The following is a 121,298-nucleotide window of genomic DNA, read 5'->3' as shown; positions in this document are numbered from 1 at the left end:
GGCACACACCTCCAGGATGAAACAGTCTAGCAGAGGAGACAATGAAATGTAGCAAAGCAATGTGCTCTCATAAAAATAGAAACATTACCGCAGAAAGCAGAGGAGAAACCCTTCACTCTTCCTAAGGAGGCTGCACAGAGAGAAACAGCATGTAGTCAAGGGTGCCCTCACCCACCTTGTGCCCACCCTACTCGTTATAAAATCCTTAGCTACAGTGCTGTCTTCGGGAAGCTCGAGTCCCCACAGTGTCACGTTCGCTCCTATCTCATGGCCATGTTTAAAGTTTGCTTGCAGGTCCTTTCCTGCCCCCTACCCCCACCCCCATCCCTGGGAAGCTCTCAGAGCCTTGGCACTGTGTTCTGACCATCACACATGCCACAACTGGTACAGAGTTGTTTTCTAGTTTAGGACTCGGGTGAATGCACTGGAGATCTACCTACGGAGAAAACTAGCAGTCATGTTGAGGATCACATAAGTCCTAGAGGTGGTGTTAACCCAAATCCACCTCAAGCTGCCACTGCTGTGGCTTCGCTCTACTTCTAAAGCAGCTCAGAAACATGTTCCTTTCCCTTGTTTACTTGAGTTTCTTGGCAAATTAGCTCCTGAAGCCTTCTCGTTACTAGTGCATTTGTCTGAGTTTGAAGGCAGATAAATGCTGCCACACCTGAATCAGTAGAGAAGGAATTGGGGGCCCCTGGGTGGCTGAGTTGGTTAAGTGTCAACCTTTGGCTCAGGTCATGATCCTGGGGTCCTGGGATCAAGTCACATGTCGGGCTTCCTGCTCAACAGAGAGACTGCTTCTCCCTCTCCTGCCTGCTCATGTCTCTCTCTCTCTCTCTGTCAAATAAATAAAATCTTAAAAAAAAAAAAAATAGAGAAGGAATTGTGTGACTTTTGTTGGTGGATGTGGCACTGGTAGTCACTGTGGCCGCTGGGGATACCAGAGAGAACTACAGAATGGGGACAGAGGGACGCAGGAAATGTGAGAACAGTTGGGGCAGGCCATCTTCCTTTCCATCTCCTTGTGATCTCTCCCTTGATACCTGGCCGCATGCCACCAGCCACTCTCGAAGTTCCCAGGAACCTCCTAGACTCTGCGCTACCTTGGCTCTCCTGCCATGCGGCCACTCTCCCTTCTCCTTTGCTGGTCTTCCACCTTCTAGAGAGGATTTCACAAGTGCCATCTTTGGTCCTGTCTTCACGCCCTTTCCATTTCTCTTCACCCCCTAAGAACTCATCCATGCTCATGGGCTCAAGTGCCGGTTCTATGCAGGTAATCCCCCTGTGCCCTGGATGCCACCTCTCCCTGACCTCGCTGCTGGTCTCGCCCTCTAGGCTGCCACTGCTTCCTGGATGTTTCCTTTTGGGAGTCCTGTCATCATCTCAAACTGCACACGTGTGAGATCGAGCTTGCCTTTCCTCCCAGTTTCCATTTTTCTGCCCATGGCATCAGCCTTCTCTCACCCACCCAAGCTCACATCTTGAGTCATCTTTGACACCTCCTCCCCAGTCCTCCCGTCCCAAATGCAAGCCTTGCCACTTGTCTTTGCAACATCTCTTGTAGCTCAATATCCTTTGCATTCTGTCTGCTAATCCAGGCCTCAGTGCCCATGTCCTGAATATTTTTTTAAGATTTTATTTATTCATTTATGAGAGAGAGCAAGTAGGAGTGGAGGGAGAGGCAGAGGGACAAACAGACTCCCACCGATGTGGGGCTCCATCCCAGGAGCTGGAGATCACAACCTGAGCCAAAGTCAGATGCTTAACTGACTGAGCCATCCAGATGCCACATGTCCTGAATATTTAATAGCTTCCCCTGTGGTCTCCCTGCCTGCAGTTCATTCTCCTGTAGCCTTCTTTCTATATGGCCAGCCAGATTCTCGAGAATGATTCTTTTTATCCTATTTGCCTCCAGCTCAACAGCCTTCTGGCACTGTCATCACCATGGATGAGTCCAGACTCCTTGGCCTCAAACTCCGGGCCCTATGTTTAGTCCCAGCCCCTCTTGCTGGCTTTATCTCACATGACATGCCCACAGGCATCAGATTCTATTCTGGCACTTACGTGCTGTGTGACCCTGGGCAGGTATTCAACCTCACTATGCCTGAATCTCCTCTTTAAAATCTCTTTATACAAAGTGTATCATCATTTCTAGGATTGCTGTGAGGAGAGAAGGCAATTAGAACACTGCTGGATATGTAGTGAGCACTGCAACGCTAGCTTTTCATTGCCCTGATTTTCATAAAGCAAGTGCTGCAGCTGCACACCTCTCCCCTGGGCACACACATCTGCCTCTCCTCATTACCTTTGCTCAGCCCAGTCCCTCAATCTAGAACACTCTTCTCTGCCCACCTGATCGTACTCGCCCTTCATGGGCCACTGACCTCCCATTTTGCTTCCGATAAACACTTGTTTGCCACTTCCTGCAGTGCTACTCCAGCTGGCTGGGTGGTGGTGGGTGCATGGGAGTAGATCAACTCTGGAGGGGTCATTTTACTTGGTAAGTAAGTTCATCCATTTTTAATGTTGTGGCAACTACTCAGACATATCACAGAGCAGAATACAAAACTGGCCAGAGGGATCCCTGGGTGGCGCAGCGGTTTGGCGCCTGCCTTTGGCCCAGGGCGTGATTCTGGAGACCCGGGATCGAATCCCACGTGGGGCTCCTGGTGCATGGAGCCTGCTTCTCCCTCCGCTTGTGACTCTGCCTCTCTCTCTCTCTCTGTGACTATCATAAATAAATAAATAAATTTAAAAAACAAAACAAAACAAAACAAAACAAAACTGGCCAGAGATGCTGAAGATAAAAGATACAAGTAGTAAGAATATTTAGGGTAGAGGTGTCTTGGGTCAGCCTCCAGCTGCCCTGGCGGGGGGGGTCTGCACTCATTCTGCAGTGGGAGGGTCTGAGGAGGAAGGGCGTGGTGAGTGGAAGGGGTGAGGTCCTGAAATCAGGGAGAACCATGGCAGTGGGAGGCAGTTGTCCTGTGCTCAGGGTCCCCACAGTCAGGGTCTCTCTAACACGTGCTGCCCTCTCCTTCCTGAGGACTCAGTATCCATACCACACCTAGTTGCCCCAACATAGCCTGTGTATTATTACATTGGTTTGTTTTTTAACTTTCCCTGCAGTTAGATCTCTGTTTAGCAGCACCCTGAGCCACCTGGGGCTGGGGATGGTGGTGCAGGTGCAGGTGCAGGGCGATGCAGTAGGGAAGGCAGCCCTGGCTGAGAGTCCTGCCCTAGGGTTTCCTGACTGAGCAAGTCTCAGCCTCAGTTTCCTTATCTGTGAACCATGGCTGAATACTTACCTAATGACAGTGCTCTGAGTCACTCTGGTCAAACAGCAGCCCAGCAGATGGCATGGAGGGCCCTTAGTAAACATCAGACCCCTCCCAGCTGCACGAGGCTCTCAGCAAACATCAGATTCTCAAATGTTCCCACTGATACCATACCTTCCCACCCGCGTCTACTCCCACATCCTTGGCCTCCCTTCCTGTCACGCTGGATGCTCCTACCTGAGGCCACCCTCTCCCTGGGCCCTGGGCCCAGCCCTTGTCTCTCTCACAAAGGCCTCACTCATACCACCCACCTTTGTCTCCTGTGGCAACAGTACCCTCCCTGTTGGCTCACTCTCTCATTGTGTGATCATGCTATAGTGTCACTCTATCCAAAACAAAAGACAAAATGACACATCAAAACCCCTCCCTTGAGGGGCGCCTGGGTGACCCAGTCAGTTAAGGGACAAACTCTTTTTTTTTTAAAGATTTTATTTATTTATTCATGAGACACACACACACACACACACACAGAGGCAGAGATACAGACACAGGTCGAGGGAGAAGCAGGCTGCATGCAGGGAGCCTGACATGGGACTCGATCCGGGGTCCCCAGGATCACACCCTGGGCTGCAGACGGCACCAAACCACTGCGCCACTGGGGCTACCCCCTCTGGCACACTCTTATACTGGCACTCATGGAAACTTCTTGTCCCCAGTGACCTCTGCATTGCCAAGTCCAGCATTCTGCCCTCAGGCTTCATTTTACAAGCCTCTCCAAAGCATCTGAGACCCTGGAGTACCTCCTGCCCAGGCCTCCCAGGCCCATGCCTCCAGATTTTCCTCCAGCCCCACCACCTTCCTTCTCCGTTGCCCTCTCCCTCCCCTCTAAGCATAGAAAGTGTAGGCTCATCCTTGGACCCCTCAGGTAACCTCAGTCACATTCTGGGCTTTAAACATCATCAAAAAATGCCGATGTTTACATTCTCAAATTCCGAGCTTGCGAGAATTCTAGGCTTGAGTATCCACCACCTACTCCCCAGCTCTGCTTGGGTGTCAAGTGTGAACTTCTGATTCCCCAGCATCCCCTGCCCCTCACATGGTCTTTCCCATCTTAGTCATGGGAGCTTTGGCTTTCCAGCTGCTCAGGCCAAAACCTTTGGAGTTCTCTCTTTGGCACCTCTCAGACCCAGAGCCGACTGATCTCCCAACCCTGGTCCAAATCACCATTGCCTCTCTCGAGGCCAACCCCAAAAGCCTCCTGAGTGGTTTTGCTGCCCCTTCTTTCCCTCACCCCAGGAACTGTTCTCCACCAACAGCCAGAGTGATGTTTTCAACACAGAAGCTTGATTATGTCATTTATTGGCTTACAACTTACCAATGTCTTCTGTCTCACTCAGATTAAAATCCAGATTCCTTATCTCAGCCTGAAAGGCCTGTGGGATCGACCTGTTACCTCTCTGGCCTCATTTCCCAGCATACTCCTCTTGCTCCCTCTGCCTTGGATGCACTGGCCTCCACGCTGTTCCTGGACCAGGGTGTAAACACTCCTATCTTGGGAAGTATGCTTGGTATTCCTCTGTCCAGAACTCTCCCATAGGTGCCAGTCCCATTCCTATACTTCATTCAGATCTCTGCTGAGATCCCACCCTGTCAGAGAGTTTCCCTGATCAACCTCTCCAAGCACCCCTGGCATTCTTTGATGTCTATCCCTAATTTTGCCTACCACTGACCACCACATGGCTGATTACCACATACAGGTAATATTTACCTGTATGTCTTCTTTTGTCTCCTCACCACTAACAACACCCAAGAGGACCTCTAGAGCCCGGCATACAGCAAGTACCCAGCAGATGGGCAGGGGCATGGCTGTAGACATGAAGAGCCTGGTGCACATGGCCTCTCATCTCTGTACCACCACCAGCCTGCCAGTGCTGCCGAGCAACCCCACACAGCTTTTCTGAGCTTCAGGCTCCTTCTCTATAAAATCTACCTTAACAGCCCTTTAGGAACTTTAGAGATGATTCATTTAAGATCCTTGAGGCACGGGCAGTGGCGAGTACAGTAGGGGCTAGAGAGGCCACTTGGCTGCTCTATAGGCCTGTCCCCAAGGAGTTAATAGCAGTGCTGTCTCTGCCCAGGATGCAGAGCTGGACAGCCAGTAAAGATAAACACAGCGTGAGGAACACGGACTCCATTCTCCATATGATACCATCCCAGGGGCCCCTAAACATTGTTTCTGCTCTACCCAGTTCCCCCACCAAAGCCCACCAGATGATGGCCATCTCTGAGCAGGACCTGCAGGTTGAGAGCCTCGTCAACCCTGCTGATCCAGGTGGCTCCAGTGTGGGAAGCAGAGGTGCTTGGCGGGAATGTGTAGGTTTGGACCTTATGAGGTGTGAACCCTATGGATTCTCCCCTGACAAAGGACCCATTTTTGTGAGGTGGGCCACACTGGGCAGGCTAGGTAGCGAGTCAGGTCCATTTTCTCTGGCTGGTCTTCTAAGGTGACTAAAGAGTTGTTTCCCTGTCCACCACCAGGAGGCGCCAGAGGCTGATCAGCTCTAATGTGGACTTGTCCCGCGGTCTTTTAAGGTGTCTTTCTTCTGGCCAAGGTCTAGGGCTGGGCAGCAAGGGGAAAGCATAGTGCTGGTTCTCTCCCACCTGTCAGCTTGCTGGTTGCTGGCAGCCCACTCAGGGCCACATTAAGGGACTGGAGGTTAGGCTTCCAGACTCAGTGTTCTTTATTGATAAGCATTAGGAACCCCTTGCCAGTTCTGCCCTTAGATTCCCAGCTTTGAGTAGGGAGTGCATCTTTGCCTCTTAGACATCTGCCTGAGTCTAGCTGTGTCCAAGGCTGTGCCTATTTGCTACACTGTTCCCAGGACCACAGTATTTATGGTTGAAGAGGTGTGTAGCAGGCATCGAAGGGTCATGGCCAAGTCTTTATCCTCAGAGACAACTTTCCATGTAGGAAGTACAAGCTTCAGCTGTGTTGGCTCTCAGAGGGAGCTCCAGGAGCCTGCTGGTTAGATGGAGGGCTGAGCCTCAGAGACCTCCAGATTCAGCCTCTTTTCTCTATAAGATTCTTTTCCTGCTAAAGGTTCTTCACGGCAGAACTGAGCCAAGGGGGCAGCAACTGGCTCTCACTTGTGTCTTGAGGTCCTGGGATAGTGGGCAGGAAGTCTTAGGTGGTACCTCACAGGGGATAGAGATGCCAGAGGCTGTGCAAGGGAAGGGGTGGGGGCAGAGAAACCAGAGAGAGACAATTGAGTCCCTGATCTGATTTCACCAGCCCCAATTCTTGGCCATGGCTTATTGTCCCTGGCCAACCCCTCTGTACTAAATAGATAGTCCCTTGGGTCCTGGGTGCACTCTTACCCCACCATTAGCTCAGAGATAAGGATTATTAAAGCAATCTTCTGCTTTCCTGAGCCAAGCACCTTGGAGATCACCTTCTTGCCTGTTCAGCAAAGCCCACATTCATTTCTTCCTCAGGTCAGGGCAGTCCCCACCCTGTGCGCCAGCAGGCTGGTGGTGCCTGATGAAACCCCTGGCTCCCCTGAAAGCCTTCCTGGCCTGTCTCTGACCTGCACTGGAAGCGGGGATCTCCAGGGTGGGTCTGTAGCACCTGACGCACTTCTGGGGGAGGCTCCAAGCCCATCTGCTCCGCCCGATGCCAGCGCTGCAACCGTGTGATCCCTGCCGGGGTGAGAAGAAGACACTGGCACCTCATGGGGGGTGGGGAGGAGTTCAGGCTAGAGAATGTGTATGGAGGGGTGTGTCAGGGCCTCCACATCCCCTAGTCTCAGGAGACAGTGCCCGAGAGGGTCAGGCAGGGGCTTGGGTTGCTTCAGGGACCTGCAGGTGACAGGACTGTCTCCAGGATGTGTTCCTGGGCCTGAGAGGGTTCTCACCTGTGCAGGGCCCATACTGCCAGGCGAGATCAAACTGCCTCAGCAGCTCCAGCTCTGCTTCATCCACGCTCAGGGGCTGGGGCTCTTCCCCTGCAATGACATGCGGCTCCTCAGGCCTGCCCCCGGCCTCACAGCTGCCCCACTGCTCCCCGGCCCTCACCACCCCTTTGCCTCTGCCGGCCACTGCCAGGCCTGCAGTAGGAAGTAGAGGACATGTTTCGCTTCCCCTTCCAGCACCCCCGTCCGCCCGCGTCCTCGCAAGCCCCTCGCTGGTGTCCACTGCTCCCGCCCCCCGCACACGGAAGAGACCTAGCTCTGGTGCCAGCTCCCCCTTGCTGTGCCCAGCGGGGCCCTCCCTCCTCTTCACTACGGGGTAGGAGTCAGTGATGAGCCGCTTCCGGCCCATGGCGGCCACCCAAGCAGGCAGAGAAGGAGGCGGCTGCGGGAAAGGAGAGAGGCCAGCGGGCACGAGAGAGACAGCTGCTGAGAGAGAGAGGGAGAGAGAGGAGAGGAGAGGGCTGGGGCCAGAGAGCGAGCCTGGGGCCAGCGACAGGCAGACGGGGCGACCCAGACAAGCGGAGAGGAAGTTCGCCGGTTCCAGGGAATGACGCGTGTCCCCCACCCCCACAGGCGCACAAACAGCAAAGACCTAAGCCAATGGTTGGCCGCCTCTGCGGGGCGGGGCCCGACTCCAGCCAATGGCAGGCGGCGGAGGCCGAGGGGGCGGGGCGCCTGCCACAGCTGTGCTCTGGGGAGAAGGGGCGGGGCTGGGTGGGGGACCTGTCAAGATGCCCCAGACTGCGCCTCCTCCTGCTGCCCCCCCCCGTCGGGCCGCAGCGGGTCTCGGGGGACTAATAGAGCGTTATCCTCGGCCTCTCACTTCCCCTTTTCCCTTCCTAGGCAAATGTTCTTTTCAGCCTCAGTAATCCCCGTGGCCGCTCGCTAACTCCCTAGAGTCCAGCTGGAGCCTCCACGCCCACCCCCTGTCCCGCAGAGCCTTGTGGGGGCAGGTCTGGAGGTCCGAGGAGCGATGGGCTAACCCAGCCCCTTCCTTCCCAGCTCCCACCCCACCCCCACTGGCCCCAGGAGACCTGGCTGGAGAAGCCCATGGGTTCCAAAGCTCCTTTCTCACAGTCTGTGCCCAAAGACCCTGCCCACTCTCAGTCCAGGCAAGCGTTGGCCTCGTCGACTCTCCTGGGGTCACGTAGCGCGCCCATGCCCACCCTACTAGTCAGGAAGATTCCACACTGAGCAGGAGGCCAGCGTGTTTGTGTCCCCACTTTTTTTTTTATCAGTAAAATCTGCCCTGTCTCACCAATGTGACAGTAAGAGCAGAAAATACCAACCATAAACTAAACACTTACATGGCACTTACGGTGTGCCAAGTACTGTTCTCAGCACTTTCCCACATACTCAACTAAAATAGATGTAAAATGAATGGTTCCTTTAAAAAAAAAAAAGTTCTTTTTTTTTTTTTAAAGTAATCTTTACCCCTCAACGTGGGGCTTGAGCTCATGACCCGAGATCAAGAGTTGGGTGCTCCACAGCCAGGCGCCCCATAAAATGGTTTTTGAAAGTAGGAAGTGCTGATCGTCACAGGCATTGTGGGGCCCCAGTTAAGTCACAGGCCCTCTGTGCCCTCTCCACAGAGGAGCTCAGAGGCTAACAGGGTAGGCAGATGGGACACACAAGTTGTCAATGCAAGGACAAAATTACTAAGAAACAGGAAAGGGGAGAAGGGTGGGTCAGAGAGGAATTGGACCACAGCATTAGCTTAACACTGGAAGACCTCCTGGAGGAGGCGGGCTGCTGTAAACAGTGTCTCTCAATTCTCCACCCATGACCTTTGTCCCTTGGGCTCCTGTCATCGCTGAGTCACCCCTACACCCGCCTCCCCCTCACCAACTTCCTGGCAGCAGGCAAAAGTGCTGGTCAGTGGGAGTCTGGGAATCAGCACAGGGACCAGCCCAGCTCTAACTGCCCTTTAGAGATCCTATCTGGTTCTTCCAGGAGTACAAGGGTCCACTCAGAAGTTTCTGTCTACACCCTCGTCCAACTGCTCTGGGCTCTGGGTGCTCTAAGATACAAGTAAGGTGGGCATAAGAGAGGAAAAGCTCTGGAGAGGAGACCACCAAAGGGAAGGAGCAAGAGCAGCCATGTCTTCAACGGCCTCCTCCTGCCTGGCTCTCCCTATCCACTTCCTTGAGGAAGGCTGAGTGGGAGTCAGAGCTCATGAATGTACTGCACAGAGCTGGAGGGCCCTTCCCTGCTTTATTTTCTGGGCTGGGCCTGGCCTAATCCCCCATCTGCCTCATGGACTAAGTGGGGCCCATATGGAGGGAGACAGGGGCCTGGTGCACTGGGGAGGAACACAGGAGGCCCTCTCTACCAGGCCCAGGAAGGCCAGTGTCTAGTCAGGCACTGAACACTCTACAGAGGGACGGTGCCCAGGCTCCTCTCCCCAGAGGGTGTTCCCAGAGGTGTGTGGCACCTCACTCCCGAGTCCACAGAGCCCTGGGGGAGTAGGAAGCCATGGGTGGGGCAGACCCCTCCTCATTCCTGATCCTTCCCACCCCTGAAAGCTGATAGCCGTGGGGCCCTGCCACCGCCCAGGGAGCGTGAAATGGGGTGTGCCGCTGGGCGGCCACAGTGGCTCCTACTGCCGCCCGAGCTCATTCCCTCTCTCCTCTGGCACCCTGACCTGCTCTGTGGGCACTGCCTGGGCATCCTGCCAGCTGCCCCCAGCTCTGCCTGGCCCGGGCCAGGCTAGCCTCTCCCACCTGGCCTGGAAGATGTCCCCCCGGTCCCGGCGAAGAATCAGGGTTGTCCACTCAAGTGCAGGCGCCCGAAGGCTGGGTTTCTCCCCTGGAGTCCAGAGAACTCTCCACAGGCAGCATTGCCCTCCTGTCCTAGTCAGACAATAGTGAGACTGAGTGCCCCCTGGGAGCTTTGGAGCCACCCCTGTCAAACAGACATCCTTCCCCAACTCAGTATCTCACCAAATTGATCCCTGGGGTGTGCCGGCCACTAGAACCTGGGCCTGCCCATCCTCAGGTCTTTTCCTTCTCCACTTGTCCAACCCCGTCTGCCTCCTCTCACCTTTCTTCCTGGAACCCCTTTCCCTACTCAGGCAGCCTCCTGGCCTGTCCCCAAAACTGCTGTCACATGGGGACTATCACAAGTCAGGCTTCAGGCTGGAGGGCCAGGCCAGAGGTCTGAGTTGAGAGCCACCTTCTCCCTGGGTCAGGGCGTTTCCCCGCCCCCCCCAGACCCAGGAGCCTGTTTCTGTGTCAGCTCTGACCCCCAGAGGCTGGTGATGGGACTGGCAGGAGTGACCTTTGCACCTGGGCCTGGGAACACTCAAGGGGCTTGCCTGCCAACATCTCCGGAGAACCCAAGAGAAAAACAGAGCAAGAATTGGAACAGGAGCCCAGCACCTTCTTGAAGGCTGAGGCCCACTGCCTACTGCTCCAAGGGGAAGGGGGATTAGGCCTGGCTTAGCTCAATGTGGCAGGGTGGGGGGGGGGCCTCAGCATTGCGCAGGCGCCCTGGGAGCCCCTTCCCCCTCCCCCTGCTCACAATAGGGCTTGTGGAGAGAGCCAGCTCCAGCTAGGAAGGTGGGGGCAGGTAGAGGGAAGGAAGCAGCTGCCTGGGCCCAACAGGCTATGGGGCGTAGCCTGCTGTCCTCCTTCTTCCCAGCACCCCCCTTTCCTCAGGCCTTCAGGCCCTGCCACCCACCCTGAGCTGGAGATTCTGGGCAGCCAGACTCATATCCCCAGCCCCCACATATTCACACTCCCTGGGCCCCATTCCCCACCCTGTGGGCCAAAATTCCTTCAGGCAGCTCCTCCTAGTCCATCCTGACCCTCCCAGACACCTCACCTCTCCCTGTTCCAGGATCTCTAGCCTAGTGGGCTTAAGGGGCAGGAACCCGGTAGAAGACACAGGTTCCTGTGCACCTGGGGTTTTCTGCCACTGCCTGTCTTTTCAGCTAACCACCCCCTCCAAAGCTCCCCTTACCTCCCCTTTCACCTTGGCCAGCCTGGCTCCTTAGAAACTGGGGAGATTTGCAGTGATCCTTCTGGCCATTTCTCACCTTGGCCACCAGGTGTCAGACTTTGCCTAGCTGGGTGGGAGATCTAGTTAGTTTCCACCCTATCCACCAGGCCCTAGAGATTGGGCAAGCTGGGAAGGGGCCTAGAGGAGATCTCTGAACTCAGGAGGCTGAAAGACCTTGAAGGTTGAGGGAAAGAAAGGGCTGGAAGTCTGGTCCTACAGTTCTAAGCTACTCCCTCATTGTCCCCACCCCCACCTCACTGACAAGGGCTTTGTCCACTGCTGGGAATTGGGGAACCAGGCTGAGTCAGGGAGCTCAAGAATTGAAGGGACAAAGGCAGGGACAGTTGTGGCTCCAGAGAAGAAGGGGGAGCTGAGAGGCAGCCATCCATCAGAGCACTCGGCCAGGGGCCTGGATCACTGGCCCTTACCCCGTAGGTTAAGGGGAACAAGGGCTTCCCTTGGCCCTTCCCCATCTGGGGTTGGCTGTGGCCAGCGGGTGAATGCATGCACAGGGTCCATAAGTTGAGTGCTTGAATGAGTCTGTTCATGTCCTAAGAGGGCCCTAAGTCCTTGGGTGTTGGGCCAGTCTTTGCAAAAGCAAGAAGCTGGCAAGGCATTAACTACCCTTTTGCCACCCTCCACCTCTCTATACCCATTCCTACCCCTGCCTCCAAAGTTGCTTTCCCTAAGTGACAGTTCTCTATCTTCTGCACATCTTGTCATACCCAGTTTCCAGATACCCAAGGTGATGCTGGGATTTCTAATCCACTCTGTGCTATCTGGATGGAGGTGATGGGGAAGAGAGGCTTCCCTCCCTCCCTCGCTCTCTCACACCCTTCCCAGCTTTCTTGGAGCTGAAGGACTTCTAGAGGTGTCCTCCTCCCCGTGGCACTGCAGGGCCCCAGACATTCCAGGTTCTTAGGCTGACCTCTGCATGGGTGGGCCCCTGACTCTAAGGCTGTATGTAAAACGTGGCACCTGGCTTGTCGTTGACCAAGAGCTACCTGCCTCATAGTCCGGGGCTCCAAAACCCAAAGGAGTGACTCACACCCCCACACCACCATCAGTAGGGAGCTATTTGGGGGAGAGTTCATGAACTCAAGCTCTGTAATGCTTCGGTTTCTGACTTGGCCCTCCCATGTCCACCTCCCCCAGCTTGCTGCCTAGGGCACCTCCTTTGCATCTTCCTCAGGACTGAGTTTGAGTGCTGGCCCATCCTTTCCGGCCACTCTCCTCCCTTGTTTCCCTCTGCTGCCAGTCCTGCGTGCCCTGTGACTCTCAGACACTCAAAAGCACCATTTCCAGCCCTCTGGAGTCTCGAACCTCGATTCTCTGCCATTCCTGTTTTGTCAGTCCTCAGCCTTGGAAAGCACCCTGTCTTCTCTCTGTCCTTGCCTCTGGTCATCTCTGGCTTGCTAGGGAATGTCACAGTCCATGACAGAGGTGGGTGTGCTGATGTCACCTGGCTCCACATGGCAGCCCAGCAATGCTTTTGATTCCTCTTCTCTGCTCATCCCTGGTTCCATTCTCTAAGGTTCTACATGCTTCTCCAGCTGCCAGAGCTCCTGTAGCAATTTGATGTTTAGATCTCCTGTTTAAAAACAACAGCAAGCCAGCCAACCACACACAAAAAACCTTCCCCAGGGCAGCCTGGGTGGCTCAGCGGTTTAGCGTCGCTTTCAGCCCAGGGTGTGATCCTGGAGACCCGGGATCGAGTCCCAAGTCAGGCTCCCTGCATGGAGCCTGCTTCTCCCTCTGCCTGTGTCTCTGCCTCTCTCTCTCTCTCTCTCATGAATAAATAAAATTTAAAAACAACAACAACAGCAAAAACAACAAACCTTCCCTGACCCTGCTACCTGCCTCAGTATTCCCTTTGCCACCAAACCCCTTCCTCTTTCTTACCACCTCGTTTAAGCTCAGAATTTGGTGTCTGCCGCCCAACTGCTCTTGCAAAGGTCACCTGTGACTTCCCTGATCTCCCAGTGGGTTTCCCCAGAGTTCTTCCCTCAGCGCTTCTGAGGCACCTCTCTTCTCTTAACTTCTCATACACCATTGTCTTGACACTCTCTAAATCAGCTTACATTAAATGATCAAATACTTTAGTGGGGTGCAGGCATTGTGCTAAAATGCCATAGGGACACTAAAATGAGTAAATCGTGGAACCCGTCCTGGAGACACTGTCAGCTTAAAAGGGAGACAGACATACTGAACTGACCCTTGTCCTGCCCTTGTCCAAATCCTACCTGGAGAGGCCATGCAGAAGCACTGACTGACTGACCGTGTTAGGCGCTGGAAGGGCACTGGTGACCGAAGACACCACTGCCTCCCCTAGAGGACTTACAGACCAGCACCCTCCCCAGAGGGACACCATCACCCCTTCCCTGACTCCCAGGGCTTTCGCCTGGGTCTTTCTGTAGTTAATCAAATCCTGCCTTAGATTTTAGCATTTAGAACAAGGGATCCCTTTTCTAGGCTGTTTTGTTCAATGAACTAATTCAACACTTCTTTAAGCTTGCGCCTAAACTGGGATGGAGAGATGGGGAAAACTCAGAGTCTGCCCTGCAAGAAGCTTGCAGTACAGGAGCGCAGGATATGCCTTCCTCCTCCCTGTACTCTGTATAGCTTGCTTGGTGCCTTACACATTGCAGGCTGCTACTCATTTTGCCCCAGCGTGGAGACAGCCCAGATGCCCCCTCCTTCCTATCTCGTTAGGCAGGAAGCAGGCCGGCAGGATATCTAGACAGAGCCTGGGCAGATATCCCTGCTGGAATAGCCTGCACCCCTCTACCGGGCATATTCCCTCCCACTCTGGGACATCCAGCAGAACCCAGCTCGCCCACAAGCAAGTCCAGTAGTTCCTGCACCTGCACTCATGCACTCATCGGTGATTTCAGATGAGCAGGTCTTCTCTCCCCAGATGGATTGCAGGCTCCGCAAGGGCAGAAGCTAAATTAGGTCTCAGACTTCTCCTGGATTTCCTACTCATTAGCATAATGGTGGGCAGGTCTTTAAAGTATTTATCAATTGCTTGGCATCATTTGTTACTTGCTTCATTTGTTACTTGCTTTGCTTAGGGCACATCTCCTGGAGGCCCTGAGAAAATACCTGTTACCTGGGAGCAGTCAGCCCCTTAACTAACCCAGTGGCTCTTCACTAGAGGGTCATGGCAGGCTGATCTGTCCCAAGTAACCTATGATTACCAATCACTGCTGCTGCGGCCAGGCACCTCACCTTTATCGTTTCTCTCATCCTTCAAAAAGTCTTAGAAGTCTATCTAATTATGCCCATTTTATAGATGAGGAAGCTGGAGAATAGAGAGCTTTAAGTAATTTTTCCAAAGTCACTCCAGGAGGCTACAAGGCTGGGCCTGGAGCTAAGGTCATCCTTTGAATAGCATGTACCCCACTGGCTTGCAGACCAATCTGAGGTTTTCTCTTGTCTCCTAACCTGCTGTCTTACACTGGAAAGGAAGCAGTCATGGCTGAGACTTGTGACTTGGCCGCCGTCATCATGTTCCCCAGCAGACCAAGGGGATTGAGGTGAGGGTCACTGCTGGGGGCCCCAGTGGGCGGCCACAGGTGGGGGTTCTGGTAAAGCTGAGGGCTGACATGCGCATGGCCCACCCAAAGGGTAGGTGCACAGCTCTGCAGGGGGACAGACCTACGAGACCCTTAAAGTAATCTTGAGAGGTGAGGCGCACTGAGCAAAGGCTGCGAGGGGGAAGACAAGATGTTGGAAGGACTAAAAGAACAGGCCGTGGGTGGAGGAGCAGAGTGTGCTGTGCACACCCTCCCTGTGGACAGAGCAGAGCCTCTTCCCCTAGCTCTTTGCCTCTTGAGCTATCCCCCGGACTGTCAGGTTCCAAGCCAGTTGGGCGCGCAGGAGCCCAGGAGGGGAAGGGCCAGGAGGAGGGGCAAGGCCACAGTGGAATCCTGGGGCAAGCATTTTATTTGTTAATACAAGAATAGAAATTCTGCAATAAATATAATCTAATAAATAACATCTCCAAATAAATAAATATTAATACAACAAACTTAGAGTCATGAGTGGGTGAGGCTGGGGGGCAGGGCCTGGGGGAGCTGCCCCCCGCACCCCGCAATGCTACTGCAATGTAAACTTTCAGGGAACCCTGTGGCTGTGGCTCTGGTTGCCCTCCCCAGCCTGGGCAACCCTCAGACAGCCTGGAAAGGGGATGGGGAGGAGGCACCGTGATGCCAATGACAAGATGCAAGGCAAGGTCCTTTTGGCTGTCATCCTGTGCCACCGACGGCCCTGGGTCCCGTCTGTCCCTGCCCCTATGTTTTTGGTATGACCTACAATGCAGACCCTACCTCTTCTACTTTCAAAGCCCATCTCTTCCTGTTTGGACTTGCCATTGTATCTGTTTCCTGAATTGGGTGTACTGAGTTATTTGGGGGGTAGGGGAGCAACCCCCATCTAGGAAGAGTGGGGCAGCCAAAGGGTTTCACTCCAGAAAGGCATGTGCTTTAGTGGCCCCCCTCCCTGCCCCACAAGCATGCTTCCTGGAAGTGCTACAGGAGGGGCTGTGTGGCACTGGCGAGTGCTAGGCAGGAAGCAGGAAGCCAAGAGAGTCTTTGCACCAACCTGAACCACTTAGAGCTCCCTGAAACACTCCTTCCTGTGGAAATGGGACCAGGCCTATTGCACCTCTTCCCCAGACCTGCAGGACTCTGGGAAGCAGGGAAGGGACAGGCCTTATTGCATCACACCCTCTTCCAAGACTAGAGAGAGCCAGAGGCTCATGGCTTCTGTCTCCTGGCTCAACAGGTGTTGGCACACAGCTTTCTCCCCACCCTCCCCCCCACCAGAGTGGGAGCAGGGTTTGAAGGAGGAAGGGAGGGTGGAGGTGGTAAAGGTCAGAGATCAGAAGCCGTGGGCCTCCAGATGCAGGGTCACTGCAGCCGCAGGGGGCTGCATCTTCTTCTTGAGCCGGTTGAAGTCCTTGGCTGAGCGCCACAGCCAGGTCTGCAGCTCCTTCAGCAGCCAGAAGTCATCCATCTTCTGGAGGAAGTCGCTGTGGGCAGGGCCGGGGGCCCAGGTGGGCTCAGTTCCTGGCAGGGGCTGGGGCAGCGGGTAGCCCAGAGCCGCCATGACGCCCGCGATGCTGCCCAGCAGGCCCTGGAGGCTGGTGCAGAAGTGGGCCAGGCTGCGGCGCAGCTCAGCCGTGGCGGCCTGGCGGTTGAGGCCGCGCAAGTAGCACAGCAGGTGGCTGTAGGCCTCATAGTTCTGGGTCAGCCGCAGTTTGTCGTTGAGGCTTCGCCACACATCCAAGTTGACCGTGGCCCTGGGCAGAGTCTCTGCCCCCAGCCGAGGTGGGTTGAAGTCAGGCTCGTTGAAAGGGGGGCCCAGGTAGTTCAGCTGTGAAAAGGAGAGGGCGATGGGGAAGGGGGAGGGCCGAGAGCCAGCGGCCACCAGGAGATACCTGCCCCCAGAGCTTCTATGTCCCCTGTCCCCTGACACTGGGCCCCTCTCTGTTCCAGGGTCTCCCCTAAGTTTCTCCAGGGATGTCATTTGTATGGAGGTGACAGCAGGGGCAGTGGGGGTGATGAACTCTCCTATGGAGAGGTGTGGAAAGAGAAAAACACACAGGAGATGCTCAGGGAGGACGTGCTGATTGGCTGTGTGTGTAAGCCGAGGGACGTGCCCGCCGAGAGATGTGCCCACTGTGGGGCAGGGCAGAGAAGAAGAGGAGCCAGGAGGACCCAGGAGGCCAGGCTGCAGAGGTGGAAGGTGGGCCAGAAGAGTGCAGAGCCAAGAAGAGGAGTTCAGAAGGCAGCAGTGCTCAGCAGTATGGCTGCAAAACAGAGATCAAGGAGAATGAGCTTTAGAAAATTCTGTTAGGTTTGGCAGGGAGGAGGTGCCTGACAACCTTGGAAAGAGCTGTTTCAGTGGCCTAGAGGCCAGATTGCAGGGGGTTAAGGAGTGAGTGGGTGGAGAGGAAGCGGAGGCAGAGGGTGTAGACCACTCCTTCGAGAAATTTGGCAGGGAAAGCCAGGAGGGAGAAAGGGGTCGGGAGCTAGAGGGGGTAGCAGAGTCAAGCAAAGGTTTTTGGCCAGGGAAGGGAAAAGCGAGTGGGAAGGCAGAGGGGCCCGTGGGAATCAGAGCTCCATTGGCCTCCTGACATGCCTGGTCCCACCCGCAGAAGGGCAGGGAATAGACGGTACTCACTAAACACTAAGACCCCAAGTCAGGCCTCATGGGAGCAGGGGCTGCAGAAGGAAGAAACTGAGGCAGTCTCTAGCACTGGGCTGGAAGAAGGGTATAGGAGGCAGTCTGGGGAAGTGGACAGAGATTTGCCAACCCTCAAGGGAGAGGCCTGGGGCCCAGGGGGAGGGCTGAGGGGGACGTTTCAGCTGGAGAGAAAGGGAGCAGTGTGGGGCGAGGCCTGGGATAGGCAAGGGCCCAGGGGGAGGTTCACACGCTGACAAGCACAGAGACAAACTAATTTCCTCGGTGTATCCTGGGGCTGGAGCCAGCTCCCCCGCCACCCTCCTCCCCTTTCTTTCCCTGGCTCCAGAGTAGGGTCTGGGATGTGGAAGAGGAACACGGGAAGAGGGGGCCAGTTCCCCATGGTCCTCGGCAACTCTGACCCCCTTTTCTTCTCTCCTGGGCTCTCTGAACACCCCTGGATTGACCCCAGATCCTTATGGCACAACTTCCATCCATACCCTGAACCTCCTGCCACTGCTGGCCTGGCTTTCCTGCAGCCCCCTTCCCCCCAAGTCCCCCCTAGGAGGCCCAGCTAGGATGGGAGAGGCAGACAGAAGGGAGGCCCATGGGTCCAGAGCAGCAGGGCCCCAGGTCTGGGGCAGAGGCGAGCTGGAACACAGGCATGGGAGGTGGGGCCCCTCCATCCCCACCCAGCCCCGCCCGTGCAAGAGACACCACAACATGGTGTAAACAGAAGAGACTTCCCTAGCCCCCAGGGGGAGGCGGGCGGCTGGGCCGGCAGCCAGTGGGGCAATGGGCCAAGGCGGGTGCGAGGCCTGCCCACATGCCTAGTCCTGGGGCCAGGGATGGGGAGGAGGGGGGCACCTAAGAGGGAAGGGCAGGCAATAGGCCAGACATGGGGACCGTTTGGAACCAAAGGGCTCCCCTGGTCACTGTTGCCCACCGGGACCCCTCCACCATCCTGTCTCTCTCCCACCAACTTCTTCTCTCCCTTGCCCAGCTCCCAGACCTTGCCGCTGCCCCGGGTACTCACGTAGGTCCCAGCCAAACTGCGGAGTTGGTGCTCCAGGTAGCGGGTGAGGTCGTAGGTTTTCTGGATGGAGGGGCCAGGCCCTGGGTCCCCAGTGCGATTGAGGGCTGGCACTGCAGGGAGGTGCCAAAGCACAGCACACAGGCAAGCTAGCATCCCCCACGAGTCCCCTATGGACAGGACGGGCAAGAAGCCATGAGAGCAGGCCCAGGCCCAGTGGACAACAATGCAGCTGGCTGCCCCTTGGGTGTCTGTCCCCACCTTGGGCCGGGTAGGGGGGTGGGGGGCCGCCAGATGGGAGGCAGCGGGGATGGAGGAGGGGAGCGTGTCTGGCCTGGGTGTGTGAGTATAGAGGCACGTATGTGTGGATGAGGACTTGGCCTCTGTGTGTGCATCTACCAGTATATATTGGAGAGTATATTAATGTGTCAGCTAATAAAGAGTCACCATATGTATGCCAACATGTATGTGTGAGTACGTGGAGGGATGGGGCCAGGCCTAGGGTCTGTGAATCAGTATTCCCGGGATCAGCCTCCTCTCCCAGCCTCCCAGTCCCACTGGAGCCAAGGGGTGGGAAACAGCACATGTCCCCGCTGCCAGCTGAGAGCAGGCAGCCCTGGGAAGGGCACGGGAGAGGCTGCCCCAAGACAAGTCCAAGCCGAGCCACAGGAGGCAAGGGCTAGGGTTAGATCCCCAGGGTCTGGCTGAAGGACACAGGGCTGGCTCCCATAGTCAGTGGTGGGTACACTCTAGCATAGGATTCCTGGGCATGGACTGGTAGAGTGGAGATTTGCTCCATTCTTATCTAGGAGGTTGGATGGGGGAAAGTGACCTGAATGAGTGTTGTTCGGTTGGTTGGTTTGGTTTTTTGAAAAATTTATTTATTTATTTCAGAGAGAGAGAGAGAGAGAGAGAGAGATTGCATGAGTGGGGGAGGGGCGAGGGGGGGCAGAAACAGACTACCTGCTGAGCATGGAGCCCGACTGGGGGACCATGAGGGGGACCCTGAGATCATGACCTGAGCCAAAATCAAGAGTCGAATGAGAAACCAACTGAGCCACCCAAACACTCCCTGAATGAGGTCCTTTGATCAGCTTGCAGTGGAGACAGAGGGTGGAGATGGGGTAAGTGAGAGAGGGGAGGGAATATGATGTATTGGATGGGTTTGGCTTGTCAGCCAACGGTGCTGGAGAGTTTGGACATCTTGGGATACCAGAGCCCAGGGGTCAGTGCCGTGACTACAGACATAGGTTGTTGGGAAACATGATTTTCCCAGCTTTTAGGTGAGGTCCAAGGTGAAGAGAACAAGGCTAGGATTCAGTGGGCACCGGGGCTGGGTAAAGGCAATTAGGGTTAGGTTGCGGTGAGGCTATCATGGGCATTGGGTTAGGTTAGGTTTAAGGACTGGGTTACTTTTAAAGTTTCAGGTTAGTTTATTGGGATTTGGCTGATTGAGTGTGGTTGAGGTTTGAGTCCAGCTGGGGGATGTGGTTAGGTTTGGACAGGCATAGGGTTCACTGGGGCCAAGGTTTGTGAATGTGTTGATTTAGATGTCAGATGGGGTAACACACAGTACGTCACTAAGAGTAGGGCTCGTTTGGGTTTTAAGCTCCAGTAGGTGTGAGATCACGAGTAGTTTCTTCTGCTTTCTATTTTCTACTTTCAAAGTTTTATAATGACATTTGTTGCCGTGATAGTTAGAAATGACTTGGACACGGGGTTTGACAAATTGACTGCACTTAGAGTGAGGGGAAGATTGGAGCTAGTCGTAATGCTGGGTCAGGGTTTTAGAGAGGGTTGAAGACTCAAACTGTATAGAATGTCTATTACAGGGCAGAGGAGTCAGGTGGGGACTTCTGCAGTGGCCCAATCCATCAGTCTTGACCCTTTCAGAGGCTTGGCTACAACATTATTGATGGTGTCTGGGCACGGGCAGGGTGGGGGAGTGCACCAGGCTCAGAGACCCTGCCCCTGAGGGTGAGGGGCTCTTGGTTTGAGACCGTAGGTGGCTGCGTGTTAAGTCAGAAATCAGGATCAGGCACATGACTGACCCTCTTGTCCTCATCCCCATCTGCAGCCCGGGGCTTCACCCCTTTCCTCACTCTGCCTCTCCACACCTAGCTTCTGCTGACTGCTTTCCCTTCCATCCACTGTTCCTCACATCCCAAGAGGATTCCAGGCCTTGCTCCTCTACGCCAAGACTTGGGCTGCCCTCAGTCTGCATATCTGGTAGAGTCACTCCCAAGATCCTAAGGGTACAACATGGGGTTGGTTTTGGAGGTTGGGGACCTGCCGAGGTGGGCAGTGGCCCTTCCAGCCTTGAGTTAGCAGCAGTGCTGAGGGTCCCAGCTGAAACTCAGATTGGGAGCTGGGCTCACCTCTTTCCCCCACCCTGCTTTGGGCAGCCCTATTGGCCAGACTCCTGAGACTGGGTTTTGCCCTCGCCATGGGAGAGGGGGAGCACAGGGTCAGGAACCCAACTCTGGTCTTGTTTTGTCTCCCCTTCTGGGTCTGTGGGACATCCCTGGGGAGAACTGGCTCCCTACGCAGGGACAACAGGGGGAGAAGCCTTTGGATAAACAAGAGCTAAGTCATCTGGGCAGAAAAACGGCTCATGAAATTAACCAGACCAGACGAGGCCGGTGTTTCCAGGAATATTTCAGTTCTGAGGTAACTGTGTCACTGCAGGCAGGGGGTGGGGTGGGGGCAGGGGAAGGAGCAGAAGGATCCGACTGACCCTCCCATGGAAAGAGGAAGGAGTCTCAGGTGTCTAGAGGGAGAAGAGGCTAGAACAGGAGAAAGGGGACTGGGCTCTGCTCTCTACTACAACAGCTTCCACTCTGGGCAAGATGTCCCCATATCTCAGACAGCAAACTGATAGCCATCTGGGGCAAAGAACACCTGTGGCTTACTTGTAAGTAGTGCAACTCTGAGCCGCCTGCAGCTTGCCTGCATCACTAGGAGGGAGGATTGGGTGGGCATCCTGGAGCCCTCTTCCATCCTCGTGTGTGTGCAGGTGGACCTGGCCCCTGGGGGCTGCGTGCTGGGCCCCATCCCCCCAGTCCTGGCCCCTAGCCCAGCCCCCACCCCAGTTCTGCCTCTGGCTGCTGCCCACTGATTGTTTACATCCCGTCTTCCCTTGTGTTTATAAATCCGGCTGAGCACGTGAGGAGCTAATGAGCACAGCTCACGTTTCCTGCTGGAGCCCCCCACCCCCCACCCTGGCCCCCACCCGGGCGGCCCCTAATTCCATCCAGATCCCTGGGCTCTGGGAATCTAGGCTCCCCTCATGAACACACACACACACACACACACACTCAGCCCATGCAAGTGCATGGCCACCCTGACACGACTGCACAGGCTGCACAGGCGGGCAGACCCTCATCTGCATGTCTTCAGCCTGCTGCCCCTAGATCCCTGGTCTGCCCAGGCTGACCTCATTCAGTGAGGGTGGGGGGCTCAGTGGGGCAGCTGTGCCAGAGCAGTCAGGATGGGTAGGACGAATCAGCCAGGAGACTGCACCTGGGATTGGTGCATAGGAGCCATCAGTCAAAAAACATAGAAGCCAAGGAGGCATCACAAAGCTCCAGAGGTGCTGAAAAATGTGGGAGCCTGCCCACGACCAGCTTACGGACCAACCAGCATCCCGGTGACCTTGGAGGGGTCTACTGAGGGGAACTGGGGTAAGGAAGTGGATTCCGGGGCTGTGTGTCCACTGTATCGTGAGATCCAGGCACTGAGACTATAGGAAGTGGCCCTTGGGGGGTCCTCCTGACCTGCCTCCTCAGGGAAAAGCCCACAGAAACAGCCCATGTTTCCTTGTCCCAGACTGGGCTGGCTGCCCTCCCCTCGTCTCCTCTCCCATCCCGTTCCATCCTCTCCTGGGTTTCCTATGCCCCAGGTCTCCTAGAAGTGCTTAGTGAGTGAGTACACAGCGGCCCAGAAGTCAGGAGCCTGAGCTTGGCCACCAACCCATCAGGTGACTGGGCTTGTGTGAGGACTGCACTGCGCACCCGTGAAAGCAGAACCGTGTGGGGCCACATCTCTGCTGTCATCGGCAACAGCTCCCTCCCTCTCTTTCTCTTCCAGCCTAAATGATAGGAGAAACTGAGGCCCAGGGAAGGAAGCAGACAGGTGGGCAGGCTGCCCTGCCTTGTGGAGTCCATATGGATATAGTTGAGCTGTCAGGGTGAGAGGGTTCCGGATTGTGCTGCAAGAGGAACCCTGGGTGTTCCCAAGGGGTGCAGGATGGGGGGTGGGGGGTGCTGGGCAGCCAGCTGAGAGCCAGACAAGGGGACCAAGAAAAGGAAATAGTCTGGGCAAGTGTGTGGGTGAGTTTGAAAGGGTGTTGGTATTCAGAGGTGTGGGAGGGGCTGGGAGGGAGCCCGCAGGAGCCAGGGTGTGAATAGGCAGGTGGGATTGGATTGTGGGGAGGAATGTGAAGTGTCAGTAATAGAGTAGCTGGTGTGGCCGGGTGGTGTGCACAAGTGTGAACAGGGCAGGAGTGCAGGGCTCTGTGGAGGGCAGAGGGAGCCATTACACCAGTCTGCAAGAGAGACTGGGGAAGGGAGGGCTGCTAGGTGACACTTGTTGCCATCTGCCTGGTGCCTGTTTTCTCCCCTGGTTGAGTGGGTGTCTCCAGGGCAGTGAGGGTGGCAGAGCCAAACTGCGAAAGGGTGGGGGCAGGGTCTGGTCTGTCAGAGGAATGTGTCCCTGGGTCCCGAGGGAGGGGCAGTGTGTGCTCAGAGCCGGAAGCGGGGTCTGTGGGGGTTGTGAAAGCGGGAGGTGTCAGCCCCTCTGGGTCAGGGTCAGGGTCGGGGTCGGGGAGTGCCTGACACAGATGTGTGTCCGGTACCCTCACCCACAGCCTCTCTCCAAGGCCGGGGACCCCCGGCGCCCCTCCCCTCCTGCCCCTGCCCGGAGGGCCGGGCCGGGCGCTGGAGGAAACTGGGACGGGGTCCTCGGGACGGGGGTCTGTGCCGGTGAGGACTTCTGGGGCGCAGTGTGGAGTCACTGGGAGGAGGGTGGGGAGGGCAGAGACAAGGGGGCTCCGGCGAGGCCCGGGGCGCCGGGGGTTTCCCTCGAGGGGCTCGGCTCGGGAAGCCCCCGGCGGCCGCCGCTCGCTGGCCGCCCCCACGGCGGTGACCTCGCGCTCCCCGGCCCCCTCCCCGCGGCGGCGGCGCCTTCCCCCTGTGTGGCCTCGGCGCCCCCGGCCCCGCCCCCGGCCCGCTCCCGCCCGGTCGCTCCCTTCCCGGCGGCGGGGGCGGGGGCGGGGTCCGGGGCGCGGGGCTCCGGGCTCCGCGCTCGGCCCGGCCGCTGCCCTTTCCCGCGCGTCGATTCCCTCCCGCCCTCCCGCGGGCCGCCGGGGCCGAGCGGCCGCTGCCGCCGCTCCCGGGCCGGCGACGGGCGTTCTCCCGCCGGGTCCGGCCGGGCTGCGCCCGTCCCCCGCACCAGTCACTCCCAGGCCACGGTGGGCCGGACCCGGGCTCGCCGCCGCCGCCGCCGCCGCCGCCGCCCGCGCCGCCCGGCCCCTACCTGCCGCCAGCTCGCCGGCCGCGGGCAGCATAGCGAGGAAGCCGCGACTCCCGCAGCCCGGCCCGGCCCGGCTCTGCCCTCCGCCCTCCTCTCCTCCCGCCCGCGCCCGCGCCCGCGCCCGCGCCCGCGCCCGCCCTCCTTCCCGCCCGCCCCTCCCCGCCGGCCGCGGAGGGAGCGCGGCGGCCCGAGGTGTCGGCCTCCCCGCGCCTGCCGCCGGCGCGGCCTCGGCCCCCGCCTCCTGCCGTCCCCGCCGCCCGCGCCCCCGCCCGCGCCCCCGCCCGCGCCCCGCCGCGGACTCGCTCTTCCCAACTTTCGCGCGGGGCTGCTTCCGCCGGGATCCCCGGGACCCGCCTGGCGGGGGCTCCAGGTCGCCGGCTCCGCGGGTCAGCGGGTCGCGCCCCGGCCCCGGCCCCGGCCCCGGCCCCGGCCCCGGCCCCGGCCCCCGCGTCCCCGCCCGGCCCCTCTCGAGGGCGCCCGCCTGCCTCCCCGGCCCGAGCCCCGCTGGCGGGCAGCTGCCGGCTCCCCGCCCGGCCCCGGCCCGGGGCTCCGGGCTGGGGGGAGCGCGGGGACCGGATCTCGCGGCTCCCGGGCGGAGGCGGGGGCCGGGGCCTCGGACGCCGGGCTCCTACCTGCTCGGAGGTCCATGGGGCCGGGGCCGGGCCGGCCGGGCGCGGCTGCTCTCCCGGAGGCTGGCGGAGTGGGAGGGCGAGCGCGGCTCCGGCGAAGCTTTAATAATCCCATCCGCCAGGCCCACTCGCAGGTTTTTTTCGCTCGGTTTCGGATTTTTTTTTTTTTTCGGTGTGGGACATTCTGCGAACTTTTTTTTTTTTTTTTTCTGACGTGTAAAGCTGTAACCACAAATTGTAGCGGCCCTCCCCGGGGTGGGGGGAGGAGGGGGGAGGAGGGAGGGGAGGGCTTCTGGGGCTCCTCTCCCTCCCACAACACCGAGGGGGGGTGAGGTGAGGCGAGGCTGCGGCGGTACCACCCTGGGCCTCCTGGGGGAGGGGGCGGGGAGGGCATCGGTCCGTCGGCAGAGTCCTGGAGCGCGGGGAGTGAGCCGCCCGGCTCTTTACTCCCCGGACGGCGTCGACCCGGGGTGTGGGGTCCCGGCGCTCACCCTACCTCTGCCTCCTCATCTCTAACCTTCCCTCCCCTCCCCCTCCCCCTGAGTAAATGCAATGACACATTCTCCCAAATGCCAGCGAGCTGGCTCCGTAGCAAGTGATGGTGTTTTTCCTGCTGCCCTTTGTCTGGGCTGGCCGCCCCCCTTGCCTATTGTCCCGCCGCCTGTCCCATTTCCAAAAGCTGGGGCTGAGGGAGGCGCTGGGGCTGGGGCAGGTGACTAACCGGCTCGCTATGGCCCCTAGGGTGGGGGCGGCAGAGGGCACCGCAGTCCCACCGGCCAGCTCGATGGAGAGTCGAGGGCACTTGGCGGAGGGTTTTTGCCTCAGGTTCACAAGGTCCTTCATCCTTCCCAGTGGCCGGGAGAGTGCACATGGGTGGGGGAATTGTAGTTCATTAATCAGCACGAGGCACCGGACCAGTTTCAACACCAGAGGCTGCAGGGGTGACTCAGCGGGAATACTCCCATTCAAGGCAATGGACAGACCAAGAGTCCCCGTTTGTGAAATTCTTCCCCCAAAAGACTTTTGGTTTTCTCTCGCCTTTGGGGTTTGGGGTCGCTGGTGTTTCCAGTGGTGGGGTAGGGGTGGTTTGGTTGCAGAGTGCTCTCCCTCCTTCCTTCCATCTGGCCTGGGTTAGGACTTGCAGGGGGGATACCTGGGAGACCCATAAGACCCTCCCTAGAGGGTCTCCTTCCCACCCCCTTTCCCCCCCTACAGAGAGCTGCCAGGGAGAGTGAGTGCAGAGGAAATGGCTCTCTCCCATCTGGGGCTTGCAGACAGTCTCCTCTTGGTTACTTCTTGGGGGACAATCCTTTGGTCTCCAAGGCTTGAGTGCTCTAGATCCAGACCACCAATTAAATCATTTGGTAATAAGTTGCTTCTGTTGTTTATTTGTTTTTTCAAAGTGGGAGAGGCAGTGGTGGTGGGCCAGCCCTGGAAAGTGATTGCTCTCTCTGGAATAGCATCAGATTCTTCACTCCACACTCCTGCCCCAGTGCCCCAAGAGAAAGGAAGGCAGGCACCCTGCCAGCCCTGCCACAGCCCTTCCAGCCTGCAGGTCAGAGCCGGCGGATTGGTCAGGACCAGGGCCGGGTTCCCAGGGCAGCTCTTCCCTTTTCTGCACTGTGCAGACTGAGGTGGGGGGGTGGGGGGGTGGGGAAGAAGTTTGTTTTCAATTACCTCACTGGAGTGGGACAGACTTTGTTGTTGGTTTTCTTTCTTTCTTTCTTTCTTTCTTTCTTTCTTTCTTTCTTTCTTTCTTTTCCTTTCTCCTTTTTCTTTCTAAACAAGGAGAAAAAGAGCTGGGAAAGGGGAGCTGATCCGGGGTTGGGGGCAGGGGGCTTTCCAGGGCATCAGTAGCAGCTCTGATGAAACCTGCGGGTGGGGTGGGGTGGGGGGGTGTCCTGCTGAAAAATGCTGGGGGGGCCTCTTCCCCCTCACCCCTCCACCCCAGCCAGTACTCTGGAGTTTCAATGACATTCTTTGCGGGTGAGCCCCACGGTCTTTTGATGCCCATGCCAAGGTCAAGAAGGCAGATGCCCAGTGAGTGACTGGCACTGAGGCCAGCCATGAGGTCCTCCAGCGCCTCCCTTTCAGAGGGAGGGAGCCATAAAGGGAAGGGGGGGTACTATCCGTCCTTCTCCCTGGTTTGCAGCCTGCTCCTTGTGGAGAGTGTCTGCACAGACAATGTGGTTTGGATTTGGCTGAGCCCCCCTCAGCACCTTATAAAGCACCTTGCTGAGTCAGGGAGAAAGCAGCCCCCACACGGGAGAGGAGGAGGGGGGCAAGGGGAAAGAGCGAAAGGGGAGCCAAAGGAGGAGGGTGGGGGCTGAGAGCAGAGGAGGGAAAAGGAGAAGGAAAGGGCAGGAAAGAGGAGAGGCAAGGAGGCAAATAAATGGGTGAGAGTGGGAAGGAGGGGAGGAGGCAGGAGCCCAAGGAGGAAGAGGAACAGAGTGTGTGGTGGAAGGGGAGAGAAGCTCACCATGCTGCACACCCCCTCACCCTGCACAGCAAATGTTCACCTCAGGAGTCCAGAAACTTGGTCTGCAGGAATGGAGGGCCATGGCTCCAAAATGGGGACCCAGGCCAAGTAGGTGCAGGGACAATGAGCTTTACACACTGACCCCCAGCTCCCAGCTTGATACACTGACCCCACACACTGGGGAAGTCCCCTTCTCCCTCTCCCTCTTGTCTAGACTTGCATGCCAGCCCTCTCCCTTCACCCAGGGGTGGCCAAGCCCCCCCCCCCACATCTTTCCCACTGCCAAAGGGAAAATCAGCTCCATCTCCAAGCTGCCAGTGCCCCTCTGCCATGCCTGGGCAAAGGCAGCAGGCTAGGAGCTGCCAGTTGGGTTGGGGTGGGGGCTGGAGTAAAGACCGAGCCTTTCTGCTGCCAAATCCCAAATAGGGTGGGCTGTTGGAACTCGGGGGAGTGGGATAGAAGGAAGAAAGGAGAAGCAGAGCAGGAATAGCCCCTCCAGCGTTTCTGTGGGGATGGGGACACAGGTGGCTGCCCTCTGATTTCCAGCTAGGATCCTCACGCAGGTTCCTGCCCCCCCCCCCCCCCCCCGTGCCTTGCCCCCCCCCTCCCCAGGGATTCTTGTTCTGGCATTGCTGCTGAGGGCAGGGCAGAGGTTACAGCAGACTCCAGCCCCCTTAGCCCCAGAGCCATCTGTCTTGGTAGGAGGTACAGGCATTTCCTGAACCCCTGCTGGGTGCTAGGCACTGCAGAGGACAGAGGGGACAAGGAAAACCCACCCCTGCCTTGAAGAATTTCATGGTGCTGTGAGAAGAGGCACTCATTAAACTGAGATCAGAGGACGGAGAGGGCAGGAGAGCTCTAGGAGGAGGTGGAGCTTCAGGGTGGAAATACAGCTGTATGGCCGGAGGGGCAGTGGCAAGCACAGGAAGAGGCATGGAGGTAGTCCCTGGCCTGGCCTACCCAGTTCCCTGCATCTCTGCAGGTTGCCAGGCTGGGAGTCAGGGTGAGGGGCTTCCTTCCCGTTGGCCAGTGTGGCCTTGGGATAAGCCATCACCCCTTCATGGAATGGGTTATGACCACCTAGGCCCTCTTCCCCCTCAGGATGGCGGGTGATCGGCGAGCTCACGAGGAGGACACTGCTTTGGTGCTCACTCTGCCTTCCAGACTCCAGGCCTTATCATCCACAGGGAGTGGCAGACCAGGCCCCAAGGAGTGTGGCTGGGAGGGGGTCAGGGCTGGCACTGGGTGATGCCTGAGTTGTCCTCCACAGGAGTGGGGGTGAGTCAGTGTTGGCTCAGGGACAGGCTAGACCCCCTCCTTTCCCTCTCCCTTCCCTTGCTACACCGATAACTGGTATCCCCAGGAAAGGCGCTCCAGACACCCCCAAAACACCATGACCCACACAGCTGCAGGATTGGCACTGAGGGGATCCTAGCCCTGAGGATGTCATGATTTCTGACTAGGGAGACTTCTGGTCCAGTCCCCTCCTGATGGGTAAGCAAGAGTATGTTGTTGAAGAAGCCCACAGAGGTAAGTAAGGGCACTTGTGAACTCATTCCTGTGCTCACCAAACATCTCCTGGGTAGACAGTGAGGAGCCCCAGAGGGCCATCAAATGAGGGTTAGAGGCTGACCCATGTGCAGGCAGGAGAGGCAGGGGCCTGCCAGTGCCTGATGCAATGCCTGACATTTCATGGTGACACTTTTATACCTTTTAGGACTCTAAGACTTAAATACTGGCAATAGTTTAAACATACTGAGCTCTCACTCTGTGTTGGGTCCTGTGCTAAGGTTTTTTGAGACGATACCATCTTGTTCTTACGGTAACCCTATAAAATAGGAACTATGATTTACCCATTTTATATGTGAGGACATTGAGGCTTGGTAAGATGAAGTCACTTGTCTTAAGGTCACACAAGGGGCAGAACCAGGACTGGAACCCAGCACTGTCCGCCCTCTGAACTACACCACTCAGGATGTAAGGGTGATCTGGTTGTGACATCTGTCACCCCATTGATCACCAGGGTTGATTCGGCTGATCTGGCTGGCTAGGTGAGTGTCTTCTTCCTCCCTCACCCATTCCATGTGCATCCTCCAGAAGCTGAGGGCTTGGTTGAAGAAGATGACCATCACTGATAGAGGAGGACCATTCTTCAGTCAAGGGTATATGTGTAGCTGCACTCACCTGCTAAAACCTCCAAACAAGCTCTCAAGGTCCATTTGAACTACACCACTCAGGCGCTAAATGGGGAGGGAGGTCCTCAAAGGGGAAGAGGCTGGGTGCCAAAGACTGGCTCCAGAGGCAGCAGGACTTGTCAGAGCCCCCTGGCTATGAGGTATCTCACCTGGGGCCAGCCTGTTTTTAAAGGATGCTAAGAAGAACCTTGGGAAGAAGGAGAGCCCCTACAATCCCCCCCGCCCCAGTCCCCCTCTGCACCTGGAGCTGGAGACCTGGGCTCTCATGCCCTCCACCCATCACCCATGGCTGACACAAACTGCCTGTGTGATGCTGGGTCAGGTGCCTGACCTGAGCCCTTCTGGGAAGGGGAAAGTGCTCCATTCCCCTCAGCTAGAATTATAGATTCCATGAGCAGGTAAGCATGTTTGAATCACTGAATGAGGCTGAACTTGGTGTTAGATACCCACCTGCCCCAGCCAGGGTGAGGGCTTCCCGAGGCTTGGAGGGCCTGACTATCCTGCCTGCTGTGTGAGGACTAGGGAGGCTCAGAGGCCCTGCCTGGGCTGCCGGGCCAGACGAAGCTCCCTGGGATCCACTTCCCTGAGGCAGCCTCCTCTCCATCACCACCCAGCATACTCCACCAAGTGTGTGTGTGTGGGGGGGGCACGAAGAGCAGAAGGGGGAGGACAGGCAGCAGGGCCATTGTCCACTTTCCCTTTCACTCTAGTGGGCAGGAGCCCAGAGGGCCCTGCCTCACCCTGAGCTGGCAGTGATGTCAGCGGAAACCCCGGGGGGCCGGCCCCAGGACCTCCTCCTACCTCAGCCAAGGCCCTACCCTGCTCTGCTTCCCCACCCACACCTGGCCTGGCTCAACCCTCGGGGACACCGCACCTACCTGCCCTCAGCTTTCCCCGCCAGGCTGAGAGGAACCCGGTCCGGTGGCCTGCCTCTCCCCTGCCCTACCCAGGCTTTGTCTCCCCATCTGCAAGGATGTCTGGGTGATGAGTGCATGAGGAAGGCAGGGGTACCCTTGCTCACCTCCTCCCTTGCCTGCTAGGAGTTTTCCCTGCCATCCTCCCAGGATGTTCCATTGCCCTGGCCAACCCATGCCCTGGGCTCAGTGACTCCGTCTCCCCTGGCAGAGAAGCGGGGTTACCTCTCCCTGGGCTGGGAGATCCTTATCCTGCCCTGCTGAGTCACTGCCGGCTCCTCCCGCCCTGTCCCCTCCCTCCTCACCAGCCACCCTCCTTCAGACTTCTCAGGCTTTCTCCAGAGCTTCTGGGTTTCTCAGGGGCCCCACAGGTCAGAGGACAGACAGCACCTCCCTGGAACGACTCAGAGTCCCACCCCAAGTGGCTGCCATCCCAGCGCTGTCAGGACAGTAAAGTGAGCGAGGTGCCCCTCCACCTTTACCAGCCGTGTGACCTTGGGCAAGTCACTTGGCCCTTCTACACCTCACTTTTCTCTTGCATAGAACAGGATGATGATAATGATACCTTCCTCCGAAGAAGTGCAATTGAATTGATACAAGTCAAATCTCTGGCATTCAGCACTTGATTATGTTGAATATTATTGTTACCTGCTCCCCATACCCTATCCTCCTGTCTCGGCTAATGATGCCCTTCCCCTTCCAAGTCCCCATGCCCACATGTCTTTAGATTTTACTTTCCTCTCAAAGCCTGTCCCCACAAGCCACTCACCCCCCCTATAGAGCACCTACACAAGACTGGAGAGTTCTAGAGTTGGGCCATTCCTTGTTCAACTCTCCTCCCACCAACTCCTAAGCATTTGCCTTTGTACCCTGACAGCCTCCTCCCAGGGGTTCCATGAATCGAAGGAGGGCTGGAGGGGCAGGGTGGACACTCAGGGCACAGGAAGCTCTGAGGGGATGATCAGAGCATAAACCTGTCCTGGTTGAGCTGGGCGCATCTGGGCTTCTTGGCCGTGGGTGCCTCTGCGAGACATGAGAGAGTTGGGTCTTCGAGGAGCTACCCCCTCTGTGGTCCCCAGGGGCACCTCTCAGAGGTCCCATTGTGTGCTTCTCACCAGAGCACCCTGAGTGCCAGCCAGTCTCAGCTGCTGCCCCCCTGCAAGAGGTGTGACATGATACGCAGCTCAGGAGTTAAAGAAGCTGTACCAAGGGCAGCTGTGTGGAGCGAGGAGAGGGCAGGGAGGGATCGCAAGGGGCTGAGGAGGGCCTGGGTGGCAAAGAGGGGAAGGCCATGTCTGGCCTGGAATCCATGTCTGGCGGGGGGGAGAGCTGGTGCTCAGGCCTATGGGGCACAGCAGCCCATCAGTTCTCAGAAGCCCCTTGTCTAGGCATCTCGAGGAGGAATGCTGTGGACCAACAGAAATCCACACCCTGTCCCCCAGGGGCCCCAGATCTGCTGGCATGGTGGGCAAGCGGCTCCAGAACCACCCTGCTCTTCAGAAGTGGCCTCCTCCCTGCCCTACCCCAGGTGCCTGAGGTCTCTCTGCCCTCTCCCTCTACCACAGCCAGGGAGGATGGCTTCTCATCCCCTTCCTCCCTGGGCCGTAGCATAGCATTGCACACTGAGCTGGCACCCTTATGCACTCGCTTGCCCAACTCAGGGCTGAGCTGCCTAGTCTCTGCTCTGGAAGCTGGGACTGTACACGGTGTCTGTCTCCCTCTGCTGGTCCCTTAAGGGACAGCCTGGCCAGGACGCTTTCCATAGAACTGGTGGCATCCACGTCTCCCCAGACGGAGGATGCTGAGTACTAGAGGGTGGAGGGAAGGGCCCGGGGACTCAGGCACAGCTGGAGCCTCCGCAGGAACACCAACCCTGCCTCCTGAGTCTGGAAGCCTGAAGCCAGCCTCTGACAGCAGCCCCGAGGGGTCGCCTCCCAGGTGCCTTCCCCACAGACCAGCAGGCCCCAAACAGCCTCCTTCCCCTTCCAACCCCTGAATGGAACTGTCATCCATGGATTTATCTGAACCTTTTGTGAAGCTATTTATATTTCCAGCCGAGACCACATCTTGGAGTAATGAGTTCCATCGGTGGTGTCCTCCCCTGCTGGGTGAAGCACGCTGCCTTTGATTTGTCCTAAACTTACCTCACTTGTGCTCCAAGGGGGCCCTGTAACTCCAGCATGCCAGTTTTTAGTGAACAAGCTGGAGCTTCCCCCTTCGCATCCCTGCTGTGGGCTTAAGAACTTCCATCCCACCTCCCTTCTGCCTCTACCCTGCAGCCTGAAGAGATTCGGTCTCTCCTCGGGCCCCATGAGCACAGTCATTACCCGGAGCCAGCCTCTGGCAGCCTGCAAGGACAGCAGGACTTGCAGTCCCCCCACGAGGCGGAGGGTCCCGAGGGCCCCGAGGGCTCCGCACTGAGGTCGGGCACGTGGCAGCACTGCAGCCTCCCTCCACCACACCTCTTCTCTCTTCTTGGGGCTGACTTCTGCCCCTACCAGAGCCCTTCTTTGATCCTCCAGTCCCTGGTGGCCTCTGGGCCTCTCTCTGGAATGTTTCTCTGTGGGGACTTTCCTGACAGGTTCCTAGTGGGATTCACTGGGGCTCTGTCCATGTGGATTCTTTTTTCTTTAAGATTTTGAGAGAGAGAGAGAGAGAGAGAGAGAGAGAGCGGGGGGAGGAGCAGAGGGGGAAGGACAAACAGACTCCTCCGCTGAGCAGGGAGCCTGATGGGGGACTTGATCTCAGACCCTGGGATCATGGCCTGAGCCGAAGGCAGATGCTCAACTGACTGAGCCACTCAGGTGCACTTGTCCATGCAGATTTACATTGTTTCCAGTCCTGACCCTAAAGTGTGATGAAGGTGCACTCCAGAGATGGAGGCGGCAGGACACAACCCTACTAACAGTGACACTGGTGGTGTGTACTAGGAGCTGTGGACCCTGGCAGGGCTACCCCTCACCACAGTCCCTGAGGGAAGGACTGGTACCACCCTGGCCAAGCTGTAGGTGAGAATCTGAGAAGGTAAGCAACCTGTCAATGTGCACACACCCTGCAAGTGGTGGAGCCCCGTCTTGGCAGGCTGGTGCCTGGAGTGCCCTTAGTCCACCATAGCAGATAGTCTGGGTTCAAGTCTTGCAAAGTCACCAAACGCTAGACACTGGTCGTTCAATATATGCTTCCTAAGCTGCTGCTCTGTACCAAGCTTGTTCTGGTTGCTGGGAGAGATGGAGGAGACCAAGGAAGGCCTGGGCAGCGCTTGCATGCAGGGTGTTGGCAGTGCCTGGTGTCACAGGCGGGCAAGGGGTGCTCTGCCAGTGCTGGGCCCCCGGCAGCTCGCAGCTCCCTTACCCCAGAGTGACCACACGTATACCGTGTTGTGTGAAGCCCAGCGGACTTCCTGCAGAGCCTTGGCACAGGCCGTTCCCTCTACTCAGTATTTCTCCACAGGAGTGGAAGCCCCTGAGGGCGAGGACTTTTGTCCTGCACTCTCTCTTCCCATAGAGAAGTGTGCCTAATACAGGTTAAATAAATGAATGACTGAGCTCCGGGAATTCCTGCGTTTTTAAAAGGATTTCATCTTATTTATTTTTAAATTTTTATTTATTTTAAAAAATATTTTATTTATTTATGAGAGAGAGAGAGAGAAGAAGAAGAATAAGAGGGAGGAAGAGGAGGAGGAGGAGGAAGAGGAGGAGGAGGAGGAGGAGGAAGAAGAAGAAGAAGAAGAAGAAGAAGAAGAAGAAGGAGGAGGAGGAGGAGGAGGAGGAGGAGGAGGAGGAGGAGGAGGAAGAAGACTCGATCCCTGGTCTCCAGGACCACACCCTGGGCTGAGCCACCCCGGCTGCCCGAGGATTTTATTTTTAAGTAATCTCTATGCCCAACATGGGGCTCGAGCTTACAACCTCGAGATCAGGAGTCGCATGTTCCTCTGACAGAGCCAGCTAGGCAACCCTGAATTCCTGCATTCTTAAACTTAACCATTTGGGTAAGAAGTGGTTAAAGAGAAGAAGTTTCCCAGCAGATAATTATTTTAAAAGTTTGAAATGGTAATGACCTTCCTCCATTCCGTATCCACCTCACCACACACATATGCCCCAATACCCATATGCTTATGTACTTGTAGGAGACCATCTTGAATATGGTGCGAGGTAAGAATTCGGGGTTTGAAAGGATCCTGAGAGAGCATCTCATGCAACCCTCTCATTTTATCAAGGAAGAAACAGGCTCAAGGGATGGCCTTGGCTCGCTTGTGATTCTCTGTGAATGGGGCTGGAGCTATGCCAGGTCTCTCCACCTCTTGCACAGACCCCAAATTTTCGTTGGGTTCCCATACCTATCCTTCTCCCAACACAAAGTGTTCTTACCATTGTGAGACCCTCATCCTCCACTGTGCCTCCTTTGTCTGGACCAGAAAGACATCATTGCCTGTGCCAACTGAAAGCTGGGAGAGGCTGCCCAGCTTCAGACAGGAGATCTACCTTCCAGTCTCACAGTCTGGGGAAGCAGGATGCCAATTACAGCTCCTCTCCAGAGCTGTGGCCAGATGACAGGCCCAGAGAAGCTGAGGGCCCTGTCAAGATCACAACACATCAAGGTTGGAAACAACGTGGGTAAGCATCTTACGTCACGAACCACAGTTGTACAGATGAGGAAACAGCTGTCTCTACAGAGAGGGACCCACCCAGTTACACAGCAAGTCAGCGGTGAAGCACAGACTAGAGACAACTTGCCTCTGGCAGGGTGTGTGTTGTGTCCAAAGACATTAAAAAAAGACATTGAAAAGACATTAAAAATCCTAAAGAAGGGCGCTTGGCTGGCTCAGTCGGTAGAACATACAACTCTTGATCTTGAGATTATAAAGGTTGTAAATTCGGGATCCCTGGGTGGTGCAGCGGTTTGGCGCCTGCCTTCGGCCCAGGGCGTGATCCTGGAGACCAGGGATCAAGTCCCACGTCGGGCTCCTGGTGCATGGAGCCTGCTTCTCCCTCTGACTGTGTCTCTGCCTCTCTCTCTCTCTCTATCATAAATAAATAAAAAATTAAAAAAAAATAAAGGTTGTAAATTCAAGCCCCACATTGGGCATAGAGATTATTTATTTATTTACTTATCTATTTATTTATTAAATTTTATTTATTTATTCATGATAGACATAGGAGAGAGAAAGAGAGGCAGAGACACAGGCAGAGGGAGAAGCAAGCTCCATGCCGGGAGCCCGACCCGGGACTCGATCCCGGGACTCCAGGATCGCACCCCAGGCCAAAGGCAGGCGCTAAACCACTGAGCCACCCAGGGATCCCCGAGATTATTTTTTTAAAGATTTTATTTATTTATTCATGAGACACACAGACAGAGAGAGGCAGAGACACAGGCAGAGGGAGAAGCAGGCTCCCTGCAGGGAGTCCAGTGTGGGACTCCAATCCTGGACTCGAGATGCCCTGAGCCAAAGGCAGACGCCCAACCACTGAGCCACCCAGGCGTCCCAGGCATAGATTACTTAAAAAACAACAACTTAAATTTGTGTGTGTATGCATGTGTATTTGTGTATGTGTGTCTGAAGACTCATTAAGAAACCTGAAGAGGGGATCCTTGGGTGGCTCAGTGGTTTGGCGCCTGCCTTTGGCCCAGGGCGTGATCCTGGAGTACCGGGATCAAGTCCCCCATCAGGCTCCCGGCATGGAGCCTACTTCTCCCTCTGCCTGTCTCTGCCTCTCTTTCCCTCTCTCTCTCTGTGTATCTATCATGAACAGATAAATAAATCTTAAAAAAAAAAAAAAACCTGAAGAGTTTGGGGTGCCTGGGTGGCATAGTCACTTAAGTGTCCAACTCTTGGTTTTGGCTCAGGTCATGAGATTGAAACCCTCGTTGGGCTCTGCACTCAGCTGGGTCTGCTTAAGACTCCCTCCCACTCCCTCTACCCACCCCCTCAAATAAACAAATCTTTATTTTTTAAAGATTTTATTTAATTTATTTCGGGGAGAGAGAGAGAGACATACTGCACAAGCAGGGGGAGTGGCAGAGGGAGGAGAAGCAGACTCCCTGCTGAGCAGGGAGTCCCACGTTGGAGTTGAACTCAGGACCATGGGATCATGACCTGAGCCAAAGGCAGACACCCAACCAACTGAGCCACCCATGTGTCCCTAAAGAAATAAAGCTTAAAAAAGAAAAATAAAACCCTGGAGTTTATGTCTCCCTTGCCCTCCCCAGGGCCCTGCCTCAAAGACCTCAAGGCGATAGGACCTTCCAGCCCCATAGGTGTCAGTGGCAGAGGTGAGACTGTGTGATTATTTGCCCTCCTTGCCTTCCCGGGAGCCTTGACATCTGCCTACTGTTCCACTTGGGCTGCTCAGGTAATGGCTGTGGGGTAAGGCTGTAAAGGCCACGCTGAGTTACACTGGGATAAAGAAAGAGAGGGAGGGAGAGACAGGGAGGAGAGAGGGAAGGAAGAGAGTAGCTAATGCTAAGTTCTTTTGTGGATTTTATTTATTTTTTGTAGATTTTATTTTTTTGACAGAATGTGGAGAGGAGATAGCTACTGTCCAGGAAAAAATGGGACTGTGTTGGAAGGTGTTGGAAGCTTCATGATAGCAGTTCATGTAGACACCTACGTATTAAATACTCTTGCAGTGTGTTGAGCAGTGGGGGCTGGTGAACAAAAGGCCTGTTGGGGACCAGCAACTAAAGCTGTGCCCTAGGAAGAGAAGGAGCCAGCAGGGGGAACGTCCCTCAGGAGGACGTTTTAGGAAGATCGCTTTGGTGCCATTTGGAGAGCGGACTGCAGAAGACAGGAGGCAAGAGACCATTCAGCTCCTACAGTCGTCCAGGTAAGAGAGGATGGTGGCCCGAGCCAGGATGATGGCTGTGGAGATGGAAGAGCGTGCCATCTCTTTGGAAGGTGGGACAGTCAGGGCTTATACAAGGACTACTATACCTGGGGTGATGGAGAGGGTCAAGGCTGACTCCCAGTGTAAATGCCTGGGTTGAGGGGGGACCATTTACACTGACCCCCATGGAAGGCAAGAATAGCCTCCCCCAGTGCTCTAGAGAAGGCTGGTGATGGCACGGACACTGAGGGCAAGGGGGGTGGGGGTCCAGAATCACAGGCCAGGAGCTGGAGGGCAAACGGCTGGTAGACAAACACCACTCCTCACTGCAGACAATACCAGAAGGGCAGGGCCAAGCAAGTCCTAAGAAATGTGGGGATGCCCAGGGCCCTGAAAGGCCCTACAGAACCTGGATGCTGTGGGGACTTGAGTTCAGGAAATCCCTTAGGGACTTCCCTTCCACTTTGCAGACTTGGAGCCCAGAGCCCAGGGCGAGGGGGAAAATTCCCTGACGAACCGCCTCCTTCTGCACAGCCCTGGAGGCTTTTTTAAAATGACCCCATAAACGTGACTTTACTCTCTTATAACGTTTCCAGCGCTTCCCACTGGTGTCCCCCACCATTTGGCAGCCTTCATCCCTCTGCAAGGCTCACAGGCCAGTTCCCTCCACGAGGGCCAGAGCCTACGCACCAATGCCCCTTTCCTCCCGCTCCCCCTGCTAGGTACACCCTTCTACTCCTTTGAGCCCCCAGAATCTTCCGTTCTCCAAGGGTCAATGACGGATCCTCGAAGCCACAACGAACAGCCACTCTCCCACGCTGGGATCCTGCAGGAAACCGCTTTCATCTCGTTAGAGCTGGTGGCTGCTGCCTGCGTCCCCGGGACGCTCCAGCTCGACCCCATGTCCAGACAGGCGCCCAGGAACACCGGTACGAAGCGACCCAGGAGGGCTCGCCCGCACACGTGCTCGCTGCCTCGCGCCGGGGACTTAGTGCTCTTGGTGTCCAGGTGCGCAGCCGCCGAGGCCCCGCCAGGCCGGCCGGCGCCCCAGAGGCGCGGAACGGCCGGGGCCCCGCGCTCCCGGCTCCGGTGACCGCGGCCCGCCCCTCACCGTGCACCCCGTCACGTGACGGCGGAGCACCCGAGCGTTTTCTCACGTGACGGAGGCGCCGGCGTGTGGACCAATGAGAAGGCGGGGGCGGGGCTTCCGAGGGGCGGTGCGCGGGAAGGGAACACCGGGCCGCTTGGCGGCGGCTGGTGAGACCGGGACCGGAGCCGCGGGCGGGCTGGGTAGGGCTCGGCGCGGGCCAGCCGCCAGACCCAGCCCGGTCGGAGGCCAGGCCCGACCTCGGCGCTGGGGGCAGCATGAAGTGTTTGGTCACCGGCGGCAACGTGAAGGGTGAGTTCGGGGCCCCCGGGGGCGGGGGCACGTGGGACCGCGGGAGACGCCAGCCTAACCCGTTTCTCTTCTCTTCCCCGCAGTGCTCGGCAAGGCCGTCCATTCCCTGTCCCGCATCGGGGACGAGCTCTACCTGGAGCCCCTGGAGGACGGGGTGAGGGGGGTCACAATCGGGAGCCAGCTTCACCTCGTGTCAGGCTAGATGCCCTTGGGCAGAATTGTCTGCCGAGGTTGCCCCCCCCCCACCGGTGTTGGGGTGTCAGATTGGGTCCTGTCATCTTCCCAGGCCGGTGTGTGGATCGAGAGCCATTGCCCTCCCCGAAGTGCCTTGTGTGTGTTTGGGGGGGGGGGTGGCGGGTAACTAGGGAAAAAAGGCAGTGTGTGCTGACGGTTGTGTAGGGCCCTTGCCACCAGGGACTCAGGGAAGGCTTCATGGAGAAGGCAGTCGCTGACTGGAAGGAGAGGGAGGATTTCAACAGGTAATGGTGGAGGAGGAGGACATTAGGACAGGTGTGAGCAGAAGCCAGACAGAGGACAGAGCCTGTTTCTGCCCCCTGACCCCATCCCTCTCCCTGCTCTTCCTGGCCCAGCTCTCTCTTCGGACGGTGAACTCCTCTCGCTCTGCCTATGCCTGCTTCCTCTTTGCCCCACTCTTCTTCCAGCAGTACCAGGCCGCCACCTCTGGTCAGGAAGCCCTGCGCTGTAAGATCTTGATGAAGGTGAGGTGTTACCCCCACCCCACCCCCAACCAGGAATGGGTCCACCCTGGGGCATTCAGAAGATCCTGACTGGGGAGGGGGGTGTATGCAGGAGCAAACCAATGTAAAATGCATTGAGGTGTACAGTAGAGACACCACAGAGGGTAATGGGAGCTGGGGAGAGGGTAATAGATCCTGCCAGGGACCTGGAGAGAGTGGTGATATTGAAAAGTAAGCAGATCTTTCAAGGCGTCCCAGACAGGTGTGATAGCATGAACAGAGAAAGGCCTGGAAAAGCATAAGTGTTCTGCATGTTGTGGGAGCTCCCTCTCTAGTGTGACAGTGCTGAGCCTGGGATGGCCAGGGCCTACATGGGATGTGGAAGCTGGTTGGTGGAGGCCATTGGGCTGATGGGTTTCCCTTGCACAGTCGTTCCTGGCTGTCTTCCGCTCGCTGGCAACGGTGGAGAAGACTGTGGAGAAATGCTGCATCTCACTGAATGGCAGGAGCAGCTGCCTGGTGGTCCAGCTACACTGCAAATACGGTGAGGGGGCAGCTGGCTGGCCGAGGAATCCCTGGGGTGGAGGGGTGGAGGTTAGCAAAACCCACTGAGACCCCATCTGCCCATCCAGGGGTGAGGAAGACTCACAACCTGTCCTTCCAGGACTGCGAGTCCCTGCAGGCCGTCTTCGACCCAGCCTTGTGCCCCCATGTACTCCGTGCCCCAGCACGGTGAGTGTGTCCCTCTGGCTACAGACTGAATGTGGGTCGTTTTTTATTTTTTGGAGCTTCAAGGGCCAATTTGAGAAGACACCTTCTTCATTTTCTCTACAGAGTTTCTGTGAACCTCAAAGAATTAGTCCAGATCAGTTTGCTTTCAGGTCTGGCTCTTTAAGGGCAGAGGCTGGAATAGAGGAGGGCATTGCTCTGTGCTCCTCACTGTGTCCAGGAATCTGCATTCTCCACCCTAAAGATCCGGCTTGGCTTTCTGGCCACTTGGACTCCTTCTGACTCTCCTTTTAGGAAGCAGGTCTCTTGCTTGCCCTTAAGTCCCCTTCCTTGGGCTTCAGGAGCCTTGAATGTCCATCTTTCACTTTCTGGCTCAGGGGCTCCAAATTCTTCTCTGGAGTAGTCATCTTTCTGGGAGTGTTCTCTATTTCAAGGGCAGCCTCTCTTCCCATCTACTTGAGAAGTCCACAGGCCAAGGAAGGAGGCTGGACAGGGAGGCCATGCTCCAGGAGGGCAACCTGGATCAGCAGCTGTGTGGGTATGGCTGTCCTGGGAAAATCAGAGCACACCTAGGGGCTATGCAGGGCCTGGGAGATGGAGTCTACAGAGGAGGCAAAGGTTCCTGCAGAAGACCAATGTAGAGAGGGATGGCTCCCCTCCCACCCCATGCTGGATGCTGCTTGCATCCGAGTAACCCAAGGTAACGTTCATTTCTTTTTGTAGCCATAGGGTATGATAATTTGAAGTTTGCTTTGGGTCTTGAGTCTGTTTTTCTGAGTTCTGTTGAGGTAATGCTGCTTAGGACTCCTTTGGGTAGAGAGAGAGAAGGATATCACCTCTGGTCTGGATTTTGGAGCTTTATTATTATTATTATTATTTTTAATATTTTTTTTTCATTTTTTTATTTATTTATGATAGTCACAGAGAGAGAGAGAGAGAGGGGCAGAGACACAGGTAGAGGGAGAAGGCAGGCTCCATGTACCGGGAGCCTGATGTGGGATTCGATCCGGGGTCTCCAGGATCGCGCCCTGGGCCAAAGGCCGGCGCCAAACCGCTGCGCCACCCAGGGATCCCTATTATTATTTTTTTTAATGAGCAATTGTTTTTCTTACAGACAGTTTCAAATATGTATAAAAGTGGATGTCTGCTCCCTTCTGCTCCCGTTCCAATTGTTTTGAGACAAATTCCAATTGTTACTTCATATGTAAATATTTGTCAACATGTATTCCTAGAAGACAGAGATTTAAGGCCTTTTTCCTGAAGGCTGAATTTCTAGGGATGGCCTGGGTGTGGTTTCCCCCCCTGGGTGGGCAGGTGCTGCTTGCCTGGTTTGGCCCAGTGCAAACATTCCATGCTTTCTGTTGCCTCCTCTGGGCTATGCTCTTGTCTGCCCCATCCCTTGCAGTGGACTCTTCTCCCCCCAACAGCCTGAAAGCTTTGGATGGGGCAGGACCCATGTCCTGCTCACCCTGTCCTCCTTCCCAGGGCATCCCACACATGGTGGATCCCCTTGGACTCTGGTACACGTGTCATAGCCCTGCCTCAGCTCCAAGAGCAAAGCCACAGGGCAAGACTGAGTGTGTGATGTTGTACTCCCCCCACCCCCGCCCTGCCCCACAGGGTTCTGGGGGAGGCTGTTCTGCCCTTCCCCCCTGCACTGGCAGAAGTGACGTTGGGCATTGGCTGTGGCCGCAGGGTCATCCTGCGCAGCTACCAGGAGGAGGAGGCAGGTGAGAGAGCCAGACATGGCCTTAGGCAGGGTCAGAGCTGGGGTGGGAGGGGGTAGGGCCTAGAAGCCTAGGTTCCTCCTGTTCCTGCCTCCACAGACAGCACCGTCAAAGCCATGGTGACCGAGATGAGCATTGGGGAGGAGGATTTCCAGCAGCTGCAGGCCCAAGAAGGGGTGGCCATCACTTTCTGCCTTAAGGAATTCCGGGTGAGGTTCCCCCCAACACACCACCCTGTCCTTCCTGTCCTGCCCAGGGCCTCACTGCTCTGCTTCTCCCCTCCCAGGGACTCCTGAGCTTTGCAGAGTCAGCAAACTTGTCTCTTAGTGTTCACTTCGATGCACCAGGCAGGTAATTCCCAGCTTCAGGAGGGGAGGGGATGCTGAGAGCTAAAAGGCCCTGACCTTGCCCAGGACCTGTCATCTGCCTAGGCCAGCCATCTTTGCTGTCAAGGATTCTCTGCTGGATGGACACTTTGTCCTGGCCACACTATCAGAGTCGGACCTGCACTCCCCAGCCCTGTGCTCCCCAGAGCTCCACAGGCTTGCGCCTCCACTCCAAGCTCACAGGTGAGGAAGCCCACCTGCCTACCCATGCCTCCCCACTCCCCTCTCTCTGCACCCTGGCCTGAGCCTACTGCTTGCAGCGTGTGCACCTCCCCCAGCACATACACTTCCTGTTGGGCCCAGTGCTACGGCTCTCTCCAGCCCTGCAGGCTCAGTCTTCCTGGTCAGCTGTGCTCAGAGATCCCTCCCACCCAGGGAAGTGTCCCCAAGGTCGGGCTGGCTTCCTTCTCTGGCTGAGTCCTCCCCTTAGAGCCTCTTCCCAGGCCAAGGAGGGAACAGACTGCTGGGAGGCAGGGGGCTGACGGGCTGGGGAAAGCAGGTGGCTGGAAGGGCAGGTGGGCTGGGGATGATGGGCCCAATGTAGTGGAAGCAGAGGAAGTTTGGTCTGGCCCCCCGCCCAGCAAGTCCCTGGGCCCCAGTGCTCTCCAGCTCTGTCTCCTGGGAAGGGGGGAGCTTTAGCCCCAGGTGGCCTAGTTCAGAGGACTTGAGGCTTCTCTACCCAAGCTGAGCTAAACTGGCTCCCAGGATGCTTCCCTCAAGCCCCTATTTGAATTCTGATCAAACAGATTCCAGGTCCACTCCCTGCAGGAAGACACCACCACTTAACCACTGCATCGTTTCCCCTCCTATGAAATGAAAGTAATAAAGTCAAGAGACCACCAGTGGTCACAAGGCTTTTACAAATACTCCGACTCCTCTAGGGGTCCTGCCTCTGTACCCTCTTTTCACCCTCCTACTCACTGACACCCTGTCCTTGCCTGCAGCACACCCCACCTGGATGACTTTGCCAGTGACGACATTGACTCTTACATGATTGCCATGGAAACTACTGCGGACAGCAAGGGCTCCCGGGCAGTACCCTCCATCCCCCTTTCACCTGGCCTCCGGCCCCCCTGTAGCCCTGGCCCCTTCTCAGAAGACCATGAAGCCGAGCCCAGTACAGAGCCTGGGACTCCCCCACCCAAGAAGGTAGGGGCTGGAGATGGAGGTAGGGGTGGGAGACAAGGAGGGAACAGCCTCCAGAGCTCACTCTACTTCTCTTCCCTCCATTCCAGTTCCGCTCGCTGTTCTTTGGCTCCATCCTCGCTCCTGTACACTCTCCTCCGGGCCCCAGCCCTGTGCTGGCTGAAGATAGTGAGGGTGAAGGCTGAACTGAGAACTGTGTTCAGAGGCTCTGGATTAGATGAAACCACAGCCTCCTCCTTCCCCCAGCAGCAGCCCAGGGATGGGGCTAATCACCCTGGTGGTTGATAAAGGTGGGCTGTGGAGTGGAGCACTGGTCTTGCTGCCACCCCAGGTCCTTCCTGGCTCTGACTAGCCTGGGTCCTGTCTTCTCTAACTCCCAACCAATCATGTCTGTTCCCAGGCTTTGCACCGAGCTGCCACCTGATGGGAGGCCCCCTGTTATTCCCCTCCCATAGGCCTTTAGGCCAGACTCCCAACTATGTGGCTAGGGCTGGACACCTGCCTTCCCTAAGCCTACCTCCCCAGGACAGAAATCACAGAGGGGCTATGAGCCCCTGCTGATTTACCTTTTTTGCCAATCATGACTTGTCTGTCCCTTAAATCCTAGACACACCTCTGGGATCCTTTGTGGTCACCAAACTGTTTTCTCTATACTCTCTGGCCCCAGCTTGGAATTCTAAGCCCCCATGGACCTGAGCCTATGGCTGGGATTGCCCTAGCTGGGGCCCCATGCCCAGCATGCCTATCCTCCCAAGCAGCCCTGGACAGAAGGGCTGCCAGGCCCAGTATTTGGGACAAGGGAGACAGAGGCCATGGCGAGAATCCAGCTTTGACCTTTATTCAAGAGACCAGATGGGTTGCCCCAGGATCTGTCGGCCAGCCCTGAGGCCAAGCAAGGCTGGAAACCCACATCTGGCCCTGCTTTGCCCTGAGCTGCAGCCTCAGCCCCAGGATCCTGCTTGCCACCACTATAGCAGGCAGAAGGGGCCCTGGGGGATTGGACGCTGCTATTGATTCATTAAAAAAAAAAAAAAAAAATACACCAAGGCTCCGTGTTCCCCGTGACAGGTGGGCCTGGGGGGCCAGTGTGAACCCCCTATGGCCACGTAATTTCTGTACAAATCCACCATCTGGGACAGAGTGCGGGCACGCGGAGGCTATTTCTTGGCTTTGGCGGAGTTGCGGGGTGGGGTGATGGGCCGGCCTCCAGGGTTCAAGCCACTGAATTGCCCGTATTTCCCCTTGTTCTTGTCAGCGGGCTTGAGGATCTAAAAAAGACAGAGCTGGTCAAACTCATGGGCTAAGCCACAGGGTCACCAGCCCCCTTCCTTCCCCCATCCCAACCTGGAAGGAGCACATGAGTGTCTCATCCACACTCATCATGGCGCCTGCATTGTCAAACTCGCCACAGTAGTTGGGAGCCGAGAAGAGAGTCACCAGCTGCCGCTTGGCAAAGAATTCATAGCCATCTTCTACCACCTGGATGAGGATGGGGGCAGTTTGTTCAGCAGGTGCTAGCTACCCAGGCCCCACTCCCCCCTGCCCCAGAGCTGCCAGCCCACCTGGTGTGCCCGGCAGATGAGGTCCAAGTCGTGCTTGTGCAGGAATTTGGCCACTACCTCAGCCCCAAAGGTAAAGGAGACACCACGGTCATTCTCGCCCCAGCCCTGCACGTCCTTGTCAGGGTCAGACCACAGCAGGTCACACAGCAGGCCCTGGTCTGGCACGTCTGTAGGCCGCATGATACGCCGAATCTGCTCCATGGACTGCAGGTCTGGGGACAGGCCTGGGGGAGGGCAGGTTACTTGCTTAAGCCTCAAAACAAAGAGTGACATGCAAATCAAGACCACTGGGAGAGGTCTTCCAGGTGACGGGGAGTACATCCTCCAGCTAACAGCCTCATCCCAGGGCTCCCCGGGATGTGGCCCAGGGCTCTTCCTTCCCAAAGAACCCTTCAACATGTACCCCAGAGCCACTCTCACCTCCATGGCAGCAGAAGATCTTCTCATCCACGATGGCAGCAATGGGCAGGCAGTTGAAGCAGTCAGTAAAGGTCTTCCACAGTTTAATATTGTAGCGTCTCTTGCCTGCTGGGAGGAAGGAGATGCCTCATGAGGCCTATCTGCCCCACAGCCAGCCTGGGTCTCGAGGCCCTCCAGACACAGCTGGGAGAAGAGAATGGCAGACAAGAAGAGAATCCCCCCTCCCCCGACTCCACTGCCTACCAGCCTTCCAGGAATTCTAAAGCAGCTAGGTCCAGAGGAACCTGAGTTCCAATCCAAAACAACCCACCCGCACCCAGTGAGCACGGCCAGGCCAAGACTAAGCCTGGTTTATCTCAGCTTCTGCTTGGTAGGATCCAGTCCAAATAGGCATCCCGAGTGCCTAATGGATGTCCTGGAGGGGAGTGTCCTCAGGCAGGGCCCTGCATTAGAACATGGGCAGTCCTCAGCAGCTGCTCCCCAGACCCCTCCTGAGTGCCAGGCCCCATGGCGGGAGGGCAGGCAGAGAGGCACCAACTGGTGTGCACCCTTCGCAGAGCTCCCGGTCTGCGGGTAGTGGTCAGACACCAATTCCCCTACTGTCAGGCCTATGTGAGGGTCTCCCCGAAAAGGGAAGTCACTTAAGGACTTGGGCAGGACTTGGGCTACTCACACTCATCGTAGAAGCCATAGATGCGGTTGATGCTAGCACACTCATGGTTCCCACGGAGCAGGAAGAAGTTTTCGGGGTACTTGATCTTATAGGCCAGCAGCAAGCAGATGGTTTCCAAAGACTGCTTGCCCCGGTCCACGTAGTCCCCCAGGAAGAGGTAGTTGCTCTCTGGAGGGAAGCCACCATACTCGAAGAGCCGCAGAAGGTCGTAGTACTGGCCATGGATGTCACCTGTAACCCAGGGAACCGGTTCAGCGCTAGGTGCAGGGGCTACACTTGAACCCAGGGCCAAGTTCGGGCTCCAGGGAGCAGCAATGCAAGGACTGGGTGGGGTGAAGTGGGGATTCCACTTTCAGAAAGCCAAAGGGATCTGGGCAGCAGACTCACCGCAGATCTTGAGGGGTGCCTCCAGCTCCAAAAGAATGGGCTGGCTCAGGAAAATCTCCCGTGATTTGAGGCACAGACCACGGATCTCGTTCTCTGTTAGCTGTACATTCTTTCCAGGCCGCGAGCCCTGCACTGGGGGCGGAATGGGGTGTCAAGACTCTGGTCCCTCAGGCAGGAGGAAGGTGGGCGACACAAGTGGCCCTATGGGCACAACTGAGGGCGCCTGGGCCTCCTAGGCCCCTCCCTGCCTAGGGGCAGCTGTTGCTCGTGAGCCTCCCAGGACCTCTGCCTCTGGCCTCCCAGGATGGGACCCCCTCGAGGGGGGTGTGCAGTGCGCGGGGGCCTGCCACCCAACACCCCACCCATAGCGCAGGACCCCTGGGAGGAGTGGAGCTAGGCTTCTTAGGTTTCTCCCTCACTCCCAATAGCGCAGGCCAACCCGTGCGCCCCCGGCCCAGGAAGGGGGCTGCTCCCCGTGCCAGAGCGTCCCCGGAACCCCCCCTCCCCCGGCGCGCCGCGACTCGGGGGGCGGCTGTGGCCACGGGACCTTGCGGCCCGTCCCCGCCCAGTCTAAGCTGGCCCGGGGAAGGGCAGGCCCGCCCGCGCACCACTTCCGGGCCAGGGCGCGGCGGGCACCGACCTCCCCTGCCCCGGCTAACCTTCCAGCAGGCGCCCGATGATGGAGTCCAGGTTGAGCTTCTCACTGTCGGACATGGCGGCGCCGCCGCTCCGCCCCAGCAGCTCCGGGCCCGCTCCTGCCGCCCTCCCTCCCTCCCTCCCGCCCGCTGCCTCCTTCCGGCCTGGCGCTCCTTCCGCCCGCCCCGGCCCGCCCCGGCCTGCCGCCCCGCCTCCCCGGCCCGCCGCCCCTCCCTGCGCGCTGCCCCCGCGCTCTAGCGCTCCCGCTGGACACCGCGCGCCGCGGCCGCGGCGGCCCGGGGGGCGGGGCATAGGGGACGGGGCGGGGTTCGGGCTGAGCTCGGTCGCCTGGGACGGAGCCCGGCCGGTGGGTGGAGCTCGGGGGGGGCGGGGTTGGGTCTGGTCCCGCCCCCGAGGAGTTACCCGAGTCCAGTTCCGAGAATATGGGGCCGGAAGTACCGAGGGAGTTGTTTGTCTCTGTCAGACGCTAACCCACCCACCCTGGGCGGGAGCGTGGTATGAGCACATTCACAACCGATTCTCCAAACACTGCGGATTAAGTCCTCGAAGTGCAGAAAAGGAAACGGAGACTCAAGAGATAGCAGGGGGGTGGGTTGGTCCAAAACCCTGGCCTCACATTCATGGGGGGCCTCCACCTCCTGAGTCTCTGTGGCCCTCAAGGCAGCTGGCCAGACCCAGGCACCTGCCGCGGCGCTCTGAACCCATCTGGTCCGCGCTGTGCTGCACGCTGAACTAATTTTTTTAAGTTCCATTATTGCTTGCTGAGTGCATAATAATGCTGCATTAGGTATATATTCAAAGCATCACTTGTAAAGAGCAAATATTAAATAAACGAGAATTCTCACTGGAATCTTGAATTGTTTTAACATGCCAGTAACCTCAAAAGTGGAGGGATCCAGTTTGAGGGATCCTCAAAACTGGATCCCTGGGTGGCGCAGCGGTTTGGCGCCTGCCTTTGGCCCGGGGCGCGATCCTGGAGACCCGGGATCGAATCCCACGTCGGGCTCTCTGCGTGGAGCCTGCTTCTCCCTCTGTCTGTGTCTCTGTCTCCCTGTCTCTCTCTCTCTGTGACTATCATGAATAAATAAATAAAATCTTAAAAAAAAAAAATGGAGGGGCCTGGCCTCTGTAACTCGCGTGGGTCCTGGACTGGTCACACCCTGCTCTGGAGCCCAAGCCTGCAGCCACCCAGCCCATGGGGAGGGTAGGAGGAGCCCACGGTCGTGGGGGCACTGGGGCAGGCCGGAAGAGCCTCAGAGAGGAAGACTTGGGAGGGGAGTGTGGGAGGGGCCCCCCAGCCGGTCGCTGAAGCTGCTGAGAAGGAGGAAGTGAGAGGAGGAGGTGAGGTGCAACAGGGAGGTAAGCTGGCCTGGGGGGGCAGGGGCTGGGCCTGGGGACCAGCCTCTATACAGAGGCCTGGCTTTTCTGCCATTTCAAGGCTCACCCTCACCCTCACCCTCCCACCCCGATAAAAGAGGGGACAGAGGGGGCTTGGTGAGATGCCCTGAAGTCTGTCCCCTCTGAACCCTGCAGCCAGGTCCCCGGGCTGGGGACCGGCTGGATGGGAGCTGAGGCCCCAGGCTGGTCAGAAGCTGCCTCTCACACTGGCTCTCCCCACATCTTGCAGCCTGTGGTAGCTTGGGTCTGGGGCACCATGGCCCAGGCCCTGGGGGAGGACCTGGTACAACCTTTCGAGCTGCAGGATGACTCAAGCTCTTTGGGGTCCGACTCAGAGCTGAGTGGGCCTGGCCCATATCGCCAGGCTGATCGCTATGGCTTCATTGGGGGCAGCTCAGCAGAGCCAGGGTAAGTGGGGAAGGGATGAGGGGCAGTGGGGTGCTGGGAGTGAGGATGGGGGTTGAGGGCTGAATTCTAGAGACAGGTTCAACTCCTAGGGTCCTAGAGGGTCTGGGGACTCAGCCAGTGTCCCTACTCCTCACATTCCAGGAGGAATCCTAAAGCTGGAAGGGCTGCGGCAAGAGTGTCCCTCATGTGTCTCTTTGACCCCCAATCTCCCAGCCTTTGCACCTATCCTTGGGGCCAGATAGCCTTCTGCTTGTAATCCCTGCCCTGATAATCCCAGAACCAAACCAAAGAACCCACACCTCTATCCCTACCATCTTCCTTTCCCAATATACAGACAGGAAAACAATTTCAGATAGGAGCTTGCCCAAGGTCACACGGCAGATCAGATAGAATCAGGTTCAAACTCAGCACTCCTAGCTTCTAGCCCTTGGCTCTGGCCACCTGCCTCTCTTATGAGTTGTCTGTGTTCCTGTCCTGGAGGACAGCCACCTGGCCCCTGCCCTCCCCCAACACACACCTACACACCCCCTTCAGCCTCTCCTGCTTCTGCCCACATCAGAGCCACATCTTCTCCTGTCCCTATGACAACCACTGGCAACTCCTGGGTGATAGGTTACCCGCCCCCCCCACCCTGGGCTCCCTAGAGATCCCCACGACCAGGAGCTGAGTTTACCCGGGTAGCATGGAAGGTGGCAGAGGTGGGCTCTGGGTGAGAGCCAGCCAACGCCTCGATGCCTGTACCTTGTGCCCACAGGCCAGGTCACCCTCCTGCAGACCTTATCCGCCAGCGGGAGATGAAGTGGGTGGAGATGACCTCACACTGGGAGAAAACCATGTCTCGGCGGTACAAGAAGGTGAGGGGACAATGGGGCTCCTTCAGTCATCCCCCTTTGCCTCTGCCTATGCCCTGGCAAAATTTACCCATCCTGTGTCCCAGCACCTCCTGCCTTTTTCCCCTACCACCCCAAGTGACCCTTGTCCCATGACACATTGGAGTTTGGGATCCTCCAACAGGAGCAGGGCAGGCTGGTCTGGCTGATCTAATGGGGCCCTGGGGTGGGCCTCCCCGCAGGTCAAGATGCAGTGCCGGAAAGGCATCCCCTCAGCTCTCCGGGCCCGCTGCTGGCCCCTGTTGTGTGGAGCCCATGTATGTCAGAAGAACAGCCCTGGCACCTATCAGGTAATGCAGTTGGCAGGGGTTCTGCTTCCCCTTTCTAGAGCCTCTGGCCACTCTTAGCCCTCACAGAGAGCTTCCTGTCCACGCATAGGAACTGGCCGAGGCCCCTGGAGACCCACAGTGGATGGAGACCATCAGCAGGGACCTGCACCGCCAGTTCCCCCTACACGAAATGTTTGTGTCACCTCAGGGTCACGGGTAGGTGGCCAGTGACACCCAGGGACCTCCAGCCCCACAACCTCCAGGGCCTTCAGCCCAGACTCCTACCTCAGCCTCAGCTTATATCCTTACATCTCAGGGGACCCAGCGAGGCCCAGGGGGGCTGTGACCTGGGAAGAGGCCATCTGTGGGCAGGGAAGGGGTATCTGAACCAGCCCCTAATGGGGTCTTCTGGCACAGGCAGCAGGGGCTCCTGCAGGTCTTGAAGGCCTATACGCTGCATCGGCCGGAACAGGGCTACTGTCAGGCCCAGGGTCCCGTGGCTGCCGTGCTACTCATGCATCTGCCCCCAGAGGTGAGTGCCCTAGACCCTAACCCAGGGACTTGAGACCCCGACACCTAAACCCAGTGATCCATGATCCTGACCTTAGGTACTTGAGGTCCTTGACCCACATTCTAGTGACCTACAGACCTAGTAATCCTGTGCTCTGGACCCATGACTCCTATCCCCAGGAACTCGGGACTCAGGGATCTGGGATCCTTGACTCCCAGATCCTGTCCTAGTCACCTAGGGCCTCATGACCATCAACCTCAGTGACTTTCAAGCCCAACGACCTTGACTCCAGGTCAAGGTCCCTTTGGCCCCTGCTCCCTGCCCCAGTGACCTAAGAATCTGGATGTCATCACCTCGACCTCAGGACTCCTGATTCTGAGCCCTGTGACCATGATCTTAATGACTCTGAGAGCTCAGGACTTGAACTTTAGGACCCTCCCAACCCTTGACCAGTGAGCCCCAACTCTGTGACCCTGAAATTCAACACCATGAACCCAATGACTTCCAAACTCCTAAACCAATTGATAGGCAGAGAGACTTTTGGTAAGAGCCTGAGTTTAGGCTCCAGAGTGACCTCAGAGGGTACCTATGCCCACTCCCGCACTCTGTTCCCCTATCCTATGGTTCCTTCTGTGATCCCCTGGGTGTGGGCACTCATGGCCTGTGCACCCACCCAGGAGGCCTTCTGGTGCCTGGTACAGATCTGCGAGGTCTACCTCCCCGGCTACTACGGGCCCCACATGGTGAGAGGAGGGGGCCAGAAGGCCCAGGGATGCACTGGGTGGGCAGGCAGGGGTCCTGGGAATGGAAAGGGGCAGAGCCTGGGATTGGGGAGTAGAGGTGCTGACAGACATGGCTGCAGGAGGCCGTCCAGCTGGATGCTGAGGTGTTCATGGCCCTGCTTCGGCGGCTGCTCCCTCGCGTGCACAAGCATCTGCAGCAGGTGGGCGTTGGGCCTCTGCTTTACCTGCCCGAATGGTTCCTGTGCCTCTTCGCCCGCTCCCTGCCTTTCCCCATCGTGCTGCGCGTCTGGGACGCCTTCCTCAGTGAGGGTGAGTGGCAGCTGGAGGGGAGGCGTGGCCAGCGCGGGGAGCCTGGGGGTGCACGGGCAGGGACGGAGCCTCTACTCGGCCCCACCTGCCCCTGCCAATCCTAGCTGGGGTATGGGCGCCAGAGGGTGCCCAGGGTGATGGTGTCAGCCGGGCTCTGGGGGGAACGGCCCAGCCCCTGCCTGCACATCACCAGGGTACTGACTGGTAGCTCCTGCCCCTGTGATGAGATTACCTGAGGGAAGGCAGACTCTGCCCAGTGGCAGGCTGGGGAGCCCAGGAGGCCCCTCCCCCCAGGTAGGGGGGCCGAGCTGAGGGGGCCAAGCAGTGGAGCTGTTCAGGGTCTGGGCTCAGTAAGCATGGCCAGTGGCAGGGACGGGGCTGGTGGGAGTGGAAGAGTGCTGGTCGCTGGAGCCCACAGGCACTAGGTGAGCCCTCAGGGTGCCAGGCACCGCTATAGGCGCTGGGATCACCTGAGTCAACACCAGTGCAGTCTGGTGGGGGTGGGGATGGGAGACAACAGGAACCAAATTAACAAGATATTTATAGGGGTGCCTGACTGGCTCAGTGGTGGAGCATGTGATTCGATCTCTGGGTGGTGAGTTCAAGCCCCACCTTGGGCATAAAGCTTTAAAAAAAAAAAAGGGATATTTATAGATTGTCCTAAGTGCCACGAAGAAAATAAAACAAGTGATGAGACCATATTAGGGGAGCAGTGGGAGGAGAGTGCTGTTTTCAAGAAGCTTTTGACCTCTCCATGGAGGAGACAAACTTGCAGGGCCCAGGTGGAGGTAGGAGAACCAGAGAGATGCTGTCCATAGGGTCCAGGCTATAGACTCCCTGGGGGTGTGGGCATGGAGAGAGATGAAGCCAGAGAGGTCAGGCCGAGACTGGGAGCATTCAGGGCAGAGCTGAGCTGGACTTTTTGGGACTTTGGGGCTCTGCCTTGGTACCCCCGTCAGTAACCCACCTGCCTTCTGCTCTATCTGGGTTGTCTCGCAGTAACAACTAAAAAATGGTAGAAATCAATCAGTACGTCTATTGAGCTCCTGCTCTGTGCCCACTTGGCTCCAGGCCCTATTAGGGCTCTGGCCACAGGTGTCCAGGCTGCTAGGTATGTGTCATCACCCCTCTAACCTCAGATCTCAAAGGCCAGGCAGGGCAAGCTGAGCCCCCTTTGCCCTCTCTGCCAAGGACAGGACAGGCAATGTCACAGGCTCCCATTTGTCATGATGATGACGTGAATGGCTGTTATCATCTCTTTACAAGCCACAGTTGTCACTAGGCCTCACTGGTCCCCAGACTTGAGACTGCCCGGAAAGGATTCTGAGGCTCCGGGAACAGCCCAAGGTTACACCCACGCATGGCTGTGAGCATGTGTGCCTGTGTGTGTGCACATGTGCACCATGCTGTTGGCTTAGGGGTGAAGAGCTCTAGTGAGAATCTCTCCAGAATGAAGTCTCCAATCTGAGCTGGAAAGCTCATAAGGACAAGTTGCTGAAGCTCAGAGAGCAGGTGTAAGGAGTGGCTAGCCCAGGGTTCTTGGCAGGCTTCTCTGCCCGGAAGCGTCTGCGGCTGCAGACACTCGTCAGTGCCCCCACATTGCAACCCCGCCGTCCAGCACTGCTCCTGGTCTGAGTAGCGGCTGCAGAGCTGCAGGAGGGTGGAAGACGTCCGGCTGAGGTTAGGTTTAGGTACAGAGCATTGAGTGAGCCCCACGGCCTGCAGGTGTGAAGGTCCTGTTCCGTGTGGGGCTGACGCTGGTGCGCCTGGCGCTGGGCACCACAGAACAACGCCTGGCCTGCCCAGGGCTCCTGGAGACCCTCGGTGCGCTACGAGCCATCCCCCCAACCCAGCTGCAGGAGGAGGTCTTCATGTCCCAGGTGGGTGCCCCCTGCCTGCCTTCCATAATGGCCCAGCCCCTGCTGCTCAAGTGGGGAAATGGAGTCTCCGGGCAGAAGTCAGAATGAGAACCGGGGCTCAGTTCCTATCCTCTGAGCAGCAGTGAATGTGAAAACCCCAGGCTTCAAGTAGCTTTCTATGGCGTAGTGAGTCTGGCTGTCAGCCCCTCAGCCCTCAGCCACTTCCTGACGCTGCGTCCTGCCCGCCCTGTGGGGACCACATGGTTTCCTGCCCTTCCCCCAGTCTGGGCACACTCAGTACCAACCACTCCCCACAGGTGCACAGCATGGCCCTGTCTGAGCAGGACCTGCAGCGGGAGATCAGGGTCCAGCTGGCCCGGCTGCCTGAGTCGACGTCCGGGCCTCCCCCCAGGCCTCAGGCCCGCCTGCCTGGGGCCCAAGCCATCTTTGAGGCCCAGCAGCTGGCAGGGGCACAGGGGGCTGCTAAGCCCGAGGTGCCTCAAATAGTGGTGCAGCCCCCAGAGGAGCCCAGGCCACCACGGCGCAAGCCCCAGACCCGAGGCAAGACTTTCCACGGGCTCCTGACTCGGTCCAGGGGTCCTCCTATTGAGGGCCCCCCCAGGTCTCATCGAGGCTCCACATCCTTCCTGGATACCCGATTCTGAAGGTTCCCCTTCTGAGGATATTGTGGACTCCGTATCTGCTAACCCCAGTTGCCTGATTGGCTGATGCCAGCCTCAAAGATGGCACTGCACTTTACCGCTGGGACTTGGCGACTCGGCTCCCTTCCCACGGACTGTCAGACACAAGGATGAAGGAAGGTCACAGAGTGTGGTTTCAGGGCCCCAGGCCTGCCCTTCTCCCGTGGAGCTGTCGTGGTACCCGGGCCCTTGCAAGCATGGGAGCTGGCATGGAAGGAGTGTGGGGCTAGGGGCACCTGGCAGGGCTAGGGGACCGACCCCAAAGGGCTCCCGGGGAGGCCTAGAATAAAGTCTGAACAAAACCCTAGATGGAGTTGGATTAACTGCTCTCCACCCCCAACTCTAGACCAGCTGCCCCTTCCCCTGCTCCCTCACCCCCTCACCTTGCCTCTCCTGGTCCAGTCCAAATTCCCACAGGATACACCGAGGCTGCCCATTGGCTGCTGAAAGCTGTTTACCAGCAACAGGAGCCAGTGGTAAGCCACCTCGCCCAGCCTCTTGGGTCCAGGTAAGGCTCTGGCGTTGGTGGGAGGAAGGTTCCCCAGCTGGATGCTGGGCCCAGGGGTGGGGCTCTATCTCCTATTCTTCCCTTCCTCCTGGATTGGTTCAGGACCCACAAGGGTAGGGGAGACTCTAACCCAAGTCTGCTCCCCACCCATGGTCTTGGGCTGTTCCTCTAGAGTCAGCCAAGCGGGAACAAAAGCCTCTTGTGCCAGGACGAAGGAGAAAGCCCCCACAGGCCCTTACCCACTCCCAGAGCCTCAGTACACCCCTGGGGATTCCCACCATGGAAACTCTCTCCCACACTTGATAATTGCCCCCGTGGGTGCCCGGGGTGCCTGAGACATGAGCCATCACTAGGACGACAGGGCTGGCTCCCATGGAGCCTGGAATGGGTGCCTTGCCTCCCTGGGGGCCCTCCCCTGCAGGGTGGGGGATGGCCAGGCATGGCAGGCCCCTGGAGTCCTGGGAGAAGGCATCTGGACTCCCACCTAGGTGGTGGAGTATACCCAAAGCCTCACTAGGGAAAGGGGGAAGGGAGTGCTCAGCCCAAGAGCCCTGTAAGGGGCAGAGCCACTAGGGTGCAGGGCTCTGTAACAAGTGCACAACCCCTTAGCCTTGGGCATCAAATGCTGTCTCAGGAAGGTAGGATGGGGGGGGACCTACCCCTGGAGTCTGCTCATAAACTCCCTGCCCTCCAAGGGCTCAGCTCTTCTGTTCGGAGGGTGGGGAAGCAGGAAAGCAGCAGCCCCTGTCATGAGGCTGGGAGGTGGGCCATGGTGACAGTGGGTCCCCCTGGTTATAGACCCTAGGAGCAAATGGTCTCCAGCAGGACTTCTCCAGCTAGGGAGGAATCAATGCCTTTTCTGCTCAGGGAAGCATTTTCTGGGCTGGTGCCATTATCAAACATCTATGTGGGGAGCCTGAGCAGGGTAGGATGTGGGGGTGTCAGACCAGAAGAGAGTTAGCTCCCCTCACGTAAACACTTTTCTGCACACACTGTCCTCACAAGATTATGCTAGCCCCTACAGCACTTGTGTGCTAGTTGGGAAAAGACACCTCTCCTCCAGGCACATGCAGCCCTATGTGGCAGAGGGGAAGTGACCACTCACCTGAGTGCCTTTGTGAAGTGAGCAACCTGCACAACCATCCTCAGTAAACCTGGCAGACCCAGCTCCTGACAAACCTGCTTAGAAGGCAAACCTGCTCCGGAAAGCCAAGCCATGTATCTGACAGCACTCAGCCTGCAGGGACTGAAGCTGGGATGGCACCCAGAGATGTCCATTGGTCTGGGTCAGCCCAGGGGACAGCAGTGGGGGCCAAGCAAAGAAGTGGAAGGACAGGGGGCCCTGGCTGGCTTAATTGGAAGAACATGGGACGGGATCCCTGGGTGGCGCAGCGGTTTGGCGCCTGCCTTTGGCCCAGGGCGCGATCCTGGAGACCCGGATCGAATCCCACGTCGGGCTCCCGGTGCATGGAGCCTGCTTCTCCCTCTGCCTCTCTCTCTCTCTCTGTGACTATCATAAGTAAATAAAAATTAAAAAAAAAAAAAAAAAAAAAAAGGAAGAACATGGGACTCCTGATCTTGGGGTTGTGAGTTTGAGTCCCATGTTTGGTAAACAGATTACTTAAAAATAAATTTAAAAAATTTAAAAAGTGGAAAGGCAGATGGATCCCACCTTGGTTGTGGGGCCCATGGTCCTCATCTTACACTGCCACTCACCCCAGAGCTTCCCCATCCCCACACCGTCCAGAAGCCAGACTCCGACTCCCTGCGAAGTCCTTGCATAGGAAATGTCCTCTCGCTCTCTGTGATTGATTTTTCTCCTACGGATAATGAGATAAGAGCTCCCCCCCCACACCCCCCGCCATGCGCAGCCCCAAGATCGCTTTATCAGTCACATTATTATGAGGATGATTGTTCGCTTGCTCTGGGCTACAGCCGGCACATGGTCCCTCCTCACCCCACCACTAGCTGGCTAGAGATAGAGCAGAACTGCTCTGCCAGACTGCTTGCCCCAAGCCCCAGACCCTGCCATTCCTTCCTGCAACCACAAGGCAAACGCCATGAGAGCTGGTGCCTGGCCAGGACCCTCCGGAAGTGGGCACAGGACCACACTGCCCTCTGTGCATGTGTGTATAATCTCTGGCAGATGGAAGACCCCAGCTCCACCTCTCACCAGCAGTGTGACCTTGGGTGAGTCATATCACTTCTCCGAGGCTCACTTTGCTCATTTGTAAAAGGCAGAGAGAATCATAACTGCTACCTCCCAGGGTGAAGAGAGAGCAGATAAAGCCCTCCCGCACAGCCCCTGGGACAGAGCCAGGAAACGGTGACACACAGCAGGGGAGCACTTATCTTCTCCAGAGGCCCCCTGCCTTGCCACACCTGGGCTGAAATTTGCATCATAATCCCCATTTGAGGATGAAAAAGCTGAGTCTGCAGTGGTGGTGTGGCTTGTGTTAAAAACAAGAGGTTTAGGGATGTCTGGGTGGCTCAGCGGTTGAGCATCTGCCTTCAGCTCCGGGCGTGATCCCGGGGATCGAGTCCCAACGTCAGGCTCATTGGGGTCCCTGTAAGGAGCCTGCTTCTCTCTCTGCCTGTGTCTCTGCCTCTCTCTCTGGGTCTCTCATGAATAAATAGATAAATAAATCTTAAGAAAAAAAAAAAAAGAGGTTTAAGATGGAATTGGTTATGTTAAGCCCCACATTGCCAAACCGAGACTCCGTTCTCAGAGAACTAGAACTTTTTTCTTTCTTTTTTTAAAGTAGGCTCCATGCCCAGTGAGGAACCCAATACAGGGCTCGATCCCATGACCCTGAGATTGAAACCCAACCTGAGATTAAGAGCCAGACGTTTGGGGTGCCTAGGTGGCTCAGTCGGTTGAACGCCTGACTCTTGATAATCAGCTCAGGTCCTGATCTCAGGGTCATGGGATCAAGCCCTGCATCCGGCTCCCACTCAGCACAGTCTCCTAGAGATCACCACCGGCCCCCTCTGCCGCCATGCTTGTACACACATGCGTGCGAGCTCTCTCTCAAATAAATAAATAAAATCTTTTAAAAAAACTAAAAAACAGGGATCCCTGGGTGGCGCAGCGGTTTGGCGCCTGCCTTTGGCCCAGGGCGTGATCCTGGAGACCCAGGATCGAATCCCACATCAGGCTCCCGGTACATGGAGCCTGCTTCTTCCTCCGCCTGTGTCTCTGCCTCTCTCTCTCTCTCTGTGACTATCATAAATAAATTTAAAAAAAATTTTTTTTAAAAAATAAAATAAAAATAAAAAAAACTAAAAAACAAAACAGAGTTGGACTGAGCCACCCAGGCGCCCCCAGAAATGCAATCTTAAACTAGGATCAGGAATCACCTATCAGCACTAGTTAGGTTGTCTGATAGATCTCTGCCATCCCCTAAAGGAAAGCAACCTTGCAAAATCCAACTCACTTTTTGCCCAGTACAACCTCCTTGTCCTTGCTCCCTTCTGCTTAGAAATCTTTCATTCTGCACAGCTCCTCGCAGCTCCTTTCTTATTTGCTAGATAGGATGCTGTCCAATATATGAATCGTTGACTAAAGCCAATAAAATATTTAAAATTTACTCAGTTGCATTTCAGCTTTTAACTCTTGTTAGGTGCCAAAGCTCTTGTTTCTTGATAACATCCGTGCCTCATCCCTGCTCCCACCAGTGGGATCGCAGCGGAGCTCAGTCTACCCATACAGCAGGAGAACGGACTTCTCAAGTGGCCACACCTAATTCCAGAGAGGGCACAGAGCAGCCAGCCCTGGGAAGCTGTGCGGGGAATGTGGGCTGAGCTGGGCAGACTCTGGATGAATCATTACTCCCCTCTGAGTGCCTTCAGTAGTAAACAGAAGTGGGTTCTCTGTATACCCAAAGCTGCTCCCGCAAGTGCCATGGGCCCCTCAGTTCTCTCCCCCAGCCCAGGAGGCTCTCAAGGACACCCAGGGAGTCTCTGGCTCTGAGACAGGCAGGGAGAAAGTGTGGGTTTGAGGCTGTAAGGTGGTGGAATTGTAACAACAACCTACGTGTGGTGGGTGCATGCAGGACCCTGTGCTTATCCTCCCCACAGCCCTGTGAGATGGAAACTAGCCTTATTTTAGGCAGGAGGAAAGTGAGATTCAGATCAGAAAGGGAAGGTGCCCAGGTCCTATGGCTGGAGGTAAGATCGACACCCACCTACTGTGACACTCGAGGAAAGGGTGTGAGTCTCTGAATTTGTGGCCGAGAGCCAGGTCTCTTGGCGGTGTTTTTCTGTGGGTGCTGGAGTGAGCACACCTGAGTGTAAGGTTGTGTGTCTTGGGAGACTGGGTGTAACTACTGGTATCCAGCAGACTCAAGTGTTGATGGGCAAGGGAGATCCCATACATACTCCCTTTCCTGGGCTCAGATCCACCAGAACTCCACAGCTTGGGCACCCTCTTCCTTCTTGGCCCCTTGCAGGGCAGAGGGTATCCCAGGAAACTGGGATTGCCCTTATGGGGTCTTCTTACCAATTGGTTCCCACTCAGGTGGTGGTGGGGGCCCAGGAGTGGTGAGGCAGGAACCCCATGGGTGTCCAGGGACCCCTGCCCAACCTGGCCTTTCTGGGAGAGTCTGCCATAGGGCAGAGTGCTTGCTCATGGCTGAGACTGACTCCCACAGGTTGGGTATGCTAGGGAGCTCAGGACTCCATCCAAGCGCAGGACTCCAGACTGTGTACCTCCACTGCTCTCCTGGCCACCCCACCCCCAAAGGCCAAGGACAGCCCTGCCCCGCTCCCCTCCCCTCTCTCCCCTCCATCCCTCTTCCATTCTGGACTTGCTCTCACTCCGTCTCTGCCTCTCTGTCTCTCTTCCTCCTCTGCTCTGTGTCTCTCTGTGTTTCTCTTTCCCTGTCTGGGCTCTGTCTTTTCCTCACCACAGCCCAGCGTCGTGACCCTCTGCTCCCCGGAGTCTTCCTGCCCTCAGTCCCTGGACCCATCCTGGAGCCCAGGAGGCGGACTGGGCGGCAGGCGGCTGGACCGGAGCGACCCGGCAGCCGGAGGGGGGTTGCTGGCTGGGGCCCCGCGCCGCCCCCGCCCCGCACTGGGCATGCCCCGGTCGCTTCTATATAAAGCGGAGCCACCCGCGCCCCGCTGTGCCGCCGCCACCGCTGCCACCGCTGCCACCGCTGCCACTGAGCCGCAGTCGCTCTGCTCCACGCCTGCCCGCCTGCCCCGCCGAGCCGCTGCCGCCCTCCAGGTACCCGGGCTCCTGCCCGCTCCCCGGGGGAGAGCCAGGCAGGGGGGCTGCGGGAGTGGGGGCCTCAGGGATCCAGCGCGCCCCCGGCTGGAAGGGCGGGGTGCTGGGACCCGTCCAGCGCTGCCTGGCGCAAGCCGCGATGCCTGAGCTCTGGGCAGCCGGGTTTGCGGGGGAGAGCCAGGAAGGGGGGCTGCGGGAGTGGGGGCCTCAGGGATCCAGCGCGCCCCCCGCTGGAAGGGCGGGGTGCTGGGACCCATCCAGCGCTGCCTGGCGCAAGCTCTGGGCAGCCGGGTTTGCGGGGTCAGGACCCCTAGGGTCCCAGCAGAAATCTCACTGCCTCCTTGGAGTGGGGGTGGGGCAGTCTTGGACATCTGTCAGGGACAGGACTCCGGCGCCCTGGGGGCCACCTCTCCACCCCAGAGTCTTAGGGGCTGGGGTGGAGAGGTGGGGTACAGGCCCAGCTGCCCTGACTTCCTCCTTTGTCTCTCTCCTTCTATCTCTGCCATCAATCTCTCAGCCACTCCACCTGTAAGATGGTGAGTCTTTTCTGCCCCTTCCCCCCAAAAAGCCCAAGCCCCTGGCCAGAGGGAGAGCCCAGAGGGCAGTGTTTGGCCCCCCAAAACCCCACCCTGGGGGCTCCCCTGTGCAGACAGCTCAGACCTGTGATCAGCTGCACGCACTCGGTTGGCTCCCCACTCACTGTACCAAGGGACAGCTAGCTATTGTGTGCCAGACGCTTCATCTGTCCATCGGCCCTGGAGAACAGCACTGTTGGTTGCATTTGGCATTCATTCATTCTGCAACATTTATTGAGCTCCTACTATGCATCTGACACTATTCTAGGTTTGGGGACATAGCAATGAATGTGCAGTCTGGGCTCTTGGGAAACATACCTTCTTTTTGGAATACCTTCTAAGAGAAGGCACAAGGCTCCGAATTTGGAACTGGTTAGTCTGGATTCGAGCCCAGGTCTCAGGCGCAGAACTGCCCTCCTCGCTACAGCACACTGTCTCCCCAGGAATGAAGCCTAAGCCTCACCAGCCTCCTGGGGTGGTGCCAGGCCCCCACAAGGCCCAAAGAAACCTCCTAACTTACCCAAGGTAGCCTAGCCTGTCCCCTGGAGAACAGGCTCACCTCTGCCCCACCTGTGTTCACGCTGAGTCTCTGAGCAGCCAGCCTCATGTGGACATCAGCCAGCCTCAGAGAGGGGCAGGGGTGTAAAATTTCATCCAAAGAAAGCATTTCCATGACTCAGAACATCTGAAAAAAGGGCACCAGCTCTTTCCCTACCAATACCCAGCACCGGGCCAAGCACATAGTAGGTCCTCAAGGTCTACTTGGCTGGCAGCAGAACAGATTCATCTACACATTTAGGTCTCAGCAGAGGTCCATGATGGTGGTAGATAGGTTACCAAGGCCAGAGAAATGAGCAGCTCAAGAGTGATTGCTTGGTTCATTCATTCATCTGTTCTCAATCAACATTTATTGAGCAGCTATGACATGCCAGACACTGTTTTAGGTGCCAGGGTTGCTTCCATGAACAAAACAGACCAAAACCCAAAACCTCTGATCCTGGAAACCAAGCTAGGGCAGGCCTTGGCAAGGGATGGGGGAGAGTGGTCCAGCCAGCAGCATGTCACTTTCTACCCCCATCCCCTGGAGCATGGCACCTATGGTTTACAAAGCACCCCTACCTACATGTTCTTGGTGACTGGCCTTTATCCCCTAATCCAACTCCATCCTCTACTGGCTCCTAGGATAGCATCTTCCCTGAACATAACCCAAGGTTAGGGATGTAGAGGGGCTTATACCCTTGGGTGATTTAATGTGCCCTTTGACCACTCTGCCCAAGACCTACCGCTTCTGCCCATCTCAGCTCTCCCTGGATGCACTGGGTCCCGAGTGGGACTGCCCCCTGGGGTCCAAGGACCTGGAGGAAGAGGAGGGCCCATGGGGAGGCTCTGGCCTGCCACCCCCAGGTTGCTTCCCTGGCACCTGGCGCCACGATGTAGGCCTGGACTGCAAAGGCTCCCTTGAGGGGGCGGAGGCCCGGGCCTGGACCGTCTACTACTACAGCCTCCTGCAGAGCTGTCTGCAGCAAGCTGGCCTTCCGGAGACCCAGGACCGCAGCCATGTGCCCCGTACAGGTGCCCAAGGGCTCCGTGGAGGAGGTGGGGCTCTCTGTAGGGGGAGGGAGAGAGGCGCCCTCTGCCCATCCCGCCTCCCATCCCTGTCAAGGTCAGCCCCTTCCCCCAGGCTCTGGCTGGATCTGAAGCCAGGGAGGCAAGGCCAGTCAACCTCGGGCAGGCAAGCATTGTTTCAAAGGGCACCTGGCACCAGTAGTCAGAGATCAAGGCTTCCCTCCTGTCCCCAGGAGACCCAGCCATGGGATTTGTAAGCCATGTTCTTCAGAGCCTTAGCTTCTATAGAACTGTCTTGGGGGCTGCTGTGGAAGCAGCTAACAGTTGGGACCCAGAACTCCTCCCCTGCTTTATCTGTTTTATTCTATTTATTTATTTTTATATCTGTTTTATATATTAGGTGGCCACAAAGGTTTTGTGTAGACAGAGGGTTCACAGCTAGAATATATGAACATCACAGACTGGGAAAATAAGGCACAGGGACTCCCCACCCCGCCCCCCACTCTTGCACTGCACGGGGCCACAGGTCACAGAGAAAGTTCAGTGTCAGAGCCCAGGCTAGAACCCAGGTCTCCAGTCAGCCAGGCTCTAGTATGTTCCAGGTTAGCTGCAGAGAGGAGGGAACCAGCCTCACGAGGCGGGATGGGCAAGCAGCTTTCCTTTCCCTTTCCAGCGTCTTCTCTGTCCTCTCTACCCTTGTCATCCCACATTGGGAAGGACCTGGGAGCCCCAGAGGGAGGGGCTATGTGGCAGAGAAGGGGAGGTAGAAAGATAGCAGGGGGAGCCCCTGTTGAGCTTGGCAATGTTCTCCCCACCCCACTGCAGGCTACCCTGGTGCGGAGGTGACCTTATGCATTCTGGGCTCCCCCAGTACTTTTCTGTCTGTGCTGCTGGAGGGTGGGGTCCAGAGCCCGGGTGAGTATGTGCCCAGGTTCCCCCACCCGCTCCTACAGAAAGGGCAGCCCTGCCCTGGCCCGGCCACATCCCAAAATACCCACTGACCCTGGCAACTGCCTGCATTCCACTGGGCCAGCTGCCATGCTCTGAGTGGGGGTGGGTTCTGGGAGCAACTGCCCCCTACTACCCAGGGGCCTGGTCTGAAGGTGGAGGACATGGGGGCATTAAGCCTTCCCTGGCCAGCAACCCTCCTCCCTCTGCCCACAGGAAACATGCTCCTTTGCCTGTCCCCTGCTTGGCTGACGAAGGTGCCAGCACCTGGACAGCCGGGCGAGGCGATCCTGCTGGTCTCTAAGGCTGTGAGCTTCCATCCAGGGGGCCTGACATTCTTGGATGACTTTGTCCCCCCACGCCGAGCCACCTACTTCCTGGCGGGCCTGGGGCCGGGACCTGGCAGGGGTCGAGAGGCAGCTGAACTTGCCCGTGACCTGACCTGCCCCACAGGAGCCTCGGCTGAGCTGGCGAGGCTCTTGGAGGACAGGCTGCTGACAAGGAGACTGCTGGCTCAGCAGGGTAGTGTGGCTGTGCCAGCTACCCTGGCTTTCACCTATAAGCCACCAGCACTGCTGCGGGGAGGGGATGCCAGCCCAGGACTACGGCTGGTGGAGCTGAGCGGCAAAGAGGGCCAGGAGACGCTGGTGAAGGAGGAAGTTGGGGCCTTTCTGCACTCTGAGGCCCTGGGGGATGCCCTGCAGGTAACAGGCTCCTGCCTGCGAGGTCTGTGCGGATGCAAGCAGGATGGGACCCATGGATGGTTACCTAGTCCTGCTGGGAAGTTGTCCCCAACTTTGGGCCCTACTGCTGGAGTATCTCTCCGTGGCAATCCCCTCCCTTCTTACCTCAGTTTACACATTGGATCTTATGGTACCCCATGGGTACATGGGGTGGTAAGGAGGCTCCCTCCCCCTCTCTGTTGCAGGTGGCTGTGAAGCTCAGTGGCTGGCGCTGGCGGGGGCAGCAGGCACTGCATCTGTACCCACGAGTAGAGCTGGGGACAGTGGTCGACACCGTGCTGGCGCTGCTAGAGAAACTGGAAGAGGAAGAGAGTGTCCTGGTGGAGGCTGTGTGCCCACCTGCCCAGCTGCCCTTCCCAGGTGAGAGCCACCAGGGCCAGCCAGGAGCGAGGAGCTTGGCTCAGCCTCCTGACTGCCCTCTGCTGGGCTCAGGCCTCACTGTTCTTCCCCAGGCAGTCCCCCACCTGGCCCCGGGCTTGCTGTGCGGATCTGTGCTGTGGTATGTCGCACACAGGGTGACAAGCCCCTGCTGAGCAAGGTGAGCGTGGTTTGGGTTCAGCTCCTCACCCTGCTGCCATACCCCAGCCCTGAGCTGCTGAGGGTCTCAGGGCAGACAGAAGACATAATATTTGGGGAAAATCTTGGTCCCCTACGAGGACTCCTGGGTCTGACGCTTGGTTTCCCTCCCTCTCCACCCTTCCTGCACCCTTCCTGCCTCAGGAGCTCTGCCTGGTACTCCACACTGGGTACCAGGGCCCAGGGCTGAATCCTCTTTCCAGGGAGCTCTTGCCCACAGAAGAGGCTGACACAGGGTCCCTGAACTTCCAGTGTCTGGAGTCCTTTAGGAGGGGCCTCCAAGCTGGGGAATCCAAGGCAGCTTGAGGACCCTCCTGGGAACACAGCTCTGAGGCAACCTGAGAGAGTCTCTCAATCCTGCCCTCATGGAGGTCTAGGGTGGGCCACACCAGGGTGGCAGAGCACCCCGGCCCCCCCCCCCCCCCCCGCAGGAGCTAGAAGCAAGCATGCTTGGAGCCTTCAGGGAGCAGAGACCCCAGCTGGGCCTGGAAGCCTGCATAGAATCCCCTCAGGGTCTAAAGGACCAGGTGGGCAGTGGCAGGGGAAGTGGTTTGTGCAGTGTAAGTCACAGTGGAGGACTGAACTGCTTGAATGTCCCACGAGAGGTCCGACCTGGATCTCGGCACAAGGGTAGGTGTGCAGGGGCGGGGGTGTTAGTCCGGGGAAGGCTCCTCCTGGGCCAACACCCTCAGCCAGATCCTGCTCAGGTGGTGTGCAGCGTGGGCCGTGAGGACCGGCCTCTGCGGCACCAGAGCTCCTTGCCACAGACGCTGGAGGTGGCACTGGCCTGGTGCGGCCTGGGTGAGACAGCGCAGGTGGCGGTCGTGCGGCAGCGCGTCAAGGCAGCGGCCGAGGCCGCGCTGGCCGCCGTGCTGGCCCTGGAGGCCGGCCTGAGCTCTGAGCAGCGCGGCGGGCGCCGGGCCCGCACCGACTTCCTCGGTGAGCGCGGACGACCCGGGCCGGGCCGGGGGGCAGTGGGGGCGGAGGAGGCCGGAGGGCAGCCGCGCTGAGCCCGCGCCCCCCGCCCCCCGCCGGCCCAGGCGTGGACTTCGCGCTGACGGTGGCAGGCCGCACGCTGACCCCCGTGGCCCTGGAGCTGAACGGCTGCCTGTGTCTGGAGGCATGCGGCGCGCTCGAGGGGCTATGGGCCGCGCGGTCGGCTGCGGCGGAGGCGGCGGCGGCCGCGCCGATCGTGGAGACCATGCTGCGGAGCTCGGCGCGCTACCTCATGGAGGGCAAGCAGCTGCTGCTAATCGGCGCGGGCGGCGTCAGCAAGAAGTTCGTGTGGGAGGCAGCGCGAGACTACGGGCTCAAGGTGGGCGGGGCGGGGCGCGGGGCGGGGCGCGGGGCGCGGGGCGGGGCGCGGGGCGGGGCGCGGGGCCGAGCCCGAAGTCCCCGCCTGAGTGTTGGAGGCCGCGCCCTGGGCGAGGGCTTGGGGCGGGGCCAGCACCGCTGGGGGCGGAGCCTGCGCGGGGCGTGCCCGCTGAGGGCTCTGGAGTCCAGGAGGAGGGGTGGGGCCGCCGCCCAGCCCCTGTTAGAACTGTAAGCTCTTTTTTTGCTTTCTGCCAGAATTCCATCCCAGCCAGGTGAAATAAACCCACCGGGAAGGCCCTAATCTACCACAATGGCCTCCTCTCCCCTCTTCCACAGTACAGCCCCCTCTTGGGAATCCCCCCCTCCAGCCATTCCTATGCCTCTTCACTCTCTGTTTTGCACATTGTGTTCTCCACTTGGAACTGGGACTCCTCATGCTGCCAAAGTGTAATAGGGCTGACTGCTGCCCTCCCCTGTCTCTTCAGGAGCAGCCTCTGCCCTGGGTACCAGCTGCTTGGTTGTCAGTGTTCACCCAGCGGCCAGTGAGATTTGGGGCACAGAGCCCCACTAGATTGCTCTGTGGGCACCTCCAGGGTCAGAACTCCTAGGTGTATGACGACCAAGAGCATGATGCCCAAAGACACCAGACCAACTGTGTCAAACCCCATCCCTGGTAGTTTCCCTACAACCTCTGGTTAGAGTAAGAATGAGCCCACCAGCCCTTCCAACCCAGATCACACTCTTTCCCTCTGCCGCTGTCTTTCCTCTGGCTGAGACTTACTCAGCTCCCAGCCTAAGCATTGCCCCTTGAGGCTGCCTTCCCTCCCCTCCAGGCTGGGTTAGGTGTGTCAGCTCTGTACCCTCCATTTAGTCAATCATCAACAAATATGTTTTGAACACCTAGAACTGGTAGATCTGTCTCTCCTGAGGGCCAAAACCATGTTCTAGGCCCCATCCAATCTCCCCAGCATCCAGCACAGGCTGACCTGGGTATGCTGTCCTCTGGTGGTTTCTGCAGTTGCACCTGGTGGAGTCAGACCCCAACCACTTTGCATCCCAGCTGGTGCACACTTTCATCCACTTTGATGTGACGGAGCACCGGAGGGATGAAGAGAACGCAAGGTTGCTGGCAGAACTGGTGCGGGCACGTGGCCTGCAGCTAGATGGCTGCTTCTCCTACTGGGATGACTGCCTAGTGCTCACGGCCTTGCTCTGCCAGGAGCTGGGTCTGCCCTGCAGCCCACCGGCTGCCATGCGCTTGGCCAAGCAGAAGAGTTGCACCCAGCTGCACCTGTTGCGCTGCCATGGCCCACCCTGGCCTGCGCCCTCCCTCCACGCTGTGCCCTGTTGCCCGCTGGAGAGTGAAGCTGATGTGGAGAAGGCCGTCCATCAGGTGCCCCTGCCAGGTGTCATGAAGCTGGAATTTGGGGCAGGTGCAGTGGGTGTGCGGCTGGTGGAGGATGCACCGCAGTGCCATGAACATTTTTCCCGGATCTCTCAGGACCTGCAGGGTGAAGCTGACCACCCTGGCATTGGGCTGGGCTGGGGCAATGCCATGCTGCTGATGGAGTTCGTTGAGGGCACTGAGCATGATGTGGACCTGGTGTTGTTTGGTGGGCGACTGTTGGCTGCCTTCGTCTCTGACAATGGCCCCACAAGGCTGCCTGGCTTCACTGAGACGGCAGCCTGCATGCCCACGGGGCTGGCAGCAGAGCAGGAGGCACAGCTGGTGCAGGCAGCCTTCCGCTGTTGCCTGGGCTGTGGGCTGCTAGATGGGGTCTTCAATGTGGAGCTCAAGCTGACTGTGGCGGGGCCGAAACTCATTGAGATCAACCCCCGCATGGGTGGCTTCTACCTGAGAGACTGGATCCTGGAGCTCTATGGTGTGGACCTACTGCTGGCTGCAGCTATGGTGGCCTGCGGCCTGCGGCCTGCCTTGCCTATGCACCCACGTGCCCGTGGCCACCTGGTGGGTGTCATGTGCCTAATGTCCCAGCACCTGCAGGTGCTGAGTTCTACCGCCAGCCGTGAGAGCCTGCAGGCTCTTCATGACCAGGGCCTAGTGCGCTTCAATTTGCTGGAGGAGGTCCTGGTGCCAGGTGAATATGAGGAGCCCTACTGCAGTGTGGCCTGCACTGGGTCCAGCCTGGCAGAGGCTCGTCTCCGCCTGCTGGGCCTCTGCCAGGGTCTGGGTATCGATGGGCCCCACTACCCTGTTGCCTACTTCCTGTCCCACTTCAAATAGTGCCTCTTTTCTTGTAGCCCTGCCCCAACCTTGGCCTGGCTCACTCCAAGGCCTCAGGTCTGTTCCAGAGTGGCAGGGCCATTTTACATTAAGGCCTCCTGGGCTTGAGGGCCACTAAAGAAAGCATCTGGGGGGCCACTGGCCTCTCTTGATCTCTATCCAGCCCAAAGATCCCAGTCCTGCCCCAAGACTCTAGCCATGGAGAAGCAACAACAGCTGCATACATGCATACACCTCCAGGTTGGTGGGAGTGAGCCCAAACTTAGCCCATCTTTGTCATCCCTCCAGGTCTGTCTCTCTTCCTGCAGCCTACAGGAAGAGAGATGCTGGGTGGCCCCTGGCCTTGGCCAAATCCCACAAAAGCCTGAGACTAAACGCCCTGTTACCCTCACCCCTCATTTAGCAAATTCTGGTATATTTCTAAAGCCCGCTGACAGCTTTTGGCAGTGCTCTGCCTGCCTTAGTTGGCCTGAGCAGTAGAAGCAGGTAACCTGGGGTCAGCAGGAACTATTTCCTCCCCAGGCAGACACTATTACCCCAGTCTGCAGATGAGGAAACAGGCTCAGAGAGGAACAACCCCTGCCTTGGGGTCATATCACAGTAGCTGGACGGTCAAGGGACAAGACACAAGGTCCAGGTTTCCATTTTTACTAAGTCTTAAGTGCCCACTCACCTTTTAAACCCCACTCACCTCCCTGCCCTCATTCATATGTGGCCTTCAGATGAGTGAAGCACACACCTTCTCCATCAAGCTTTGGTGCTTTGACCTCTGGCATAACTAACTAGCCTTGGCAGAGGAGAGTCTACACTCCCTAGTTCAGGGGAGACTGCTTCAGTAACTGCCTCTGTGCAGCACAGGAGCTGTGGCTAGCTCCGCAAGCATGCTTCTCCAAATAAAGGCTTATGAAATAATTAAAGGTCTAGCATCTGGTTCTTGTGACTTAGACAACACCTTTCAGGCTCAGCTAGATGGGAGTTGGGGAAGGGAAGAGGGAGAGGTGGTTAGGAGATACCTATAGCATCTGGAGCTAAGAATAAAATGCCATACTGACCAGGCCTCTGTGTTGACTGTGAGCAGAGGCCTGCCATGGTCACCCACAATGGGACCTGAACCTCAGGGTCTCTGGAGGGTGGAATTACAACAGAGGGCCACATCCAACCAAATAACTCTCCTCCAGCCTGGAGACTCCTGAGTTCTGCCCCCATCTGAGTTCATTTTTAGCCTCCCCATCCAACTAGAATGCACATTTGGACAGCCTCCAACGTCAGAACTCATCCAAGACCTAGTGTGCCCAAACTCACCCCTATAGAGCCCCATTCAACAAGAATTCATGCCCAAATCGAGAGTCACAGAAGAGGTTTGGTGTATTCATTCATACATTCATTACTTTAATGAAGTTTTATTAAGTGTCTATTCTGTACCAAGCAGCAAAATTACTGAATGTACTTAAATTGGCTATGGAGCAAACTCCAGCACAAACCCGTATTTACGGGTGGATCGATGAGACCCAACACCTTTCTGGCAAGAACCAGGTAAAAAAGTCCAGCCATGACATGAGCGTGGAGCAATCACCCGGTAAATGCTCTGACTTGGAGAATCATTGAAACAGGTGTCACGTTAGGGAGACTGTGATGCAGCCACCTCTCTTTCACGGGGAACAGAGATGCGACCTGCCTTTTGCCACCCAGCCAGCACCCAACCACCCAGCCAGCACACGGCTTGAACAAGGATGCGAATTAAATTTGCACCCATACTTGGGCAGCCCTGGTGACTCAGTGGTTTAGCGCCGCCTTCAGCCTTGGGTGTGATCCTGGGGACCCGGGTTCGCGTACCATGTCGGGCTCCCTGGATAGAGCCTGCTTCCCCCTCTGCCCGTGTCACTGCCTCTCTCTCTCTCTGTCTGTCATGAATAAATCAATGAATCAATAAATGATTTATGATAGACACACACACACACACAGAGAGGCAGAGACACGGGCAGAGGGAGAAGCAGGCTCCATGCCGGGAGCCCGACGTGGGACTCGACCCAGGGATTCCAGGATCGCGCCCTGGGCCAAAGGCAGGCGCTAAATTGCTGAGCCACCCAGGGATCCCCTAAATAAAATCTTAAAAAAAAAAAAATAAATTTACACCCATACCTGCATGTACTTCTGCCCCATCCAAACTCAAACTCTTCCTACAACCAAGATAAGCGCTTTCCAGGCCTCCCTTGTTCGGCGCCGCCCCCGGGAAGCAATGCTGCGAAGACCGAGGGTTCTGCATTAGAGCGTTAAGCCGGAACTACAGTTCCCGAGAGGCCTTGCGCCGGACGCCATTTTTTTCTCCCGGCCAGACTAAGCGGCCTGCTGGAAGGAGAGGGAAAGCCTCTTGCGTCATTGGCGCGCGCGGCCGCGGTCGCAGAGTGATAGCGTACGGCTTCCCCCGCCCCGCCCCCCGGGCTGTCAGTCTGAGCGCGGCCAAGCACCGCAAAGGGCCCGCCGGGCCGGCGCCGCTATGGCGGCCGTGTTTGACCTGGACTTGGAGACGGAGGAAGGCAGCGAGGGCGAGCCAGAGTTCAGCCCCTCGGTGAGTGGGCCTCCCGGGCGCGGCTCGATCCCGGAGCCGATCCCATTCCCCAGACGGTGGAATCGCCCTGGCTTGCCCCCAGAGCGTCTCAGAGCCCAGCCCGGATTAAGCTCTGGTCCATCCCGACTTCCCCCGACCTGTCTTCCAGGCCCCCGCGCTTGGTCCTCCCTTCCTGCCCTCGGCCTCTTCTTCCCAGTGCTGGCCCATCGCCCGCCAGCTCCCATTCCTGACCCCGTCCTCTCCTGGGCCAAGTAGTCCAGCTCGAGGGGGAGGGATCCCGTGCCTTCCTTGGCTCTTACCCCTCGGTTTCTCACAGGACGTGTGTCCCCTTGCCGAGTCGAGGGCGGCTGGCCCGGAGTGAGTGAGGGTTGTGTTGGGGGAGGAGGGAATGGGCTGGGGAGGGAGACACGAGTACTGGAGCCTGGCCCCCATTAACTTCTTGTATCAATAGGCCTGTGGGACACTGTGAGGAGGTGGAGCTGACTGAGACCAGTGTGAACCTGGGCCCTGAACGCATCGGGCCCCACTGCTTTGAGCTGCTGCGTGTGCTGGGCAAGGGGGGCTATGGCAAGGTACTGGCCCTCCTTCCTCACTGGTCTCCCTGCCTCAGCCTTGCAGCAGCAAAGGGTCTCAAAGCAAATTAGACTTATAAATCAGCAGAGCCTTCATAGAACGCTGTAAAGGAGGGGAAGGCAAATCATCTCAGAATCAGACTTGGCATCTTTACTGCCCCACCCTTGGGTGGGCCTAGGCCTCTTGGTCTCAAGGTCAGAGCTTCAGGGTGGAGCTTTGTGAGGGTAGGATGTGGAGAGGGAGGTTGATCCTGTCTCCCCTGCCCCACAGGTGTTCCAAGTCCGAAAGGTGCAGGGCACCAACTTGGGCAAGATATATGCCATGAAAGTCCTGAGAAAGGTGAGTCATTTGTTCAGCCAACAAATCCTTGCTTGGTGGCTGCCATTCTCCATGCACTACTCCAGGCTTCCGGAAGACAATAGTGAACATGATGGAGGAGATGGTCCCTGTCTTGGGCATTGGCTGGTTTATTGTCAATGATGGTTATATTGTTTTGCAGTAATTCTCAACTGTGGGCAATTATGCGTCTATATTTTTGAGTCACAACTAAATAGGGATGCTACTGGCATCCAGTGGGTCAAGGCCAGGGATGCTGCTAAACATCCTACAATGTATAAAACAGCACCCACAACAAAGACTTATCTGCCCGAAATGTCATTAGTGCCAAAGTAGAGAGGTACCTCTAGAGGATAAATCAGTCCTTGAGAAGAACAACCACTGATAGTGGAATTATGGAGAAATATAATGGAGTGATAAAGGGTGGCAGAAGGGTAATGGCTGGAGGGACTAAAAGAGCCTGAGGTGCCCACCTTCTGATTGATCCCCGCCTCTTCAGGCCAAAATTGTGCGCAACGCCAAGGACACAGCACACACGCGGGCTGAACGGAACATTCTAGAGTCAGTGAAGCACCCCTTCATTGTGGAACTGGCCTATGCCTTCCAGACTGGTGGCAAACTCTACCTCATCCTCGAGTGCCTCAGTGGTATGAGTGGGAGCCCAGCCAGGGAAGCAGGGCCAGGGAACCAGCCAGGAAGCACTGGGAGCTCTGGGGGAAGCCCGGAGAGATGTGGTGTGTAGAATGGCTAGGGGGCCCCCACACCCATCCATCCATGCATCCATTCGTTCGTTCGTTCGTTCATTCAGCAAACGTCTGTCGAGCACCTATTGTGTCCCTCACCTGTATTGGGGGTGGATGGGAACAGTTGGGAGTTTGTACAGTGGCTTGTTTTGTCCATTTCCACTCCCCCTTCATGGCCTGTTTCTCACTCCTGTGTGCCCTGTGTCCAGTTGGGTCCCAGATCTGGTGGTTCATTCTTAGCAGTGTCCTCCATCCTCTCCACTCTTGTGAAGGGAGGGCATGGGTCACGATTGTTTCCTAACTGGACCTGAGGCCTGCAGCTCACCTTCTTCCATGAACTCTCAGGGTCATTATCTCACCACGGAATTGTGCCCAACGTTCCTACTCACAATTACAGGGCTCTTTGTAATGGCCCAGATGAAGCCTGGCCTCCTTGGCCTGGTGCCCCCTGTTGGCTGTGAAATGGTTGGGGCCTGCTTCCCACCAGGTCTTAATCTGCACAGATGAACCCTGTGAGCCCCAGTCCCCAGGTCCCATCTCAGCACCCCCTCGATTCTGTTACCGCGGACTGTGTCCCCTCACGTTGGGATTAATTTTGCCTCCTCTGAGACTTTTTGTGTTAAGCTCTTGGAGCTATTGCCTCAGTCTGGCATATTAGAGCACTTCTGTGCATGTCTGTCTCCCCATTAGACTGAGCATCCTGAGGGCAGTGGCTGGGTCTCTTCATCTCTGTGTCCCCAGCTTCACCCAGCACAGGGCCAGATACCGAGTAGGCGTCGGTAGATGTTTGCTGAATTGAATTGAATCCCCACGGCAGCTCTGTGAGGCAGGTAGGGCCGGAATTTTGAGTCCCACTCTCCCCAAGAAGAAACCAAGATTCGGAGAGCAGAGGCGCTGGTTCCCAGCACACAGCTGCTGACGTGTTTGTGTCATAGGCGGTGAGCTTTTCACGCATCTGGAGCGAGAGGGCATCTTCCTGGAAGACACAGCCTGGTAGGTGTTACTTCCTGCCTCTCCGGAGGGGCTCCAGGGATCCCCTCCCCCAGAGCCCAGCTCCACCCCTACCCTTGCCTTCACCCTATCCTGTGTCTGCAGTTTCTACCTGGCAGAGATCACCCTGGCCCTGGGACATCTCCACTCCCAAGGCATAATCTACCGGGACCTCAAACCTGAGAACATCATGCTCAACAGTCAGGGTGCGCATGTGTGCACGCACCCCCACCTTGTGCAGCTACATACGCTGGTTCGGGATCTGCAGGGAGGGCTGAGGAGCATGATGCTGTGGGCCAGGGCCCTGATCACTCCCTCCAACATCTTTCTCAGGCCACATCAAACTGACAGACTTTGGACTCTGCAAAGAGTCGATCCATGAGGGCGCTGTCACCCATACTTTCTGTGGCACCATTGAATACATGTAAGCAGCAGCTAGGTGGGACCGGGGGTCGGGAGGATGACAGGAAGGGCCCGACCCAACTGATGGTTTCACCTGGCTCCCAGGGCCCCTGAGATTCTGGTACGCAGTGGCCACAACCGGGCTGTGGACTGGTGGAGCCTGGGGGCCCTGATGTATGACATGCTCACTGGATCGGCAAGTCCAGCCTCCTGGGTGGGGGGGTAGGCAGGGCGGGGGCTGAGAGGGGGGGTCCCCATCTGGGAGCAGGACCAGGACCAGGGCCTTGGGGGAGGCTCACAAGTCTTTCCTCCTCTGCCTTCTCCAGCCACCCTTCACCGCAGAGAACCGGAAGAAAACCATGGACAAGATCATCAAAGGGAAACTGACGCTGCCCCCCTACCTCACCCCGGATGCCCGGGACCTTGTCAAAAAGGTGGGCTTCCCCCTGCCCCCGGTCCAGCCCCCAATGTCTTCTAGGTCCTCCTTGGAATCCTGAGTTTCTCTGGGCAGTGGGACACCCCTGCCTGTGCAGTTTGCCTTTAGTATGAAGGAACACTGGCTTTGAGGTCCAAGACGCTGAGCTTGGACCTTAACCCTGGGAGACCAGCTGCTGACCCTGCACACATCCCTAGTCTAAGTCCTAATCAGCAAAACATTCACGATGAGCTAGCTGCTCTCCCATTGAGAAGGCATTCATTGGGGGTAAAAGTGGGAGGCTAGGTTTGGAGATTGGATCCCACTGCAGTGGCCTGGATGGGGTGCTGTTGCAAAGGCTTCATGGAAAGGGCCCACTAGACCAAATCTTGGAAGTCCTAAGGTTGTCATAGGTGGAGACCACGCTCCAAAGGCCTTGTCCCCACCACTGCACACATACCCCTCCCCTGTCCCCACCCCAGCCAGCCTAAGAACTCAGAGGAACATGCAATCAGTGCCTCTCCCCCAGGCCCTCACCCTCTGCCCTCGCCCTGCAGTTTCTGAAGCGGAATCCCAGCCAGCGGATCGGGGGTGGCCCAGGGGACTCTGCTGATGTGCAGGTGGGTCTGGGACCACTAAGAGGGAGCAAGGCTGAGCCCCCAAAAGTTCCAGGGGGGCAGGTAAGGCCTTAGGGCAGAGGGAGTTACTGAAGGAGCCAGGGAGAGTGAAATGATGAGATGTTTGGGGGCACTCTACCCACAGAGGCACCCCTTCTTCCGGCACATTAATTGGGATGACCTCCTGGCTCGCCGCATAGACCCCCCTTTCAGGCCCTGTCTGGTGAGTGGAGGTCCCTTGGTCTGGGGGCAGGTGGAAGGCCTGTCTTGGATGCCCCCTAACCTCTCCTCCCCACTCTGGTCTGCCCACAGCAGTCAGAGGAGGACGTGAGCCAGTTTGACACCCACTTCACACGGCAGACACCAGTGGACAGTCCAGATGATACGGCCCTCAGTGAGAGTGCCAACCAGGCCTTCCTGGTGAGGTCCTGGGTGGCCTGAGGGTTATGGGGGCACGGGCAGGATTATGGCTAAGGAGTGGTGGACACTGAGTGTCCCCTGGCCCTGCTTTTGCCCCACCGCACCCTCCAGGGCTTCACATACGTGGCACCTTCTGTCCTGGACAGCATCAAGGAGGGCTTCTCATTCCAGCCCAAGCTACGCTCCCCCAGGCGCCTCAACAGTAGTCCCCGGACCCCAGTCAGGTACCACAGGGCAGAGAGGAGTATGTAGTTGGGCCAGAGGCTAGTTCTAGCTTTGGCTCTGCTGCTCCATCCCAGGGCTGCCTGGGCTGAATCTCAGCACTAGTCTCCATTTTTCGCATATACCACCGGGGACCTCACAGCTTCTGTGCCCAGGCAGGTGGGGAAGTCGGCCCTCTGACCCTACTGCTGGTAGGGGCTGACTCAGCTTCGGTTTCCCCCGCAGCCCCCTGAAGTTCTCACCCTTTGAGGGATTCCGGCCCAGCTCTGGCCCACCGGAGCCCATGGAGCCCCCTCTACCTCCTCTCCTGCCGCCGCCGCCACCACCACCATCAAGCACTGCCCCTCTCCCCATCCGACCCCCCTCGGGGACCAAGAAGTCTAAGAGGGGCCGTGGGCGCCCTGGGCGCTAGGAGGATGGGTAGCTGTGAGGGCAAGCAGGCCCTAGGGCAGTTCCAGACCCTGGAGGTGTGTCTAGGGGTACGGGAGTGAGTGTGTGTGAGAGCATGTCTCCGTTGGGGGTGGCTGTGCCCCTGAACCGTGCCCATGAAGGGCTATAGGCTGTGGCTGTCAGTGGAGTGGCCTCACTGCCCAGCTGGTCTAGTTGAGCTGTGCCCTTGAAGAATTAAAATATTGAATCATGGCACTCACCTGGCTCTGCCCTTGGATTTCTGAGGGTAGGATTGGGTGGGGTTGGGCCAGCAGGAGCCCCTGCCTAGAGACGGGCAGGTTACAACAAGACCACAAAGCCGGACCACAGAGCCACAGGGCTGGAGGGGTTTTATTTCAGAAGGCTCTCCAGTGCCACTAGGGATGGGTGGGCTTCCTGATGGGGACAAGGATACACAGCTTTGGGGACAGAACTGGTAGGGGAGCAATAGTCTGAGACACCCTGTGTGGGTGACAATAGGTCCAGGGCAGCATGGGATGCAGAGGCACAGTGGCAGGGATGTGACACACCACAGTGGCTCTTACAGTGCTGTGACGTGGAGGCCCTGGCCGCCAGCTGCTTCGGCGCTGTCGTCCCAGGCCGCGCTGCCAGCAAAGGCGTGCAGGTCGCTCAGCAGGGCCTCAGCGCTGCCCCCTGAGCCCGCTGGCCCCTGGGAACTGAGGCCCAGGCCCCCTCCGGTGTTACTGTCACGTGCTTCCTCGCCTGGCTCTGGGACCTGCTGTGGGCGGGGCCCCTCTCTGCATTGCTGATCCTCTTCCTGAGACTCTGTCTCCTCCAGGCCACCAACCAGATGGTAGTCCTCTTCCACATCCTGCTCGTCCTGCTGCTGTTCTGGGTCCTCATCGGGTAGCTCCACCTTGGCCTGGGCCCGGAGCCAGCGGCCTGGTGGGCTGGCCCAGAGGAGGCGGCGAGTGCGGCCCCATAGTGCGGCGCCCAGGCGGGCTGGGTGGTAGTAGCCCCCTGAGTCGCGGCTGAGGCGGCGCCAGGCCAGTGCCAGGCCAGTGGCCAGCAGCAGTAGCAGCAGCAGCAGCAGGACAACAGTGACAGAGCTGGAGCTCTCACTGTCCTTGGCACTGCTGCCTGAGCCCAGGACCCCTGGCAGGGCCAGCAGTGTCCCGAGCCCAAGGGCACAGGGCAGGTCCTGTGGGGAGACAGGCAGGGGCTTGTCACCTGGGCTGGGGGCAGTCAGACCAGGTGACTCACTCCTTGGTTGCCTTATGGGCCAAATGGGGACAATCAAGCAGAAAAGCCCAAGTTTTTACTCTGTCAGTAAAGTCCTGGTCCTTTGAGATGCAGCCATGGAGCCTCTAACCCACTCCCTGGCCACCCCACCTTCACTGTCTGAGCCTGCACCTGCCTACAGCCTGTGCACTGGCTGTTTCCTCTGCTCAGCATGCTCCATCCCCCGAGAGCCACATGACTGCCGGCTCACATCATCTCAGGGCGGCCGAATCTGACCTGCAGCGCTGCCTTGCCTCTCACCCCTACAGCCAGGCTCTACCTGCCTCTCTCTCGTACTTCTCACACAGCGTACAAGTGCTTCTCGTTACTGCCCTATCTGCCCCACCAGAGCAAGCAGCAAGGAGACAGGGGTCCTTTTGCCTCAAGCACTTAATTTCTGGCACACACCATAGGTTCCTGGCACACATGGTAGCTGCTCAGTAATTACTGGTGTGTCAAGACTCTATGGGTAGGGGTGGGGGTAGGGTGGGATGTGCAGGGAGGGGGGTAATCTGCGAGGCTGGCGTTGGGGTTGGCTCTTTCTGAGGCCTGGATGGAGGGACCAACTCAGAGACAACTGTTTACCCTCCACTTGGCCAGGTCTCAGGACGTGGGTTCCTGAAACCCCTCTTCCTCCCACCCATGGGACTGCCTCAGCTACTGCATTTCCGTTCAGTCTGGTCCCTGGGGGCCTCAAGCCTGCAGGGCCTGGGGCTGGGGGAGGTGGGTGCAGCTACCAGAGGAAGCCTGCGGTTGGAACAAGGCAGGTGAGAGATGATGGGGGGGGAGGGGTGTGGAGGTTCAAGCAAGCCTCCCCTTCACCCCAGGCTCTGTTTGCCCAGGCTCCAGGAACACAGGTAAGTTCCATGCCCAGGTTCCAGCTCCCCAGCAGAACAGGTGAGAGGGTCTGCCAGAGGTTCCTGAAGGGGAGCTGGGCCTGGAGAGGGGTGCTGGGGGCACACCTTGAGTCCCAGGGAGGTCCAGCTCTGAAGTGAGATGAGGAAGGCCCAGCTTCTGCCCCATGCTTGCCCTGGGTCTCCCACCTCTGCCCTCGACCGACTGCTCCAGCTTCTGGAACCCCACGTGTGGGGGGGGGGGTGTCCTCCCTTAGTGCCCAAGGCCCAGGCAATCTAGCTCTGACCTGTTGCCCCCACCTCAGGACCCAGTGGGCTCTTGGTGCTCACCATCAGTCCGCCGGCCTTGGTGCTTGAGCGCCCGCCACCAGCTCTGGCTGTGTTCAGTAGAAGTGAGCTCTGGCGTGCTCAGCTGCAGCTAGGGGTTACTGGGCGCTTCCGCTTCCTGCCCACAGTACCCCACCCAACCCTCCCTGCCATAGGCCCCTGCTAGGGGCCACAGGCCTCTTAGGACCACCCTAACCCACACTAGCGCGTCACAGATCTCTCACCTATTGAGGCCAGGGCTGTGGGGCCTGTGGCTAGGCCTCCAGGGAGAGGGACTGGACACCAGCTCAAAGCATGACACAGTCCTGGGCTGGGTCCACAGGTCTGCGGCCTCAGTTTCTCTAGCCGGCAGAATTCAGGGAAGCAAGGACTGGGGGATGAGGTGGGGAATGCTAGTGGCCCCCAGACCTTTCTCACATCCTTGGGTCCCTGAGGGCCTCATCTGTCCCCAGCATTACACACTTCCTTTCCCAGCTGCCTGCCCCCCAACCCTTGTAGAGGGCAAACCTGACTTTTAGAAAGAGAATTTTATTTGGAATGAAAATATAGAAATTGTTTCTCCCACTTCCTCTGGGGAGGGAGCAGGGCTGGCAGGTGGTGGTCCCTCAGAGTATAAGCTTGCCTTGATACAAAAATCCTCCCTAGTAACAATGACAAGAGCCAGGCTGCGAGCCCCGGGTCCATGGGATGGGTGGGTGTGGACTGCTCCTGAACCTGTCCCACAGGCCCAGGGCAGGAGGCAGCCAACAAGCGGTGTGACTTGCCAGCAGAGGCTGGGTGAGGAGGGAGCTAATAAAGAGGAAGTGAGGGGGAGCAGCATCCCCTGGGCCTGTGGTCCTACGCATCCCCATTCTCCATGCGGCCCAGCTGCTCCTCCAGGCGACCAATGCGCTCCCCCTGCTCCTTGACCAGCGCCCTCAGTGCCCGAAGCTCCTGCATCACCTCGTCCAGCTTCCGCGCCTCCTGCAGGGACGTGGGGGCCAGGAGTCAGGGGGTGCAGAGCTGCAGTTATCCCCAAACCCCCTGGGCAGGGGACAGAGCCCCACAGACAGGCAGTGAGAGGTTTAGGCACACACAGCAGACCAGGGCCACCAGGGTTTCCTGACACCACCCCGACCATTGGCACATACCCCGGCTCCGGTGAGGCCACCGCTGGGGATGGAAGCAGGGACGGAGGTGGCAGATGTGGAGGCCCCGGGGCGGGCTGAGCTCGGGGCCAGGGCAGGCCGGCTTTCAGATAACACGTTGCGCCTGCTGACCTTCAGGTCCCGCTGTTTACTAGGCACGTAGGCCTCCCGCAGGGAGATGAGGATGGGGCTGGCATCCCGCCCGCTCACCCATTCTTCTGCCTCCAGGGCTGCCTCAGGCCCGGCTGTGTCAGGGTACAGATCGTCCTGGAAGAGGTCCGACTGGGCAGGGGATGGGAGAGGTCCAGGTCATTCGGGGGCCCAGGGTAGCTACCTCCTTGTCACCCTCTTTTGTCTGGACCCAGGGTAGCTACCTCCTTGTCACCCTCTTTTGTCTGGACCCAGGGTAGCTACCTCCTTGTCACCCTCTTTTGTCTGGACCCAGGGTAGCTACCTCCTTGTCACCCTCTTAGCTTCCAGGTCTTCACCCTGTTGACCCATCCTCCAATGGCCTGACCCCGAGTGGCCACTCTAAAGCACAAATCTTTCGTTTCACTTCCCTTTGAGATACGACTTCTCACAGCAGCTTTCCCAACACTCCTAAGCAGGGGCCAGCTATGTGGCTTTGTGGGATTCTGGGAGCCCTGCAGCCTCATTCACAGCTCTCCTCCTTCGGAGTGCCTGGCATGCTGAATGGCATGCTCAGTAAACACTGGCTGGAGAATGAAGCTCGTCCAAGGTTCTTGGCTGGGCATCTGAGGCCAGGCACACGTGAGCTGATCCTGTCTTCATGGGAGTCTCCCCTACAGCCAGACTCCCATCCCTCTTTCCTGCCCTTTGCCTGACCTAGGCCCACCCTAACCATGCTCTTGGTCCTGCCTGGCCTGCTACAGGGAGTCTGTCATGGCTGCCCAGTGTCTGTTTCCTGTGGCTGTTCCAGAGCAGGGCCTCAGCTCATTCTGTCTCATCCCTGCTTGTCCTCCACCTGGAACAGCCCAACCCCTGGCTAAATGACAAAGGCATCCTGGCATCTCTCCAGCCCACTGTCCACATCCACACTCAACCACGTCCCGTTCACAGGCCTCACTCCAGTCGCCCCCGCCTGGCCTGTCTGCTGGGGAAGGGAGTAGGCAGGGGACCAGGCGACCTCACCTTTCTTGGCACAGTCATGACAATGGGCTCACACTTGCGCTCATGCAGTTTGTAGAACCTGGGAAAGGGAGGGGAGGGAGGAACCATGGGGGGAACCTCCCCATCCTCGGCTCCCCTGGCTCCTGACTCTCTGCTTCAAGGCCTCACCCTAGCCCTCCACTGTCTGACCTTCAACCCTGGCCCTCCTGTGGGCTGGTTCCTGTTCCTGAGCAGCCTCCAAAGATCTGATCCCTCACCCTGGTCGGCCCTGGCCTGGCCTCTGCGGCCACATCATTCCCCTGCAGCTGGCCACCCAGGAGGCCCTTCTTACCGGGCAATCTCGCACTTGCTGACCTCCAAGCCCCTCTTAGGCATGCTGCCCATGCCCCTCTGGGGCTCTTTGCTGGTGAATGTGTTCAGGAAGTGGATATAGGGGGGCTCATCTGTGATCTCAAAGTACCGGATGCTAGAGTCACCCTGTAGGGGGGAGGAAGCCAGGGTCAGCACTCAGACAGCCAGCCCTCTTCCCTGCCCCATCAGCCCTGGCCAGACCCCACCTTGCCGCAGACGTAGACCACACTGGTATCCGGGTCGTAGAAGGGCAGCAGGGCCCCATTGCTAGAGTCCAGCTCCTGGAGGGCCATGGGTTCCTCCAAGTTTTCCTGGCACATGGGATGGTGGGCAGTCAGGCCAGGCCGGAACCTTTCCCTCTCTCTCCTCACCCTCCCCGCCCATCAGGACTGGCCCCAGGCAGCCTCCCACGCCTGCTGGCCCTGCCTCCACCATGCCAGATGGGTGCTCTCCCACCTTCCAGGACCCCCTCCATTTCTAGGATCTCATTTTCCCAGCCTGCTCCCAGGCCACCAAGAAAGCCCCTCCTGAATGGGAGCTGGGGATGCCTGGCAGCACGACCCTGTCTCAGAAGAACCCACGGAGGTCACTGTACAGAAGCACAACAGGGCTGCGGGACAGAGCGCCCTTGGAGAAGGGTAGGGAGGCCTCCTGGAGTAAGGGGGCCTCTGTGCTGGGCCCCAGAGGGCAGCCAGAGGGGAACAGGCAAGCAAAGAAAGGAAGGGCCTCTCAGCTGGCAAGAATGATGTGAGCTAAGGCCTGGAGAAAGCTGGAGGCAGCAGGGGAGGCTGGAGGGCGAGGGGCAAGGATGGAAGAGGCTGGCAGGGTTCCAGGTCCCGAGAGCCTCAGGTGCCAGGCTGAGAACCTGGGACCCCCAGACCTCTCCAGGGTGACGCATGCCCTCCCGGGCCAGGATGGGGTCCAAGTCTCCACCAAGCCTGTCCCCTCAAGGCTGGCCATGGCCACTCACCGGGTCCCACAGTGCCAGCTGCCGCTCGCTCATGCGGCTGAAGCCCGTGGTGAACACTTTGCCATCTGCCAGAAAGATGGCCCGCATGGGGCGGGCCCCTTCATGGGCCTTCTCCCTCTCCTATCCGGGGGACAGAGTGGTCAGTGCAGCACCTGACAGAGCCCCTTGGCCTGTCCACTACCATCCTAGCTCTCTGGGGCCACGTACCGCCACCAGGGTGCCCCGGCGGGGGTCGATGATGCGCACACTCTTGTCCTTGCATGCAGAGCAGAAGAGGCTGCCGTTACGGTTCCAGCTGACGTTGTAGATGAGGTCAGGGTGCAGGCTGTCCAGGCGGTACAGTTCCTCTGCAGTGCCCACGTTCCAGATGAGCACCACGTTGTCACAGCCTGCCGGGCAGGGGGCCGTCAGCCCAGCAGGCTGGCCTTGACCACCCTCCTGGGATACCTGGCCTCTTGAGCTCTGTGGGTCTCAGCTTTACCACCTGTCAGATGGGCCTGGGAGAGGGTGTGGGTTCCGGAGCTGCGCACAGAGAGGGGCAGGGGGGTTGGGGGGCGGGCAGAGCAGACCTGCACTGAGTAGCACGTTGCGGGCAGTTGGGTGCCAGGTGACAATGCCCACTCGCTTGGTGTGTCCCTCCAGCACCACCACTGGCTCTGTCAGTGGGGAGGTGAGCCCATTCTCGGGGATCTGCCACACCTGTGGGAAGGGTGGGGTTGCCAATTGAGGCCTCTGCTTGGCTGTGCTGCCAGCAGCCTCGAGCCAGCCTCGAGCCACACCTGTGAATCAGGCCTGACCACAGCGCCGTGCCTCACCATGACTGTACAGTCCTCCGAGCCGCTGGCAATGACTTCATCGTTGTGGGGACACCAATCAATGTCCAGGACAGGTCCTGTGTGTCCACATACCGTTGGGTAGGCCTTGTCGATGCGGCCCGTCTGCGGGCATGAGAGGAGCAGTCAAGGGTGTGCAGGAAATGTTTGTTGCCTCTGACCCTGACTCGGTGGCAATAAAAAACTTTTTCCATCTGTGCTAATATCTCTTAGGCAATAAGTCTGGATTATGACACCTGCCCAGCAGTGTGGGGATGGGCAAGATAAAGAAAGTGAAGCGAGGAGAGAGGCCTGGAAGGTGTGGTCAGGTCTCCACTCCTTCCCCCAGCCCTGATGGGGCCCACCTTGCTTAGAGGGAGCACCAGGAAGGCACCCCCGCCGCTGGCCTCCACGATCACAGCCAGGAACCTGGGATTGACTGCGCAGAAGGTGCTGTCCCAGGTGACACGAGACACTCGGATATCTTCATAGCACTGGTCATTCTTGACCGGCTGTCCAAACACATGCCGGAATTTGCTCTGCCGAACCACTTTGCGGAAGGACATATCTGCAGGGTGGAGAGGCTTGGGTCAGCCCTCACCCATGCCAATAACGCCCAACCCTCCCAGGGCTGCATGAAGGGAGGTGGGAAGGATGCATCCTGGGGCCTGATCACTGTCTCCCTCTTGGCTTGCAGTTTCCCCAGTTACAGAACGGGGTCACAGGTGCAGACCCTGGCTGCCACCTACCAAGGGGGCATCTGAGATGGAGAGGGAATGCATTGGCCTAAGACCCACAATACTGAGACCAGAGGGGTTCTGCAGGACTCTACCCAGGCCCCTCCCTAGCCCTGGTATGTGTGGGGGAGGTGGGAAGTGATGAAGCCAGGGCAAGCTTATAGTTCTTCTGTGGGACCTAGTCCGTTCCAAGAAGGTTCCTTCAGGCCAGGATTTGAAAGTTAGGTGAGGGGGAAAGGTCTCCAATGTGGAGCCGCGCTAGGCCCCAGTTCTGAGCCCCCGGGAATGTGCAGTGCCTGCAGGAATGTGCAGGGAGCTGCAGGGAGCCCCAGGCCGGGGCGGTCAGGGAGGCCTGACCGGGCTGGGCGGGGGTCAGGATGCCGCTCCCGGCCGCAGAGCATCCCAGGGCGCCCTCGGAGCGGGGTCCAAGGTGAACCGTGGGGGGAGACGCTGGGCAGCCACAGGGGCTTGGGGCTGAGGGTGGAGCGCCGCGGAGGGGAAGGGCTCCTCGGACACACGACCCCGCACCCCAGCCTCCCTCGGCTCCGCCCCCGCAGCCTCATCCGGCCCCCCGCCCGCGCTCCCAGCCCCGGCCCGCTATGCTCACCGGGGACGCCGGGGGCTGCGGCACCGGCCTCGGGCGGCTCCGGATCCTGTTCTCTGGGAAGCAGGAAGCGGGAATCAGGAAGTGACAGAGGAGCCCGGGCCAGGGGGTGGGGCGGGGGCTCGCGGGGGCGGGGCCGAGGTCACGCGCGGAGGGGCGGGGCGGGAGGCTGCAAGCGGAGGTGGGGAGCGCCCGGGCCGTGGGGGCGCAGGGGCGGGGCCTGGGCGAGCCCCGCCCCTCAGGCGCCCGGGTCTCTTCGGAGCGAAGGGGTGGGGTGGGGCCGGGGCCGGAGGGGCAGTGGGTGCGGGCTCCGTCCCAGTCCTGCTCCTCTGGCGGTGCCCTCGGAGGTGCCAGGATTGGGTGGAGCCCCTGCCAAACCCCCATCCCAGTGCATATTTCTGGGTCCCCCAGGCCACCCCGGACTCCAAAATATAGTATCTAGTCTGACAGTCGATATATTCACGTGCCTCTTTTCAAAGGTTACAAAAGTACACGTTGGTGATGAACATTGTAAATACAACAGCAGTGTTTTAAGGGGCACGTGGAAGGACCCAGCCAACCCACTCTTGCCGATGAACACACCCTTGGGGCCTGCCGGGCCTCCTTATTAAAAACAGGAATGGGGGACACCTGGGTGGCTCAGTGGTTGAGCGTCTGCCTTTCGCTCAGGGCGTGACCCCGGAGTCCCCGGATGGAGTCCCACGTCGGGCTCCCTGCATGGAGCCTGCTTCTCCCTCTGCCTGCATCTCTGCCTCTCTGTGTGTGTCTCTCATGAATAAATAAAATCTTTTTAAAAAATAGGAATGGGGGCGTGTCCCCTGCGAGATCCCTTGCACCTTCCTTTCTCTCCCCGACCATCTCCCACGGAGGCATAGTGGTCTGTCCACAGTTGATCCCCCCGCCTGGCTCGCTCCTGGGACAGGAACCCAGACTGGCGGCCCCAGATATACCCCATCGGAGTCCATATCCTATTCCGGGGTGACTCAGATGTTCCTCGAGGTCTGACAAGCAGAATCTGCCCCCTCTGCCTGGGGCTGGTGCCACCTCCCTCACTTTCCCTGGGGTGATGATGGTCAGGGTGTCTTTCCCAGAAAGAGAGGTAGGTGGGAAGAGGAGGAAGAGCAAAGCCAGAAAGAGTCTTATCTGGGGCTGCAGGAGGCCCCACTGTGCATCTCAGGCAGGCTGGGGTTTACACCCTATTCACCCCCCATCCTACTGCCTGAGGAGGAAACAGCTCAGAGGGGAGGGGTGCCTGCTCCAGGTCACCCCACCAACATTTAGTCCCCATCTGTTTGGCTCCAAAGTACTTGCTTCCACACATCCTGGGGGAGGCAAACCCTTCCAAAAAAGGACAGGAATGAGGGTGCTTTGGAAGAGGGAACACAGCCACTAAGACTCTCTCTCCATTGTGCCCTCCAGGCAACAGCCAGGGTTGTCTAAAGCCCAAACCAGACCCTTATCCCAAACCCTCCTCTTGCTCCTTATTGCCACACTTGAAATAATGCCAGTAGTCAATGTGCGCCACCCCCCCCCACCCCCATACGTTACCTTCCTCTGTCCTCTCCCTGCATGTGGTCTGGTGACACTGATCCTCTTGTCCCTGAGACAAACCACCTTCTTTCCCACCCCAGGGCCTGGGTACATCCTGTTCCTCCATCTGGAAACTTTTCCACCAGCTGATGAAAAGGCTCCATCTCTTGCTTTCTCCAGGTCTCAGACCATTCCCCTCACTCTCTGGCCCTTACTTGTTCCTCCTGTCTCCTTGTTAATCACTATCTGATGTTATATTATATAATGATTTGCATATTTGTGTTTTGTCTGCCCTGTCCCACTAGAATGTCAGCAAACTGAGGGTAGCACTTTGTCTCGTTTTCCACAATATCCCCAGCACCTAGGGTGAGACCTAGCACACGGCGTGGGTTTAAGTCATGTACACTGAATGAATGAATGAATGCACAGCGGTCCTGAATGGAGAATTGAAAATGCTCATATTCACAACTCTCAGAATAGACATCAGGTCCCCATGGGAGGTATCTCTCACCCAGAGCAGGAGTGGGTCTCCTAGAGGGCAATGGGAGCCCAGCCCCCTAGGATGTTAGGGGTGAGGTAGATGAACTATGCAATGTCGGGATGAGCCCTTCCTTCAACCTCTCTGGCCTTGGTGGGGCATGTCTCCTCTAACACAAAACCCTCTTCTATGCGTCAGCAGTTGAATTCCTCTTTATCCCGTGAAACCCTTCATGGCACTGCTCTTTCTCCTCGATAGCAATTACCCATTATGGGTGAGATCTCCCCTCAGGGACCTTGAAAGTGGGGCTGGCCCGCTCTCCAAAAGGCTAGGTTTGGAATGGGGAACAGAGTTGGGGACAGGTGGCTGGCACTGGGGTTTTTAGTGCCTGATCTGCCGGTCATGTTGTAAAAGCTTTGGGACCGCTATCTGGGAGAAAGGGGAAGAGCATGCAAAGTGCCCCAAGGAGGACACAAGTCCAGACCCTGCTTCCAGGGAGTGTGCACCAGGGGGAGGAAGAGGCAGTCTGCGTGGAGGGGACAATGCCTGGTGGGCAGGATGCTGCCCATGGGCTCTGGCCCATGAGCGAGTGTTGATCCCAGGCCTGAGTGAGGCTTGGGGATACCCACTGGTATGATTAAGCTAATGGCTAACAATTATGCAGCACTTACTCTGTGCCAGGTAAGGATCCAAGTACTTCATAGGGATTAACACTCCTAGGAAATGGGGACCATTAATATGATACCCATTTTAGAGTAGAGGAAATTGAGTCCCAGAGAAGCCAAGAGCCATGCTGAAGATCCTACAGCTGGTGAGTGGTGAAGCTGGGATTCAAATAACCCCCAAAGGACACCAGAGGCCATGCCGTGAACCCCACCCTTGTGTCTCCAGAATGGAAGGCTGACTGAAAGGTCACCTAACAAGTGCTCAATAAATGAATGAATTTAGCAAATTCATGCCTGTTCAGAAATCTCTCTCCTGCAGCTTTGGCATCCATAGTCCTGTTACCAGGAAATGCTGGTATTATGCCCCTGGCATTGGCAACCATTCAGGTGGCTTCCACCCCTGGGGCCAGTTAATGACACCAGCAGCCCTTGCAAGGGGAACATTACCATCCCATTCTACAGAGGAGAAAACTGAGGTGAAAGGGGACCTAGCAACCAGAACCCAGATCTCCCTGTGCCTCTTCAGACCATCTGCACTGCCTTCTGCCTTTTTCAAGTGGAAGCACCCCTGGAAGGGCAGCACAGAAATGTCTGTCATTTATACCTACGGGTAGGGGCAGCTTTTAGCTGCTGCAGGTCACATCGCTGAGCTAAGGGCTAAGGACTGGAGTGGGGGTGGGGGTGGGTTAAAAGGGGAAAGGGCTCATGGTTTTGGAACACAGGATGGTGAGGGAAAGCTTGGGGGGGGGGGGTGGCCAGAAGAGAGCGCTGGTGTGAAAGGGAAGAGGGGGGCGGAAGTGATAACTTCAGCACTTCCTACTTTTTCTTGCAGTGTCTGCACCTTGAGAGGGAAGAGGTGGTTTCTGCCCCAGATGCTGTGTGACCTCCTGGGGGCCTATACCGTTTCTGGAGCCACTGGTCCCCAGAGCTCTCTGTTTAGACATCCTTGCCTCTCTGCCTGTGGGCTGAGTGCACAGAAGGGGCTCCACTGGAGGCAGGACCATGGTGGGTGGAGGTGAGGGTGGAGGGAAGGTGGACCCTAGTTGAACCCCTGAGTGGAGAGAGCCAACACGGAAGTCCTCTGGAGCCATCTAAGGCACAGACTCGGCCCTGTATTCTCTCAGGGCCCCCGGGGTTCTGTGGCCCAGAACTAGTCATGGGCACAGCTGACCTGCCCCAAAGCTCACAGGACCCCAGAGGCCCAGGCCAGGTGGCACTTCCTCCCCTGCGGGGACACCTCTGGATGGCAGTGAGTAGTTGGAGAACTTCTGCTCACTGAGGCCCTACTGCATGCCAGGCTCTAGCTGAGTGCCTCACTTGCTTTCTGACTTAATCCTCACAATGGCAGATGTAACAGAAGCTCAGAGGGTGAAATGGCTTATCCAGAGCCACCAGGGCCTGAGTGGAATCCCGTTGCCTTGCAGAGGGAAGTCCTGCTGGTCTCACTCCCCGTTGGGGGCAGAGGCCTGGTAGACAGGGCTTGGCCGTGCCAGGCCAGCCTGTGTGGGCTCTAGGGCCCTAGGGTCCTGCTGGCTTGTGAATGCCTTCCTCCGCAGGGCCTCCCTCCTCTGGGTGAGGCAGGGAGGACAGGAGGGAGGGAAGGATGAAAGGGAGGCTCAGCTTCAGCCCAGGGAAGTTACCCCTGCTGGCTTTGTCCTGCAGCCTGAGGTAGGGGTCCAGGCTGTTGGATGGCAGAGTACAGCAGGTTAGCCCTGGCTCCGACTGCTGAGCCATTGGGCATAGGGGCAAGTGTGGAAAAGCTGAGTGGGACCTGCATAGGGACACGACGCTCACGACAAACTGCCTGGGACTTTTGGTGCTTCATTTTCACTTCCCCAAAGTCCTCCTGCCAGGCCCAAGGGACCAGGTGGGGTTTTCCATGGTGACTTCCTCTACAGCTTCCCTTCTCTCTGACTGGCTGGTTCCTCTGCCTCCCCCAAACTCTTCCACTGCCCTGATGGGCCTGGGTTTTCCGGGACCCTCACGTGGGGCCTGTTCCAGGAGCCTCCTCTGAGGGGACACTGGTGGGGCCTTCTCCGTCAGAGGCAGCAGGCACTGCTGGGTTCTCAGGGGCTCCTGGGGTGGGATCTGTGGATGGAGCAGAAGAGACTTCATCACAGGGTCTGGGGGCTGAGCTGGCAGGGGATCCAGGGGCCTGGGCCTTCGGGCTCACTTGGGACTGGGCCACAGAGTCCACGTGGGGCTGGGCCTCATGGTTCACCTGTGGCTGGCCTGAGGAGTTCAGCTGAGGCTGGACCCCAAAATCTGACTGTGGGGGAGCCACAGAATCCAACTGGGGCTGGGCTGCAGGGTCCACTTGTGGGGGGGTCACAGGGTTCCCTGGAGGCTGGGCCCCTGCCATTGGCAGAGTCTGACCCTCAGAGTCCACTTGGGCCTGTGGCTCAGCCGGCGTGAGGCTGCCCGGCCGTTCTTCACACAGAGCCGCGGCAAAGGAGGAGAGCACTGCATGCAGCAGGGCACGGAGGTCAGCGCTGGCCAGTAGGCAGAGGAAGGGGCTGAGACAGCTGTTGAGCAGGATCAGATAGTCGGAGTAGACCAGGGCTTCCCAGAGCAGGTAGCCGGGGTAGATGTCCCACAGGAAGGCCAGGTAGAGCAGCTGGGCCACGTGGTAGGGCAGCCGCAGGACCACGTAGGTGGACAGAATGGTCTTGGCCACGCGGGCAAAGCCCCGGCAGGCCGTGGGCCGTGGCTGGTGGCGGCAGCAGGTCTTGCAGGCAGTGGCCTGGGTGAGCACATGGCAGACGAGCAGCAGGAGGAAAGGCAGGAATCCCCCCAGGATCTCGAGCATCCGCAGCGGCAGCTCCTCGCTGTCCCAGAAGTCCAGGCAGATGACCAGGTCATACCACCAGACGGCGGCCTCGGGGAAGACCAGCCAGGGCACACTGAAGAGCGTGGCCAGCACCCAGACCCCGGCGCACACCCAGAGGGGCAGGCGGGCCGGGCGGCGCCCGGGGTACCAGCGTGGACACAGCGCCAGCAGGCAGCGGTCCAGGCTGAGGGCGGCCAGCAGGAAGAGGCCCGAGGAGTACGACACACCCCACAGGAAGTAGTAGAAGCGGCAGGCGGCCGTCCCCAGCGGCCAGTGCCCTCCGTGCTGGATCTCCAGGATCTGGAAGACTGCTGCCGCCAGGAACAAAAAATCGGAGAGGGCCAGGCTGAGCAGGAGCAGGGCAAGCCGCGTGCCCGCTCCCTGCCGAGCCTGCGAGCCAGCCAGCCACGCCATGAGCCCGTTGGCTGGCAGCCCCAGGAGCAGCAGGGCCACCAGGAAGACCGTGTCCCAGCCACCCTGGGGGTAGTAGTCTTCATCGTCCAGCTCTGTGCGGGGCCCGTGGTCGGCAGCACCCAGGTTGGCTTCCATAGCAGCGTCCATTTGAGGTCCCCAGTGTGCCGTCGGCTACAGAGTGGGTGCCTGAAGAATCAATGAAATCACGGGGGGCTGAGTATGAGAGAGGGTGCTGTGTACCTCTGGGCAAGTCACTGTCCTTCTCTGAACCATCATTATCACCTTTTGCATAGTCAACCTCTGCCAGGAACTTTAAATAGGTCACACCATCTAGTCCTCATACAATCCATTTTACAGGTGAGGAGAGGAAGGTTCAGAGGACCAGAGATTTGCTCAGTCAGATGCAGGACAGAGGCCTGATACTCAGACCTAATCATTTTGCCACATGGAATGCTGGTGTCCCCAAGTAGACTAAACCAGAGGCTTTCAAACATATGTTTAAAGTTGGTGAATTGGGGATCCCTGAGTGGCTCAGTGGTTTAGCGCTTGCTTTCAGCCCAGGGCATGATCCTGGAATCCTGGGATCGAGTCCCATGTCGGGCTTCCTGCATGGAGCCTGCTTCTCCCTCTGCCTGTGTCTCTGCCTCTCTCTCTCTCTCTCTCATGAATAAATAAATAAAATCTTGGGCAGCCCCGGTGGCACAGCGGTTTAGCGCCGCCTGAAGCCCAGGGTGTGATCCTGGAGACCCCCGATTGAGTCCCACATTGGGCTCCCTGCATGGAGCCTGCTTCTCTGCTGTGTCTCTGCCTCTCTCTCGCTTTCTCTGAATGAATGAATAAATGAATCTTAAAAAAATAAAATAAAATCTTTAAAATAAATAAATAGGGATCCCTGGGTGGCGCAGCGGTTTAGCGCCTGCCTTTGGCCCAGGGCGCGATCCTGGAGACCCGGGATCGAATCCCACGTCGGGCTCCCGGTGCATGGAGCCTGCCTCTCCCTCTGCCTATGTCTCTGCCTCTCTCTGTCTCCCTCTCTCTGTGTGACTATCATAAATAAATAAAAATTAAATAAATAAATAAATAAATAAAGCTGGTGAATTGTTTTTTTTACTAAAATATTATAGTGGAACTCTCACGCGAACTGGATGGAGTGCTCAGATTAAAGGAGGGGGAGTGCCCCTGGGGCTCCTGGGAAGACAATTTGCAAACTGCTTGGTCAGATCACTGGAGGCCCCTTTTCATCTGGTATCCTGGTTCAAGCATTTTTAGATTCCAATAGGGGGAGGTTCAGGGTCCCATGGGCCTGTAGGGGGGTCCAAGGGTGGGCAGGAGCCTGGGCCTGAGGAGACCCTTCCCCACAGCAAGAGCAGCTCATGAACTCAGGGTGAGGTCTGTAACTCAGGGCCCAGCAGGCTGGGGGCCAGGAGGACTGTCCCAGCTTGAGCTTTTTCATCATCCTCGACCCCTAGCTGTGGCCCTGTTCTTCTCACTTCTCTGGGAGAAGGTGGTCCTTTGAGGCTACCAAACAGAGCAGGGGTAGGGGGCTCAGCAGTGTGATTAGGATGGGGTAGCTGGGACTTGAGAGGCCTGCTGCCCCTCCCATTCACCCACCCTGCCCACACCCTCCCTCATTGGCCCAGGGACTTTCCCTCGGAGGTCCAGCGCTGAGTCAGGGGAGGAGGTCGATGCCTCAGAAAGGTTGGATCCTGCTGGTGGCCCCATGATTCCAGCCCCTTGGCCTTTAGCCTGGTGGTGTCCTCTCTCCTAGGGCTCCTCCTCAGACAGACCCCACTCTGCAAGCTCCAGTCTCTACTGGATCAGAGCCCTGGGCTCCCCTGAGCCCCCAGAGGTGAGGCCTGGCTTACCTGTGAGGTGCAGTCTGCTGGCCGGAAGGAGCAGGGCGTGCCTGCTTGCCCTGCAGTCCAGCCATCCGTAGGGCCCCACGCCGGGGCCTGCTGCATGGTGCCTGGCGGGCGCTAAGGCGGCTGGTATGAAACCCAAGCTGAAAAGACATCAATCATTCATGGGGCTGCTCACTGGGAAACCCTAACCCCAGCTTAGCGGGGCCAAGTGACCAGCCAGGCCACCCCATCCCTGACAGAACCAGGTGGCCAAAACCCCCTCATCCTGGGCCCTTCTGCTTCAGGGTAAACTCTGCACCCCCCTGCCCCACCCTGCCAGGGTCCACCTCCTCTGACGTCACCCCCATGCCCCTCACTCTGGCATTCAAGGACTCTGTGATCTGGCCTCGCTTCTTCAATTTCACATACCCTCTGTTCTGGCCATGAGGTGCCCCGTGAAGGGGCTGCGTGGGCAACTCGCCCTATTCTTTCCCACCTGCCAGCTTTTGTCCACACTATTCCTTCTGACGTGACTTCCCTCGTCCTCTGGCTAAATCCTGCCTGTGTCGCACAACTGGCATTGGGCAGTATTACCCCCATCTTATAGACAAGGTGACTGAGATGTGAAATTGCTGGATCTCCCAGCTCACAAGTGATAGAGCCAGAGTTGGAAGCTCATTGCAGCCCTGTGTCCTGGCATCCCTGTTGGTGAGGACAGTCCTCTTGACCCATCTGGCTCTACCCCCAGGCAGAGGGCTGGGATTAGGGCCTGGGCTGCCTGCCTCACTTATCCTAATCCCCCTCAAGTCTCCATCCCAGGCCATCAGCTCTCAGGGTAGGGGTGTGTAAGCAGCTTTATGGTTCCTGAGAACCAAGGGTGCTCCCTGGTGCCGCATCTCTGGGCCTCGTCGTCTCTCCCCATATGGCCACAGAACAGGCAAGGGGGCCACATGGCCCAGACCTGGCCCCCAACTCTCAGAAGCCTCCTGTGGGGGTCGAGGCTTCCAGGGGTGGTGCTGAGGGCCTCCCTTTGACCAGGAAGAGGAGCAAGAAGAAGGGGCTCCGAGGTTCCCAGAAGGGTGCTGGCAGCTCTGAGGAGCAGAACCAAGTCCCTGGCTTCGAGGCCCCAGGAGGCAGCAAGAAAACCTCTGGAACTGGGGAAGGACAGGAGGAGACAGGTGCTGCAGCCGCTGGCCCAACCACCCGTCGCCAGTCCCACCGGCATCGCTCCGTCCCCCAACATGATGCAGCTCAGAAGACATACGGGCCTCTGCTTAACCGCATCTTCGGAAAGGTCAGGTGGGACCCAGGTTGGGGATGAGGGTGGAGAGTGGGGGATACACTGTGCCCTTGGACTCAACACACCCTGCCCCTAGTACTCAGGCTAGTACTAGGCCCCTAGTACTCTGCTCCAGATCCAGGAGCCTGAGCCGTAGGCACAGAGTTTCTGCAGTTTGGGGAAGGGTTGGTCTTGGGCCAGCCTGGGTATTGGGCAGAGCTAGACTTCAAACCCAGGATTCTGTGAGAGCTCTGGGCCCCAGGATCAGAAAGGGGGGTGGTCATCTCTTTTCTGGGGCCTATGGGACTTCAGTTGCCTTCTCCTGGCCATGTGGGACTGGCCCTGCCCAGGCCATCATGACCCAGGGATGGAGGAGGAAGGATGGGCCCAAGGGACATGCTGGACTCTGCCTCTCCAGGACCGTGAGCTAGGCCCCGAGGAGCTGGATGGTGAGTGGCCCTTGCTGGTGGCAGTGGTGGGTGGGAGGTGTCCCTGAGCTTGTCTGCCTGGGCCTGAACTCCCTCCCCCACAGAGCTTCAGGCTGCCTTTGAGGAGTTTGACACCGACCGGGACGGCTACATCGGCTACCGGGACCTGGGCGACTGCATGCGGACGCTGGGCTACATGCCCACCGAGATGGAGCTCATCGAGGTCTCCCAGCACGTCAAGATGCGCAGTCAGTGGCTGACCCCCACTGGCCCCAGGCGGGGTGGGGTGGGAAGCCTGGCTCTGTGCTGAGGCTGGGCAGCCCTGGTCCTCTCTGAGTCTCATTGTTTGGGGGATGACAAGAGGGTGGTGGGAGGTGGCTCTGGGAGTCCACAGGGTGATGGTAGGAGTGTGTGACCGTTTCGAGGGCATTCTGACAGTCTGACATTAGCCTTGTCGGGTGTAGGGGCAGCGAGGTCAAGAAAGGCACCAGCGATCCAAGAGAGACCCTTGAGGCTGGGTTCAGGACCCCTCTGTCTGTGATAAGATGCTCCCTGCTGGTACTAGCCACCTGACTGGCTATCTCTGTATCTCTCTGACCCTCCTGAGGTCCCTGAAAAGAGCCTCCTGAGGCTCAGTGAGGCCTAGTGTGACAGAACCCTGGCCACTCCTTACGATTAAATGTCAGATAGGCTGGCACTTGTGTGATTATCATTAGCTAATTTGTCAAATATCAGATTTCCTTCATTCCAGGACATCTGCATTTGCTTTTTCTATGGTTTCCCAAATGGGACATTTAGTGCCATGCTTCTTTTCTTTTTTGCAAAGCTGCTCTTTGACCATTGGTACTTTTTATAATGGATGGCATGGATTCTAAGATGCTATGCTCTTTTTATTTTTATTTATTTTTCAAAAGATTTTATTTATTTATTCACAATAGACATAGAGAGAGAGAGAGAAGGAGAGAGGCAGAGACACAGGCAGAGGGAGAAGCAGGCTCCATGCAGGGAGCCCGACACGGGACATGATCCTGAGTCTCCAGGATTGCGCCCTGGGCCAAAGGCAGGCGCCAAACCGCTGCGCCACCCAGGGATCCCCTCTTTCTTTCTTTCTTTTTTTTTTTTTTTAAAGATTTTATTTATTTATTCATGGGAGACAGAGACACAGGCAGAGGGAGAAGCTGGCTCCCTGTGGGGAGCCCCATATGGGACTTGATCCCAGGACCCCGGGATCACGACCTGAGCCAAAGGCAGACGCTCAACCACTGAGCCACCCAGGTGCCCTGATGCCTATGCTTCTTGAGGGGCATTTATTGCTGTCCATGGGGTTCCAGCATATAAGAGCACCCAAGAATCAATTCTCTCATCCTGGCACCAGGATGAGGAAGGAGGCTTAGTGAGTCACCCCAAGGCTATGCCCCATTGGCAATAGAGGCAGAGTTCGAACCTGTGGGTGCCTGGTTCCAAACCTTGGTCTCCTTCTCCCACACATAGGTGCTTTGCTGAGAGCACCGAGTCATCTCTCCCTGTCGTCCCTGTGGAGGATGGGGCTCCAGCCTCCTACCTGCCCTGAGGGCATGGACGCTGGACGTTCCTTCCTGGGTGCAAAGCTGGGGAGAGGCTGGCGCTTGTGATGTCCCTTCTGGGTCCCAGCCCTCTCCAATGTGACACTCTGCCTGGGTCCGCAGTGGGTGGCCGCGTGGACTTCGAGGAGTTTGTAGAATTGATGAGCCCAAAGCTCAGGGAAGAGACAGCACACATGTTGGGGATTCGGGAGCTGCGCATTGCCTTCCGAGAGGTGTGGAGTGTGGTCGAGCCGGGTGCTGGGTGGGTGGTTGGACAGCACACTTGCAGGCCTCCCACCTATGTCAGAGAGACTGGGAGCCTCAGCCTCTGGAGGCCCAAGGAGGGGTTGGAGAGGGTCCAGCTCGCTCTCAGCTGGGAGATCCACCCAAGGAGACTTCCTGGAGGAGGGGGCCTACTGTCTCAGCCTGGGAGGAGGTGGAAGGTATGGGTGGGCGGGCAGAGGTGGGGGCATCCAGACACAGAATGTGGCAAGGTGGCAAGATGGAGACAGGTCCAGGCAGAGCCAGCTTTGGGCAGGAGGGGCTGAACCTGCTGGAATCCTAGTTTGACAGGGATAAAGATGGACGAATCACAGTGGCAGAGCTGCGACAGGCAGCACCGGCTCTGCTGGGGGAGCCACTGGTGGGTTCTGAGCTGGATGAGATGCTCCGAGAAGTGGATCTCAATGGGGATGGCACCGTAGACTTTGATGGTGAGTCTCCTTCCCCTACAGCACCCGGGATGAGCCCAGCACCTCCCAGGATCCCTGACTAGGACTGGCTCAAGCGCTGCTCCTTCTTTCCTCTAGAATTTGTGATGATGCTTCTCACCCACTGAGGCTCCAGAAGGGAGAACATGCTACTCCTCTGGCCCCAGGCCAGCAGGGTTCATACTGTACACCCACCCCATGAAGCCCCAGAATGGAAGAGACCCAGCAGCCCCCAGGCTTCTTCAGTCCTTGACAACACCTGGCTGGAGAGGTGGTTCATGATGTCACCCATCTGCCTACATCCTCAGCTTCCTCCCACCTGGGCTGCCTGGAGGAAACCTGCACTCAGCTGCCTGTCCTTCTCCAGTGTGAGCAAGATTTGGATCTCTCCAGACTCTTGGGAGGTAGCAAGCTCCCTGGCACTGCAGCATTCAAAAATGGGGGACAGAGTTGGGGGGGGGATTCTGGTAACATGGTGAAATGGCAGGGTGGCTGGGTGCCTCCCATTACTTGTGTAAAAATGTTAAAATAAAAAAGTTAACTTGAAAGAAAGTCAGGGATGACTCCAGGTACTAAAGACAAAGCAAGAACTCAGAGCTAGGTGGTGGGAGAGAGGGGACACCATGGGGATCTCAGGCTTGGAGAGAGGTTCAGGAGCCTGGGCTCTGACACCTATGAGTGACAGAAGACCTGTAAGGGGCTGATGAATGGGACATGAGCCTGAGTATCTTCCAGGGTCTCGAAGGGCTACCCTGTTCCTGAAAAGGGACCAAAATATATTTCAACCTACCAGCTTGAGGAAGTGGAAAGGATGTCCAGGGCCTTGAGTGGAAAAAGCTACCGCAACCCCCTCCCCCCGCAAGGAACATGAAACTCAGGTTTGCACATTAGGCAGGAGAGTGATCTATTTCCATGGTATGGAATGCTGAAGAAAGAAAGAAGCTACTGGAAGGGCACTCTTCAACCCAGGACACAATGGGCTTAGCAAACAAATAACCTCGTCGTCCCTTCTGAAGATGAGCTTGTGATCACGTAAGAGAACAGGTCACCGTGAGGGAGACTAGGCAGATGCAACAAACAGGAGAATCAGCACCCCAAAGTAGAAGTAGTAGGACCATCTGGAAGAGACCATGAGTATTTGCCACCACAAATGAGGTAAACGAAGGGAGAGAGGTGAGAATAGTATGAAACAGAACAGGAAGATTAAAAAGGATAACCCAATAGAACTTCTAAAAATAAAGGATGGGACGCCTGGGTGGCTCAGTGGTTGAGCGTCTACCTTCCGTCCAGGTTGTGATCAGGTCCTGGGATAGAGCCTGCTTCTCCCCCTGCCTGTGTCTCTGCCTCTTTCTGTGTGTCTCTCGTGAATAAATCAATATAATCTTTAAAAATAAAACAAATAAAAATAAAGGATATAGCCATTAGAGTGAAAAAAAGAATCAAGGGGTAAATTAAACACCATATTAGACAGAATTCAATAGAAGATTAATGAATTGGAAGCTAATCTGAGAAATCACCCATAAAGTAGCACTGACGGATAAACAGATGGAAAGTGTTAACGTGTTGTTAAAAGTCATCAGGAGTCTCAAAAGGAGAGACTATAGAGTGGGCATGAGGCGATCCTCAAAGACAAGAGGACTGAAACTTAAAGGCTTCCACAAAGACAAGTGCTCAGATCGAAGGTACCCCCTGGAGCCTGAGAAGGAGAAATAAGAACAACTGAGAATCTAGGTGCATTTCAGAGGAACTGCAGAATTCTAAAGGAAAACCTTATAAACGACTCAAGACAAAAGTCAGCTGACTTACAAGGAACAGCAATGAGGCTTTATGAAGACTTTTTGTTGGCTACAGTAGATGCCAGAAGACAATGAAATAAGCTGCTCATCATGCAGAGAAGAAGTCATTGCCAGCCAAGAAGCCTATACCTCACTGAATCATTATTCAAGAATGAAGGTGAAACATCACCTTTTTTTTTTTCAGGAAAGGAGGGCTGAGAAGAGTTTCCCACCCACATGCTCTCTTTGAAGGAATGGCTTCAGTAAAAAGGAAATCCAGATCAGAATGAAGGCAAGTATGTACTAAATTATGATCAGGAAAGCAATCAGTAAGGGAGCCTGGGTGGCTCAGTTAGTGAAGTATCTGCCTTCTGCTCAGGTCATGATCCCAGGGTCCTGGATCGAACCCCGCAGCATCAGGCTCCCTGCTCATGGGAGGTCTACTTTTTCTCCCTCTGTTCCTACCCCCTGCTTGTTCTCTTTCAAATAAATAAATACAATCTTAAAAATAAAGAAAGTGATCAGTAAACACATTGGTGGATCTAAAGAAGGATTAACAATTTAAAAAGTTAGCTTGGGGGATTTTCAAAACAAAGGAGGGACTAAAATAATAGACAAAATAAAATGGGACATGAGAGGGGGTATTTTGGACATGCTGAAATTTTTTTCTCCTCTTTCCTAGAGAAGGATGGATTCACTGTTCAGCTTTAGAGTTTGTTAACCATTTAAAGGTAATCAATGAAAAAAAAATAAAGGTAATCAATGTATAAAAATAGCAATAGAATGTTTTGTTCGACAGTCAAATCCATAGAGGAAGAAAAAAAGGGAAAGTGAAGAATTCTTGGTTAAACCAGTAGAAGGCGATGGAAGAGGGGAAAAAAAGTAAAGTGGGGTCCGTGAAAACATTAAAAGAGAAGGTAGGAAGGGGTTACTTGAGTCACTCTGTCATTTGAGCATCCAACTCTTGATCTCAGGGTCGTGAGTTCAAGCCCTGAGTTGGGCTCCATGCTGGGTATGGAGCCTACTTAAAACAAAAACAAAAACAAACACAAAAAACCCCAGAAGGTAGGAAAAATCCTTAAAAAATAAAAATTACAATAATTATGAGCAGTTTTTGGTTAAGAGAGTCTCAGCACCAGAGGAAAGTTTCAATGTTAGATTGAGTTTCCTGTGACTGATGGAGACCCCCAAAAACAATGCCTTAAAATGGATAGTAGTTTACTTCTTAGGTGAAATCCAGCTGTATAGTCTTCAGGGCCCCAAGCTTCTGCTAGCTGCCCTGCCATTCCTGGGATATGCCCATGTTTGCTCATTTTCCAGGTGGCAGGTTGGAGGCAGGAACAAAGAACAAAGGAGGACAAAGAACGTGAACCACTTATTATTTTTTAAATTTTATTTATTTATTCATGAAAGACACAGAGAGAGGGAGAGACATATGCAGAGGGAGAAGCAGGCTCCCTGTAGGGAGCCTGATACGGGACTTGATCCCAGGACCCTGGCATCACAACCTGAGCCAAAGGTAGATAGATGCTCAACCACTGAGCCACCCAGGCATCCCTGAACATGAATCACTTATACCCCATTAGGTAGGGCTCCTCACCTGGTATAGGTAGCTACAAAGGATGCTGGGAAATGCGGTCTTTATTTGAGGGGGCTGCATGCCATGCTAAAGATCAGAGGTCCTTCTACTGTAGGGCAGAAAGCAGTCAGGAAAGGGCAGATACCAGGCTTTTCCCCACAGCCGAGTGCAGGATCTAAGACATACATTCAAGCAGGATAATAGAATTGAGAGGCTGAAGTTAAAGTGATGGCTTGAAAAACAGGTTTACTAGAAGAAATGAATGAAAGAGAGCTCATCTAAGTACAGGCATAGCAGACAGAAGTGGGCTATGAGGCAAAAAGCACTGAGGATGAAATGAGTCACAACCTGCTAAGGAAATCTAATGTTCCTGGTCTGAACACATCTATCGGTGTATTTTTCAACTAAAAAAATAAGTTACATTCGGAGTTAAGATATTCCTTATTCCCCAAGGATAGTGTTACTGCCAATCCTGTTTGGATTACATAATTTAACCAGCAAAAATCAAGCATGTGGGTCACGTTGAAACTTTAACTGTTGTGTTTCAGTGTTTTTTTTTTTTTATTTATGATAGTCACAGAGAGAGAGAGAGATTGAGGCAGAGACACAGGCAGAGGGAGAAGCGGGCTCCATGCACCGGGAGCCCAACGTGGGATTCGATCCCGGGTCTCCAGGATCGCGCCCTGGGCCAAAGCCAGGCGCCAAACCGCTGCGCTACCCAGGGATCCTGATTCAGTGTTCTTTTTAAAAATTATTTATTTATTCATGAGAGACACACAGAGAGAGGCAGAGACATAGGCAGAGAGATAAGCAGGCTCCCTGTGGGAAGCCCAATGCAGAACTCGATCCCAGGACCCTGGGATCATGGCCTGAGCTGAAGGCAGACACTCAACCACTGAGCCACCCAGGCACCCTGAAATTTGAATTTTATAAACTTTTATGTGTCTTATTATTCTTTTATTTTCTTCCCCCAATTGTTACTAGGCTGTAAAAACCATTTTCAGCTTGGGGACCATATTGGGTCTGTGGGCTATCGCTTGCTGATACTTGCTGTAGTCTTATAATGTGGAGAATCCCAACTTCTGCAATAACTTTGTTTAGATTGTGGAATGACAAGTTATGAGCATGGCAGTGACTGTATCAATTGCCTATTTGCTCACAATGAATTGTTTTCATAATTTTCCTTTTCCCCCATGATTATATTCATTGTATAATTTTATGTCTAATTAATCTGCTAATATAAATTATGAGCTTATATATTCTGTATGTCTTCTTTCTTTTTTTTTTTTTTTTCATTTTTAGGCCAGGTTTTATTTTGTCTTGCCAAAGTATTGGTCCATGATGGATTATAAGTGAAAACCGGTCCTTTGCCACAGCTAGTTTGATTTAGGAATTCCTGTATCCAACTGGTGCTCCCCAGAGTGCTTGACTGGGGGCCAAGCAGGAGAGCGGGAGTGGGAGCAGGGGACTGGGTGTTCATTCTTTCAGCAAAGTCACAGAAATCTAAAGACATTGTGCTGCCCTGGTTGCTGCAGACACAGTGGCCAGGCCAGGGTCTTCTCAACTGCACACCTGTTTTACTGAAAACATCTAAGTATATGTACAGGCTTTTCCCCACAGCCGAGTGCAGGATCTAAGACATACATTCAAGCAGGATAATGAGAATTGAGAGGCTGAAGTTAAAGTGATGGCTTGAAAAACAGGTTTACTAGGAGAAATGAATGAAAGAAAGCTCATCTAAGTACAGGCATAGCAGACAGAAGTGGGCTATGAGGCACAGGATCTACCTCAGCCCACAGTCCTTCAGCCAGCCCCTTGAGTGGTCAGCTGGGGATATTCATGCTTTATATCCTCTCTTCTCTCTCCCACACCCAGGTGTCATGGAAGCCTTGGCTTATGTTTCTAACTTTGCCCTTGGGTGAATCAGCTCTCTGGACCTTGGTTTCCTCATCTGCAAAATGGAACTAAGGTGGTGATTATCAGAAATAACCTATGTTAAGTACATAGTGTAGGGTCTGCTGCTTTCTAAGAGCTTGATAAATGGTAGCTATTATGATTTCAGGTTTCAGGGTTCTTGAAGATTCTGTTCCCTGGCTCTCAAGATTCTGAGATGCTTAGGTTTTCCAAAATTCTCAGATGGGTCTGTTGCCAATGTTTCTGTGGTTCAAAGAGTCTTTTATCACTGAGTTCTGTCATATGGGCCTTGCTTCCCATTGTCTTTGCCTCCACTTCTCCCAATCCCTGGACTTGGGAAATAGGGCAGTGGGTGGAGAGGGCTGGGCTGCTGCCTCGTCATGGCCCACATTTGGAGCTGGCTGTGGCAGCCCAGGGCCCCAGAGCCAGGCTGCAACCAGGATACCAGCCTCTAAGCCCCAGGCCTGCGTCATCCAAGTGCCCTTGGCCAGGGCCACCCGGGGCAGGCACCAATGCTGAGCCTCTAGGTAGAAAAATGGGCAGGGCCAAGTCGGCTAAGGCCTGGTGGAGTCGGGAGGCTAGAACAACCTCCAGGTTTGCAGGGCAGAGTCCCAGGTTCAGCTGTCCCAAATGCGCAGGTACAAGTCTTGGAGCATCAAGACTGCCACGGGTACAATGAGAAGATGAGTAGTCCTGGAGTCCCTTAGCTCCATCAGCCCTTTCCTCAGTTTTTGCGGGAGGGGGGCTGTGGCCAGGCTGGTGGCCTGGGCAGGGCTGGTGGGCAAGTAAGATCAATGGTCTCTTTTGGAATTAAGTACATTCTTTTATTAGCACAAAACACCACCAACCCAGCAGCTCCAGGGCACAAGAATAAGTTAAGGCACAGAACAGGCCAGGGGCGACTTTCCCAGGCCTGGGTATTGGGCAAGCTTCCTGAACAAACTTCCGAGGGGGCTGGGGGCTGGCGGGTCCCAGAGTTCTTCCCTGGTGAAGAGGGAACCGGAGCGGGGCGGACCCGAAGAGCGCCCCCTGGGGCCGCTCGGAGACAAGGCTGGATCCCGCCCCGCGGCTCACTTCTCGAAGTAGGGCAGGTAGAAGAACTGGAAGCCGCGGTGGCCCTTGACCGCGCAGTAGATGAAGATCACGTGGTAGACTGCGGGGCGGGGCGGGTCAGAGCTGAGGACCCGGCCCGGCCCCGCCCCCTCCAGCTCCGGCCCCGCCCTCCAGCTCCGGCCCCGCCCCCTCCAGCTCCGGCCCCGCCCCCCAGCTCCGGCCCCGCCCTCCAGCTCCGGCCCCGCCCTCCAGCTCCGGCCCCGCGCCGCCCTGGAGCCCTTCCGCACCTCCCGGGACCAACAACAGGAAGCCGGGCACAAAGAAGATGGCGCTGGAGACACCTGCAGGAGGAGGGGCAGAGTCAAGGCGGGGGGCAAGGGGCAGGGCTCAGGAGGCACTGCCTGGGCAAGTCTCACTGTCCGTGGTTGAAGGGACCGTTTCCTGCTACGAGGGTGGAAGCAAACTCCCGAGGGGGCTGGGAGTTCGCGGGTCCCGCAGGAGTTCTTCCCTCGTGGGGGCCCCCCATTTGCCTGCGGAGGTAGGAGGGGGCGCTCACCTGACGAGGGGGCCACCTCCAGTCCCACGGCGATCAGGATCAGCACTGCACACAGATGGAGCCGCGAGGGTGAGGGCAGGAGGAGGGGGTAGGCTCTGGGGACCGGGTGGGGACCTCCAGCCACAACCCCCCAGCTAGGATTAGGCCCTAGGAATGGTATCCCCCACCTGAGCTGAAGGTTCCCTAGCCAGAGACCCTTCCTGGGAAGCTCACCAAGCTCTGTGTTTTCAGAGTAGGGAACCTGGCAGGCCCTGGGAAATGTCTGAAAGGAGATTTTTCTCTGCTCCTTGGTGTGGTCTTTCAGTTAATCGACAAATATTTGTGGAACACCTGCTGTGTGCCTGGTACTGAGAATCCCACTGGGAAAGGCAAATGAGGTCCCTGCTCTCATGGCCCTTTCCTAATGGTGTAACCAACAAGAATCTCCAAGCTACAACCCCAGTGATAGGGATGTGGTAAGGCCAGGTCAGGCAGCATAGGAGCCTGGGGGATCTGGGAGGGGCTTTTTGGAGGCAGTGGCAACTAAGCTGGGCATGGTAGCAGTACAACAGCAGTTAATACTTAGTTACCATTTACCAGGTGCTGCCAGGCACTGGGCTAAGCTTGTCACCTGCCTTGCTTTATTGTCACCATGACTGACTGAAACAGGTATGATCATCCCCATTTCATAGAAGGTGAAACTGAGAATGCTGCATTCAGAAGGAAGAGGCAATCTGACTCCAGATGTTTTGCTCTGGGCATCGTACAGGCAGAAAAGGGGAGGAGTGCCCCAGGCAGAGGGAGCAGCATGGCAAGGGCCCACAGTCAAGAGGGAACTTGGGGCTTTCTAGGAGTTTCCAGCTTTTGGCAAGAGTGGTGAGGCAAGAGCCCAGGCCTGAAGAGTTTGGCAGGAGCTGTAGGCAATGGCGAGGGATGTGGACTTTGGCTGAGGACAGTGGGTGTTGGGGAAGTCATGGTTGAATCAGCTTTTCATACCCAGAGGGTCCTGGGTCCCCAGTTAAAGAATGGGACTGGGGGGTGGTGGGGGAGCCAGGCTCTGCAGCAAGGTGGGCAATAGAGCACGGAGGCTTGAAGGGCCACCATGGACTGCTATGTGATTTGTACCTTGCACAGAGCACCTCAAGTATGCGATGGGGGCTGGAACACTACTTGCCCCCTAAGCTTAGAGCTGGGGGCCCTGCCCACTCAGAGGAGGCATCTTTTTCTAATTCCCACAAAGGCCCTTTATAGGTCTATGGTGATCTCCAGCCTGGTTATGTCCCTGATGTGGGTTTATTTATTTAGTTTTTTAAAAAATTATTTATTTATTCATGAAAGACATAGAGGCAGAGACATAGGCAGAGAGAGAAGCAGGCTCACTGTGGGGAGCCTGATGTGGGACTCGATCCCATGACCAGACCCTCAACCACTGAGCCACCCAGGGGGTCCCTCTGATGTGGGTTTAAATCCCAGTTCATCTACTTCTCAGTTAAGGTCTGAGCAAGTCCCTTTACCTGCCTGAGGCTCTGTCCTTACTTCTGAACAGGAATGGTAATAATGCTTGCCCTCATGGGTATTGAGAATATGAAATGGGGTAAGGGAGGTGGCCAGTGTGACCAGTGCTCAGCTTGCAGTGGGTACTGGGGAAGTGGTGTCTCCCTCCCCCGCACATAGACACCCAGGGCTGAGTCAAGGACGCTGTTCAGCTTTCTGGCCAGGGGACTTTGACCATCCTGGAGGAAGGAGAGCAGTTGCCACAGCTGGGCTGTCTTTAGGTCTCTTGACCCCAACCCTGTCCTTTCTGGGGATCCTGAGTCCTTAGCCCCATAGAATGAGTCAGAAAACATCTGGCTGTGAGATATGCCTGTTCTGGGCTTCAATTTGCCCATCTGGGCGGGGAGAGGTCCTCATCAGCACTCAGACTCCGGAGAAGGGGAAATGATAGGTGCTCTATGGATCAGGCTGGCAGGGATGGGCATATCTCTGAGCATCTGTCCCCATACAGGTTCTGAGTCATGGCCCTGCCTCTCACTTGCTGTGTGACCTCTGTAAGGCAGAAAAATAAGCCTACCCTGCACCTGGCTCAAAGTAGATTCAGAATAAATGACAGCTGTTACTCTTCTGCTCCCTGATGGAATTCAATGGGCTAAGAGAAAGAAAGAAATGAAAGAAAGAAAGAAAGAAAGAAAGAAAGAAAGAAAGAAAGAAAGAAAGAAAGAAAGAAAAAGAAAGAAAGAAAAGAAAGAAGAAAAGAAAAGAAAGAAAAGAAAGACAAAAGTTTGGAGTACTAGACTAAGTTCCATTTTCAACTCTGTGCAATTTCCTGGCTGTGTGACCAGGAGACTGGGCCTGCTCCTCCCAAGGATGCAAGGAGGCTCAGTGTGGCAAGGGGGATGCAGAGCCTGCACAAAGGAGGACAGACCCCTCATGGGGGTAGGCAGGGGACCCTCAGGACACTCACCCAGCCCCAGCAGCAGGAGCAGGAAGGAGGCCAGCACCACCCGGCGGTTCTTCTGGATCAAAGGGTGTTGAGTCCAGCTGGGTGGCAGGAGAGCAGGATAGGTGTGAGAGGTGACAGGAGCCCAACCCCCTCCTGTTACCTTTCCCCACCCAGAGGACTGAGGTGGAAAGCCAGAGCTGCCTGTTCTGGGGCACAGACCCCAGGTGGCTTAAGCAGGGCAAGGTCTCACCTGCAGCAGGCATGGTAGGAGCGCTGGGTGCTATTGCTGATGGTGCTGAAGGACCACTGGGAGCTGCGGATGGACGTTCGGCTGGAATCCCTGCAGGCCAGGTGGGTCCAGTGAGAGGCAGGGGAAGCAAGGAAGGGGGCATAATGACGTGGTCAGGGATGGTGCAGGGAGCACTGAGAGGGGACAGGGTGAAGAGGAATTCAGGGGCTGGGGTCTCTGACAGTACTGAGAGTGGACAAAGGGTGGGGGTTCAAGCTAGGGATTCCTGCAGGACAGGTGATCTGCGGTAAGGTAGGGGCCAGACCAGGCTGGGGGGGGGGGGTGGTGGTTCTTCAGGATAAAGAGCCTGGTGGGACTGGATGGGTGAAACTGGCACTGGGGTAGGGGGACCCTGCAGGACAGGAGAACCCATGAGGGGAGTGGGGATCAAGCTAGGAATCCTTGTAGGACAGAATGTGAGGGAGCTGAGTGATGTGAGGTGGAAGACTGGCCAGAGATCTGGGGAACAGGAACCAGAAGCATAGGGCTAGAAGTACAGGGTGGGTCCCCACCTGGCCCTGACCTGGTGCCGACTCCCCCATCGGGCTCCGGAGAGGGCTGGGCTCCATCCTCATCGTTTTCCAGGTTCTATTCCAGAATACAGGGCTCAGAGGGGTGATTGGGCCCAGGCCCTTCTCACTCCCCTCTCAGGGAGAGGAGGAAAGCAATGCCACACAGCTGTTTGCCTGGCTGCCTGACAGCTGCTCACCTGGCCCTCCACCCTCCCTGCAAAACGGGTTTGATGATTCACAGAAACCGAAACCCAGGTAGGAGGTGGGGGCTGGGGGCTTAGGGGGCTGGGGGTTGGCAGGAGCCACAGGGGCTGTTTGAGGGCTCCTAGCATGGGTCCCAAGCCAGGAGTTCTCTCAAGTTTGGGAGTCAGGGTGGAGCTTTCAGAATGGTATTTCAGAGGCCCAGTTGGAGGCTCCGGATTTGGGGTGCCAAGGAAAGGCAGAAGCCCATGGTTTCCAGGTTTGGGGCACAGGAATCCCGGTACAGGTCTCCCAAGGAAAGGATCCTAGAGTTGGTGGAAGTCCTCTAGGGAGCATGGAGATTTCCAGTTTAGTAGAGTCAGGGCACGTGCAAGGATTCATCCTGTGAGTGTGGGGGTGGGGGAACCTCCAGCTGGGGTGGGGACTTCTAGAACACAAGACGGAGGAGTAGAAGGCTCAAGGGTCTGCTCTGGGGTACGGGCAAGGTCTGGATCAGGTACAGAAGAGCTCTCCAGCCCAGGGGCGGTGAGGGGATTGGGTGAGTACCCAGGATGGGTGGGGACACCGGGTGGGATTTCCAGTTGGGGCTAGAGGACTGACTCGCTCCCGGGTTCCGGTTGTGGACTCTCCAGGAGCGGCTGGGGACCAAAATCAGAGCTGAGAAGGTCTGGGCAGGGCCCTGGATCAGTGGCCACGCAGGCTGGGGCCCCTAGACAGATTTCCCTTGAGTTGGGGTTCTCCAGGGTCCGGCCTGGGGTCGCGCCCGGACCCGGGCTGGGGTTGAGGTGGTCCGGGCCGTTCACCTGGTAGCGCAGCCGGGACTGCTTGTCCTCGTCGGCCACCTCGAACCGGGCCCGGCGCTCGAAGTGCAGCGGCCCGAAGCGGGCGACTCCGCTGAATTCGGGCCCCGGGCCCGCGTCCTCCAGGGACAGCTCGAAGGCGTCATCGATGCTGAACTGGGGCCGGGCGGCGCTCATGGCCCCGGCCCGCTCAGGCGCCCCTCGCCGCCGCCATCCGCGCCCGCTCGCCGGGAGCGCCACGGGCCCACCCCCGCGCGCAGGACCCGCCCCGGGGCGCAGTCTTGGGAGCGCGGCTGCCCGGCGCCCCGGCCGAAGCCCCGCCCTCACGTAACGGCCCCGCCCCTTCTCGGCAGGCCCGAGTTGCCGAGCGCCGAGGGGGGCAGTGGGCGGGGCCTCCTTTGGGGACAGCACGGGGGCCCGGGCGCCTCCTAGCGGCCGCCTGCGCGCTGCACTCTGAGGCAATCCGTCGGTCTGTGTCCTGGGCTTGGAGGGCATCTGGGGGTCAGGCTCCCAGCCTGAGACGGGGCCTTCTGCGTCCCAGCCCGCGCCTAGAGAGCCAAGGAGACTCCTGGGACCAGACTGTGTCCCCACCCAGACTCACCGCAGATCTGCGCGGGATGGGTATTCTCACCACTGCAGATGTGGAAACTGAAAACACTGAGGCCCAGAAAGCTTATGTGGCTTCCATTCCTCCGATCCAGTCTCCACTCAGCAGCCAAAGTGATCTTTTAAAATCGATCTGATCTTTTTCTCTGTGTGTTATTTTAAAAAAAGACTTATTTGGGGGGGGGGGGAGCAGGGGGAGGGACCAAGGGGGAGAGAGAAAATCCACAAGCCAACTTCATCTGAGCGTTGAGTCCACAGGACCCTGAGATTGTGACCTGAAGCAGAAACCAAGAGTTGGCCACTTAAGAACTGAGTCACCGAGGCGCCCCTCTCTGTGTGTTATTCTTAAGGGAAAAAAGTTTTGTTTTGTTTTTTAAAGTATGTGGTTAAGTCACTCTGTATAAAACCGTCCCTTGGTTTTCTGTTGTTGAAATAATATCTGAGCCCTTTTTGACTACGGCCCACAAAACTGAATGCACTGGTTCCTACCTACCTATCCAATCTTATCAAGCCTCCTCTGCCCCTCTTTCACCCACTCAGCAACACAGGTCAAACTCATTCTCATCTTAGGGCCTTTGCACATGCTGTTCTCTATGCCTGGAAAGCACTTAACCTTGTTCTTTCACAACTGGGTCCTTTCATCATCTGGGTCCCTTCATTATCTGCGTCCCTGCTCAAATATTGCCTCTCAGAGGTGTCATCCCTGACTAGGCAATTTAAAGTCAATTTCACATTCCACAGCACTTACCTGAAATTAACTTATTTTATTTACGCTGTTGTTTTATTCACCACTGTGTCCACAGTGCCTAGAACAGTGTTTGGCACTGAGTAGATGCTCCGTAAATATTTGTGGATGAAATGAATGAATGAATGAATGAATGAATGAATGCTTTGCCAGAATCCCAAATGCTTACAGGTGATAGAACTGGGAAACCAAGCTCACCTAGCTCTAGGATGCTTATCCTCCACCCACCACACTGCATTGTATGACCTCATGGACCGAGGTGAATCAACCCTACTTCTCAGTTTATGACACATCATCATGGTGAACCAGGCCCCTCTCAGTGTGCTCAGTCAGCTTTCCTGAATCCTGGCCGGTTCTCTACTACACGTGGCTTGGCTGTTATATGGATATTTGCAAATCACAAACGTGGTATCCTGTATAAAACTCATTCTGTTGTTCCTTACATTTTTATACTCAACGCTAATGTCTTCCACATCCATCTCCTTTGTTGCTTCTACCAGTTGCATGCAGCATGCCATGTTGAGCGTCCAGCACTTTTATTATCCACCACATCTTTCAGTGATGCACACTTAGCTTGGCCTCAGTGCCCCTGTCACATACATCACTGCCATGAACACCTTCATGCTACCTTCTTATGAATTGTGGGAGAATTCTTGAAGTAGGACTTCCATGACATAGAGTGCAGGTGCAGGCACTCTTGATTTCACAAAGCACCGAAGATGCTCTCCTGGGTGGCTGTATGAATTTTCACACTTACTGTGAGGGTTCTGGGTTTCTCTTAACACTTGATACTAATTTTCTAATGCTTAATAATCTGATGAATCTAAAGTGGTTCCTAATTTCCATCTGGGTTCTCTGACAACTGGGGAATTTGAATAGCTCTTCATGCTCTTGGCAGTCATGGTAGCTCTCTTTCCTGAAAACTGTTCATATCCTTTATCCATTTTTTTTTTCTTTTGGGTTTCTAGCCTTCTTTCTGCTGATTGGCATGTCTCTACATAGCTGAGTATCAATGACTGCTGTTGTGCATCTCTTCTCTTCGTCTCCTTATCTTGTCTAAGCTTCCCTTAGTTAAAAAAGCGGGCGTTAAAAATGCGGGCGTTCTCAGTGAGCACAGCCTTGGCTCCTGCTGGGCCCCAACCAACAGATGATGAGGGCTCTGGGTGCCCGTGCTGCCCAGGAGTGGCTATTGGGTTGGGCCCCTACCTCCTCTCCCAAGCCCAACACTCTCCCTCATTGACCTGCAGGTGGTGCCCCAAGAACTCTACCCGGGCTCAGTTGAGAAACCTGTTCAATTAGACCACTGGGGAGTTCAAAGACTGCTTCAGGACCTGTGAGTGTGGTTGAAGTCCTTAACTGTTTGACCAACTTCTGTTTCGGCTGCCTTTCTTTCCCGTTGCAACATATGCCTTCTTCAAACGAGGCTGCAAGGGGATCCACACTCCTGCCATCTTCTACTCAGTTCACATCGTGACAACCTGAATTCTGGTTCTCTCCACATTTCTATTTGAGGACTTCTCTAAAGCCAGTGGTTTCAAAGGACAAGGACCTAAAACTTTCCATGGACAACTAACCCTTCTGTGTGTCTATGCCTCCTATTTTCTCATTCTTATGCTTTTGCTTTTTGTATTCCAGAGTTCCTCCTACAAGTAGGAGAAGAAATGAAAGGAAAAGAGAAATAACCACTGGCCCTGGGTAGAGATGCCCACAGGGCAGTTTCCTAATGGACCCAGTGTGAGGAAAACTCAGAACCCATGTCTTCAGGAGCATTTGAAACACCAGCAGCAGCACTCAGGAGGAAGATGCTGGCAGGAGCCACATGGAATGTTCACCTTCTAAGGACCACCAGGCCAATCACCAGAGGATGGACAGAGGGCTGTGGGCTAGGTTATTGGGAAGTGGTGCCAAATACTTCACTGTGTGCCCAACTTCCATCATGAGCAGGACCAGACCAGAAACTGCATAAACTTCCCAGGAAACATGGTCTCCTTGGCATGTTCATGAGTCATTTGACCCACAGTATAGATATGACTGAACCCTGGAGCTAGGTGAGCTTGGGTTATTTTTCATGGGTTTCTGTAGCATATCACTAATTAGCAAAATGAAGTGCAGAATTTTTCAGGCCACTTTTTAAGTTTGAAATTATGTCTCTTTAACATTTATTAAGAACTATATCATATTTTCTGGCCCCTATCCCTGGAGGAAAAGTACTGTGCAAGAGGTTTGGATTGTTTTTAAATTAATTAATTCTTTTTATAGATTTTATTATTTATTATTATTAAAGATTTTATTTATTTATTCATGAGAGAGGCAGAGACATAGGCAGAGGGAGAAGCAGGCTCCTCGAGGGGAGCCTGATGTGGGACTCAATTCCAGGACCCTGGGATCATGCCCTAAGCCGAAGGCAGACACAGCCACTGAGCCATCCAGGCGTCCCAATGGATTTTATTTTTAAGTAATCTGTATACCCAGCCTGAGGCTCAAACTTATGACCTGAGATCCAGGGGTTGCGTGCTCTACCAACTGAGCCAGCCAGGTGCCCCTTGTACGAGGTTTAAACATACTTTTCCTCAGGGATCAGCCCTGGTATGACTTTCAGTCAGAAATGGGTTAAATTTTTTTTTTTTAATTTTTTATTTATTTATGATAGTCACAGAGAGAGAGAGAGAGAGAGAGGCAGAGACATAGGCAGAGGGAGAAGCAGGCTCCATGCACCGGGAGCCTGATGTGGGATTCAATCCCGGGTCTCCAGGATCACGCCCTGGGCCAAAGGCAAGCGCCAAACCACTGCGCCACCCAGGGATCCCCAGAAATGGGTTAAACTGGAAGGTGTTTTGTTTCTGTCTTGAACAGGTCATCCCAGAACAGATTTTTTAAAAACACTCCTTATTTATCCTCTTTCTAAAACATAATCTTCTGTTTTTTAAAATTAATTTTTATTTATTATTTTAAAAATATTTTATTTATTTATTTGAGAGAGAGAGAGAGAGATAGTGACAGAGATAGCGAGACAGAGCTCAAGTGAGTAGAGGGAGAAGCAGACTCCCTGCTGAGCACGGAGCCCAATTTGGGGCTTGATGCAAGTCCCTGGGATCATGACCTGAACTGAAGGCAGACACTTAACTGACTGAGCCATGGCACAGTCTTCTGTGCTTTTGCAGACCACCTGACATAAGTCCCTTTACTTTGAAGCCTTGTGTCTCCAACCTGATCTAGAAGTGTGCTTCCTATGGGATAACTTCACCCTTCCTAAGAGTTTCTTCATCTTTCCAGGCTTGTTCTCAGTCGAAGGCCAGGGGCAGCTGGGCATGACATGTCCTTGTGTAAATCTAGAATCTCTTCATGGTAGTACTTGATATTCCTTAGCTTTGTCTAAATTCATACCCAAGGCCAACTCAAAAAAACCAAACAAAGAAAAACTGGTGAACACACATGGAAAATGGAAACTTTTCCTGTTTCGTTTCCTCTTTTTGTCTGTTTTGCTCACAAGTCATATTGGTCTTCTTGTTGGCAGTTTCACCTGAGTCATGTGTCTGATCCAAATAAGGGTAGCTGCTGACCACTGCCTGATTTGTTTTGTGGACTGGGGGCTACAGGGCCCAGGATTCTCTCACAAGGAGTTAGATATACACTTCAAAGGGAAAGAGGTAGATCATGCTATTTGAAAATAAATATTTAGGGATGCCTGAGTGGCTCAGCAGTTGGGTGTCTGCCTTGGGTTCAGGGCCTGATTCCCCAGTCGGGGGTCAAGTCCCACATTGGGCTCCCTGCTGGGAGCCTGCTTGTGTCTCTGCCTCTCTCTGTGTGTCTCTCATGAATAAATAAATAAAATATTAAAAAAAGAAAACAAAAATGTATTGTGTTTCCTTCCAAAGTTTTGGGAATTTACAAGACATAAAGAGGAAAAGAAAGGATCAAAGTTTATAGACTACTTAGTTCAGGCTGAGAAGGCAAGAGGTGAGAGCCTGTGGCCACTGGGTATTCCCCAGCAGATATGCATTCGCATCTGAAACAATCCCCCCCTCCCCACCCCCGTTTTGTTTACTGCCTTCAGAGATGCTGCATTCCTTTACACACCATATTTCACAACATACTTGGGTCATTCATCAAGTCACTGGAATGTTACAGAGGTTTTTGGGGTTTGGTTTTCTTTGTCCCCTGCTATAAAACAAAAATTTCAGTTCATTTCTGAAAAACAAATTGGTCAGCAAATTAATTTTGTTCTGCTTCTCCTTTACACAAAGATTCATTAAAAGAAAAAAAAAAGATCCTCAGTTTTATATATTCAAGTCTATCAGGTTTCTGCTCTTTGAGTTTTATTTGAAGTGTTTCCTCACCCTGAGATCACAAAGATATTCTCCAACTTCATATTCTATTGGTCTGATAGTTTTACGATCCAGAAAAGTGTTGCAACAAGGTAGTTCACTGACTCTGGAGCCAAGCTACACTGGAATCCCAGTCTTCTCCTTACTAACACTAGGATTTTGGAGGGTTAGGACAAGGGTGAAAATTTTAAGGGGACTTCAATGGACTAAGCAAGATCATAATACTTTAATGCACTATTTTTAAAAATAAAATTTAAGGCAAAAATACATGATTAACCAAATATCAACATTTTATTTTATTATTATTTTTAAAATATTTTATTTATGTATTTAATTTAGAGGGGCACCTAGTTAGTTCAGTTGGTTAAGTGTCTGACTCTTGGTCTTGGCCCAGGTCGTGATCTCAGGGTCCTTGGATCAAGCCCCTGGTTGGCTCCATACTGAGCGCAAAGTCTACTTGAGATTCTCTCTCTCCCTCTGCACCTTCCCTTCCTCAAATAAATAATCTTTATGCACTTATTTGAGAGAGAGAGAGAGAGAGAGAGAGAGAGAGTCCGAGCAGGGGGAAGAGCAGAGGGGGGAGAGAGATAGAAAGAGAGAGAAACATAAGCAGATTCCACGCAGAGCATGGAACCCAATGAGGGGCTCCATCCCATGATCCCGAGATCTGAAATGAGCTTTTCCTGAGCTGAAATGAAGAGTCAGGGGTGTAAGCAACTGAGCCACCCAGGTGCCCCAAAATATCAACATTTTAATAAAGACACGATTTGACTTTGCATGACTCATGTCACTCACCTCACCCTAGTCCAACCTTGAGCAAGTTACAGTTACTCTCTGTGCCTTAGTTTCCTCCTTTGTTGGATGGAAGTAATAATAGTATTTCCTTTATAGCCTTAATTTAGGATTAAATGAGTTAATGCATACTAAGGGGCATAACACTGACTGGCACATATAAACACTCGATCCATTGTAACACCATTAGGTATTACAATTTATATTAAGATACTTAACCCTACAGGGATCCCTGGGTGGCGCAGCGGTTTGGCGCCTGCCTTTGGCCCAGGGCACGATCCTGGAGACCCGGGATCGAATCCCACATCGGGGTCCCGGTGCATGGAGCCTGCTTCTTCCTCCGCCTGTGTCTCTGCCTCTCTCTCTCTCTCTGTGACTATCATAAATTAAAAAAAAAAAAATATATATATATATATAAAAGATACTTAACCCTACAGATTATGTCTTTGGATGTGGTACAAGAAGGGATCTGTAGTTATCTCAGTGTAGAGTGAACCAGTTTTCCCAGCATTGCCTACCAACCAGTTCTTTCTCCCTCTGAACTGTGGTGCCACTTTTATCACATATCAAGTATATAGTTGTTAACATGTATATCTATTTTAAGCTCTCTTTTGGGTCTTTGGTCAGCTTGACTAATTCTCAGTATCACATGCTTTTTATATTATGGTTTGCCATGTGGTTTAAAATATGATAAGCCACCCTCCCACCCCCCACCTTTGGTCATCTTTTTCTTTTCTTTTATTTTTTTTAAATATTTTATTTATTTATTAATCACACACACACACACACACACACACACACACACACACACACACACAGGTACAGACACAGGCAGAGGGAGAAGCAGGCTCTATTCCATGCAGGGAGCCTGATGTGGGACTCGATTCCAGGTCTCTAGGATCACACCCTGGGCTGAAGGCGGCGCTAAACCGCTGAGCCACCTGGGCTGCCCCTCTTTTTTTTTTTTTTTTTTTAAGATTTTATTTATTCATGAGAGACACACACAGAGAGAAAGGCAGAGACATAGGCAGAGAGAGAAGCAGGCTCCATGCAAGGAGCCTGATGTGGGACTCCATCCTCAGACTCCAGGATCACATCTAGTTTCCAGAGGCCAATGCTGGGCTGAAGGCAGACGCTCAACTGCTGAGCCACCCAGGCATCCCTGGTCATCTTTTTCAAACTTGACCTAGCTTTTCATTCTTCTATAGAAATATTACAAAAATTGTTTTCTAGTTCTTAAAGTTTTTTTTTTAAATTTTCACTGGGATTTCCATTAAATTTCTAGATTAATTTCGGGAGAAGTCAATTTCAAATGTTAAGCTCTTTCATTCATTAAAAGGTATGTCACTGAAGTTATTCATGTCTTCACTTATGTCCTTAAAATATTTTCTCTCTAAAAAATTCCAGGCTGTGCTTTTATTTCCTAAATACTGAGTTTTACTGCTCTTGTGAATGGTATCTTATTTTTTTCTTTTTTCTTTTTTTTAAAAGATTTTATTTATTTATTTATGAGAGACACACACAGACACAGACACAGACACAGGCAGAGGGAGAAGCAGGCTCCATGCAGGGAGCCCGATGTGGACCTTGGGATCACACCCTGAGCCAAAGGCAGACAGACGCTCAACCGCTGAGCCACCCAGGCATCCCAGGCTGCTTGTTGCTTCAGAATTTGGCAGCGATGGCCTGTAAAACTTTCTGTTGGTAAAAAGCAAAAGCGAAAACCAACCAAACAAAGCACATTTCCCTTTTACCTCTGAGGTCCCACCTCTCTCAGGGGACTTCTTGTGGGAAATGAACTCTCACTGTGTCACTGTCCCCATGCACTTAGCACCTGGGTCAGAGGGCAGGGACAATAACCCTTCCCAGTTAGGAGGGTAGGATGAAGACAGGGCACAGGTCTCAAGACATTCCCCTGACTGGAGTACCTAATCCTTTAAATTGGGTGAAGGCTCCTACTGCTATTGATCACAGCTAGTTTCCAGAAGCCAAGAAAAACCTTGTTGTAGCCCCCAAAGTACGTCATTTCTATCAGTCATGTATTTCCTAATATTTATTGTGCACCTACTGTGTGCCTGACACTGGATTCAGTGGCCGACTCACCCATTCCTGACCCCACGAGGGGCTCTCCCAGTCTCTTGGGAGCTTATTGTACTCACAGGAATACCGAAACCCTCTTACTCCTGGTTTTATTTTTTGGTTTCCATTTATTTGCTTTTTGTTTTTTCCCAAAGATAAAAATCCAGGATGCAAAAGTCACTCTTTTGCTAGATTTTCAAAAAGAAAAGGCCAGAAAGGGATACACGATAATAGTAGCTGTAGGTAGCGGCGTTACCTCGGAGGATGGGAGGGAGCCGCCTCCCATCCTCCGAGTCCCGGAGCCCCGAAATGCTGTAACACTACTACAACTTTAAACGGGTTGGGTAGGGGCACACAACCACGTGGGAGCGACCGTCCAAATCCATTCAATGACCTAATTGCTGGGGACGCCCCGCCCCGCGTCCCTGGCCCCGCCCCGCGTCCCTGCCCCCGCCTCTCTGGCGCGTCCCGCACCCCCGCCGGGGGGCCTCCCCAGCCTCAGGCCCCGCCCCTGGTCAGAGCCGCGCGCTCGGCGCTGCGCAGAGAACCAATTACAGTCCGTTTCGACGTTTACTCCCTTTTTGGCATCTGCCCTCAGCCAAAATGGCGGCATCTCGGAAGTTGCCGAAGCCCTAGAAAGTGCCGAAGCAGGTCCGGAAGCTGCCGAAGGAGTCCGGAAGTTACCGAAAGAGAGCAGCGGGGAAGAAGGATGGCGGATATCATCGCAAGGCTCCGGGAGGACGGGATCCAAAAGCGTGTGATACAGGAGGGCCGAGGAGAGCTCCCGGACTTTCAGGATGGAACCAAGGTTCGTGCCCAGCCCCCTACCCTCAACCCTTTGGCGGCGCGGTGCGCATGCGAGGCGGGAGAAGGCCTTAGGCGAGAGGTTGCGCATGCCCAGAGAGCAGCGGCCGCTGACCCTACCGCTCACATGCCGAGCTCGACGCTGGTTGGTCTGCATTTAAGTAGGGGGTGAATTTAGAGACGTCTGCCTCGCCCGGTGATTTGGCGGTGTGGCTGCATTGGTCGGGGAGGCCGTCAGTCATCATCAGAAGGTTGCGGGGGGGGGGGGGGGGGGTTGGCTTCAGCGTGTGCTCAGACCTGGAGCTGGAGGAGACCCAGAGCGGGAGACCTGGGACGTGGGGGGTGCCCCGGGACTGTGGAGGAGGCTCGGGGCCTCTGGGTTGTAAGGTTCAAGTTCTTTTATAGATGGGAGAGTCTTCTGAAAACACTAGCTCCCATTGTTTAATTGGGGAAAAGTGAGGCAAACCCATTAAACATGCCCAGAGGTCAGGTCTGCCAGACTGGAGCTCTTGGGCAGAGTTTTGGACCTCTCTGCGTGATGTTGCTCAGGACAGATAAGGGCTGGGAGGTTAAAGAGTGTACCACCTTCCTCCTTTGTATCTCCAGGCCTCTCCTGTCCCCTCCCCAAATACCCTAAGTCTCTGGGCTTCCCTGCTCTGCTCATGCAGTTCCCTCCTTCTGGAGTGCCTTTTTCAGTTGCCTCTAGAGTCGGTTGCTTCCCAGGGGCAGCCCCTAGGGCCCAGCAGAGCAGTCACACAGAACATGCATATTGAGCAAGTAACCAAAGATCCTGGCCTGGATTGGGGCCCTAGGTATATGACTTTCAGTCAGAAATGGGTTAAATTTTTTTTTTTTAATTTTTTATTTATTTATGATAGTCACAGAGAGAGAGAGAGAGAGAGAGGCAGAGACATAGGCAGAGGGAGAAGCAGGCTCCATGCACCGGGAGCCTGATGTGGGATTCAATCCCGGGTCTCCAGGATCACGCCCTGGGCCAAAGGCAAGCGCCAAACCACTGCGCCACCCAGGGATCCCCAGAAATGGGTTAAACTGGAAGGTGTTTTGTTTCTGTCTTGAACAGGTCATCCCAGAACAGATTTTTTAAAAACACTCCTTATTTATCCTCTTTCTAAAACATAATCTTCTGTTTTTTAAAATTAATTTTTATTTATTATTTTAAAAATATTTTATTTATTTATTTGAGAGAGAGAGAGAGAGATAGTGACAGAGATAGCGAGACAGAGCTCAAGTGAGTAGAGGGAGAAGCAGACTCCCTGCTGAGCACGGAGCCCAATTTGGGGCTTGATGCAAGTCCCTGGGATCATGACCTGAACTGAAGGCAGACACTTAACTGACTGAGCCATGGCACAGTCTTCTGTGCTTTTGCAGACCACCTGACATAAGTCCCTTTACTTTGAAGCCTTGTGTCTCCAACCTGATCTAGAAGTGTGCTTCCTATGGGATAACTTCACCCTTCCTAAGAGTTTCTTCATCTTTCCAGGCTTGTTCTCAGTCGAAGGCCAGGGGCAGCTGGGCATGACATGTCCTTGTGTAAATCTAGAATCTCTTCATGGTAGTACTTGATATTCCTTAGCTTTGTCTAAATTCATACCCAAGGCCAACTCAAAAAAACCAAACAAAGAAAAACTGGTGAACACACATGGAAAATGGAAACTTTTCCTGTTTCGTTTCCTCTTTTTGTCTGTTTTGCTCACAAGTCATATTGGTCTTCTTGTTGGCAGTTTCACCTGAGTCATGTGTCTGATCCAAATAAGGGTAGCTGCTGACCACTGCCTGATTTGTTTTGTGGACTGGGGGCTACAGGGCCCAGGATTCTCTCACAAGGAGTTAGATATACACTTCAAAGGGAAAGAGGTAGATCATGCTATTTGAAAATAAATATTTAGGGATGCCTGAGTGGCTCAGCAGTTGGGTGTCTGCCTTGGGTTCAGGGCCTGATTCCCCAGTCGGGGGTCAAGTCCCACATTGGGCTCCCTGCTGGGAGCCTGCTTGTGTCTCTGCCTCTCTCTGTGTGTCTCTCATGAATAAATAAATAAAATATTAAAAAAAGAAAACAAAAATGTATTGTGTTTCCTTCCAAAGTTTTGGGAATTTACAAGACATAAAGAGGAAAAGAAAGGATCAAAGTTTATAGACTACTTAGTTCAGGCTGAGAAGGCAAGAGGTGAGAGCCTGTGGCCACTGGGTATTCCCCAGCAGATATGCATTCGCATCTGAAACAATCCCCCCCTCCCCACCCCCGTTTTGTTTACTGCCTTCAGAGATGCTGCATTCCTTTACACACCATATTTCACAACATACTTGGGTCATTCATCAAGTCACTGGAATGTTACAGAGGTTTTTGGGGTTTGGTTTTCTTTGTCCCCTGCTATAAAACAAAAATTTCAGTTCATTTCTGAAAAACAAATTGGTCAGCAAATTAATTTTGTTCTGCTTCTCCTTTACACAAAGATTCATTAAAAGAAAAAAAAAAGATCCTCAGTTTTATATATTCAAGTCTATCAGGTTTCTGCTCTTTGAGTTTTATTTGAAGTGTTTCCTCACCCTGAGATCACAAAGATATTCTCCAACTTCATATTCTATTGGTCTGATAGTTTTACGATCCAGAAAAGTGTTGCAACAAGGTAGTTCACTGACTCTGGAGCCAAGCTACACTGGAATCCCAGTCTTCTCCTTACTAACACTAGGATTTTGGAGGGTTAGGACAAGGGTGAAAATTTTAAGGGGACTTCAATGGACTAAGCAAGATCATAATACTTTAATGCACTATTTTTAAAAATAAAATTTAAGGCAAAAATACATGATTAACCAAATATCAACATTTTATTTTATTATTATTTTTAAAATATTTTATTTATGTATTTAATTTAGAGGGGCACCTAGTTAGTTCAGTTGGTTAAGTGTCTGACTCTTGGTCTTGGCCCAGGTCGTGATCTCAGGGTCCTTGGATCAAGCCCCTGGTTGGCTCCATACTGAGCGCAAAGTCTACTTGAGATTCTCTCTCTCCCTCTGCACCTTCCCTTCCTCAAATAAATAATCTTTATGCACTTATTTGAGAGAGAGAGAGAGAGAGAGAGAGAGAGAGAGAGAGAGTCCGAGCAGGGGGAAGAGCAGAGGGGGGAGAGAGATAGAAAGAGAGAGAAACATAAGCAGATTCCACGCAGAGCATGGAACCCAATGAGGGGCTCCATCCCATGATCCCGAGATCTGAAATGAGCTTTTCCTGAGCTGAAATGAAGAGTCAGGGGTGTAAGCAACTGAGCCACCCAGGTGCCCCAAAATATCAACATTTTAATAAAGACACGATTTGACTTTGCATGACTCATGTCACTCACCTCACCCTAGTCCAACCTTGAGCAAGTTACAGTTACTCTCTGTGCCTTAGTTTCCTCCTTTGTTGGATGGAAGTAATAATAGTATTTCCTTTATAGCCTTAATTTAGGATTAAATGAGTTAATGCATACTAAGGGGCATAACACTGACTGGCACATATAAACACTCGATCCATTGTAACACCATTAGGTATTACAATTTATATTAAGATACTTAACCCTACAGGGATCCCTGGGTGGCGCAGCGGTTTGGCGCCTGCCTTTGGCCCAGGGCACGATCCTGGAGACCCGGGATCGAATCCCACATCGGGGTCCCGGTGCATGGAGCCTGCTTCTTCCTCCGCCTGTGTCTCTGCCTCTCTCTCTCTCTCTGTGACTATCATAAATTAAAAAAATATATATATATATATAAAAGATACTTAACCCTACAGATTATGTCTTTGGATGTGGTACAAGAAGGGATCTGTAGTTATCTCAGTGTAGAGTGAACCAGTTTTCCCAGCATTGCCTACCAACCAGTTCTTTCTCCCTCTGAACTGTGGTGCCACTTTTATCACATATCAAGTATATAGTTGTTAACATGTATATCTATTTTAAGCTCTCTTTTGGGTCTTTGGTCAGCTTGACTAATTCTCAGTATCACATGCTTTTTATATTATGGTTTGCCATGTGGTTTAAAATATGATAAGCCACCCTCCCACCCCCCACCTTTGGTCATCTTTTTCTTTTCTTTTATTTTTTTTAAATATTTTATTTATTTATTAATCACACACACACACACACACACACACACACACACACACAGGTACAGACACAGGCAGAGGGAGAAGCAGGCTCTATTCCATGCAGGGAGCCTGATGTGGGACTCGATTCCAGGTCTCTAGGATCACACCCTGGGCTGAAGGCGGCGCTAAACCGCTGAGCCACCTGGGCTGCCCCTCTTTTTTTTTTTTTTTTTTTAAGATTTTATTTATTCATGAGAGACACACACAGAGAGAAAGGCAGAGACATAGGCAGAGAGAGAAGCAGGCTCCATGCAAGGAGCCTGATGTGGGACTCCATCCTCAGACTCCAGGATCACATCTAGTTTCCAGAGGCCAATGCTGGGCTGAAGGCAGACGCTCAACTGCTGAGCCACCCAGGCATCCCTGGTCATCTTTTTCAAACTTGACCTAGCTTTTCATTCTTCTATAGAAATATTACAAAAATTGTTTTCTAGTTCTTAAAGTTTTTTTTTTAAATTTTCACTGGGATTTCCATTAAATTTCTAGATTAATTTCGGGAGAAGTCAATTTCAAATGTTAAGCTCTTTCATTCATTAAAAGGTATGTCACTGAAGTTATTCATGTCTTCACTTATGTCCTTAAAATATTTTCTCTCTAAAAAATTCCAGGCTGTGCTTTTATTTCCTAAATACTGAGTTTTACTGCTCTTGTGAATGGTATCTTATTTTTTTCTTTTTTCTTTTTTTTAAAAGATTTTATTTATTTATTTATGAGAGACACACACAGACACAGACACAGACACAGGCAGAGGGAGAAGCAGGCTCCATGCAGGGAGCCCGATGTGGACCTTGGGATCACACCCTGAGCCAAAGGCAGACAGACGCTCAACCGCTGAGCCACCCAGGCATCCCAGGCTGCTTGTTGCTTCAGAATTTGGCAGCGATGGCCTGTAAAACTTTCTGTTGGTAAAAAGCAAAAGCGAAAACCAACCAAACAAAGCACATTTCCCTTTTACCTCTGAGGTCCCACCTCTCTCAGGGGACTTCTTGTGGGAAATGAACTCTCACTGTGTCACTGTCCCCATGCACTTAGCACCTGGGTCAGAGGGCAGGGACAATAACCCTTCCCAGTTAGGAGGGTAGGATGAAGACAGGGCACAGGTCTCAAGACATTCCCCTGACTGGAGTACCTAATCCTTTAAATTGGGTGAAGGCTCCTACTGTTATTGATCACAGCTAGTTTCCAGAAGCCAAGAAAAACCTTGTTGTAGCCCCCAAAGTACGTCATTTCTATCAGTCATGTATTTCCTAATATTTATTGTGCACCTACTGTGTGCCTGACACTGGATTCAGTGGCCGACTCACCCATTCCTGACCCCACGAGGGGCTCTCCCAGTCTCTTGGGAGCTTATTGTACTCACAGGAATACCGAAACCCTCTTACTCCTGGTTTTATTTTTTGGTTTCCATTTATTTGCTTTTTGTTTTTTCCCAAAGATAAAAATCCAGGATGCAAAAGTCACTCTTTTGCTAGATTTTCAAAAA

The 121,298-nt window shown here is 55.7% G+C and overlaps 12 protein-coding genes and 1 long non-coding RNA gene across 26 annotated transcripts; 6 read left to right on the top strand and 7 right to left on the bottom strand.

The window, feature by feature from the left end:
• Nucleotides 1-4,620: 4,620 nt before the first annotated feature.
• On the bottom strand, nucleotides 4,621-7,822 carry POLD4 (DNA polymerase delta 4, accessory subunit). The gene is made up of 4 exons (XM_041722180.1): nucleotides 7,502-7,822; nucleotides 7,193-7,282; nucleotides 6,866-6,977; nucleotides 4,621-6,499 (listed from the first exon to the last, which is right to left on the bottom strand). Exons 1-4 carry the CDS (start codon nucleotides 7,596-7,598, stop codon nucleotides 6,475-6,477), a joined length of 324 nt encoding a protein of 107 aa, XP_041578114.1. The 5' UTR covers nucleotides 7,599-7,822; the 3' UTR covers nucleotides 4,621-6,474.
• A 7,078-nt stretch (nucleotides 7,823-14,900) lies between these two features.
• Nucleotides 14,901-25,957, bottom strand: CLCF1 (cardiotrophin like cytokine factor 1). Of its 4 annotated transcripts, none has more exons than XM_041722178.1 (3): nucleotides 24,638-24,814; nucleotides 18,477-18,643; nucleotides 14,901-17,066 (listed from the first exon to the last, which is right to left on the bottom strand). In XM_041722178.1, exon 3 carries the CDS (start codon nucleotides 16,781-16,783, stop codon nucleotides 16,136-16,138), a length of 648 nt encoding a protein of 215 aa, XP_041578112.1. In that variant the 5' UTR covers nucleotides 16,784-17,066; nucleotides 18,477-18,643; nucleotides 24,638-24,814; the 3' UTR covers nucleotides 14,901-16,135. The 4 variants fall into 4 exon arrangements, with proteins under 4 accessions (XP_041578112.1, XP_041578113.1, XP_041578109.1 ...); XM_041722179.1 differs by lacking the exon at nucleotides 24,638-24,814 and adding an exon at nucleotides 25,356-25,957 and having other exon boundaries at nucleotides 14,903-16,630; XM_041722175.1 differs by having other exon boundaries at nucleotides 14,903-16,630.
• A 12,294-nt stretch (nucleotides 25,958-38,251) lies between these two features.
• Nucleotides 38,252-43,479, top strand: RAD9A (RAD9 checkpoint clamp component A). 3 transcript variants are annotated; one of them, XM_041723028.1, is made up of 11 exons: nucleotides 38,252-38,445; nucleotides 38,529-38,599; nucleotides 39,108-39,164; nucleotides 39,573-39,687; nucleotides 39,776-39,875; nucleotides 41,493-41,602; nucleotides 41,699-41,808; nucleotides 41,886-41,950; nucleotides 42,013-42,168; nucleotides 42,930-43,134; nucleotides 43,221-43,479. In XM_041723028.1, exons 1-11 carry the CDS (start codon nucleotides 38,412-38,414, stop codon nucleotides 43,314-43,316), a joined length of 1,119 nt encoding a protein of 372 aa, XP_041578962.1. In that variant the 5' UTR covers nucleotides 38,252-38,411; the 3' UTR covers nucleotides 43,317-43,479. The 3 variants fall into 3 exon arrangements, with proteins under 3 accessions (XP_041578962.1, XP_041578960.1, XP_041578961.1); XM_041723026.1 differs by having other exon boundaries at nucleotides 38,254-38,445; nucleotides 39,036-39,164; XM_041723027.1 differs by having other exon boundaries at nucleotides 38,255-38,445; nucleotides 39,036-39,164; nucleotides 42,031-42,168.
• Nucleotides 43,480-43,948: 469 nt separating this feature from the next.
• PPP1CA (protein phosphatase 1 catalytic subunit alpha) lies at nucleotides 43,949-46,990 on the bottom strand. Its single transcript, XM_041723030.1, has 7 exons — nucleotides 46,833-46,990; nucleotides 46,174-46,305; nucleotides 45,787-46,017; nucleotides 45,114-45,218; nucleotides 44,694-44,917; nucleotides 44,476-44,610; nucleotides 43,949-44,399 (listed from the first exon to the last, which is right to left on the bottom strand). Exons 1-7 carry the CDS (start codon nucleotides 46,885-46,887, stop codon nucleotides 44,289-44,291), a joined length of 993 nt encoding a protein of 330 aa, XP_041578964.1. The 5' UTR covers nucleotides 46,888-46,990; the 3' UTR covers nucleotides 43,949-44,288.
• A 1,164-nt stretch (nucleotides 46,991-48,154) lies between these two features.
• TBC1D10C (TBC1 domain family member 10C) lies at nucleotides 48,155-55,904 on the top strand. Of its 3 annotated transcripts, XM_041773450.1 has the most exons (11): nucleotides 48,155-48,189; nucleotides 48,458-48,636; nucleotides 49,391-49,490; nucleotides 49,709-49,816; nucleotides 49,905-50,011; nucleotides 50,213-50,327; nucleotides 50,984-51,049; nucleotides 51,169-51,358; nucleotides 53,084-53,238; nucleotides 53,535-54,426; nucleotides 55,490-55,904. In XM_041773450.1, the coding sequence occupies exons 2-10, from the start codon at nucleotides 48,485-48,487 to the stop codon at nucleotides 53,880-53,882; spliced, it is 1,341 nt and encodes a 446-aa protein (XP_041629384.1). In that variant the 5' UTR covers nucleotides 48,155-48,189; nucleotides 48,458-48,484; the 3' UTR covers nucleotides 53,883-54,426; nucleotides 55,490-55,904. The 3 variants fall into 3 exon arrangements, with proteins under 3 accessions (XP_041629384.1, XP_041629382.1, XP_041629383.1); XM_041773448.1 differs by lacking the exon at nucleotides 48,155-48,189 and having other exon boundaries at nucleotides 48,197-48,636; XM_041773449.1 differs by lacking the exons at nucleotides 48,155-48,189; nucleotides 50,984-51,049 and having other exon boundaries at nucleotides 48,197-48,636.
• Nucleotides 55,905-59,329: 3,425 nt separating this feature from the next.
• Nucleotides 59,330-68,535, top strand: CARNS1 (carnosine synthase 1). 2 transcript variants are annotated; one of them, XM_041723287.1, is made up of 10 exons: nucleotides 59,536-59,656; nucleotides 60,174-60,192; nucleotides 61,533-61,803; nucleotides 62,623-62,712; nucleotides 62,962-63,449; nucleotides 63,674-63,848; nucleotides 63,941-64,026; nucleotides 64,772-65,003; nucleotides 65,105-65,379; nucleotides 66,397-68,535. In XM_041723287.1, exons 2-10 carry the CDS (start codon nucleotides 60,190-60,192, stop codon nucleotides 67,621-67,623), a joined length of 2,847 nt encoding a protein of 948 aa, XP_041579221.1. In that variant the 5' UTR covers nucleotides 59,536-59,656; nucleotides 60,174-60,189; the 3' UTR covers nucleotides 67,624-68,535. The 2 variants fall into 2 exon arrangements, with proteins under 2 accessions (XP_041579220.1, XP_041579221.1); XM_041723286.1 differs by lacking the exon at nucleotides 60,174-60,192 and having other exon boundaries at nucleotides 59,330-59,656.
• Nucleotides 68,536-70,051: 1,516 nt separating this feature from the next.
• RPS6KB2 (ribosomal protein S6 kinase B2) lies at nucleotides 70,052-75,552 on the top strand. 4 transcript variants are annotated; one of them, XM_041722251.1, is made up of 15 exons: nucleotides 70,052-70,189; nucleotides 70,506-70,546; nucleotides 70,641-70,761; nucleotides 71,033-71,101; nucleotides 71,598-71,745; nucleotides 72,777-72,834; nucleotides 72,937-73,037; nucleotides 73,165-73,255; nucleotides 73,339-73,429; nucleotides 73,560-73,667; nucleotides 74,206-74,268; nucleotides 74,411-74,488; nucleotides 74,578-74,685; nucleotides 74,797-74,909; nucleotides 75,133-75,552. In XM_041722251.1, exons 1-15 carry the CDS (start codon nucleotides 70,118-70,120, stop codon nucleotides 75,317-75,319), a joined length of 1,449 nt encoding a protein of 482 aa, XP_041578185.1. In that variant the 5' UTR covers nucleotides 70,052-70,117; the 3' UTR covers nucleotides 75,320-75,552. The 4 variants fall into 4 exon arrangements, with proteins under 4 accessions (XP_041578185.1, XP_041578188.1, XP_041578187.1 ...); XM_041722254.1 differs by lacking the exon at nucleotides 74,797-74,909 and having other exon boundaries at nucleotides 75,133-75,304; XM_041722253.1 differs by lacking the exons at nucleotides 71,598-71,745; nucleotides 72,937-73,037.
• Nucleotides 75,553-75,669: 117 nt separating this feature from the next.
• On the bottom strand, nucleotides 75,670-78,118 carry LOC121471454 (protein tyrosine phosphatase receptor type C associated protein). The gene is made up of 2 exons (XM_041722255.1): nucleotides 77,763-78,118; nucleotides 75,670-76,498 (listed from the first exon to the last, which is right to left on the bottom strand). The coding sequence occupies exons 1-2, from the start codon at nucleotides 77,763-77,765 to the stop codon at nucleotides 75,878-75,880; spliced, it is 624 nt and encodes a 207-aa protein (XP_041578189.1). The 5' UTR covers nucleotides 77,766-78,118; the 3' UTR covers nucleotides 75,670-75,877.
• Nucleotides 78,119-78,271: 153 nt separating this feature from the next.
• CORO1B (coronin 1B) lies at nucleotides 78,272-83,610 on the bottom strand. Its single transcript, XM_041722250.1, has 11 exons — nucleotides 83,495-83,610; nucleotides 82,516-82,718; nucleotides 82,154-82,276; nucleotides 81,908-82,037; nucleotides 81,546-81,727; nucleotides 81,339-81,458; nucleotides 80,575-80,679; nucleotides 80,349-80,494; nucleotides 80,039-80,096; nucleotides 78,890-79,168; nucleotides 78,272-78,722 (listed from the first exon to the last, which is right to left on the bottom strand). The coding sequence occupies exons 2-11, from the start codon at nucleotides 82,714-82,716 to the stop codon at nucleotides 78,597-78,599; spliced, it is 1,470 nt and encodes a 489-aa protein (XP_041578184.1). The 5' UTR covers nucleotides 82,717-82,718; nucleotides 83,495-83,610; the 3' UTR covers nucleotides 78,272-78,596.
• Nucleotides 83,611-88,145: 4,535 nt separating this feature from the next.
• Nucleotides 88,146-89,555, bottom strand: GPR152 (G protein-coupled receptor 152). The gene has a single exon (XM_041773743.1). It carries the CDS (start codon nucleotides 89,553-89,555, stop codon nucleotides 88,146-88,148), a length of 1,410 nt encoding a protein of 469 aa, XP_041629677.1.
• Nucleotides 89,556-92,171: 2,616 nt separating this feature from the next.
• On the top strand, nucleotides 92,172-95,356 carry CABP4 (calcium binding protein 4). The gene is made up of 6 exons (XM_041723611.1): nucleotides 92,172-92,543; nucleotides 92,947-92,977; nucleotides 93,061-93,204; nucleotides 94,642-94,751; nucleotides 95,084-95,231; nucleotides 95,328-95,356. Exons 1-6 carry the CDS (start codon nucleotides 92,172-92,174, stop codon nucleotides 95,354-95,356), a joined length of 834 nt encoding a protein of 277 aa, XP_041579545.1.
• A 5,942-nt stretch (nucleotides 95,357-101,298) lies between these two features.
• On the bottom strand, nucleotides 101,299-106,638 carry TMEM134 (transmembrane protein 134). 3 transcript variants are annotated; one of them, XM_041723071.1, is made up of 7 exons: nucleotides 106,330-106,638; nucleotides 105,337-105,401; nucleotides 104,775-104,864; nucleotides 104,546-104,622; nucleotides 102,106-102,150; nucleotides 101,837-101,890; nucleotides 101,299-101,649 (listed from the first exon to the last, which is right to left on the bottom strand). In XM_041723071.1, exons 1-7 carry the CDS (start codon nucleotides 106,501-106,503, stop codon nucleotides 101,567-101,569), a joined length of 588 nt encoding a protein of 195 aa, XP_041579005.1. In that variant the 5' UTR covers nucleotides 106,504-106,638; the 3' UTR covers nucleotides 101,299-101,566. The 3 variants fall into 3 exon arrangements, with proteins under 3 accessions (XP_041579005.1, XP_041579006.1, XP_041579007.1); XM_041723072.1 differs by lacking the exon at nucleotides 102,106-102,150 and having other exon boundaries at nucleotides 106,330-106,637; XM_041723073.1 differs by lacking the exon at nucleotides 105,337-105,401 and having other exon boundaries at nucleotides 106,330-106,621.
• Nucleotides 101,897-104,828, top strand: LOC121472081. The gene is made up of 3 exons (XR_005982775.1): nucleotides 101,897-102,174; nucleotides 102,685-102,753; nucleotides 104,090-104,828. It is a non-coding gene; the product is annotated as an uncharacterized LOC121472081 (long non-coding RNA).
• Nucleotides 106,639-121,298: the final 14,660 nt, after the last annotated feature.

The sequence above is a fragment of the Vulpes lagopus genome, chromosome 11 (assembly GCF_018345385.1).
Source record: "Vulpes lagopus strain Blue_001 chromosome 11, ASM1834538v1, whole genome shotgun sequence".
In the NCBI taxonomy this organism is placed as follows: Eukaryota; Metazoa; Chordata; class Mammalia; order Carnivora; family Canidae; genus Vulpes; species Vulpes lagopus.
Note: the sequence above shows the minus strand (reverse complement) of the source record. Positions and strands in the feature narration are given on the sequence as shown.

Excerpts from the sequence above, each read along its gene's own strand:
- POLD4 (XM_041722180.1), bottom strand. The coding sequence starts at position 7,598 with ATGGGCCGGAAGCGGCTCATCACTGACTCCTACCCCGTAGTGAAGAGG. Across the intron at positions 7,283-7,501 it reads GGAGCTGGCACCAGAGCTAG|GGGAAGAGCCCCAGCCCCTG; the intron begins GTCTCTTCCGTG and ends ATGTCATTGCAG. Across the intron at positions 6,500-6,865 it reads GATCCCCGCTTCCAGTGCAG|CCTCTGGCATCTCTATCCCC; the intron begins GTCAGAGACAGG and ends TCCCTTGCACAG.
- CLCF1 (XM_041722175.1), bottom strand. The coding sequence starts at position 24,749 with ATGGGATTATTAAAGCTTCGCCGGAGCCGCGCTCGCCCTCCCACTCCG. Across the intron at positions 18,644-24,637 it reads CCCCATGGACCTCCGAGCAG|GGGACTCGTGGGGGATGCTA; the intron begins GTAGGAGCCCGG and ends TCCTGTCCATAG. Across the intron at positions 16,631-18,476 it reads GCAGTTTGGCTGGGACCTAC|CTGAACTACCTGGGCCCCCC; the intron begins GTGAGTACCCGG and ends TCCTTTTCACAG.
- RAD9A (XM_041723026.1), top strand. The coding sequence starts at position 38,412 with ATGAAGTGTTTGGTCACCGGCGGCAACGTGAAGG. Across the intron at positions 38,600-39,035 it reads TGGAGCCCCTGGAGGACGGG|CTCTCTCTTCGGACGGTGAA; the intron begins GTGAGGGGGGTC and ends TTCCTGGCCCAG. Across the intron at positions 39,688-39,775 it reads CCAGCTACACTGCAAATACG|GGGTGAGGAAGACTCACAAC; the intron begins GTGAGGGGGCAG and ends CTGCCCATCCAG.
- PPP1CA (XM_041723030.1), bottom strand. The coding sequence starts at position 46,887 with ATGTCCGACAGTGAGAAGCTCAACCTGGACTCCATCATCGGGCGCCTG. Across the intron at positions 45,219-45,786 it reads CTATGGCTTCTACGATGAGT|GCAAGAGACGCTACAATATT; the intron begins GTGAGTAGCCCA and ends TCCTCCCAGCAG. Across the intron at positions 44,918-45,113 it reads GATCTTCTGCTGCCATGGAG|GCCTGTCCCCAGACCTGCAG; the intron begins GTGAGAGTGGCT and ends GCCCTCCCCCAG.
- TBC1D10C (XM_041773448.1), top strand. The coding sequence starts at position 48,392 with ATGGGAGCTGAGGCCCCAGGCTGGTCAGAAGCTGCCTCTCACACTGGC. Across the intron at positions 50,012-50,212 it reads GTGTCACCTCAGGGTCACGG|GCAGCAGGGGCTCCTGCAGG; the intron begins GTAGGTGGCCAG and ends CTTCTGGCACAG. Across the intron at positions 51,050-51,168 it reads GCTACTACGGGCCCCACATG|GAGGCCGTCCAGCTGGATGC; the intron begins GTGAGAGGAGGG and ends ACATGGCTGCAG.
- CARNS1 (XM_041723286.1), top strand. The coding sequence starts at position 59,507 with ATGCCCCGGTCGCTTCTATATAAAGCGGAGCCACCCGCGCCCCGCTGT. Across the intron at positions 61,804-62,622 it reads CAGCCATGTGCCCCGTACAG|GCTACCCTGGTGCGGAGGTG; the intron begins GTGCCCAAGGGC and ends ACCCCACTGCAG. Across the intron at positions 64,027-64,771 it reads ACAAGCCCCTGCTGAGCAAG|GTGGTGTGCAGCGTGGGCCG; the intron begins GTGAGCGTGGTT and ends GATCCTGCTCAG.
- RPS6KB2 (XM_041722251.1), top strand. The coding sequence starts at position 70,118 with ATGGCGGCCGTGTTTGACCTGGACTTGGAGACGGAGGAAGGCAGCGAG. Across the intron at positions 71,746-72,776 it reads CATCCTCGAGTGCCTCAGTG|GCGGTGAGCTTTTCACGCAT; the intron begins GTATGAGTGGGA and ends TTTGTGTCATAG. Across the intron at positions 74,910-75,132 it reads AGTCCCCGGACCCCAGTCAG|CCCCCTGAAGTTCTCACCCT; the intron begins GTACCACAGGGC and ends TTTCCCCCGCAG.
- CORO1B (XM_041722250.1), bottom strand. The coding sequence starts at position 82,716 with ATGTCCTTCCGCAAAGTGGTTCGGCAGAGCAAATTCCGGCATGTGTTT. Across the intron at positions 82,277-82,515 it reads TGGTGCTCCCTCTAAGCAAG|ACGGGCCGCATCGACAAGGC; the intron begins GTGGGCCCCATC and ends TCATGCCCGCAG. Across the intron at positions 81,459-81,545 it reads GCCGGGGCACCCTGGTGGCG|GAGAGGGAGAAGGCCCATGA; the intron begins GTACGTGGCCCC and ends TCCCCCGGATAG.
- GPR152 (XM_041773743.1), bottom strand. The coding sequence starts at position 89,555 with ATGGACGCTGCTATGGAAGCCAACCTGGGTGCTGCCGACCACGGGCCC.
- CABP4 (XM_041723611.1), top strand. The coding sequence starts at position 92,172 with ATGGCCACAGAACAGGCAAGGGGGCCACATGGCCCAGACCTGGCCCCC. Across the intron at positions 93,205-94,641 it reads CCAGCACGTCAAGATGCGCA|TGGGTGGCCGCGTGGACTTC; the intron begins GTCAGTGGCTGA and ends CTGGGTCCGCAG. Across the intron at positions 94,752-95,083 it reads TGCGCATTGCCTTCCGAGAG|TTTGACAGGGATAAAGATGG; the intron begins GTGTGGAGTGTG and ends CTGGAATCCTAG.
- TMEM134 (XM_041723071.1), bottom strand. The coding sequence starts at position 106,503 with ATGAGCGCCGCCCGGCCCCAGTTCAGCATCGATGACGCCTTCGAGCTG. Across the intron at positions 104,865-105,336 it reads GATGGGGGAGTCGGCACCAG|GGATTCCAGCCGAACGTCCA; the intron begins GTCAGGGCCAGG and ends CCTGGCCTGCAG. Across the intron at positions 101,891-102,105 it reads GGAGGTGGCCCCCTCGTCAG|GTGTCTCCAGCGCCATCTTC; the intron begins GTGAGCGCCCCC and ends CTCCTCCTGCAG.